Source organism: Chroicocephalus ridibundus, chromosome 7 (genome assembly GCF_963924245.1).
Source record: "Chroicocephalus ridibundus chromosome 7, bChrRid1.1, whole genome shotgun sequence".
Classification (NCBI taxonomy): domain Eukaryota; kingdom Metazoa; phylum Chordata; class Aves; order Charadriiformes; family Laridae; genus Chroicocephalus; species Chroicocephalus ridibundus.
Window position 1 is genome coordinate 29,151,588 of NC_086290.1, and position 143,770 is coordinate 29,295,357.

At 39.7% G+C, this 143,770-nt stretch overlaps 3 protein-coding genes across 7 annotated transcripts; 1 reads left to right on the plus strand and 2 right to left on the minus strand.

Annotated features, from left to right (window-relative positions):
- The first annotated feature begins 21,914 nt into the window (after positions 1-21,914).
- ITGA4 (integrin subunit alpha 4) lies at positions 21,915-60,231 on the plus strand. 3 transcript variants are annotated; one of them, XM_063340266.1, is made up of 28 exons: positions 21,915-22,483; positions 22,591-22,712; positions 29,565-29,671; positions 29,770-29,899; positions 31,415-31,482; positions 32,161-32,290; positions 35,789-35,874; positions 36,211-36,270; positions 36,362-36,499; positions 37,509-37,620; positions 40,680-40,774; positions 41,137-41,227; positions 42,589-42,634; positions 43,008-43,162; positions 45,083-45,237; positions 48,233-48,382; positions 49,639-49,715; positions 52,401-52,551; positions 53,271-53,369; positions 53,815-53,894; positions 54,242-54,328; positions 55,016-55,106; positions 55,803-55,910; positions 56,189-56,308; positions 57,716-57,835; positions 58,344-58,442; positions 58,649-58,768; positions 59,638-60,231. In XM_063340266.1, the coding sequence occupies exons 1-28, from the start codon at positions 22,299-22,301 to the stop codon at positions 59,728-59,730; spliced, it is 3,075 nt and encodes a 1,024-aa protein (XP_063196336.1). In that variant the 5' UTR covers positions 21,915-22,298; the 3' UTR covers positions 59,731-60,231. The 3 variants fall into 3 exon arrangements, 2 of the variants coding, with proteins under 2 accessions (XP_063196336.1, XP_063196337.1); XR_010071866.1 differs by lacking the exons at positions 58,649-58,768; positions 59,638-60,231 and having other exon boundaries at positions 56,189-56,313; positions 58,344-58,359; XM_063340267.1 differs by lacking the exons at positions 21,915-22,483; positions 29,565-29,671 and having other exon boundaries at positions 22,594-22,712.
- A 3,450-nt stretch (positions 60,232-63,681) lies between these two features.
- Positions 63,682-121,531, minus strand: CERKL (ceramide kinase like). 3 transcript variants are annotated; one of them, XM_063340270.1, is made up of 15 exons: positions 121,178-121,313; positions 115,380-115,589; positions 114,301-114,473; positions 95,986-96,228; positions 88,093-88,224; positions 82,123-82,186; positions 77,738-77,880; positions 71,472-71,546; positions 70,191-70,368; positions 69,846-69,914; positions 69,471-69,499; positions 69,278-69,386; positions 66,149-66,245; positions 64,750-64,925; positions 63,682-63,815 (listed from the first exon to the last, which is right to left on the minus strand). In XM_063340270.1, exons 3-15 carry the CDS (start codon positions 114,368-114,370, stop codon positions 63,734-63,736), a joined length of 1,467 nt encoding a protein of 488 aa, XP_063196340.1. In that variant the 5' UTR covers positions 114,371-114,473; positions 115,380-115,589; positions 121,178-121,313; the 3' UTR covers positions 63,682-63,733. The 3 variants fall into 3 exon arrangements, with proteins under 3 accessions (XP_063196340.1, XP_063196339.1, XP_063196338.1); XM_063340269.1 differs by lacking the exon at positions 115,380-115,589 and having other exon boundaries at positions 121,178-121,316; XM_063340268.1 differs by lacking the exons at positions 114,301-114,473; positions 115,380-115,589 and having other exon boundaries at positions 121,178-121,531.
- Positions 121,532-130,415: 8,884 nt separating this feature from the next.
- Positions 130,416-134,326, minus strand: NEUROD1 (neuronal differentiation 1). Its single transcript, XM_063342194.1, has 2 exons — positions 134,166-134,326; positions 130,416-132,962 (listed from the first exon to the last, which is right to left on the minus strand). The coding sequence occupies exon 2, from the start codon at positions 132,951-132,953 to the stop codon at positions 131,853-131,855; it is 1,101 nt and encodes a 366-aa protein (XP_063198264.1). The 5' UTR covers positions 132,954-132,962; positions 134,166-134,326; the 3' UTR covers positions 130,416-131,852.
- Between the last annotated feature and the right edge of the window lie 9,444 nt (positions 134,327-143,770).

Sequence of the window (143,770 nt, forward strand, 5' to 3'; positions counted from 1 at the left end):
AAATGGCTTGCATAGTTTTAGATTTATTCCGTATATTCAAGCAAGCTGATATCTCCATACATTTTAGGCAGCTGCTGATACTGAAGCCTTTACCTCAGCCTACTTCCACCTAGTTCCATTTCTAACTCAGGGGTACATGACGTGCCCAGACCTTTAGGTTACAAAATTGTTCCTGTTTTTTCAGACCATGTAATTTCATCCTAATTTCTGTTGATAGCAACCATAATTGTATCTAACAACAACTCTGACACAACCTCTGAACACACCAGAAAAAATATTATATACCAGAGATCCTGAACTTCTTCCTTTTTTATTGTGTCCTTCAGAAATCACCCCATTTACCACTTATGTACAATAGTCTCTTTGTTCTTCACTGACTTCATATATAATTTTCATTTATAAGCACTTTCCCTGCTCAGTACTATCTAAAGGATTTTAAGCCTTCTTTTCCCCATAGTCAGCAAGAAATAAATTTGGTACTGATTAAGAAATATTCCCAGTATTTTTATGTTCTTATCCAAGACCAGTACAGAGAGTATTGGTTACATTTTCTTTTCTTTCTCTGTGATAAGAGAATAATCCTTCAGATATGTTTGGCAAAACTTATGAAAATCTTATGTTTGCATACTGTAAAAAAGTTTTGCTAGTAAGTATGTTACACTGGAGGCATAGAAAAGAGTGTATCAAATTAACCACAAGATTTTTAAAACCACTCCAGGGATATCTCTAAAAAGCTCACAGCAGCTAAAGATGTGGTCAAAAACAAGTTAGAAAATTTCATTTTAAATATTTAATGAGAAAGTAATTGTTCTTATGAGTTGGAATACAACATAGTAGAATTCCTCCTGTCATATGACATAAAATAAATATTAGTAATAAACAATAACTGTTTTCCTGAAATGTCCTAGCCCTTTCCAAAAGCTTTCCTTTATCTGCCAAGATCCAACCATGCATGTAAATGCAGTCCCTCACAAAGCTCTTTCCCGCTTGGGCTTTGTTTACATCAAGCTTCCGATTACCAGAATCTCTGCGGCAAAGTCTTGTGCAAAGCATCGCTGTTGGGTTGTGAAAGAGAGCTCTGCAACTGTATTAAACTGATACTGAAAACAATGTAAGGGGAAATGAATAAAGAGGAAAGAAGTATACCTTGAATTTATCTACTTACATGAACTAGATTGTATAATGAAAATATTCCCATGATTTCAATAAAAGTCAACTAAAATAAGATACACAACTAGATTCTGTACATTTTGCAGCTCCTAGGCTCATTTGAGCTTATGATCCTGAGAGTATCAAATTAAAACTAAAATCTCATGAAACTATTTATTCTCTAACTAACCATCCAGATTTATTGTTGTTTCATATAACTAACATCTCTCAGTTAGATCCAGGCTCCTTCAGGAAATTTTATCCCACTCCCAAGGTGAATAGGAATGAAAATGCTAGCAATCTCAGTCCTCCAAATCCCCCAGGCCTTGTGGAAAAGTGGAATGATATCTTTTCCCTAGATTTTTTGAAGAAGTACACAGCTTCTATGTAATATAGGGCGATACAGTTTAAATTCTCTCAGAGTATAGTTTAAGGTAAGTCAGAAGAAAGTAGGAACAAAGAATTGCTAATAAGACAGGAGAAGCACTGATAAAACTAATCTGAAAAAGGACATTCCATCCCTTCTACTCCTTTCCCCTAGCAAACATCATCAAAACTGGAAACAGAATTCTATTAATTTATTTTTTTTTAAATTAAAGCTTTCTAAAGAAGATGGGCAATTATGTTGTATTGTCTGAAAACAGCAATTCCTGTTGCATAGATATTGCTATACTCAAATGGAAGTTTTAAGGTCAAGTGCTTCACCATTTGTCCTGCTTTGTACAGGCTGAACTGCTGATTTGCCTGCGCTTTCCATAGTGCCTTTTATATCATTTAGTGTCCTGTCACCTTGAAAGAAGGTGTTTACAAGGCAGGAGCCTTTGTTCTAGCACATCACTGTAAACATAAGTTGGCTACTATCTATGTTTCTTTGAGCATGAGGAGCTTGAGGAAGTCAAACCACACCTTTTGAGGAGGCCGGAAAGATCTATCCAAACAGAAATAGTTCATTTCAGCTGCTGAGAACACATTCCCTCTCATTCCCTTACGAAGTGGTTTAAGTATTGGCAAGTTCATTTTACAAAAGGTCTAGTTAGGAAGAAATTAGCTCCATATTCTAAAATCCTAACACTGAGCAAGCTTTATTTTTCCACAAGCCCCGCAGAAAAATTACTATTGCTTTAAACATTTTCAGGAAGACCAAAAGAAGCAGGAATATTTGGGCATTATATCCTCCAGATGTATGTGGTTTTGCTAAAGTTAACAAATCAAACTTAATTCAGCAAGTGCTTAGCTTTGGTTCTGTCGCTTTAAATATACTGTGCAGAATAATAGATAAAAAACATATTGTAATGCAGTGAACAGAAGATCCAAGTTCATCTTCCCTTCATCAAATTGCACAAGCAGTTTGATGGTTCAGAAGCTAAGATACTAAGCTTAGATACAGAGCCAAGATACTAAGTCCTTTTGTATTTCCTATATGCATAAATTACTTATTGTTGTAGTTGATAAAAAAATCCAAAATGACTTACCTTCCTGGTGTTGCTGTATTATGCTACATCGTATGAGCATGAGTGTAGTTACGATATACTTCAGTTAGTAGGGAAAGAGATAAATTTGCAGAGAAGTGAAAAATATGCATCACAGAATATAATAAAGAGGAAACCTGCTTTGTTTTCTATTTTACGCTGTACTTTCAGATCAAGAGCTTCCTAATCTGCATTGAAAGAAGATCACAAAACTGGGGACTGTTTTAGTAACAGATGAATGACTTGACAAAAAAACACTAATAGAAGTGGTGCCTTTTCTTTCAGCGAGATTTTCCCAAATTCATTTGACTTAAAATTTGTACCTGGGTAAAATATGCCCTAGGGTATAAAAATCCATATTCTATACCTATAACTGAGATACAACAGTGTATAGCAGCCCTTCTTCACTGGAGGACAGGTGAAATCTCATTTCTATGGGGTTGCAGTTGACAATTCTAGAGTTGAAAGCTGTGCCTACATGAAGAAAACCTGATTCTGCATGGATATCAGAGCATGTTTAACCTTGGTAGGTCATCCAGGAACAGGGGCCACAAAAGGAGCAGATAAATATCCCCACTGTCTGCTATTTCTCTAACACAAGATGATAAAAAGGATTAAGCAAAGGTTTGTCATGCAACTAACCTTCAAGTCAAGGATGGCTGAAGTAGAGCTGTATGCTATTCAAAAGATGAAAGGGTAGACTTGTGTAATATGGAAAAAAAGACAAACAACATTACTAGCTATTGGCTCAATGCTGTATTCAGGACCCATAATAATTAAACAATGTTAACAAATTATGCTACCCTACCCCTCTCAGATTCTAGGACTTTCATTTTAAATTTCTGAAATCTCGGAAAGACACTACTTAAAAGGCGGCAGATAATTTGGAGTGCTCTCCCATGTGCCTTGCTCGTGAAAACAAAAACCTTTAGGAGATGAAAACGGGAACCACGTGAAATCAACAAGAAAAGCAAACATGAAAATATTATACATCTGGCTTTTTTCGATTAATGCTGTGGTCAAAGAGTGTTTTATTGTTCACACTGCTAAAGCTGTTTGTGTTGTAAGACAGCACATTCCTGACTATGAGTTATTTGCAATACATAAATGAATTGCTGAAAATGAGAATAGAAACCTTGTCGTCTTTTCCCCAAGAAGCCTTTTAGTAGAATTGGATGAACCATTAAAAATTAACACTCTCTTTACTACATGTCGTTTTCCCTGTTAGAACTGAACCACAAACCAATAATGATCTTACAGAATTTGCTTGTTATTCTTCACTGTTCACTGACACTTGTCCAAACAAATTACTGCCTATGGATTATCTGAAATGTAAGGCTATTATTTGCACATAATTATACGTGATAGATCATTCAAGTCACATGTTATTTAGATGTTAATTAGATGATGTCTGTTTCATAAAATTAAGCATACCTGAAAATCAGTTACCTTTAGAATCTTAGATGATTAGACAGGGATCTAATTCTAGGAATATTTTTGGTTTGGGGTGAGTTTTTTTGTGTTGCAGGGGAAATCTGACTAACTAGAGACATCTTTGCTGGTGATATATGGAGACCTCAGATTTCAAAGCTTGTTCCGGGTTGAGTGAGCTGCCTAACAAAATTTTCATTTCCTTTTTCCTTGACAAACAAGTCTCAAGTAATAGGGGAGACATGTGCTTGATGCTGTTCATATACACTGTCCGCAGAGCCTCGTCTCACTTCAATTGCTTGTATGTGTATGAAGGAATACTATATCCTTCCTCAACAGCACACTATTTCACACACCTGTTTCATGCTTGGTCTGAAGCCACTGGCCTTGGTATTAACTTAAAGAGTCATACCTAATCCTGTTACCAATTTTGCTCATTTTCCATCTGACTACACATGCCCTGCATAAAAAACCTATACATAGTGGTTACTTGTAGCGGTTACTCTACTAAGTGGTTACTAGTTCCAGTGGCTGTAGCCCAGAGTCCTGCTGGAGCCCTGGGAATCACAGGCAACAGCAATCCACGCTCCTCTCTTCTTGCCAGTCAAAACTTCAGGACAGAAGAAAGGGAAAACCTAGATAAATGTGACCTTTAAGATTCTCTCTACAACAAAATAATATCCCAAAACATGGTTTTACTGATGAATGGCTGAAGACTTTTCAGCACCTATTTATTTCTTCTTTTCAGCAATCACCTTGAGGATGGGATTTAACTTTGGATCTGCTGCATGGATCTGAAAGGGTTACACATGATTTGTACTTGGAGTTCCTAAGAGTTGTGGAATATTATATTTATTTTAAAGTTACTATAAGCAGCCTGTTTCATCAGGCATTTCATCCTGATCTCTTCGACTTTCATCTATTCAGGCAAAACATTCACTTCAGTCAATGATACTTTTGTGGAAGAACTAAAAGTATGAGCCCAACATGTGGCTTGATGAAGTTAGACTTCCTTCCAGTACATTACAATGGTGTATCTATACTGCAGACGTAAAAGAAACACAGTTTTCTTTCTTTTGATATGAAGAAAACAGAAGCAACTTTGTAAGTTCCTTAACTTAAAATAACGCAGGCCAAATCCTAGTAATCATTTAAGTGAATATGTCATTTACATCTTTTATATGGAAGGTCAACTTGATATTCAAAATCTTGATTTTGATATTCAAAATCAAAATCTTTCCAACACGATTTAAGTTAAAACTATACTAACACAAAGATTTCAATGTATTTCTTTAAGTATTCTCTATCTCTAATATTTCTTCTTTGTTAAATAAAAGATTCAGTGGCTACAGCTGTGGGGTTTCCTCTGATTTTTCCGAGTAATTTCCAACGCTATGTGATTATTATATTTGTATGGGATAGTGAGTATAGCATAAGAGATTACTGAAATACAATTATTTTTAGACTTCAGGGAGTTATGCATTGTTCCTGACTGCATCTGTTAAGATCCTGTAAAAACTGAGCCAGATGCTGCGTGGTATGCAAACACTCTGAGTTGCAGAGATCATATGTGCAAAGACTACAAAAATACTCTTTAAAAAGTAACTGTGATTATGATCAACGTGACAGGCAGTTAAGATTGAATTCTGTCCATTTAAATTGCATAATCCACACAAGTTTACAGGAAAACTTCAGCTGTCACTGAAACTGGCCCTACTTGTGGCAAAATTGCTCTCAAATATTTAATGTCAGCAACCACTGCAAGTGGAGAGGAAAATATTTTGGAAAGATAAAAATATATATCTACTGCTCAAGGAGTGATTGGAAATAATTTGCCATACCAGATTCTCAGCTAGTGTACATTACTCTAACTCCACTGACCTCTCATCCCCCGCCATCCCTCAGGCATGTACTATTTAGCTTTGAGACATGGAATAAAAGTCCGCAGTCTGCCTAACAAACTAACTGTATTGCTGCATCTTAAAGTTTTTAATATACAATCTGCATGATTTACTGTGGTGCATTTCTCTACAAGTCACAGCTCATTATAAGCTCTATTGGCTGTTATAGCCTAAGATGGCAAACAGTTACTCCTACACATACATGTATTGAAGTCAGACCCTGTGCTTGACTGATTAGATCCAGAGCTGCAAGTTTGGTCCAAATACCGGAACTATGCATGACACTTCCTTTGTGCTTATGAATCTGTCCTTCAGATATCACCCCAGACTTTAACAAGCCTTTCCCCACGCAGAAGTAGCACTGTGCTTGCTGCGTTCTCTCTATTCAGTGACTACAGCTCTTGTTGAAATACAGTTTGCCATGTTGCAGATTTGAAAATATGCATAGGCACCAGTTTAAACCCTTTTAAAGGATAGTATTTTCACTTTCATGGGTGTATGTATGTGTATCTGTATCTACGTTCCACATCTATCTTCCTGTATTTAAAGGACTCATTACAGTAACAGACACCAAACAATTAATGATTGTAAGTGAAATGTTTTTGTTTCCAGACGATGTTATTTTTTTTCGCTCTGCAATTTTAATGCCAATACTTCTTTTTGCTTTATCTTTTGTACAAATTAATATGAAAATGAAGGAAAAGCAATGTCCCTTTTGAATAACTACCTATTTCTTTTACTTAACAGTTAGCAGGCATAAGCAATGACTAATAGAAAAAAAAAAGAAAAGTTCATTTCAGAAAGCAGTTTCTAGAAGAGAAAACCAATAAAACAAGCTTCAGGGAACACTAACATTTGCCCTGAGGTTTCCATCAGTCAGCTTGCACTTTTAAAAAAGGAAACATTTGAAAAGTTGTAATTCTTTTCCCTTGTGGAAAGCAGCCCTCTACTACCATTAACTTTTGGGATTGTTCTATTCTTCTCTATTCCTTTACCATAAGCCTGAAGTTCAACAGTTATTGCAGTCTCCTAATGATTTCAGAAGCAACTGATCGCCCTTTCTATAGAAAAGTCTCACAGAGATTTCTTTAAAAATATTTAGCATTTTATGGGTATATGAAACCAATTGACCATGAACACCCATGAACGCACCCAAGTATCTTTATTGGAGCAGAATTGTACTACTGGACTGACACATGCGGCTTCCTTGATTTCAAACTACCAGCCTCCCCTGGAAATACATAAAACTAGTCACAGTCTTCATAAATTCCATCTAAAGACATTTTCGAGACCTAACCATTGAAAGATGAACAAGCAGCCAACAAAATGTGAATATTCAAAAAGCTTCTGAAAAAGGAGAAGACAGAAATCTAAGTTTTGGATTTTTTATTGCAAAAAAGTAGAAATTACTTGTCTTGAAAACCGGAAGTAAATAAAAGACTGGATCTAGACAAAAAGAAAGATGGAAAAGCAATACAGACATCTCTGCACATGATTCAGTTGGGTTCAGAAGTCTATAACTGTATTCATGCAGAGATATACCCAACTCACAAGCATTCCAATATATAAAAATTTGGTGGATTGTTGGGCTTGCTTATGTAAGGCTTATTTACTGTTTCAGATAAGCTATCACTTTGAAAACGACAAAGTGGCAAAATGGTCAAAATGATCTGGAGCAGATAAAATTACCACAATAAAATTCATCCTTTAACTTATTTTTTTAAACTGATGACTGCCTTTTTAACTCTATATTTTCATACATTTCTCCCTTGCAAAGACCTTTACTCTTGCCTTTGAAAGTTTTGCTGTCAACACACGAATCACCAGGACAGTTTAGTGACTTGTTCCTCATAGTAATTACTATACATTTATAGCAGAAACAAAGTTTGTTCAGGAAGAGATGTACAATATTACACTTCAATCTACTTAACATGAAGAAAAAATGTAACTTCTTTTTATGAAACAGAAGGTTGATGATACTGATATGATACAGTAAAGACATTATAACACACTGTATCATTTCAAAATGGAAAGATCATTGAAATAGATAATTTATTTTTCATACATTGTGCCAAGTATCTATGTAATCATATTTTAAGTAAATATGTCAGAATTTTTGTGGGGGTTTTAATTAGAAGATCAATTTTCATTAGCCAGAAAACCAAAAAAAAAAAAAATCACACGGCAAAGCCCATTAATCTGATTCTATCTAATGATTATGCTTCAGTCTTCACATAGTCCCAGACAAATACACAGATGGGCAAAATTATGGCATAGTTGCAAACAACGGGAAAACTCCATTAGCTATTAAAAGAGATAGAATTTCAAAATCAGTCAAACTTTAAATAATGAATAGTATGGGCAAATCTCTGCGTTATTAAATGAAATGCCAAACAGCTTTTATGACTACTGAGGGTGAAAGAGATATGGCCCATTGCTGAAGATGTTCAGCATTTGTTAGCTCTAGATCTGAATTTGTTTTTCTGCAAAACATACAATTTTGTCTTAGCTACACAAAATACATATTCAACATCTTATTTTTACCCATCTGTGATGACACTTAGATTCTGTTTTACTTTTCTCTGAGCTGCCTTCTGTGATCTCAGTAAGCAGAAACAAAATTTTTTAGATAAGCAACACTCATTTCTCAAAACAGATACTATGTCTTATTATCCCACAGGCATGTCTATGATGCAAACTGTATGCTCATTTATGGTCAGTTTGTGTATATGAAATAATCTTGACTGGGAGAATAAAGAGAAAACTGTAGTTCAGATATGTCACAAGAAAGAAGATGGTTCAGTTATTTTTGTTCCCTTCTTATGTGGTAGGTTAATGCCCAAATAACTTTTTATATAAAATTTTAAGTGCTATCACACATAGTTTAATATGATGCTTAAATATAGGTGTGGGTTTTTTATTAGTACATCTTTTCAATTGCTCTAGAATTATGACAGAACATAAAAAGATAACTGTACTCTGCCTAAAATAAGAAAATCCTTTGTTCTTAAAATTATGATGCATTTTTATTATGTAATAAATACTATGTCGTAGATTCTTCACTTACCTTATCTAAAACTGATACAAATTCACTTATGTAGGACAAGATCCTCAGCCCTTTTTTAACTTTTCAACCCTCTGTACAGCCCAGGGAGGAGTCTCATGAGGAAGATATGGTAGGGAAGGGTTATCAGAGGCAAGATCACAAGGTATAATACTGAGCTTGTAATAGCTGTAAACCCCAGGGAGATATCTGTGTAACCAAGAGCTGGATCCTTTGCTTATAAATCACATGAGAAATTCCACATCACTTTGAAGCCTGGAAAAATCAAATGTGTGGTTTCTTTCTGCTTAGTTATGCAGAACTAGCTTGACTCTTCCGCAGGTACTAGACCTTGATTAAACCTTCTTTCGTTATGACTTTCATTGTAAGCGGAACCAAATAAATAAATAAAAAAAAGCTAAATCAAGTTTTGGGAAATAAAGAGAGTTAAATAGAGAACATCTACATGCTATATAAATCCATTCACTTACACCTTGAATATTGCCCTGAATATTGATTATACCTCAAATTTTACAGCCCTAGTCTCTTTACACTGAAAGCAGTATTGTGGAATTGGAAAAGGTCTGGAACTTTGTGGTCGGTTGACCTTGTCAGGCTGCCAGACACTCACTCCCCCTCCTCAAACAGGACAAAGGGAAAAAGTATGATGAAAAATCTTGTGGGTCAAGATAAAGGCAGGGCAATCACCTACTGTCATCAGGAAAAGAAGGATTGACTTGGGGAAAAAAAATGCCAGTTAAAATAGATTTGGAGAGTGAGACACAAAGACAAATTAAAATACCACCTTACCCACCACCACGACTTTTTTTCCCCAGATTAACTTCACTCCTTAATTCCCAGGTCCTCTACATCCCCTACCCACGCATAAGAGGTGCAAGGGTGATAGTGAATGTGTGGTCACTGTGAGTACATAACAGACCTTCTCTGCCTCTCCTTCCTTCTCACATTTTTCCCCGTCTCCAGTGTGGGTCCTCTCCATGGGTTGCAGTTCTTGTCAGGAGAACCTGCTCCAGTGTGGCTTCTCCAGAGCCACAATTCCTGTCAGTAGAACATGCTACAGCATGGGTGCAATTCCTTCAGAACCACTTGCCACAGTGTGGGTTCTCCAGGGCCACAACTCCTATCAGAGGAACCAGCTCTAGCATAAGCTGTCTAGAGCCACAGCTCCTGTCAGAAAAATCTGCTTCAGCGTAGGCTTTCAGGGCCACTGTTCCTGTGAGGAGAACCAGCTCCATCATCAACTCTCCATGGGCCACTGTTTTTGTCAGGAGAACCAGCTCCATCATCAGCTCTCCATGGGCCACTGTTTTTGTCAGGAGAACCAGCTCCATCATCAGCTCTCCACGGGCCAGTTTCTGTCTCAGCATGGGCAGTCCAGGGCCACAGTTCCTGTCAGGAGAACCAGCTCCAGCCTGAGCTCTCCGTGGGCTGTAGTTTTTGTCAGAAGAACCTGCCACAGTGTGGGCTCTCCACAGGCCAGCAGTTCCTGTCAGGAGAACCAGCTCCAGCATGGATGCAGTTCCTGTAAGGAGAACAGACTCCAGTGTGGGATCTCCATGGGCCTCACTTCCTGGCAGGAAAAATCTGCTACAGTGTGGGCTCTCCAGGGCCAGAATTCCTGTCAGGAGAACCAGCTCCAGCATGGACTGTCCAGGGTCACAGTTCCTGTCAGGAAATTATGCTACGCTATGGACTCACCATGGGCCACAGTTTCTGTCAGGAGAACCTGCTCCAGCATAGGCACTCCATGGCCACCGTTCCTGTCAGGAAATTATGCTACGCTATGGACTCACCATGGGCCGCAGTTTCTGTCAGGAGAACCTGCTCCAGCATAGGCACTCCATGGCCACCGTTCCTGTCAGGAAAATATGCTACAGTATGGGCCCTCCATGGCTGCAGTTCCTGTCAGGAAAATATGCTACAGTATGGGCTCTCCATGGCCACCATTCCTGTCAGGAAAATATGCTACAGTATGGGCTCGCCATGGGCCACAGTTCCTGTCAGAAGAACCTGCTCCAGCATGGGCTCTCCATGGCCACAGTTCCTGTCAGGAAAATATGCTACAGTATGGGCCCTCCATGGCTGCAGTTCCTGTCAGGAAAATATGCTACAGTATGGGCTCGCTATGGGCCACAGTTCCTGTCAGGAGAACCTGCTCCAGCATGGGCTCTCCATGGCCACAGTTCCTGTCAGTAAAACCTGCTCCAGCATGGGCTCTCCATGGCCACAGTTCCTGTCAGTAAAACCTGCTCCAGCATGGGCTCTCCATGGCCACAGTTCCTGTCAAGAAAATATGCTACAATATAGGCTCGCCATGGGCTGCAGTTTCTGTCAGGAGAACCAGTTCCAGCACCAGCTCTTCATGGGCCACAGTTCCTGTCAGGACAATCTGCTCCAGCAGGGGCACTCCATGGCCACAGATCCTGTCAGGAAAACATGCCCCATCGTGGGCTCTCCACAGTCTGTAGTTCCTTCAGGGCGTATCCACCAGCTCCAAGGTGGGCTCCTCCATGAGCCGCAGGCCAGGTATCTGTTATGGCATTTTCGTCTCCCTGGGCTGCAGGGGAGTCTCTGCTCTGTCACCTGGGGCGCCTCCTCCCTCTCCTCCTTTCCTACCCCAGGTGTTCACGGGGCTGTTTCTTGCTCTTTTTCCCCTCGCTCCTCACTGCCTGTGCAGCATTTTGCCCTTTGTTAGGTATTTTCAGAGAAGCCACCAGCTTCGCTGATTGTCCTGGCCTGCAGGGAGTCCACTGAGGAGCTGGCTGGGACCGGCTGGAACCGGCTGTGTCCGGCACGGGGCAGCCCCTGGCCTCCTCCCACAGAGGCCATCCCTGCAATGGACACTCAAAATGGCCTTTCAGCAAGTGCTCATTAATGGCATATCGGCTTCCATGCTGTCCTGGTTTGAGGTAAAACAGAACCAATTTTCTGTTCAGTAATTTTACTTTTTAGCTAAGCCTCTTCTAACTAACTGAACTGTCTGAAATTGAAGGCTTATTTTTAAGACACTGTCTGCTTCCAGGGTGAATAAGACCTGACGTTTGTAATTCGTACCAAGGGGTGGTGTGCAGAGAGGCTCTTGCTTATACTTCTTGCTATAACAACCAAGGCCAGATAACTTGGTTATTTCGGAAGCGGAAAAGCATAGAGGGGTCCCACCTGCGGGGAGGAGCGGACAGGACGGGTGACCCAAAACTGACCAAGAGCGTATTCCATCCCCTCTGCATCATGCTCAGTATAAAAGCTGAGGGATTAAAGGGTCAGCCTCTTTCTTCAATGGCCAGTGTCTGCTCGTCTGCCTTTGATCCCAATCCGTGTGTTGCTGAATCTAGATCTGGAATCCAGTTCCCTCTGTCGCCGAGTCCAGTCTGGGACTTTCCCAGTGCCCGCCAGTGATGTGGTCATCATCCTGGGAGCTTGACACGGTTTTGTACATATTGTATATATTTCATTAATCTCTTTTTATTATTTTATCAATATTTTCATTCAAGTGGCTTAGTTTTTTTTTGAACTCATAAGTGTCTTTCTCTTTCTTCCTCCTCTCCCTGAGAGGAGTTGGGAGAGAGGGGTCAGAGAGCATCTGTCATTCGTTTCAGTGGCCAGACCAGCCCAAACCACGACACATGCAAGGAGTTACGGATTAGGACAAGGCTCTTCAGCCTGGGGAAGAGATGGGGGAGTAGAGCATGGGGAACACACACAGGCCCTGGTTACCCCTTTGTTACCAAAGACAGGCCTCTGCTTTGTTTCTAAAATAATTGTTTCTTACTAACCTTCTTACTGTGTGAGAAAATAGCTAATTACTGACTTTCTTACTGTGTAAAAAGTTAGTCACTGAGCTGATGTTACAGATAGTGATAATGAAGAGACAACCAGAAGTAGTTAATCACTTCAAGGTTCTTCTATATGGCAAGTATGTACTGCTATACCAATTAGGATAGAGTTATGGCTACTTCAAATAACATCCTTATTATCTTCAAGAAGTTGGCAAACTTACAGCAAATTTTTACTGTCCTGAGATGACTCAATACCTTAAAAGGATAATGTGAGGAAGGGTCTTCTTACCCAAATGACCACTGAGACACTCACACTTGCACAGAAGTGTTTTGCTGGCACAGCAAAATTTGATATACGTGTGCAAAAAGACTACTCAGTCATCCTAACGAATATGTAAGCCTAGGTGGAGCTATGTATTAGGTAGGCGGACTTATGAGAATATTTTGTGTATAAATAATGGGTGAATATCCCCAGTAAGGTGTGCTAGATTTGTGGGTTTTTCCCCCTAGCACCTGACGTCGAATAAAGCAATATCTCCTCTCTAAATTACTTTTGGTTTTGAGGGCTTTTATTTCAGTTAACACCTTGAGTCTTCTAGTACAAGAGCTCAGGGAGAACAAATAAGGCTCGGGGAACTAGCTTCAAAACAAACATTAGGAGCTCACTTTTCATGCATAGTCAGCAAAACCCTAAGTGGAAAATTGTTTGGGGTACTGAGATCAGGAAAGGGTCTTGTGGGGGCGTATCATATCAGTTTTTCCTGTCTTTGCCATGATCTGCCCTGGCAGCCGCTGCAGGCAGGAGCGTTGGCTTGGGCAGGCCCTTGCTCTGAACCAGAACAACCATTCTTAATAATTAAAACAACTAGCAGATTTCACCATCTATCAAACTTAACAGTGCTCCCAGGCGTACCAAAAGCCAGTGAAGCTAGGATTCTCCCCAAATATGCACAATTCAGTTTACGTTCCAATCATTTATTAACTCAACGGATTTTCTCCATTTGATAGGAGGCAGGAAATATATAGAAATCAGTCATCTAGTTTCCACGCATGCAAAGCTGATTTAGAAGAACTAGCTAACATGTTTTATTGTGACTCTCTGGAACATAAAAATTTTTGTAGGATTTTTTAGAAATTAAAAAGGAATACATTTCTGTTCATAAATTAGGCGATATTCTCAGTATTCCTATGAAATTCTCTGAACTATACAAATACTCAGTCAATGAGCCTCTAACCGGGATATTCACATATGAGCTGAACTTTAAGTTCACTAAAATTCAGGGCTGTGTTACAGCTGAACACATGCTTGCATGGTCTTCCAGGACATGAGTGATTTTCTGAATCATTTGTGTTATTGGAGTTATTAAATAATCATTTTCACTGTTCATTCTGCTCCTATATAAACGTTTACACATTTGGCATAAAATAACTGATACATGTGTCTTTACGATTCTCTCCCATAAAGAAAATATTATTTGGAGGTAAACCACAACTATATGGGAGACAGACCCATGGCCTTTCCTTGACTTTTGGAAATACTGTCTCATTAAAAGGAAAAAACATGGTATATCTTACTCCTTCCTTAGGAAATCACTGATGTCTGAGAATTATAATATAATATAATAGTTTTTATAATAAGGGTCTTTTATCAAAGCTTTTCTTTTTTAAAGCATCGTGCTTATTGTGTTGGTGTAACACACAATTGTTTTGGGAGTGATGTACTTTAGCAACAAAGAGCTGAATATCAATATTCTTTGATAACAGGAGGAGCAATGCAGTCAGGTTATTCTCTTCTCAGTACAGGCTGTACTGTGGGGCACCTGCTCAGGTATGAGGAGCACTCTCTGAAAAAGGACAACAGCTTTTTTCAGACCTGATCTCTATGTATATAAGGTATGCAAATGTTTAGAATAAGAAAATGAAAGAGTATAGGAGTATGCTATGAATGCTCTAGGTCCATTTTGCAACAGAAGATATACCCATGGGAATATAAGATTAAAATACAAATGTACATAGCTCATCCATGTTGGGTGTTGAGTCTGTCTAGTTTGCAAGGGCACAAAAGGCTACATACATTTCATACATTTCAAATACGTCCAGCTATAATTACAACAATTCAGAAACAAATTGAGAATTAGGACATGTCAAAATCAAAGACTAAAAAAGAAAATATTAGGACTACTACATGTAGTACTCTCAAACAGAGCCGAGACGACTCAGAGAAACCTCTAAGTAGGACAGCAGCTCATTGTTTCATTTCTTTACAAGTTTTATAGCAACAGCTTGTAACATTGTTTATGGAGCCTATTATGTAGATCACTATATAGAAAAACAAACAAACTGGTAAATAGACATAGCCTACTTCAGCAACAAAAAGGAACCAGGACACCAACATGTAAGTGGATGAACTTTTAGTAGTGTATTCTCTAGATACCTTGTTTTCTGTCTAGTCTCAATACTCCTACGTTTTCCTTGAATATAAGACTGCAACTTTAAAAAAACCTCTCTTGCAGACCACGTGACAATGATACTCAGATCGGTCTTGCTCCTGCAGGCCAACAAAAATTCTTTACATGCGAGGGTCTAAACTTTTACTGGACCTGATTACTATGAAATCACAGATACACAGCTAGCAAATAACTACTTATGAAGGTCATGCCAATACCAAGGGCATTTTAGGTCAACATTTTAACAACTAGAGTCTGATAGCTTGCCAAAAAGTTTTTCCCAAATTTTTAAAGAGGTTAATAAATCCATGAAGACGTATTATGAGGAATGGATGTTTTCTGTACTCATACTAAGGGCATCCATGGAAGGACTGCTAGACATATTAACAGGTACATAAAAAGCTAGAGCAATCTTTTTTTTTAATTTTTCCTCTTCTCCTCTGAAAAGTTTCAGAAGTCTCACATTGCATTTGGCTATACAAAATCACTGAATTTTCACTGCCTTCTACCATAATTCTTTCTTAGCATGATTTTGTCCTGGATTTAGCTGTGGCTTTTTTTAGGCTTTTCTCTACAACAGTGTAGACATCTCAGGGCTCACTCCTCGTTAGAGATGCCTGCTTCCATCCTCACATAGATACAGAGTTTGTGAAGTAATCATTTTTGTGCATATCTAGGATTCCATGCTAGCATCAAAGAAGTGACCAATGGATGAGAAATATTTCTAATAGACTCTCTCAGGAAGCAGAATCAGACATAATGATTACCGTGCTTCACAAAGGTGGCCTGGAGTCCATATTCAGAGGTATGATCTCATTGTGATGTTGTCTGATGAAGCACAGTATCACATCCTGGAAAATGTAAGTTATGGTATCCTGAAGACAAGATTGAAATTGGACTGGCATTTCCTCCAGATGTTTCCTTTCAACAGTTCTCTTTCAACAGCTGGTTTGGTTTGTTTGCTTTTTTTTTTTCCAAGAAATAAGAGGGCCTTATGAATTTGTTTCCTATCTGAAACATAACCATTGTCACTGCTGAAAGAACATGCTTCGCACATAACCAAAACCTTCATAATTTGGGGGCTGTTTTCATCGTGCTCACTTTTCCTATGGAGCCAAAGGCTTTCAGCCTTAGCATCATTTGACCCACAGATTCTAAACTATTAATTCTCCAACTCTCACGAACCATTTACTATGCATATTTTTATTGCTACAAATTATAAAAAAAAAAAAAGAGAGAGAGAGACCAAAAATCACCCCCGCTCCTCTCAAAATATTCAGTCATTCAAGTACCCTTGAATGGGCACCTTTGGAAAATAACAAGTATTAACGTAACTGTGTAACATAACAGTCTTGTTGTATTGACACGTACACACACTCAAAGGCTGATACGAATTGAAACTATCGTTATGTCCAAGCGACTTTGCTCTAGTGATGATAAGTGCTGTACAAATTCATACCAGAGTATAGAACGGAGGCTTCTTGTCAGCAAAACTAATATCTACTTTGGTCTACTTTGGTTAAATAACCAAAGCTTGTGCTTTTAGCTTGTCCTCTGGTTTATCTTGCTTAGCAGAAGCAAGAGACCAATGTTTAACCTAAAGTTGCTTTGCAGCTAAGAAATAAATCTAGGCAAAGTTCTTATGGATTCTGTTCTGTTCCTATTGCACTCAATCTCTTCCGTAAAGGTGTGTAATCTATGGAAGAATAGAAATATGAAAAAAATAGAAACTCGCAACATCAAGAGATGTTCAGGAATTTTTCTGTCAAGAGACTAATATGTTGAAATGGAAATTAATTTCAGGAAAGGGTCAATTTAAAGTAATTATTAATTTTGAAAAAAAACCCCAAACTAAATAATAAACTAAATACTTTATGTTGAAATTCTCTGAACATACCTATTTGCTTTCCATCTCAAAATAACCGTATCAAACCTAAAATATTTGTTTTAAAAGGTGAAAATAATAATGTTACCACTGTACTGATCCAGACTTTTGCAATGGCAGACACAGAGAGGGCACATGAGAACACTCTTGTTTGATTTTGACAAGGGAAAGTTTCAAAAGCTCAGCAATTCCTTTGGGATGGGAAAAGAGGTTACTGCCCAGCTCCACTCAAAACTAATTATTTATGGTTGGATCTGATCTTGCAACTCAAAATTCTTAGACAAAATTCTAAGGAAGAAAAGGATATGCAATACACTTATCACACATACACATATAATGATTAATTTCCAGTCTTACCTATCTATAAATCAGAATGAAGTCATAACTGTTGTTAACTATAATGATCTATTCTTTGCTTCTCATAGTCAGGATGCCATAGTCATCATCTGTATGACACCATTATAAGCTTAAATATTGGAAAGCTCTTTTGGAAAGCCTGTCTTTACTTCACCAACACAAATGTTCAAGGGAAGAAAAACTTCTTTAAAGTATTTCCTAAAAAGACATCATGTGAACGTGAAGATATTATTTGTCCATTAAATGAAAAGCTTCTTCCTCTTTAACTGATTCTAAATGAAATTCGGATCTCTAAAGACAACATAAGTGAAATGTTAAAAATAAAGATCCTTGCTAATATTAGCTGCTTTTTGGTGCCTCAGACATCTGTGCTTAATTATACTTGTCTGTGGACGATATATCCTCTTTGTGCAAGCTCACATATATCTTACAGCAGAGGGAAGATGAAGTTTCTTGAAGAGAATCTTAGGAGTAAGTGTAACAGTATATTTGCCTTCTATAATTTCTCAGATGACAGCATATAGACTTTTTGGCCCACTGCCATTGTTGGGGGAGAACAAAAAAAAGCTTACAGAAAAACAAGACATAGTTCTGGTCTGACTAAAACCCTATATACTCCATGTTTCAGTGAATTACAGAAGTTTAGAAAATTTCAATATGAAATACCAATATTTAAGTTCTTAGACAATTTCAAAATGGAACTTTCAACTCTAATTAGGAACAGGAAGTTAGCCGCTGATCATTTTTATTTCTAATTGAGGGTAGATTTGGAAACACTCTTCCATAAGTAGTGGTAGGCTTACATGACACAAAGGAGAACAAAGATAGACACAGCTGGAAGCAGGCATATGCATGAAGATTTTTAGGAATGCATGCTTTCCCTTGTATTTGCGACACAGTGAAAGCACTCATGTGATTAGTTACCCAATGTCTGTGCATACACAGGGCTTATTTTAATACAAGTGCCTTCCAAGTTAGGGAATCAAAAAGGGAGAAGCACAAGTTACGCAGAAGAAAGCTAATGACAGACATTCAGAATCAAAATGTTTTCTTCCTACATTCATTTTCTTTCCTTTCTTCTCACCATCAGTGGGATGTATTGCAGGTGAGCAATGTTGACAGAGTGATTAAAGACCCAAACCATTGCTTTTCCCAAATGGAACAGCTACTTCCCAGCTGCTTTCTTTCATACCCCTTCCAAATGCAAAAACTAACACATGAAAAATCTCAGCAGTACTTACTACATTCTAGTTGCACTTGAAATATTAAATCTTGAAGGACCATATACGATCCTATATAGACCTGTAGGGTCACCTTCTTCGCATGATGTTGTATGTTGACATTTATGGCACCAGTTAATCAGGTTTACTCTAATATAGCTCTTTTTAAGCTGGACCCCTCAGGACATAGGCAGAGGACTATTTGGACCAAGATTCCTGAACTCCAGCAGGAGATTAATGCCAGGGAAATGGATTTCTGCTTCCATTTTAAGGTAGATATGTAGGCTTTAACTTCACAGACTCTTGACACTTCCTCTAGAAAGTTAAGGCTGTTGCCTGAGCAAGCCCCTAAAGCTGCAGCGCCAGCTTAAACCACACTGCTAACACAACCAACACGACTAGCCATCCACACAATACATGAACTGCAAATCTAATCGAGATTTGGGGGTTTTGCTGGGCTATTTTTAATCCGATCACTTCTCCAACCTAGTTCACTGCTCAGACACAGAATAGTGTCAGTGTAACAGAGGCAGCAGCATGATTCAAGAGTGAGCAGCAAGAGATGAGAACAGTCAGATGAAGTGCACGCATCTGCTATAAAAAATGCTTGCCAAACTGCAGACTAATATACTTTCTCACTTAACAAACCATCCCAATAGCTTCTCTGAAAATGCCTTAGATGGTGAACCAATGTCACGCAGAAGAGCAAGTCACTGTGGTATTTTGCTTCTAGTGGTATTAAATCACAGAGGACTGTGGGGGATGTGCTGTCTGGATTGCATGGTGGCAACATGTTTTGGGAGAATTGTTTTTTCTTATTTCAGGATAACTTTACATATATAAATATATATTTTCTTTGTAAATACGGGTACTTGGCTTCCAGTGTTGATTCCATTTCTGCTGCAAATTCTCCTAATCCTTAATAAAGCTCAAGTTCTCTCTTTATTACACTGTTTTCTCAGTTTGGCATTGATTTTGCCCTCTGTCTTGTCCTGCACCTGATCGGTACTAAAACCCTCAAATATTTCTCAAATCATGGATTTCTTACACTCCAGTGGATTTATGTTCTGCTGATTTCATTGATGTCTGGTGGCTCACGATCACATCTACTCTAACACAGTCTAGGAGATAACAGACATGTTTCCTCCTGACAGGTGAGATACAATACAGTTCTCATCCGCATCACATGAAAAGCTATTTATGTACCAACAGCCGAATCCCACAGCTTTACCATCTACTTTTTCCTGTTATCTAGGATCCCTGCCACCAGCTCAATGCCCTCTTTGGCAATACAGGGGCCACGAGACTGGAGGTTCTACGAAGTCCCTATAACTTTCAGCAGTGTCTCTCTTTCCCCAAACTCTCCCAGCAATGCTAGTCTCAAGAGACTGCAATTTGTCTCTGAGTGCCGTAAGCAGCTTGCACACATTTACCCCTCGCCTATATGACACTCATTGATAAACTACAACGCCCAGTGTGAGGAGCGAGTCATCTGATGAAGGGTTCTTGTGGTTCTCCCAAATGGTTAGAAATACCTCAGACGCAGTCACATGGCTCCTGCACAAGCTATTTGCAAAATGATAGAATTAAGATGGTTCTTGAGAGTTAGCAGAAAGAGTAGAGATGTTTAGGGCATAAGCTTGCAAGGGGAAAGGAGTCTGGGAAATTGTTCCCTTCTCCGTCACTCAAGGGATAGAGCTTTGTGTCCATTTTTGTGAATAAGAAATGAACCCAGGAATTGTAATATCTCTTGGAGAAAAGCCTGAAAACCCCCCAAAACCAGCTAAGTGCTCAGGATGGTGGTGAAACAACGTTATGGTTTCCCACCAACTAAACCACAATTTAGCATTTCAGTTTTGAATCATGCTTGTTTTGCTGCTTTCAGAATGACAGTGAAAACTTGACTGCTAGAAATGCAAATTCACAGCTGCTGTTGATTGTTGTAACTCCTTTGATGTCGGTAGTTGGAAGGGAGATGAATAGCAGCTGAGGAGCTGTTTAACTCCTTTACATGAAACAGTCCACTGCTTTGCATCAGTGCGATCCAGGGAAGCCCTCTGATGGTTCTAGAGATGTGGACTTAAAAAAAGATACACTGCTGACTGACAAACTGTCAGATATTGCAACGTGCTGATCTCATTCCAGGAGCTCCACATCTGCATGCGCTTAGGATGATGCAATGTATCACTCCTGCCTTGCCCCACTGTCCCATTCTGGTAGTTGCTCAGCATTTTGCGGAAGTGTTAAACTTTTCACATTTCCACCAACGGAGTAGAAATGAAACGGTTTTTATTCCAAGTGGCTTAAAATGCCATGTTCTGAATTTCCATTAGGGGATGGTACTCTACTATCTCACAGTTATTTCTAGTGTGTATAATATTCAATCTTTTAATTTTGAAGAAGTGCTTATGCTCTTGTTTCTGTGGTTCAAAATACCATTATACGTAGGTTATAGAATCATAGAACAGTTTGTGTTGGAAGGGACCTTTAATATAATCTAGTTCCAGCCCCCCTGACATGGGCTGGGACACCTCCCACTAGACCAGGCTGCTCAAAGCCCCATCCAGCCTGGCCTCGAACACCTCCAGGGATGGGGCATCCACAACTTCCCTGGGCAACCTGTTCCAGTGTCTCACCACCCTCATAGTAAAAATTTCTTCCTGATATCTAACCTAAATCTACACTCCTCCAGTTTGAAGCCATTACCCCTCATCCTATCACTTGTAAAAGGGAAATCCTTGTATTCAAGGGGACTCAGGACTGTCTTCTGCTGCTAATGCACTGGTTTCAGGACTCAAATACCTCCTCCCAGGAGGGGCTGGTGGGGAAGAACCTCTCAGTACAATGCTGGCACAGCAAGGCTTACAGCACAGGGGTACGGGGACTTTTTTCCAAATTTGAAGGGAAAACGCAAGCCTCGCCACGCAGTTGCCCTCCAGAAGACAGTTCCTGTGCTTGGCTGGAGCTCCCCGGCTGGTGGTCAGGGGAGCCAGGCTCAGGGGAGCAACAAACCAAACCAAATGGGCCCGGGCGCTTCAAGTGCGCCGGGGAGTCGGCGGGGAGTTTTTTTAGAAGCCTGCGGGCCTATCCCTTCACCCTCTGCCACCAAACCGCTCGCCACCCCCTTGGGGCCGCCCGCCGCGCAGGTGTAGCGGGGCGGAGGGGAAGGGAACCCAGCCGACGCCCTCGCTGCCCCACCGGGGGCGGGAGTCGGGACGGCCGCGTCCCACAGGGCCCGGGGATCCGGGGTCCCGGGGGCCGTGCCCCCTTCGGCAGCACCTCCGTGGGCGCGGACGGGGCGGGGAGAAACCCGACCCTCGCCGCCTGTGGAAGGGAGAGGGGCCGCCGCTGTGCGGGAGGAGGCGGCGCGGCCGAGCGACTCCCCCATCCGGAGGGGACACCCCCACCCCGGGCTGCGGGGAGCCCGCCCGGCCCGGCCTGGCTCGGCCCGCCGGTAGCAGAGGCGGTGCAGGCAGAGGGCTGCCGCCGTCCCGGGGCAGGGCGGGGGCGCGGCGCTGCCCTCTCGCCGAGCCGGGGGAGCGGAGCCAGGCGGGAAAGCCGGCGCTGGGCGCCCGTCTGCCTTCGGGCCGGCCGGAGCCATGCGGAGCGGCGGGAAGGCGAGGGGGGCTGCGGGCTGGGCCGCCCCGCTGCTCCTGCTGTGGCAGTGCCTGCCGACGGCGCGGCCCTACAACCTGGACACCCAGCACCCGCTGCTCTTCCGAGGGGGCAATGGGACCCTCTTCGGGTACTCGGTTCTCCTGCATGGCCACGGAGAGGAGAGATGGTGAGTCCCCGGCCGGGCCGCCCCCGCGGGGGCCCCGTTCCGCCCGTCGCTCCTTCTCCCGGCTCTGCCGGCCGCGGCGCCTCACGCTGTCGTCTCTGCCCCCGCAGGCTGGTGGTGGGCGCCCCCCGGGCCAGCTGGCCCGCCAACGTCTCGGTGGCCAACCCCGGGGCCATTTTCCGGTGCCGGATCGGGAGGAACCCCCGCGGGCGGTGCGACCAGCTCCAGCTAGGTGAGTCGGCGGCGGGGCGCGGGCGGGGGGACCCCGGCGCTGGGGTGGGCGGCAGGGCTGTCCCCGACGGCGGCGGGACGGGACGGGACGGGACGGGACGGGACGCTCCGTGCCCGCCTAGCGCCCACCGCGGCTCCGCTGCCTTCAGGGCTGCGGGCGGTTTCTCCTGGGTCCTTGCCAGATTAAACTGGCGTTTGCCTCTCGCTGAAGGGCGAGATCAACGCGATTGCCGAAGAGCGGCAATGGTGCGCCCCCCCCCCCCCCCTTTTTCGTGTAAACAGAAAGAAATGCACCAAAAGTTGATTTAGACCGTGACAGCTGCCGTTCCCACAGTTTTCGTTGGCACCTTTCAGCACCCACAGTTCAAAAGCTTTCTGAGAGTTTCGGTCTGTCTCGTACTTCTCAGCGGAAAGTTAGTTCAGCTTTCAGAGCAGGCGGCGAATGTAATGAGCTCAGAGGTGGGGGGGTGGCAGCATGTGCCTAAATCGTCTTTTCTTCTGCAAAGCCGTCCCTTCGTAGAAGCCACCCTAAAGTAACTCTGAACCACAGTCGTTTTGCAGATGGGTTTTCCCTGCTTGCAGATTTGTAGAAAAACTGAGTTTCAGGGGAACAAAGCTATTTTTGGCTGAATCAGTATTTCCAGCTTCTGTATTTGACCTAACTCCTCTCTAGCTCCCCAGTCCCCGTGTTTGGGAGGTGAAGCTGCGTACACTTATCCAACTTCCAAGTGTTTGATACTCGTTAAAAAGGAGAACACTTTGCAGTGGGTTACCGTGAACATGCATGAACTGCTTTGGGCTCTGTTCTTGTCCCCCTTGCACACAGTGCCGTTCATTCTGTCCCGAGGCTATGCATTGAAAGCTTCCTGAACTTTCTGTCCTGCTGTGACCGAGACCATCCGATCCGTTAAAATTATGAACTTGCCGCCCAGTAAGGCTAAGAAGCGCGGGAAAGGGTTTTCAAAATATTTGAAACTAATGAAAGCGATAGCGCACCATGGACTGATGGGCTTTCAGGGCAGAACACAGCATTCTGTGACAAAAATGTTAAAACAGTTGTTTCTCTACACATCTATGCATGATGCTTAGAACTGATGGGTTCTATCGATTTTTTCCCTACAGATTGAAATAAGAGTTATTTTTTGTAACTAAGCTACAAAAACCTGAGGTACTTCAGTGGTGCTTTACTTGTAGCCACATAAGGAAAAGACAGGCAGTTGCTCATAGAAAGAACTGTAGTTAAACTTATGCCAGCCCAAGTAGTTCTTTTTTTTTTCCTTTTTTTTCTTTTTTTTTTGACTAATTTCATTCCAGTATTAGATCTATTGAAAAATTATATATAACAAAGAGCTTTTTTTCTCCAACTGCACGTTTGTTAGAGGCTTGCAAAAGTCAAAGAAGCCAACTAAAGTGGTGACATAGCATATGCTAAGAGGCAATAAACCCCTGCTCCTGGACTGGAGGGAAAAATAGTCCTTCACTGTGTGGGGAAGGAAAGGAGGGGAAGGGTGGAAAGTTTCAGGTTCTTTGAAAACTACGTATATCTGCTGTACTTCTTGACTTACTCATTTAGCCAGTGGAGAAACAAAAGCTCTAACGAAGTAACTTGTTGGGCTTTTTCTCAGCAGCTTAGGGGATTAAAATGAAATGATGCAACAGGTGAATGAAAATGTTTATGTGGTTCTAAAGGCTTAATTTAACACAGCTTCTGTTCCTGGGTTTAGAGGCTACAGGTTACATAATGATGTTTACTGTCTTGTCTTGCATTTTTAAAAATAGTGATACCACAAGAGATCTCTGTAAAATGTTTATTTCCCTTAGTGCTAGTTTCCCTGGTGCTTCACATCACTAAGATACATCTACAGTTTTTCTGTAGTTTATATAGATACAGAAGTTTATATAGATACTGAAAAGAAGTGCTCTATTGTAAAACAGGTCAGTGAGGTCAATGAAGAAGCCAAAGGCGGCTGTGGTGCATGGGATGTAAATGAAGTAGGATAGTATCTGAGGTTTGTTAAGCCTCTGCCATCCTGCCGAGCGGTCACAGAAATACACAAGGGAACTCACAATTGCAAAGCTGAACTTAATTATCTCTTGTCTAACTCACTCAGGCTGTCAGCAGCTTTTGGACATAATGGTTTTATCGAAGCTGTGTCTTTCAGTCAGTGACCTCCTTGTTCTTCTGCTTGGATTCTTGCCAGCGACAAGTTTGGGTTCTGATCTCGTAGAATAGGGTAATTTCCTTTGTAAAATGTGCAGGGATATATTACATTGCTCGGACAGGCAAATTGAGAAATAGCTATTTCTGTCTTTCTCGTGAATACTTGAATTTCTTTCAGTAAAAGAATCTTTGAAGTAATAAGTCTTTACTTATGAGTCATAGAAATATAGAGGTGACAAAAGGTAATAGAACTGGGTTTCTCCAAATGTTGGGCTTCTGTAATAAGTGGATGTGAATTACTTGGAGACATAAATATGTTCAAACACTTTGTTGCTATTTTTCACTGAAGTATCCTTGAAACTGGCATAACTAATTAATGAAGGATTCATGCACAATTAGGAAGCCTCTGATCACGCAAAACTGCTGTTGTATTTTTTATGATGTCACATGTTCCTATCTGCTTTCTCAGTAGTGAAGGAGTTGCTGGGAATAGTCCTACACTGCAGTCATCCCAGCATCTGGAAATACCTGATCCAGGCATACTTTAGAGAATTTCAATGTTGTTCAAGATGTTGCAGGGGCCCGGGCTGCTTTAAGAGTAGAGAGGAGCTGTGAGATACACTGCCATGAGCAAGCAAATCTTTGTCTTCCCAGTGCCTCATGATCACTTTTAAATCTCTCTCTAATTGCTGAACAGAGGACTAATGTTTTAAGGGTTTCTTGTCTAGTTCTGCTACTTCTGTCAATGGTGTCAAGTGCTCTAGACTGCTGGTTTATTTGTATTTGGAGAGCTTTTAAATGATGACTTGTGTTAGATGCAGAGGCTTGTAATCAAGCTGTAGGCACAAATACAAAGTACAGTGCTGCAGGTTTATTATTTGGAGCACTAAGTGTCCATCTTCTACCAGTCTTCTAGTCTTCTGAATTTCAAGACCTTGCTCACATTAGTTTGGGGTTGTCATAGATTATTGCAGAGGGACTTGCACAAAGTTCTTTCAATGTTTTGATCTATTACATCTTGGACTTGCAAAACGTTACAGAAATTCTTCAACAAAATTTCTCTCAGATTTGAAACAGGGTGATACATTGGCTAAAAACACAGGGAACAATTTATAAAATTTGCCATCAGGTTAAAAAAAAATTTAACTGCAAATGTACATGGTAAATTCAGTGCATATTGTTTAACCTAAGGCCAAAAAACTTTGCCTGCAGTCTCAGCCTTCCACCCTTCTTTTAAGTCGGTGCTACAATTAACCTATGAACAAATTGCCCTCTAGCTCCCCCAGCTGAATGGTTACAATGGAAAAGTGAACAGTTAATGGTTTTCCCCAAAAGGCTGACCTGTATTTGTTCAACTTTGATTTCAGTTTGTCTTTGGTCATTTAGCGCTTTGATCTCACTTGCATTGCTCATACCCTGCCAGTGATCTCCTTTGAAATAGCCATGCTATTCCAAGGAAGACAGGACCTAGCTCTGTTACAGAAACAGCTGGCATTTAACTAAAATGTTTAGGGTAGAATTGGTTTGAGGGACATAAGAGGGATAAGACCTATCAAATCTGTGAAAAGAGAAAAGATTGCCCCGGATGAATGAAGAGTCTAACGAGGCCCTGACATCTAGGAGCAGGATATCAGAAGGCTTGTCGTCTTTGCAGTAGACTTCATAGTTTTAATCAATTAGCAATAGGGCCAGGGGAGTTCTGGGAGGATAAAAAAAGATCATGGGAGGCTGCTGGGCATGGAAAGCACTGGAGCAAGTTATATAAAACTGGTTTCTCAGATGACATGGCAAACATCTGTATTAAAGTCCTTGAGGCCAAAGCTAGAAGTGGCTTTATAAGTTGTGACCTTATTTATATGCGTTTGTGCTGTTTCTGTGGATGCGTGCAGCGGGGATTATGGCAGAAGTGTATCTTCCAGCTGTGTAATGTACACAGGCTGGGCAATTACTTATCTCTCGGTGACTTTATGACAGCGCGTGCTCCTTTTCCCTGAGGCAACCAAGCTGCCATGTCCTCTTGAGCTTATTCAGTGCTGCTCTGTTGCTTGTGCAGAATACAGCATTTTCTCTTCTCATTCTATAAAGCCTTTATAATGTCATACCCTGAGCAGGGGCTCATCACAATGTCTGGGATGTAAAGCTCGCACTTTTCTCGCTCACAAAAGCGTGTCATTTCCAAGTTGGGTGAATACTTGCCAGTCAGAGAAAGAGAGGAGATATAAGATAGCAGGTCAGCAGAGGGCCAAAGTGTACCTGAATCAAGAACGTATGCTGGAGCCAAGGAAAAGGGGAATACAATCCAACGAGCATGAAGGAATGGTGGTGCTTTTTCTTGGTATGGACCTCTGAAATAGGCTCAGGAATGAAGCACTGAGATGAGCAAAACTTCCTTTTATCTCATATCATCATTATCTGGTTTTGTTTGACTTAACTGATAAAAGTCTCAGAAAGCCTCTTGAGATACAAATTTATGACACGGGTCTTTTCCACTTCTTCCATTTCCTGCAAATCCACATACACTTTAAAGCAAATCCCAGGTAAGTCATTGTCATAAGAGGACATAAAGAATTGCTAGAAGAGAGTTACCGGACACGCCATTTCTGATTTAAAGGAGGATTAAATCTTACATGTGGGAGCGTAATGGAATTTAGTTTTCTGAGGTGATTTCAGTCAGATTAACGTGCTCTATCATTCATGCAAACCATGGAAGTGTCTCCCTGAGGAAGTGAGGAGTTCCAAAATTGAAGTCTAAAACTAAATTCCAAACTTGTTTTTGAAAATGGTATGTATGTATTACATGGATCTTCATGTCACTGACATTAGCCAGGTAGGAGAACTCGGAAGCTTATTACTTGAACCTCAGTAACTGACAACCTGCAGAAAAATCAACTACTTCTTAGTAGATTTTTAAAGTAAGGCATTTTACTTTGTGCTCGTCTTGGAGTGAGAGCCCACGTGTTGTTAATTACTGTTCCTCAGGTGACCTGCAGGAATTATTTAACTACAGTAATGTAAAATCTCTTGGCCCAAAGAGAATTGAATGTGATGTTACTGCGAGTGTTAAGGTCGATTCCTGTTTACTTGGATATTGCATACTATTTCCTTGATGTCTTAGGGAAAGGCACATGGGGGAGGAAGTGGTAAAGAAGGAGGGTCAGGTGCCTCTTGACCCTGGGAAGGATGTTGGTTTTGGAAGAAGGTAGAGTACAGCTGCGGTGCGCAGGGTGTGTCGTCCTCTCTGCAGTACAGTGAGGGGTTCCTGACTGCACTGCTCTGGTCTTTCCACAGGAGCAGGGAGAAAATGTGATGTCTGAAAAAAGTGGAGAGGTGGTACGGAAGTAGAAGAAATTAAGGCTCCAGCAGTTTCTTCAGACAAATGTCAATTGCTAGGCCTGTCACAAAACAGCAGGCAACAACCTCTGAAATAAGGATGGTTGTTGGGTTTTATTCCTACAGTGTTTCTCCTTACATTTTCTTATCGTGTGATAAAGATTTATCTTGATTTCATTAATCTGCTATTTTCACTCAAAAAGTCCATGACATCCTAGGCATAAAATCATTTAAGTCAGTGTTGGTTGTGAGAACGTATGTAGCAAAGCCCACAGTCATTCATCTTTCTCCTGGGTACTAAGTAGACAAGGTGTATCCCTTCATTCTGTTGCCATGTTTAAACAATATTGTGCAGTTGTATGTCCTGTAGAAGGAATTCAACACGTCCACTAATTAGGAGTGTATTTATTTAAACTCTCTAATGCATTGAACAGTAATATTTCATTTCTGGTGGGAGCAGAATTTTGAGGGGGTGTTGATTTATGTGTTTTCCTCTCAAACCATGTCCCCATCAGTATGGGCACTTTGTGATCTGTACTGATGCCCTCTTCTGGGTAACTAACTGCTTCAATAATTTGGTTAATGCATAGTCATACGAACGTCTTACAAATTAAAAGCTTGCTTTATGTAACTTAGAATACTTTTAAATGCATAGCTTCTTCTTACCACGGGTGCCACTGCTGCTTTCTAGAAGGAAGCAAATATTTGCTAACTTGGCAATACTGGAGCCTTTTGGGGGAGTTAAAAGAAATTTCACTATGTTCTCTAAGGTTTTAAAATTAACTCTCCTTAAGAAAAAAAACCAAAGAGCTACTGCTAAATAATTGCAACAGTGCAAGGAGTACGCAGGATATGCATACATAATGATCTGACATCCCCAGTAGAGATTGCAGTTATACACCCTTTATGTGATAGCCATTTGCAGTAGAGATAATTTTAAGGTCTGCTGCCAGTGGAGATGTAGTTTGAGAGGTCCTTGCTTTAGGCTAGAGTTTGGGTAGCACTCTCGGGTATTGCTTGTGTTTCTTATGAACTTTTAGGCTGGAGAACACTTGAACAGCCAGCCCTTCATCAGATTGAGCGTAATGTCACTTTCTATCTTAATTTCAATAATGATGGAGAAGCCAAGCCTCACTGCCAACCTATTGTATTCAGAACCAGTGCGCTCCCTTTGGCTACATGCAGCCGTACCTTTGATCAAGAAGAAAGTGAAAATTCTACGTGGCCTGCGTGAGACAGAGGCCAGGTCCACCAGACCTGAGTTGCTGCAGTCTCCCTGTAGGGTTCTTGGGTGCTCCTGTTACTCACCATGTGGCCCTTCAGCTTGTCCTCCTGTTCAGAGCATTGGTCTTTGTGTCCTAGGCAACCCCAATGGAGAGCGCTGTGGGAAGACTTGTTTGGAAGAGCGTGATAATCAGTGGCTGGGTGTCAGCTTATCGAGGCAGCCAAAAGAAAATGGATCTATCGTTGTATGTATTAATGGCTGTAGCTGCGTGTCTGTTTGTCAGACTGCCTTCATCTTTCTTATGCTTCTGTGCCAAACATCATGTTTGTTTTTTATCCATAGGCTTGTGGACATAGATGGAAAAATGTCTTTTACGCAAAAAATGAACACAAACTTCCATATGGTATTTGTTTTGCTGTCTCTTCTGATTTTCGAACTGAACTGAGCAGATCAATACGCCCATGCTATATAGGTAAGGACAATGCTTGGGCCCTTTGTAGGGAGAAATTAAGATGCTTAATTGCATGGTGCAGAGTTTGTGAAGAGCCTGTGTTGCTCTGAGCAGGCTTTCTGCAGCCAAAGGTTTGAAGATTGAGTGCAGATGATATGAGCCCAATTTATGATGTAGATTTGTTAACAGGATGCTTATCACTTCAAAGAAGAGCTGCTTTCAACAGGCAAAAAAATTCACAGAATCACACGGAATCACCGAATGGTTTGGGTTGGAAGGGACCTTACAGATCATCCAGTTCCAACCGCCCTGCCGTGGACAGGAGCACCTCCCACTGGACCAGGCTGCTCAAAGCTTCATCCAGCCTGGCCGTGATGGCCTATTTAAATTTGTTTAAATAGGACATCAGAATACTTGCTCCTTGGACTGGATCACTGAAGGATGTGTGCTTCTCAAAACCAGGCCAGTAGAGGACGTCCTTCCTTCCTTTACTCTGTTATTTGCTCCCTCTGCTCAGGAGGGTGCCCCACAGCAGCAGCAGCAGCAATACCTGCAAGAGACTGTTGCCGTTGGCTCCTTAGCCTTTGGTACAAAGCTGCTCTGGTTCCTCAACACAGTGTGTGCCCTGTACCTTACTTGCCTCCTGCCAAGGCCACTGCTGTGGTGCAAGACCTTCAGTGGTCCTTCCTCGGAGGACTGCAGGAGCAGCATAAGAGTCAAGACCTGAAGCTATCAAACAAGTCCATCCCTGCCTTCCCTTTCATACCTCCCGCCCATCCGGGAGAGTGATGTCGTGACCCTGCCCCTTGCCAACGCAAGGAAGAGCTGACAATCTGGCCTGTCCGTGCAGACCTACAGAGTAACACCATCAAACATCCCGCTGCTGGCTTCAGAGACTGTTAGGAGCATTGGTGAAATCATGCTTTTATCTCCAGTGACTTTTCAAGTGAACAAAACTATGGATGAGATGAAGGGAACCCTGATGGGAGGCAGTCAGCAAAGAAAAGCAGGAAAACAGAGCTGGGAGAACTGGATGTAGAGACAACTGCTAAGGGTGACAGATACCGATATGTCCAATACAGCTGTAACACAAGCCCTTCAGACCACTAGTGGAGCATGAGGGCAACTCCTATCAAGATTCATAAGCCTGTCAATCAGATTAGACCTGAATTATACAGAGTTGTAGAGAAGAGTTAAGCGTACGTAGCTGTGCTGCTCAAACTAGTTGTGCTGTTTCATTCATGGAGCAACTGAAAAAGAAAAGTACAGCCTTTAAAGTCACAAGATTTCAGAGGAAGCTGTGATCAAGTGATACATAGTGCTTTGAGTTTGTTACAATACTATATTGAAGCTAAAGGCTATACAGTGGAAATGGTGTTTTTAGCTTTATCACAGGACTGAAAACCAATGTTGTTTTCTTTTCTTTTTTTTTCTTTTATTTTTTTTAAACTTGTCCCAACTTCTGTTGAAGACCTGGTAACAAACTCTGAAACTACACACTTCTCATCCTTTTTAATATTTCTTGCCCATTCCTAGATCATGTGCGAAAGTTTGGAGAAAACCATGGGTCGTGCCAGGCTGGAATGTCTAGTTTTTACATTGAGGTGTGTATTAAAGATACCAAACTTCTCTCTATATATCTATATGCTTATATATACGTATACATACATAAAAGTGTGTATGTAAATGCAAACATTAACACTGTATTTTTTTTGTGGGAAGGAAAAATCAAAATTTTCCCATTTCTTTTTTATTGAATCTTGATAAGACTTGCATGATAATTCCCAACTCATACTTTTACTTTTTATTCCCCAAAACACTTCTGCACCTGACTAAACCAAAAATTACTTTTCATCTGGAAAAAGAGCATGGATATAATGGAGTATGAAGTTTCGTTATTCTCTTTAAAGTAATCTCTTTGATGTAACATTAACACTGATAACACCTTCTTGCTTTACAGAGTAATATTCTGTATTATTTAATGTCCATTTCACCCTAAGATTATGATTTCTCAAAAAACTCCTTTGACAAGAGAATATCCTGTTTGTTACTCTCTTTTAAGTTGTTCACAGCTCAAGGTTTTTAATAACCATATTTTTAGAAAGCCTGAAAAATGTTATCTGTGATCTAGTGGTAATCCCCTGGTACTGAGCCAGATGTATCTCCAGTAGCGTTTCACTGAGTTCACAGGAGATCTAAAGAAAAGCATTTGACTTGTTTTGCTTATTTTCATGAATATTTAAATATGAATAACATGGCTTTTTTTTTAATTTTTCTTTTAGGACTTAATTATAATGGGAGCCCCTGGATCATTTTATTGGACTGGTTCTGTTTTTGTGTACAATACAACTGCAAATACAATCGACGCTTATACAGATTCAAATAACCAAGTGAAATTTGGCAGTTATCTAGGTACTTAAAAATATCTAATACTTTACAAAAATATAAGTCAAAGATTTAGTTAAATAGCTGATCTTGAAGTGAGTGCACCGTGTTCATCAGTGCTTCTTTACTAATCCCAGAAGTGACGGTTCTAAATATATGTTGTGAGTTTGCTAAATATTATTTACTTATAAGGCTTCCTCTCTGTTCTTTTTACATGGAAGCATCTCAAACATGGGATTTCTGGTTTTATCATCTCTCCACGGAGTTTCTATCCCTTCTTGATTTAGAAGGTGGAGATATGCTTCTGGTTAGCAACGTTTTGCACTTCACTGTTACGTCTGAAATGCTGACAAGGACTTTCATAGCAAAAGACATAATGATTTCACATATAACAGAAATATGGAAAGTTGGTTACAGTGAAAGCTGCAAGGAAATAAGTCTTAATTGCATTGTCAGTAAGGGGAAGTATACTATGATCTTAAGAGACAGACTTGACTCCAACTGAGATTTTTTTTTTTCTTTTATTCCAACCATATCTTGGTCTGGATATATGGGAAAGCAAACCTTATCTACAAATGTCTGCAAAGAAAGCCATGAAGCTCCTACTCGTGTACTTAGGTACCTATATCCGAGTAGTTAGGTGGATTTAGTGGTAGAATTTGTAGGGTTTTATGCCAGAAACGTCATCAGCTTCAGTTTTCTCACTACACGCTAAGAAAACCTCATCTGTCCTTCCCTGAACTCCTGAGCAAGAATGTTTTTGCCTGTCACCACTGGTTTTTGCATTTTCCCATTCATAGGTCCGATTCACGGGGATAAAGACTTCCTGTTTCTGATTTCACTCTTTTGACAGTAGGAAGCAGGCATAGGTAATGAAATAACTGTTATGAAATACAAAGGCCCAACACTTCAGAACTCGGTACTGAGCCTCGCAAAGGCTGCAGTTGGGCTCTGTGGGAAAGTCAAGCAAAAGAGATGCTGGGTGGCAAAAAATGCTCAGATCCCCAGATCACTATGGTGTTTCTAACATTTCATAGGGCATGTGAAAAACTTCAGAGAATGCTTGCTCCAGCTTTCCAGTAACAATCAGCAGAAAAAAAATATTGCACTTGTCTGGGGGGAAAAAAGCTCATTCCAGATTTCTGCTCCTACAAGTATAAGAGTGAGAATTTCTGTAATGAATGAGTCAAGTCACTGATAGACAAAAGCCAGGTATAGGCAAACAGGTGAAAGCTTGACTAAGGACTGGGCTGGGGAGGGTGCAGGGAAAGCCTTCCCGCACATATAGTCTCTCTCCTAGTTCCCTTTGTCATCCAGGTCCTGAGATCAGCTGGACTTTGCTTCACAAATGCTTCTCCAGTGACCTGGCGCAAGCATGGCAGCCAGCATGCTGCCTTCGCAGAGCCGTGGGTCCTCCAAACTTGTGCTTTCTACAGGGAAGAAAGGGGCCGTTGGCTCATCTGTGTGTCTCTACAGTAGCAGCTGTGATAAACCTTAAATTTTGCATTGTTCCATGCTACTTGAACCTCCACTTTGTTCTCTCATAATAATAGATAATGTGGTTAAAAGAATGTAAAGGTACCTTCCTTCGCCTCCCTCAGCTTCTGTTCTGTCCCATCTTTAGCATTGTTTAAGGCCAAAACCTATTTAGGGTTAATTCCATTACCAAGATTTTTTATTTTTTTTTTAAGACTGAGTTTGCCTCTCCTTTAAATAATGAACTGTCGTTCCCCCCCCTCACCAAGTGGGGGAAGTATATTGTGACCAGAGGTAATTCAAGCACATGACTAGACATAATTATCTACTTACACTATACTTCTTCTGGCAGGGACTGAGAAGTTGGCCTCTTTGCTTATATTTTTCATTAAACTGTCAAAGTGTAATAATTAACAAATTAGAGTTTGCAGGAAGAGTGTGCGGAAGTATCATTGCATTTTCCAAAACTTGGAAGAAACAAAGAAGCTGTTTAAGTACCAGACAATTCAAAGAAGGAAGGAGGTTAGAAAGAGAAGCTGGTAATACATAATGTTTGGTAGTATTCCCCTGACTACTTCAGTGTATCCTGGAGATTAATAACTGACTTCTTTAAAAGGAATTAGATAAGTAAATCAGTCTTTCAAATCAGCTGGGCCTGATGTAACTGTAGGCACTTAACAAACTGCCTTAAAGAAATCACAAAGTAACAGATTGTTTCTTTTAGGAATCTGACACTGGCAAATGACACTTCAGAAAACTGAAGAGAATTCTGGGGATGGAAATAAAATTTTATTTGACTGTGCCTTTAAATGTAAAGGGTTGATTACGGGATAACCCCCCACCAAACATTTTAAGACCATAGTAAACATGAGAAAAACATCTGATTCACTGTACTTTCTTTTACTGTGTTTGGCTTTTTGGTTTCTTTGGTGGGTTTTTTAAAACAAAAAACAAGTTCGTTAGAATTATCAATGTTACACTTCAGCAAAACCAAAATAACTAGAAATTAAAGGTCAGAGGAGGCAAATTAAGGTTCATCCACTTAAGCCTAATTTTTTGTTGCATAAGTTAAAGCTAGGTGTTGACCTGTTGGCCTTTAAAGGATAAATTGCTTTGTGCACCTCTTTTAGCTTAAAATATGAAAAGAAAAAGCTGTCTCAATGAGAACTTGAATGCTGGACAGTTGTCCTCACAGATGGAAGATTTAAGGCTTATTCTCATCTGATCCAAGATGACTTTCCCATTTTCCCTGTATGCTGTGAAAATCAACAGTCATTCAGTAAATGCAGGAGTGGCACAATACGTTAACTGTCTTCCCTGTTTCAACTCCGCCATAATGTATTTTGGAAAGAGTAAGGATGACTTGTGTAGCTACAGACTAAGGTGTCAGCCTTCACTTTGCAATTCTGTGGCTGGACATCTGCACCAAAGTATGGTCTCGTTTGTTGAGAGCTGTCTCCACATACAGAAATACTTTGTTACATAGATTCATTTACAAAAGCTGATGCAATGCTTTCTTATTCCATAATCAGGCTTTTGCTCTGATTTGTTCCTGACATTTTCATACACTCTATATGTGTATGCGCACATGCATATAAGTAGCACTACGTTTCATTTTTCTGTAGTCCAGTTACAACAATAGTCAAACAACGATTGAATCAAGTGTTTCCACATTGCCCTGTATGGACATTTGATCATTTTTATTTGTATTACAATATGGACTCACTGAAAAATTGTAGAATATGCATTAGCAGAAGGTGTTTGCAATTTATTTTATTGGCTCTTAAAGTATGGCAGATAATTGAGATCCTGGGAAGAAATGAGTGTTTCTGACACTTGTTTCTGCTTGCTGGAACTTACTGTGTTTGTATTGACCTTTTGCTTATATTTCAAAAATTTTCTTTTCTGTTTTCATTGCTAGCTTGCATGAGGTCTGAATGTCAGACTCACAATAATTTGTGGTGTTGACAGCTTTTATACGTCATGCCCCCATTTTTTGTTTCTGTATATAGCATTTCCAGGATTGAATAGTGCATTTCTAATTTACAGGATACTCTGTTGGAGCTGGACATTTTCTGACATCAACCAGTATAGAAGTAGTTGGAGGGGCACCCCAGCAGGAGCAGACTGGTAAAGTAAGAGATTGTCTATACTATTGGTTTGAAGAATATACCCCCGCATACCCTCCCATGATTTTCCAATTTAGATTAACATATTAAAGACAAATATCAGATATGTATGATTACTCACGGGGAGAAAAGTCAAAGGAGGAATGAGGGAAGATAGTGTAGATAACATTGCTCTGAAATATGGTGTTAAAGAAAGGTACAGATAGGAAATAGTAAATAGCTGTACCTTGTGGTATTGTGTGTTGCTTTACTGATTCTCTAGCACATGCTGTAGAGAAAGCACAGGAAAGTATTTCAGATTACCGTTTGCTGAATTACACTTATATTTTCTTTTTGTTTTAGGCATACATTTTTAGCATTGAGAAGCAAATAAATATTCTATTTGAACTACGGGGTAAAAAGGTAAATCTTTCATACTACTTTCTGCATCTTAGAACTTCTAGCATGTCTTGATCAAAATTGGAAGATAATGTGATTTCTTGTTTGCACACAGCTTGGTTCTTACTTTGGAGCTGCAGTTTGTGCTGTGGACCTGAACTCAGATGGCCTCTCAGACTTGCTCGTTGGTGCGCCCATGCAAAGTACCATCCGAGAAGAAGGAAGAGTTTATGTCTATATCAATTCAGGTTCTGTAAGTATTTTCTCTTAAAAGCACATGGTAACGCAGTCGTTCTAGTATAACAAGCTAAGAAGAAGAGACTTCCTCTCTCTTATCATAAAGTATTTCAGGCTATAGGAAAACCATCTCTGGGACCGTGATGAGAATCCCAGCAGGACTGTGTAGCACAAGGCTAGATATACAAACTAACGCATTGCTCCTCAGGCTATTGTTGTAACTGAGGACAGACTGGTTTTGTTTTGTAGTAACTTCAGGTGGTGACAGGCTGCCACTACAGCCTCTTTGCAAGCTGTCCTCCATTACCCTGCTCACCACTCAACTGGCATGTGAAGAGCTACTTATCACTTCAGAAACGAACAAGGAATGAAAAATTTGTGTGCAGTTAGTGGCACAAGTCAGGAAAGAGACTGTCAGTCCTCAGTTTGGCAAATAAAGTAACTGGGAAGAATGCATTACAATTAGCTTCCTTTTATTCTTTTTATGGATCAGAAGTGAAAGTACAATCACTACTTTTGTGTGCTTTTGAATTTGGCTTTCTGAATTTTATCTTCGTATCTTGTTTCCTTTTCTTCCTCTCCACACTAATACATATTTATTCTCTTATGCTTGCAACTAACATTTTCTTGACATGTTTTGCTCACAGAGAACTAAGTCACCCCAGGATACCTATAACTAACTAGGGCACACACAATACCTCTGAGGCAGCTCTATTTACTACCTTTTTAGCAAATACAGTTTTCGCAGAGCAATAAGCCTCTGTATTCTGATACAAGCTTGCTGCTGTTTACAGGTGTATGCTGTGGGAACACGTTGCAGTTCTCTTTCTTAAAGAACAACTTTCTTATTCTTCATTATTCTTATACTAAATACTGTTAAATGTCTTTTATAATGCTCGCTTCTGCACCAAGGAGTTCAGTAGGATTATAACAGTGGCATCCAAGGCAATTCTAATGTTTTGAGTAATATTCCAGGTCACCTCAAGACACTCTATTAATGTGCCATTGACTCTGTTTTCCTTCAGGAGGCAAAGATGGTAGAACTGAACATAGAGCTCAGCGGGAGTGACTCATATGCAGCCAGGTTTGGAGAGTCCATAGCCAGTCTAGGAGACATTGATAATGATGGTTTTGAAGGTAAGTATCTAAAGAAAACCCATTGAGTTTAATTCTCTCTGAGCAGCGGGCTGTCATGAGAAACAGGAGGATTATGGAAATCTGGGAAGACTTTCAATTAGTGACCTGGACTTTCTCTTCTAGGCCACTGATTTGAAATATAGCTGTTTCACGGTCAGTAATGTGTAATACCAAGAGATTAGGTTCTGTCGCTTTAATAAAGAGCATGAGCATAAGCATGATGACATAGTCTGTAATTTCAGTTGCTGGACCTCAAGTGGAATCCCTAATCCTGTTTTAGACTGAGACAAGGTTTGGGGAACAATTTGCCAATTTTGTAACATCATAAATAAAAATGACACATTGAGTCAAGATCTGCTTCTGTGTCACCAATAGGAAGTACTAAACTCAGGGGGATATCAAAAACAACCTGCAACCTGGGAGGCTGTTGTGGCAGTATTTCCCACTTAAGCCCGCAGACAACTCGTGAATTGCCTGCCGTGGGCTCCCAGTGGGGCTTGGATGGGGAACACAGGGAAGGACTTTGATGGCCATGCCCCGATAAGGAATTCAAAATGTTAAAGGGGCTCTGAGGGAGCTTTTTCTTCCTGTTGTCTATACAGGAGGATCTATTTCAGGCACATAAAGTTGGATGCCTAAACAGAAACTGAGAATATCCTCCCTTCCTTCCCCACCACTCAGGCTGAAACACCCTCTCTAATTATGGTGAGATATGGGTAGAAGTTTCCATCGATGTTGTTCAGGTGGAACCTGCTCAGAGGGCAGAGAGATTCAGTCTCCAGACCTGTGTCTAACTTCTGTAATAAGCATAAAATAGACATTGAAAAGAGAAACTTTCACCATGTGAAAGTTGTTGATAAAGCATATTTTAGTTGGAGAAAACAGATGAAAGGATGCAAGATGAGTTAAAACTTCTAGAATGACTCTCATGGCCGCCTACTTCCCTTCTGCTTCCAGTCAGGCTGCCTAAAATGTATTTGCTGCAGAAATCCCCATGGTCTGCTGCTCTTGGCTTCTTTCCTCCCAAGACCATTGCCTAGCTGTTTAGGTAGCCTGCAAAACGACAGCCGACTGGAAGGCCTCCAGCTAGACTGAAGACAAGCAGAGGGGACTTGGCCTAGTGGCTTCATTCATCTTGTCATGGTTTCAAACAAATAGGAACGGCCAGTATTCCTGTCTGAAAAAATGACATGTGCTCCCCTCTGTCAGAAGGGCAGGTGCAATAGACTGTATAGGGACAGGATAAAAACACAACAGGGGTTTTCTACTGTTCACAAATTCATAAACAGTTTCAGTTTTTTCCATCATCAATACTTAGACTGTATGTAGGGAGCTATCCTTTGTGCAAAAACTGCCAGCTTTTGCTGGGCTGTATCTTTACCAGGTCCACGTCTTTCTTCACGCTTCTGAATGACCGTTTTTATTTGCAGTTAATGTCCAGGGTTCTCCTTTCACTCTTCCCTTTGTCTTGTGTTCTTGATCCTGTTCTATAACCTGCAAAGTTGGAACAGTCATTCTCTTATCTGGTCTCCTTTTCCTTAAAGTAGTCTTTTCTTTCTTTTTTTTTCCCCTCCTTTGGTACCTGTCTCACAAACTCTTGTTAAATTTAGTTCCTCCTGTTTTTCATTACCTTCACAATTTTATGCACAAGTTTCAGTTTTTGCCCCCAAACATGTTCAAACTGCAAAGGAAAACTGTATTCAAATGTAGGGCTGGGGAACAGAGAACTAAAATCAAATTAATAGCAGCATAGCAAAGTAGATGTATGACAGGGAATATAACGTAAAATGTGCATCCTAAATCTGCAGGGGGAGGTGGAGCAGACAAGTGGATTAGCTTTTGAAGGGAGCAAAATCACTGAAACAAAAAAGCGTTGGCAATATTGAGAGTGGCAGCAGGAAAAGCAATTTTGTAAGAAAAACAGCTGGAAGCAAAATATAAAGAGAAATTGGGTGTTAGAAACCATTTGTCTGTAGTAAATAATAAAAAAGCACAGCAGAGCCAACTTCTTCAATGATTGAAACCATCAGTATCAGCCCTGTGAAGATCATGGCGTGCGTGTTGGTGTAGAATCTGACCTTCTCAAGAACATATGTGTAATTTTAATTAGCACAACTTGGCTGTCCCGTTTTCCTCTCACCAGTGGAGAGACATAACATATTTTGTGTGTCTTAGTCACCAAAGTATGTATTCAATCAATATGGATTCAATCAGAGAACTGTTCAGTAAAACTGAATCGTCAAAACTTTGCTTTTCCTCTGATTTTGGTTTGGTGTAGCATACAGTGTTTATGATTTGCCGATAGTTCAGGTTTGCTTATTTGTGAATGAAAGTTCACACTTATTGATTTATGGTAGTGAATATCAAGATGATATAATTCATCTTCCCCTTCACTTTTTGGTTAACAGCCTCTGGCTATTTGAACCATGGGACTTTTTGGTAAAGGGTGGGTGGGTTGGTTTGTTTATGCATCGCCACAGCCCTCTGGGATTAAATCATGTAGGCGTAAAACACAGCCCTTTGTACAAGCCAGATATCTTCATTTCCCTGTTAAATGCGTGTTCATGCCTATTATCAGCTGTTTGAGAACATCTCATAGAAAAATAAATGGTTCATTTCAGGCAGCATAGTAAGAATACTTCTTGTGTTTCAGTGATTTAATCCATGTGGGTATAGCAGAGTGCAGAGTTCAGGAAAATCATCATAATTCCATGACTACAAAGCTTTTTTTTTTTTTTTTTTTGTCTTTCCCTTAAAGACCATGACCATTTTGGCTATTCTCCCTGATAACCTCTTGAGGGTCAAATTCAGTATTGGTAGGAGCAGACTTTGTCTTGAACAAAATGGCTGTATTTCGCCCAGAAATGTAGTACTTAAGGCAGTCAAATTACTGAGCTGGTCTCTATTGTTTCCATTTGCTTTATATCTATCTTCAGCACGTTTGAATTCAGTCAAATAAAGTTGGTCTGGCATTGCATGCATCACAATTTGGATTTCTTTAACTCTTCCTTGTTCGTGTTTCCCAGTCAACTGATTATTGTTAAATTGTTTTTCCACAGATGTAGCAATTGGGGCTCCACAAGAAGATAATCTAAAAGGGGTTATTTATATATACAATGGCAGGGAGGATGGAATAACACCATCATTTTCACAGGTACGCTTTTTCAATGAAAAATAATCAATCCAGAAAAAACTTAAGTTTAAGTTTGAGAGGGTTTTCCCTTCATTTAACACTCAGACCACCTGAGGTACTGTAAAAGACTTCAGAAATTTTTTACATAGTCTGTGATTTCCAGACACAATATAACCTATAACAGAAAAATAAATTGTTTTGGAGGACTCAGACAGGGTTTACGGGATATAACATTTGCAGTAATTGAGGAATATTACTCTCAGAGGTAAGCATCTAACTGCCTTCAGCAGCAGGATAGTTGTGCTAACAGTTTTCATTGAATATTGTAACTCAAAGATTAGCTTTCCAAGAATAATTTTCTCTTCTATTTTTTTCCTCCTCAGAGAATACAAGGACATCAAATCAGTAATTCTTTGAGTATGTTTGGACAATCCATAGCAAGCGGCATTGATGCAGATAACAATGGTTATCAAGGTGAATTAAACAATTTTGTTTATTTTTCATTTTCAAAAGAAATTCAGAGGGAATAACCCTACCATGCTACTTGTTACTTTTAACAGAAGCAAAATCTGTTATTAAGATGACATGTCACATCTTGCATTTTGTGGGAAGAAAAAAAAAAAAAGGAGGTAAAGCTGAGGCCATGCAGTCATTTTTCACGGTCATCTAACTATTATTTAAGGACTGAGAATGAAGTAACAGTAAGATCATAGAGTACAAGAAGAAGAAAAATGTAATCTTTATTTTTACAGCAGCCATCTCATCTGCTAATGTTACAATGAGCTAGTTTGGGCACTGGAAGCGTTGTTGTCAGCCTAGTGTGCTAACCTAAAAATCATACTGGTCTTCACAGAGTCTGGATTTTGGCAGGAGCCATTGAGCTCCGTGACTCTCAGTCTGTGAAAACGATACATTAACCAGAGTCAGGGCTCATGGCATTGGGTTAAAACTGTTGCGAAGTTCTTGTAGGCATGACATAGAAGCGCTAATTTGGTGTAAAACAACTTAACTGGTTCCAAGTATATACTCATTGTTTTACACATATTGTCAAAATATTTTGACGTTATGCGGATAAGCGTTGCATCAGGTCAGGTATTGCCTGTCCTGCCCCTGTGGGTGTAAAAGCCTGAGGTCATCATGAACTGCATGTTCTATACTCTGGCCGTGTCAACAGGAAGGTTACCTGGGTTAATTTGTAATGCTGGGCTAAGAGGTAGCGTAGTCGTCTGCTGTCGGGTCACCTGTTGTTTCCTGATTTGGGAGTCACATCCTCAGACCCTTCTATCATTTAGACTCATCTGAGTATTCACTTTTGCTACCTTATTTGAGAGGTATATACTGTGTACATTTCTTTCCTTATTGCATGAATAGTTTTCAGTTAATTTGGAATAAATGGAATGATTTTTTTCTATCTATGTATAATTTCATACATGTGCTATATATAGTTATATATATATATGAATTATTCACATATAAGTGTGCATGTATAGCAATATTGAATATTTGGATAAAAAAAGAAGGCAATACCTCCTATTTAGCTGAATTGTCCTTCAGTATCAGACACTGAAACGTGGAATAGAAATCAAACCATCACATTACCAATATCTGCAAATCCAGCAAATTAGCACACAGTGTTAATGAACAGTGGACAAGTATTTGAGGAATCATCTTCTAGACGGAGAAGAATACCTTTGAATATTAGTTTATGCCTTCTAATAAAGGGCAAATGGTGTTTTAATGCTGATCAAAAGGTGAATATGCTACAAAATGCTTGTAGTACCTGAGAAGTAATTCCTGTTCACAAATTATACTTATTGATCTGTTTTTTTCTACAGATGTAGCAGTTGGTGCATTTCTCTCTGATTCTGCTGTGGTGCTGAGGTGAGATTGCTACATTTCAGTGCTTTTAAAGACCATACAATTTAATTGTATTTTTTAATGCAGTTTAATAAAACTCAGTGTATTTTAACCTCGTGGTATTCTTCTTGGTGTCTTGAACTTCAGCCATTAAGCTCTAGAATGCTCTACAACTGAAACGTTTAAGTAAACACCCTGAAGAAAAAGAAAATATCATTTTGAAACTTCTTGCAGCAACAAATAATGTGCATACAACTATTTGGATTCTGAAAAATCAGATAGCTTAAAAAATTATAAAATATAAAAATAGATTCCATTAGAGACTGGTACATTCTGCAGAGCTTCTGTAAGCTATTTCTGAAGTGTTTGGCGAACATTAACTCTTTTCTGTTCTTAGAACAAAACCAGTGATAATTGTTGAAGCTTCTTTAAAACATCCTAATTCAATAAATCGAACTAATTTAAACTGCACGGAAAATGACCAGCCTGCCATCTGTATGAATTTGAAGATATGCTTTACCTATAGAGGACGAGAGGTACCTGGTTATATTGGTAAGCTACTTGGAAAAAATTCCAGTATATGTATTCATTTTAAATGCACCTATTTACAGAATAATGCTGTTGGTATTTAGTGGACCATTAATCTGAGTTCAGTATAAAATGAAAAATTAAAAACATGGATACCTTTTTTTTAGTTCATAATTACCCTGTAACACTGAGCCGTTACACTTCTATTCAGTTTAGAGTAACAGGACATCCCTATTAGGACAAGCAGAGTTACATGGCCTAGAAGAGATAGCGATGGTAAAAAGGTGAGGTGTTGTGAGGAGGAAGGTAGAACTCCCAAGTTCTCTATTGCATCAATGACGTAATCTAAAGTTTCGATGGCAACTGGTTTAGACAACCAAAGACTAGTTTTAACTAGCTAGCTGGGTTGTGGTTCTCTAGAGTTCAGCAGGGGCTGGGCACAAACATTTTGTAATATTTTCACATGGGTTTTGCAGCAGTACTAAAAGAGGTACCATCATAGATAGGCTCATCCTTGTACCTAAATTAATTTACCTAACAGTGATGTGATTAAGCTCACGCACATGCTTTTGAACTGCATTGTAATGATGCCATTTCAGATGGTCCCTTTCATAGCATCACAGTAACGAAAGCCGTCAGTTTGATAGGTGTTTGAATGAGCTAGTGTGCCGTTAGGGTTCACAAAGAAATTGAGTCTGCTTATTCTGTGAACACTTTCTTTTACATAGTTGCCTGTTTTTGCACAGGGCCCAACAGGGGTGTCTGTCAAATTTGTCTGAACTTCCCACATGCAAATGTCTGGGTTGTTGTTTTGCAATTAGGTAGGGAATTAATGGTGGGTGAATGTCTCTTCTTAATGTAGAACCGAATGGATTATTCAGCGTGATATTCAGATGTCTTCTAAAAGCAGTCTTCCACTTAGCAACAGAGAAAAGACATTCCCTCCACAAAGCAGCTCAGGCACCTGATCATACCATTACGGCACATCATGTGAAAAAGAGAGGGTCCCGTCAAAGTTACTGAAAAATGTATCTTGTATTATATTTTATATAATTCATATTTTGCTTTTGGCAAAAACTGGTATTGCTTGAAGCAGTACCTACTGGAGGGAATATTCATGGTGAACTTATCTAAAATAATTTACTGTCTAAATTCGACTGTATTACCTGGGCGCTTTTAAGCTACTTGTCATGTGCTACTTGTAAACTGCAATCAGCCCAGCAAATACGCGGTATATAAAATTAAATTGCTTAAATCTTCTATATGAGAATATACAATATCCTGTAGGAACACGGTGTAGAGAACACATCCAAAGATGAACTGTAAAGTTTTGAGCTCAGATCTTTTGAAATTCATATTTGTTGTGAAAGATGAGCAGTCAGACTGGATAACTCTTGCTGGATTTGGGTATAAAACTTTTCAACTTAAATAGAGAAGACTAGAGGAAACTCTATCCTAACTCAGCTTTTGGTAGGCGTTAAGCAGTAATAGGTTAGTAATGCTCTGAAATTTATTTGCAATCTGTTATCATAGCAGTTCATGCTGACTTAAATAGAAAAAGAACTGTGAAGTTAAACAATATTTCTCAGTGTCTGTTGACTTATCTGTTCGCTGAAATTTAATGTCAGCCCTGTAAGTAACTGAAGCAGGTTTTCTTTAAATAGATTCTGGTAGAAAACTATAAGTATAACTTGACAAAACTAGCCCTGGTGTAAAAATATGTATCAGGGATCAGTCATGATGCAGTCAGTTTTCAGAGGGCTAGAAGCTTTCGTTAGTATGGATTTATGTCAGAGAATTTTTAAGCGGAGCATTTCGAAACGGATGTTATGGAACATGTTTAAGGAAGTGATTCAGAAGATGTAATTTCTATCATAAATTCATGAAAATTATAACACTTAAAGTTTTCATAACTTTTTATTTTCCCTGGGTTTTATTGTGCAGTGCTGCTTTATAATCTGAGTGTTGATGTGAACAGAAAAGTGGATACACAAGCAAGATTTTATTTTTCCTCCAATGGAACATCTGATACAATCTCAGGAAATGTAAAGATTTACAGCAAGAATATTGCCTGCAAAAACCATCCAGCATTTATGAGGGTAATGTAATTTTCAATATATATTGCCCTGTAAATCCTTAGTTCTTCTTTGAAAAGCACACCTGCTGCAAAAGAACCTATTTTGTTTAAACTTGCATCACATAATTTTGGAAGTAAAATATTTGTGTTCATATCTTCCACAGTTAATATAGTTTAATTCTGATGCTTTCTCAGCTTTCTGTGGGGAAGTCAGTGGGTCTGCCATCTCTTTTGTTGGTCAGAATGTGCATAATAATGATAATCACAGTGGTGAAGCCAGATCATAGATTGAGGATGGCTTGAGGCAAACAAAAAGATACAATTTTACATATATTTTCCGCTCCACCTTTCTGATGGAGCTTTCCTATGTACTCCTTAATGCAAAATCTTTAAACTTGTAATGACACAGAGAAAATGTTTATTATGTTTTGTCATTTGTAACTATTTCAAAGAACGCATGTATGGTCTTGCTCCCCTTTTTCATGTGAGTAGATGAGGTAGACTCACCTCGTATGAAAAGGACCCATTCCTGATCCATAGGAAGTGAAATGAAGGTGACTGGTAGAAGAGAATCTGTCGTTCGAGGTTTATAGTGTGGTCTGTTTTGTGAGTTTGTTGCAAGGAGCCAAAGGCTGGCAGGGCGTGAAGAAGAACGCTTGCTTGGAATTGTTTGATTTTATTCCCCACAAGGGATGCAGCACTCGCCAAGGGAAGTACTCAGAGAATCAAGAGGTGGAAAAAGGGTAGGAAGAGCACTTGTGAGAGTTTCATGAATGAATCTAGAGCTGAAAAATATGAAGAATGTGTACTGTGCTGACAAAGTGATCTCTCCATTCCTCTGCTCACAAAAGTGAAGCCTGCACACATGTCTCCCTCCTGGATGTATCAATGCGAATCCTGGACCAAGATTAGTAGTGAATGTGGTTACAGTTCTCTTGTCTGTGGAGGTTGTTGTAGAAGGAATCTGCTGTAGAAGAACTTCAGAGGAGAAGCCACAGATGTGGTAGTGCTGCCAGGGCACGTGGGCGTTCAGCAGGAGGCTGTTGGAGGCCTGCAAGCTGACAGCTAGCCGAGGAGGCCTGTACCAATGCCGGTAACAGACATGGTACCAGCTACTCAGCAGGAGCAAGTTGGCTGTTGGTTCCTGCAGAAGTAGAGTTTGATCCAACAGCAACCATCCTTTGAAACTGAGGATGATACTGACTTGGAAATAAGTTAGTAAGAATCTAGTCAGTAAGATCCTGACTGCAATAGTAGTCTCAAAGTCACTGTTACCCTGGAGGAAATGAACTGTCGTACTCATGTATCCCTCTGAAGGATGAATAGGTTTTACTTTCAATGTCTTTAAAGTAAAACCAACTGCAATCAGGACAAGGGTAATAATATTTTTAAGGCCATTTGCTGGACAAGAAAGAATAAAAGTGATTCAGTCTTTCAAACATCTTAGAGGCTTGCCTATTCCAACAAAAATTTTGGAGAATAAATGGGAAGAACTCCTTCGAGTTCCTGATTCAAAGGAGTTTGCCTAGCCCTTTCTTTAAAATCCTCATGGTGGCAATTCTGTGCCCTTTTGAAACAAACATCTATTAGGATGACTGGTGCAGTTGATCCAGCACAGAGGCTGGGAAATAGATTTGATTTTCTACAGCTACAAAAAAACCTGCATGGAAAAGTCTTCCACATATTTTTCTTCTTTCTTTAACTTGTTTTTTGTTTATGACACCATTAGAAGCCAATTCTTCATGATAAAGCTTCGGGTTAGAAAGGAAAGTTTATGTTATCTACTGGAAAATTGCCCAGATGCATCTCAACTGGTAGTTGCACCTAAGCGAATGTTACTTACAGGAGCAGTGGCAAATTCCCACTTCCAAGAGTTTTGTAAGCTAAGAAAGATCTGACTGACAGCTGACCTTGTACAGATTGCTGTACCAGCAGCAGCAGGTATTTGTGTAGGAGGAAGGATATGATTTGGCTCATCACTTTGTAGAGTCTATCCTTAGTATTTTTTCCTCCGTATAATTCAATTTTCTTTTTAATTCTTAATTAATAGCGTTATAAGCATCTCCTTCCACCCACTGAGATTGCTGTACTTGTATGAAGCTCCTAAAGTTAAGTAAATGTGAATGTCTGTCAAGCACAGTCCTTGCAAGAGACGGTGTACGTTTTATGTATTTTGAGTCAAGACTAATTAATAGCTAATTAGTATAATGGAAGTAATATAAAGCAGATGCAGAGAAGACCTTGTGGAAAATTATTATGAATTAGATAATATGTGATTTGGCCAAAGCAAGCTTGCAGATAAGAATTAAAGTAGTGGCCATGTGGAGGGACAATCAGTGTCTGTCTATCTCCTACACTTAGGGAGTAATTTAATCAGGTTTGCTATTGTTAGTACTCGGTGCTTCAAGCTGTTCAGTTTTCACAAGTAGGTAGTTTGGGCTCTGATCTGCAACATTCCTACACAGTCAAAGCTTCATGTACAAAATGGTCGTTTATTGAGCAGTTTAATCCTTTTTAATACAGAATAGGAAATAAAGAGGCAGAAAAATAAAATGCAGTCATGGCCTGATTTAGTGTTACTGTGGGAGAACTCTTTTTGCTTTCATACAGAAATATCCATGGGTTTTGTCTGACATTATCCCAACCTTCTCCATTTTAGCCAACTTTTGCCTATTTTTCTATTTGAGCAGTACAGCATTTCATAGGTGCGTAAGGCAGTACTATTAAGAGAAATAGGTTCACTATTGAATAAGACTTCTTTAATAAAAGAATCTTCCATTATGAAATGCTTAATGCGGTCATTGAATGTATTCTGCTTTTCTGTGTTTCTGATTACCTCTTTCAGCGACAAAGATGTCTGGAAAAGTATATGAGCCATATGGCATATGAAATTATTTTACATGTAAAAAATAAGTGTTCCTGTTTAAGTTAGTTCTAGGGAACCTTATAATCTTTAAAACATAAGCATACATGTCTTGTTTTATATGATTAACTCATTAGGTTTCCAATTTTCATAGAAAGATGTAAGGGATATCTTGACTCCTGTACATGTTGAAGCAAGTTATCATCTGGGGCATCATATTCTACAGAAAAGAAATGCTCAAGAATTTTCACCCCTTCAACCTGTTCTTCAACGAAGGAAAGAAAAGGATGTTATAAAAAGCAAGGTTAGTGTGTGAGTTCTCTTTTTTTTTTTCAAATGCAGTAATAAATATTCACATTTTAATCTTCAGTTAAAAAAAGCTTCACATATCCATAGCGTGCGAAGGAATGCATTTCCCAGGCCAGCATGCAGTGCCTTGATCTTAATAAACCAGTGTGCTAAAAAATGACTAATTTTTTGCTAAAAAAGAAAATCTGTGCAGAACTGGTATACAATTCGTATTGTGATTTAAAAAATAAAAAAAGAGGTATGTGCAGAGAACTTATACATATATAATGTATACCTAAGAACACACAGGTATGAAATTCACTCTTTGAAATATTCATTCTTTTTCAACTACACAGGATTGTTTTTTAAAATTAATTCCGTGTTAAATACATAATACCATGTTGGTATTATTTTTGAAGCGTTTCAACAATATTGCTGAAATATTAGTTCTGTGACCGTATTGCAGCTTTTCAAACACAAAGTCTGTGGGGAAAAAAGTGTATTCTGTATCCTTAAATGAGTATGAAATTAACTTTTTCTCTCAAAAAAAACTTAAGGCTTTTATTCCAACTTAATGTCAGGATGCTGACATTGAATTTTTAACTACCAAACGGTCATAAACATATTATGACTTTTCACAAACAGTAAGCTTCGTGTAATTCGGATACAGTTGACTGTCAGAACCCTGAGATATACAAAGCTCCTTTGAAATGGCTTGCTTTTCCTTTTCATCTTCATTCAAAATTTTGTTTTAGAAACCACAGAGTTAGAGAGAAAGAAGGCGTTGTTGAATATAGTGACATAAATGTGCTCTGGAGCATACTGATAACCAACGCACGGACACAACTCGTGGTGACTGTAGTCTCATCAAACCTTACTAACAGTACAATAAGCAAAGTGTGTGTAATGAAATTCTCTCGCAAAAGTTAATGTGCTGTATCACAGGGGACACTGCAGAGACCTCAGTTCTGAACGCTCTGCCTTTTATATGTCCTACTTGTAAAAAATCAGCTGAACATACACTCATTGGCTTTCCAGAGTCGGTCTCTCACAGTTAAACCTCTCTGTTCTTACTCTGGCCATGCAGAATATGTTTGGAAAATTGCAAATCATCGCTTGATTCAATTGTTTTTAGGAGCAAGAGCTGTTAGCCAATTCCAGATACTCGGTAACAAGGTGATAGGCTTCTTTCTTTGAAAATACTTTTTGCTCACTATAATATGTGTAATTCACTAAAGTGCTTTTTTATTTTATTTTATTTGTCTTTTATAGTTTGTTTTTGCAAGATTTTGCTCACAAGAAAATTGTTCTGCTGACTTGAGAGTTTCTGGAAAAGTTGCTTTTCCAAAGTAAGTACAATGTGGCTTTCATCTTTTTGGAAGAGGTTCAATAAAAATTTTATCTAAATTATTCCTTAATCTTTTGTATGTAAAGAACATTAATTTGCAAAAGTAGACTATGGACTCCCTGAGAAAATATGAGGAGTGAAGTTGTGTTTGGTTGAAGAATATTTTTAAATTGTAAATCTTCCAGGAAATGTAACAGAAGTGTACATAACTGAAAAAATGTTCTTGCATAATTAGAAGACTTTACAGCTCATAAAATATATCTGCTTCACAAAAAGGTAAACTTGCATTCGACACTTCATATATAACTAGGCAAAGGTGCAGTACACAATGCATACTAAATATGTAGACATCGTAACTACTGTTAAATTGACGAACTATCAATTATTTCTGCTGCTCTTCCGAAGATACTGTACTTGCACTGTACAAAGAAGATACTTCAGTTTTGTACTGACATTGTTATATTTGTTATTTCAATTATGAACTAATTAAGTGGCTCTTTTTCCTCATTTACTTAAGAATATTACATCTTCAGTTTTATACTGCTGATTGAGACACCAGATGGTTGAGTATTATGCGAGGTTCAGACTTCTTTTCCCTACATGAATTAGCTTGCATTTTCCAAAATTAATTTTGTTTTGTGATTTTTCATTTACATCCCTATCTTTTTTTATACCCTTTAGTGTGTTTCAGTTTTCCCCATTCCTTCCAATTAGGTATCACGTTTAAATCCTGTTATTATGCAAGGTAATTAACGCACTTTCAAAGTATTCACATACAATTATTATCGTCTTGCAGAATCTGTATTACACCAAGCAACACTTTGTGAGATACGTTTTTATTTAGCATCATGTTTGGAAAGTTTTAAGCCACGTACTATCGTTTCCATTCAGAATGGATTTTAATGATTTGATTTTAAGTTATATTTTATCATCACAACCTTTTTCTTCAATACAAGAAATATGGGCTGTTGCTGTGCAAAAAGAGGAACTGTACCTGTTGTGAATCTCAGATAGTTGGGTATTTTGTGTGTGACCGGGGTTTTCTCATGTAATTTATCACTTTTCAAGTCGATTCTGCTTTAATCGAGATACTAGGTTGAACCAAGCTAAAACGACACCGAAAGATGATGACAGTTACATAATGCTGATTAATCACACCTGTGTGATCCTGAGCACAAGCTTCTTCATCTTCATAGGTTTCACAATAAGATTAGTCTCTCACTTTAACGCGTGGCCTGTAGCGTGAGTCTTCAGCCCTTCCATTTTCTTAGGCTTGAAGGTTATTTTATTTGAACGATCATAAACTTTCCAGGAAGAAAGATTGTGCAGCATTTCCACGTGTGACGTTAGCAATGCAGTTTTCTAAGTATTTCAAAGCTCTAAGAAAGGAAAACAGATTACAACAAACCTGCTTGGCATTAGGTACCCATAGCAGATTCGCAGTGTAAATAAATAGGCTAAATATCTTGATAAAGTGTGAAGTATCACCTTAAATTACATTGTGCCCCTAGAATCTCGATTAAAAACTAGTTAGCTGTGAAGCGTTAATTTATTTTGTCTAGACAGAATGCATTCATTATCCTCGAAAAGCAAAGCAAACACTTTTCATCTTGAAAGAATGAAATCAAATAGGGGTGTCAATGTAACGCTTTACTTACCGAGTTATGAGTCTTCATGTATACACTATCATGTTTTGTTTAAATTGCTTAGATTTTGGCCTGCTCTGTAAATTTCTAGTCCGCATCATGCATTTTTTAATGAAGAATGAAATATGATTACCAGGGAAAAGCTCTGGTTCAGCTTTGTTGCCGTCCCAGATGTGCACCTGGTGCTTTTGTGTACTTGTGTGTTAAGCTGGGAGGCATCTTTGTGACAGCATCTTGTTAATGAGCTTGGCTTTAATGCATAGAAGAGGACTGAACGGTAAGCGTATAACTAGTAAAACAACTTTAAAGTTTAACCGAAACTTAATCAAGCTACCGAAATGTTAACATTGTGTTTTTCTTTAATTCGCTTTTGTCTTGGAACCTATCTGCTTATGCAGTGCTTTTACCTTCTGTTGCTTTTCGAAGTGCCAGCTTCTTTCCCAAAGGTGTTCGGTGACTAATGCTTTGGTTTCAAGCCAGAATATCTGATAAATGTCTATTTCTAGGCAGCCTTTCTACAAGTCTTAATTAAACCTTAATGTCAAGCTGAAGTTTACTTTTAGCCCCCCATAGGGCGTCTGCACTTGTAACATGATTATAGAACATTACATAGATCATAAGGCAGGCGTGTTCACTGGCCCTCTTTGTCACCTCTTTCATATTAACTCAGTCCTTTACTTTGAGTACAAAGAGTGAATTTTGAAATAATGTCTGAAAACACTGTAGCCAGAGCACGTTGCTCTTCTCGTCTGTGAAGGACAGGAGCTATCTTGGAAAAGCCAGAAGCGCGACTGGTCTGATAACAGTTTTCTTGCTCTTGCATTAATGACCTCAGGCCTTAAAAAGTACAATCCTGGAGTTGGCCATCCTATAACCGGTGTAGTCCCTGCAGTTACAGGGCTGAGTGAAAATTCTCCTAATGATCTCCAGCTGAGCTTTGTCAGAACCAAATGAAATTAATTAAAGGAGTAGTGGCGTAAAGTTTTTGCATACAAGCTGTACGTAGGATTCCTTTTCATTTACGATAATTATTTTTATAGGCCGTATGAGAAGAAAACATATCTCGCTGTAGGAAGTATGAAGACTTTATTGTTGAACGTTTCTCTGCTTAATGTTGGAGACGATGCGTATGAAACTGTCCTCCACATTCAAATCCCTAAAGGTCTTTATTTCATCCGAGTTTTAGAATTGGTAAGAACAAAAAAAATCTGTCAAACAGTAATCCTTTGATATTTTTTCTTTTTCAGCCAAACATTTTTCAAATTATGTTAATGGATTGTTGAGTTTCTTTAGGTACTGACAACCTACACACACACACCCCAGAAAAGCTGACAAAACTCTGGTTTTTAAGTTCTCAGACTTCTACCTACCCAAACCACATGCAATTTAATCAATACAGCTGACTTAAATAATTTCAGTAACAGGATGTGATGGTAACAACTAAAATTAAAAAAAAAAATGGTTTTGAAATGTTTTTCAAGATGTTACTGCTACTTTTTGTCTGATGATCATGTTTTCAGTGATCACAGAGATCTCGTTGGACCTGCCCTTTTTCACATAGTTTTATGACGAAGTCACAAATCTAATTGTGCTCTCTTTCTGCCTTTTTAAAATAAGTGCTCTCTGCGTAGAATCCCCCTTTCACAGGTTGGCTTTGAGCGGATCTGGGTCTGATGCATACGCCTCAGCTTCACTATTAGCAAACAGAAGATGAAGTAACAGGATACAGTAATCAATCTAAGGATACATTGATGGACAATATGAGCGTTCTGTATATTTGCATCAGTGAAATAACAAACACCCTAGTTCAGGGAAATATAAGCCACCCAACTTCAGTGTGTACGTGTGATTTGAAATGTCCGAAAAAAGCAGTTTTCTTTTAATCATTAATAATTTGTCCTGTATTTTAGGAAGAAAAACAGATACATTGTGAAGTATTAGATAAAGAAATGCATGCAGTGAAACTTGAGTGCAGCGTTGGTTATTTATATGTAGATCAAAAATCAAAGGTAAGCTACATATGAAGTTACGAGCTTTAAAAACACCCTAAATATGTTATGAGGATTTTCAGGGGGGGAGAAAAACCCTTGTTTTTCAGAATCTCTCCTTCATTCCCAACTAACGCCTTTTATCATGTTGGTTTCTGAATCTTTCTGCTACTTTTAAAATTAGTTGCTTAAACGTTCTCTGGAATAATTAATTAAGGGACAACATAGTTTGTATTATGCATCAACCGATTGTGCTTGGCTTCTTAGCCAAGGTGCCTGACTAATGCTATGAACAAGTGTGTTAGGTCAATAGAAAGGGAGTAGAAGACACAAAAAGCAAGTATTTTCTTAGTTCTGAATTTTGTTAGAGCAGGAAATTCTAAAGGAGTTTAATAAAATATTTTTATTAAATATGTGTGAAGACACGCTATCATTTGCTATAAAGAAAATTTTATTTGTTCTACAGCTGGATTTTAGTTTCCTCTTGGATGCAAGCTCATTTACCAGAGCAGAAGATGACCTCAACATCATCATTAATGCTACCTGGTAATGTCTAATAAAAATTGCTCAATGAAAAATATTACTAGCTTTGGAAAACGGAATAGGGAATGCTGAAAAGACTGAGCAAAGCACAATTGCAAGAAAGCACATCGGTTGCAAATCTGTAGAGAAAAGGAAATTATAAATCCCCAGATAATAGATATTTAAATAATGAGCAGGTTTCCGCCTGTGTAAAATGTTCCTTTTTTTTTTAACTGCCAGCCATGTTGTTACCATTAAAATATTTTTGTTTTAATAAGACAAAAGATCTGTTTCATATTTGTGTATAGAAATAACGCATAGTATATGATGATGCATTCGATACTCACTTTTCTCTCATTGCATTTTTATAGTCAAAATGAAGATGGGAACATGTTGCTGGATAACATGCTAACTTTAGTTGTACCTCTAAAGTACGAGATTGAGTTAAATGCTCATGGGTAAGTCACCTATTGCTATACCTGCACATCCATAGAACTGCTTTCTTGGTACTGTTCTCAATTCCCAAAGCTTTTAAGCAGAAGTGCGATGTAGCTGAAAAATCCTGGGAATGAAATGGTGCAGCTGTCCCGGGGTGTGACCCTTCCACTTCTAAGATTTTATTTCCACCACAGTGAGATGAGACCAATGGATATCTATGGTGCTTCAAACTTCTCTCTTAACAGACTAAAATTTTTTAAGAACAGGAATATTTTTTATAGAAGGAGGTATTTAATAAGAGCACAGCAGATCCTCATGTTCCTTGCTTAACATGTATGTTAACATCTGTGGTCTACGTTAAGCATATCGTGGGAGGTGTCCCTGCCCAGGGCAGGGGGGTTGGAACTAGACAATCTTTAAGGTCCCTTCCAACCCGAACCATTCTATGATTCTATATTCTGGGTTTCCTGTGGGGCATTCATGGAACATAGTTTTGGGTGAGGATTTATGACTTTTTCTGATTCATCTGCTTTTTTAAGAGGAAAGAGTACAAAGGTAGAGGACTTCTACTCAGTGTTCCTAGATTTACTTTAACGCAAACTCAGGTGTTTTCTTAGAACCAACCTTACCGGAGATAGCATGGAGCAGAAAGTTATGTTAACAATGTATAACAATTCCATTAATTTACAACTTCTAAACCATTGTAGATTTGTATCACCAGCTTCGTTTGTTTATGGAACAAATGAGAAAGATTCACCAGCTACGTGTATGAAGGAGAGCATCAACTTCACTTTCCATGTAAGAGTTTTTCTTTGTAAACCCTATTATCCTTGTTTTGAAGGTTACCGCTTATATTTCCAGTGTGTCTAACGAGTCTGCACAGTCAATAAGAGAACTTTTTTAAGGGCGTGGTGAGCAACTATTGAGCATTAGCACTGGGAAGTGGCTGTTAATCCCTCTTTGAACACTTTTTTTGGCCTGGACAATCTTCTACTGAATGGTCACAGAAAAAATACTTGGCCCAAGTAGGATTGAAAGTGGTAGAGCATTTCTGTCTTGCCACTTCCTCCGTTAAGAAACACTTTAAAAGGAATTATCTTATGGTAAGCAAAAGGAACTAGGAGCTCCTTGTAAGAGGATCTATAGGTATCAGATTTGTCTCCAATGGATTAAAAGCAGGAGTTGGACATTAATCTCTCCTAGTTCCTTTTGCATGCTCTCCCGGAAGGCAGTGTGTATGACCTCAGGGTAGTCATCGCAGATTAGCACTGCTTACTCATTGGCTTCAGAGAACTGAAGGGTTCAGTAAGCCTACGCAATCAATTAAGAAAAATGTTACAACTCCTAGCAGCATCCACTTTCATGACAGCATAACAATGCAGGTGCTACCCCATTCTGTGAAGTTTTATGTATTTATACTTTATATATATGTTTTTGTTACTTGACTAGCGACTGTGAATTAAAGCTTTAAATGTATAACATCTTCCCCACAAGGTTATCAGTGCAGGACCAAGCATGGCTCCAGATACAAACTTAGAGATAATGATACCTAATGCTTTTCCACCCAATGACTACAAATTATTCAACGCATTGGATATCAAGGTAAGCACAAGTTACGCAATATAATTTTATTAGCTATATGAATTCTATGAAAAAGAGAAGCAGAGCATAGCAGAATTAGGTACTAAGTATGTGTTCAGTTTGTTAGCTATGGTGAAGCAGTGCGAACAAGAACAGGATGATATTTCAGCCCCATGCGTTTTAGAATTCCGAAAGTAAAAATTACATTCCTTTTGAGCTTCTTGCCTTTCAGAAATCTGTATTCTGATTATTATCTGATGTTTAAATTCTAACAGTGATGATGTTATTTTTATTTCCAGACTGCAGTTGGACAGTGCTCCTATAATAAATATCCCAGAATCTGTAATGCAACAGAAAAAAATGAAAACATATTAAAGGAGGTCATCACTTTCTTTTCAAAGCCTGCTAAGAGACAAATGGTAAGGTCTGTCTTCAGGCATCAGTGGGAAATAAATGATCACATGAATGAGCCTTAAGGCAACAGTATACCTTATAGAATGAGGTCACCAAAGCAGTCTTCCAAGGATTTGTGGTGCGACCTGTGATATGTTTGATGTAGTCATAAGTGACGTTAGCGAAAGAGCTGAGATCTGAGATGAGAAAGTTAATTAATGACACCTCACTAAAGTCAGGGTGGATGAGAGTCACCTAGAACGACCTGCTGAAGGGTGATGTAACTGAATGAGTGGGCTAACAGAATGGCAGATGAAATTCAGTTACAAATCAAAAACGATGCGTGTAGGAAAAGCAGTCTTAATTTTAATTACATGAACTATGCAGATTAAATATTCATTGCCTTTTCCACATCAAAAAAGTGCCATCAAACATAACTAATAAGAGCCAGGTTAAAAAAAAACAAAGTAGTACTCATGGTGGAAATTCTTACTGAAGGATGTTATGAATGCCAAAAATAAGTGAATTCCAAGGGATACTATACAAGTTAATGGGACTGAAAGTCATTAAGAATTACAAAGTATATGGAAATAAATTTTGGCTTGCAAAGCTCTTATTAAAAATATTTGGGAGGCTGGGAGAATATCGTACGTGCCTGGCCTGTTCAAGCTCTTCCCTCTGCACCTGCTTATGGGCCCTGCTGGAGATCAGATACTTGACTCTGTAGTCCAAACCAGAATTGCTAGTCCAGTGGTACGTTTTTGAGGGTCTGTTCTCAAAGAAATCTGTGTCCTGCAACTTGCATTTGATAAAGTACAATTTTGTTTAATGCTTTCATCTTAAAAAAGAAGCCGGACATTTTAAAATATGTTATTTTAAGTGACTTTAAGTAAGCATGTGACAAGGAACACCAACCAATGACTGCAGTAGAATATCAAATCAGAAGTTAGGCACGGCTGTCTAGAACAAAGAATATAACCATCTACAGGCTTGCTTTTTTGTCTTACGCAAAGTTGAGTGAAACGGTGCTAGCTGTCAGTGTACAAGTGTAAGAATCAATCAGTTATACTGTTTATACTGGATATCATCTAGTCGTTGTCACTTATCATTCTTGATAAAAGCTAATTTGAAATAACAGTGTAAAAAAACCCAAACCCATATAACCAAATTATGACAATTGTTATTATTCAGTATAAAAATATTTGGATTTTTAAGAAAAATGATCTGTTGCCGTCTATAACAATTAGGTTGGCCTCTTGTGCTGTTCCTTTAGCACCTATGGACTGACAGTGATGGATGGCAACCTGGAGTTACACCCTGGCTTTTCAAGAACAAACATGGATTTTCTTGTTTTACTCGGTTCTTGAGTGTCTTTAATGCTAAGATGATAAAGTTGATAAACTTCAGTTTTAATCTTTCCCTCCCTTCTGCAGTACTGCATGAAAAACGATAGCCTTTGCTTACAAATACATTGCAAACTTGGAAATATGGAAAGCGGAAAAGAAGCAACCATTCAGGTGCATCTGGAGGCTACGCCTTCGCTTTTAGAAATGGTAACACAAGAATTTTTCATGCCTTGAAATGTTCCCCTCAAGTATATTTGCAGTATTCTTTGCACATAAATTCTAGGTATTAATATATTATTGCACACTGTATGATTAAACCCAAATCTTTTAGGTGTTAACCTATTTCTTGTTTTCAAGGTGAAATATGAAAAATGAAAACCACTGAAAAATATGGATTTTAGATTATCACTTTATTTTACACTGCGTATTGCTTTGCCCATTCTGTCTGGTTTATGTAGGACTGGGATTTAATTTCAACTCATAAATTGTACTTTTCTAAGAAAAGCAGCATGGATGTGGACTTAAGTAAAATCCAACTGGGCTTTATTCCAGCTTCTGGTCCTCATTTGTTTTGTGATCAGAAAAAGGCACCATTGTGCGTTTGTGGGAGATTCTGTTTCTGCGAGCAGCTGTGTTACCATTTTTGCTGGGTAGGAATTAACGTGTTGAAGTTATTTTTTTTTAAAGGAGAGGATTTTTTTATTTTTTAAATCAGGATGATGCATCATCGTTGAAGTTTGAAGTAAGAGCAACCGCCTCACCAGAAAAAAATGCAAAAGTTATTGAGCTACACAAGGACAAGCAAGTTGCATACGTAAGATTCTTTTAATGAATTTGTGATAAACGGTTAAACTAGAAAAACCAACAACAATTAACATTGTGAAATTCTATACGTATCTATAAACATGCAATGAATACAGTGTTAATTACTTAAGAATGTAATTAATTTTCCTAGTTTGTTTTAGTACCTTATAGGAAAAAAAAAACCAGTTAGCACTAAACTTATTTTCTGCTTTCCAGGTCTATTTGGAAGGAGTGCACCACCAAAAGCCAAAATACCGTGTTACTGTGATAATTATTGGCATAGGCTTAATAGTTGGTGTTACCTTGTTTTTGCTTCTTTCATTTGTATTGTGGAAGGTAGGTTTTCAGTGTTTCTCAGTTGTTCTCAAGTCAGGAATTCGCATTGTTGGTGGATTTTTGGATCTCTTAATGCAGATTAAAAGATAAATATTATTTTATTATGATCTTTCCTTTCTAAAGAAACATAATTCTTCCTGTAACGTGGGAGGGTTTTTTTTTCAAAATACTTCTCAGTTTTCCTTCACTTTTCTTCTGCATATTCTGCATCATCTGTTATTCAACAGCACAAACCCCGAGTTTTATATGGCATCTCATGTTTGCAAATGATTTATATAATTTAATGACATCAAATGGATCATTGTTGTGGGATAGTGCTCCTTTTTTACTGTCGCTTGACACATGATGACTAATAGCCTATAGCTACAGTTTCATGCCAGAATTAAACGTTTAAGATTTTAAACTGCAACATAAATGCTAAAAAAATCCAGTGCATAAGTAGAAAAGAAAACTGAAGGATGTAGCTTCTCTGGCAAGCGATGAAGAGGTTGTTAACTTCTTTGCCTACACGCAGACTTTCTCCATCCCTCGTTTTTCCCAGGGAGGTGTATGAAACAAATTTAACAGAAAGGTTTTAATACCATTTCACATTTTAAAAAAAATACTGGATTCTGTGGAGTGTTAGAGTTCACGAGCCCACACGTCCTTACTCCTTGCAGGAGAGCACTAGCCTCCCAAAAAGTAAAAGAAAAAGAAAACCCACTTTTTTGATGGTTGAGTAACGCTTGATTCCTTGGTATGACAAAGCAACGGCAAATGCCATCATTCATAAACACCGTATATATGCATTTTATTTTAGTTTATCTTCTATGGTTTTGATCTGATAACAAAGATTTGCTGACAACAGATTCCAAAATTATGTATTTCAGATTGGCTTTTTCAAAAGGCAATACAAACCAGTCCCTCAAGACAAGGACAGAAGAGACAGCTGGAGTTTTACAACTGGGAACAAAGATGAGTAAGACGGGAAATAAACATTTGATTTTAAAATGAAGACTTTAAGATTCAGGTTAATTCACAGGAGAGACATCAGTAACAAGAAAACTGGTCTTGAACTCACTCGCTCTTACAAAATACACTTTATTTTGTTGAACTGTATGGAGGACTACACCTTAGAGTACTGTTGCTTTTCTAATATGAAAATGGTAAAACAGTTTGGTTTGAAGTCTCACAGTAACATTTGAAATGCCACATATATATATCTGGTTTCAAACAGACAGAAGAACACTAAAGATAAAGAGAAGAAGAATTACTTACCAGAAAGAAGAATTTCTAGAAAGTAACAACGTTTGGCCAATTCTGGAAAGTAAGATGTCAACCACATTAGCATGAGTTATTCTATTAATTCTCAAGTTTCAATAATCTTTTGATTAGACATTGAAGAAGAAATCCTCCCTCATCTTGCTGTGGCAGTTTTACAAGGGTAAATTAGCTTAAATTAATAGAAGGACCATAAGTAGAGTGCACGGATGTAGAAAACAGCTATCAGAAGCTCTCTTGGGCTTCTGAAGGACCTCGTAAGCTTTGGCTTCACAGGCACAGCCACAAGACTGCAGAGACTTAGACACCCAGGCAAGCCCGAACCAGCAAGGTCAAAGGTGGATTCAGAGCAGGGAGTTCTGTGGGGTAGCCTGGAGACGCAGCACAGAATCTTCTCTCAGCTGTAGGAAGAGTAATGTATTGGAAATCATTATTTGTAGCCATCTTTTACATGGTACTTGCAAGCATGACCGAATTAGTTGTTTCATCATTTCCTCAGATATTGCTGCCATGATGCTTTGGACTTCTCCAATGAAATAATTCTGGGGGGGGAGGTTTTAAGCAAGTATTTATTTTTATTTATTTGAAGATTTTTCTATAGTACTTAGCATAATAGTATTTGGTACTGGCATTCTTCCAGGACCTGAAAAAATAAAAAAGACTTCGCATGATGACAAAACAGAGAAACACATACCCAAAAGACTCCAAATGCCAACCTTACTGGGCCAAATTTTATATTTAGATGTGCCACCCTTTACCTGAAAGAAGTCCTTTGGAGAGCTAGCTTGGGTTCTTGTGAAGTTTTCCGATAAATACCATCCAAACAGGCATCCTCAGAAGCCACTCAGCAGAAAGGCAAATGCCTGAATAGAAACATGGTTCAAACCACTGCTCTGCTACTACAGGAAGTTTCTTCAGCTAGATGTAAGTTTGCACTGCCACCTAGCTTTGGGGAAATAGTACAATCCAGGGGAAAAAAAACCAACAACGCATTACTTTGCTCCCCAGTACAGCTAACTGGAGAATGTACAACTTCTTCAATAACTGAGCTTATTGCACCAGCAGTACGCAACGTGGCCTTTCTTGCCCTGCCCTTGACGTCCTTCTGAACTGCGAGGAGAAATGAATGTAGCTTGTACACACACTTTGAAGCCGCACCACCATTCGGGAGTTAGCCTGAGACTCGAAAGCAATGCAGAGTGCCTTCACCAAGCACTTCTGCTAATAGAGCGTTTGGTGCCGTAAAAGCCACATTGTCCACAGAGCCTAAAGGTATCAGGGACCATTTTGTAATTTCCTTTCTTGATGCCAAAGATGTGAATCGCTCAAAAGTAAATTTTCTCTCTCAAATCTTCTGCAGTGTAAAGACAAATGAATGTGCATATATTTTTAAAAAAAATCAAAATAAAGTATGTGAAGAATGAAATATTTTCTTGCAAGTCTATGAAAATGTACACAAAATGCTTATCTTCCAAAGGGCTTCAGTGAATTTTTGCACTTTAACCAAAATATCTTTGAAGAAGAATGAGTTTGATATTACAGCATCTTGTGAAAAATATACCTCAAATACCGGAAGGAGCATTAACATTCTTTTTAGTACAAACAATGCAAAGAAGTGAAAAACTAAAGCATTTTATTTATCTTTGAAGTAGTTTACATAAGTCAGTACATGTGATAATGTTGCCTTGGAAATTGTATAATTCCTATTCAGATTTTATTATTAACATGTAAATGTTGGCTGCCTCCTCTTAGGATAGGAAGCAAAACTCAATTAGCTTTTATAAGCCAGGTTGACAAAAAATGAATGTATACTGTCCTGATGAGGGCAAGGTTCTAAAGTATCGCTCAATTGCATTTTATTAAAAAGAACCCCAACAAGTGAAGCACATGAATGCTGTTTCTTCTGCGAGTTCAATTATTTTGTTAATTTTCAGTTATGTAATAAAAACAGTTAAATCTACGAAAAGTAGCTGGAGTCTCCTTCTTAGACAACTTTAGGAAGGTTAGTTTGAATTGTCTTAACGTTCTAGAAGTCCTTGATGTGAATAGCATCAATTATAGTAGTTTAACTGGAGACTACTCACTGTGACTCAGACCACGGCTGTGAACTGACGTGAGAGATTCCAACCGGACACGAGGAAAAATATTTTCCTCATGAGGATAGCCAGGCGGCGGCACAGGGGTGCAGAGAGGCTGTGTTGTCTCCACCCTTGGAGGTTTCAAGGCTGGTCTGGGTGAAGCCCTGAGCAACCAGATCTCATCTCGCAGCTGGACCCCCTGTCAGCGGGAGGTCGGGGCAGAGCCCTGCTGCGGCCCCCACCAGCCCAAAGGATGCCCTGACTCTGCTCCTGCTCTGCAGCTGCCAACTCCGCTGCAAAGAGCAGAACTAGCTGTAAGATGCCTATAATAATTATGAATTTGGCCTTTACTACTGGCTGGGTTTGTCCGCAGAAATTGCATGAGATTTCCAACAAGTAACAGCGTGTTCTTAGAAGACAAATAATAAATCTGCAGTGCTTTAGGTGCAGTACTACTTGGTTTTGTGTATTTATCACAGGGAAGAATTCTTCACAAATAGTAATTAAATAAAGTACAGTAGCTATAGATCCTATGTAAAGCCTTAGGCCCTTGATTTAGAAGATCTTAAAGGGCTGAATTTTACATTAAACGTGACTGCTTACTGAAGAAAGAACTTAAAGCAACTCATTCTCACCCTGAGACAATTTCATTCCATTATTTGTCAGCCGCCTTCTGAACGATTCATAGACAAGTCACCAGGAAAACGTTCATTATCCCCGTGGTCTTGCAGACGGGTGAACTTGTTGATCTGCTACTGTTCATCATCTCAGAGAAAGCCAGTTCCCAGGAAGAACAGAGTCTTAATTTGCTGCCATCTCAAATAATTGTATTAAATAAGTTACAAAAAAAACAGATATTCATAAAAATTACGTTTATGCCCTATAAGGAAGTTATAAAAATTTAGGTAAACTCTTTAAGTTATTTATCATAACTTTATTCTCAGCAATAACAAAAACTATGCTGAGTATCATTTCAGTTCTAGGATAGACAAAATATTTTAAAATATTTATTTTGTACAAAGAGTAGTCTTTAAAGTACATTTCAACGAAGAAAAGCCGTATAAGACATCAGCATATTCTATTGCTGTTTGACTAGAAATTATTTGAAAGCAAATACATTAAGGCAAAATTAAAAATGATAACTAGAAATGGAAGTACTTGATTAAAAAAATAAATAAATTCTATTTTGCCACCATTCTTCAGTATGAGGTGGTACCATACCTGCACTCACCGGCTCTATTTGAACTGAGCTACCTGACAACACGGATAGCAGCAGCAGACTTAAAAGTATCTCATACTATATTTATTGCAAAAGCTAGAATAATTTTAAAGAAAAAAAAATATTTTCTTCTATTCTGATGGACACTTGTCAAAGCCCAAATTTATAAGAAACCAATATAATCAGTTTTCATTTTTTCTTGTTAAGCCTGTTTCTTTACAATTAAATACAACCTGATAAAAATATATATAACTACTTGATAAAAATTTAAATCCAGAAATATTACGAACATCCCAGTTAAGCTTCTCCTACAAAATGAATTCAGTGAGTGAAAGCCTGGGACCTTGGAAGGCTGTGCAGAGAGGTGAGAAAAGGATTCTTTAACACTGAACTTGCAGCGTGTCCCTTCTATATGCAATTGCACGTTGCTTGGGAACTCTCCAGGTCATCAGTGTCCACTCCGTAGAGATTAATAAGTTGAGGATGGACCCTGTGAAATGAGGAAGTCAAACTTTATCTTCATTAACTCTTGCAATTGGCGCACCACCTCTGGGGGTTGGGGGGAAGAACAAATACGTACGAACTACTACATGGAATAAAACCAGGTGAATTACATTTTGACAATTCATCTAAGGTCATCATTCAAGGCCAGGTTGGATGAGGCTTTGAGCAGCCTGGTCTAGTGGGAGGTGTCCCTGCCCAGGGCGGGGGGGTGGGATTAGATGATCTCTGAGGTCTCTTCCAACCCGAACCATTCTATGATTCTATACTCTTTAGAACTATATATTATATATTCTATAATATGATCTGCCTTTTATTTTACATACCAGAGCATTACTCTGAGCTCTGTGCCTTCGGCTAATCCTGTGTGCATTGCAGCAGCACGAGCCACCGCCCATTTGATTCCACTGATCATCCTCCGGTTGCCCTGTGCCGTCCCAGTCTCTTTCTTAGCTCCCACACACGGAGACTATTCTCAAGCAGCAGTTTCCCACAATTGAACAGCTACATGTTTTTATTAACCTTACACACACTGCTTTCCAAGCAGGAATCCTTATCCCAAAAGGAGCTCCTCCCAGGAGTCACGGACCTTTATATACATCTGTTCTGCTCTAAGAAACAGGAGGGTAAAGTAACCGGCAGAAAGCAGAGAGGAAGTAGAGCTGGAGGCTGATGAAGCCCCAGAAAGGAAAGGCCACGTGGGTCCTAACGGACCTTTCCCAAGATGGGCAGAAAGCAACAGGGCAGAGGCCCAAGCAATGGCCAAAGGGCCAGACTGTGCAGTGCACAACAGAACTATTCTCATAGCACTTACAACACCCCGTTTTGGTGTCATCTCTGTTATATACAGGTGTAATACGTTTAAGACTGTGGCACTAATCTGTTACAGGTATACAGTCCATAAACACAACGCTTAGCCTTACCGAATGTGAACTTCTGATGCTTCTTTCATTAAGTCTCCATCTATATTCCAAGGGTAATTTCCTTCTGCAGAAGCAGGATTCAAATGCGTATTTTCTTTGGCATCAAGCCCATTTTTAGGCCTTGGTTGTACTTTTACTTCTTGAACCGTGTAGGTCTCAACAAAGGGAAAATTGAACTAAACCAAACACAGATATATATTAAATGAAGATGAAAGATATTGGGGGTAGCTTAGCAACAAACTGTATTACTTGAAATTAAAAAGCTTGCCTTTTATTTTTTTTTTTTACTTAAGTAAATGGGAACACTTAACCCAAGCTTTGACCACATGAGGCATTATACATTCCGTTTAGCATTTATAGATTAACATGCTATTTTTATCCTAAATAGCGCCTCAGAAAAAATGGTAGCGCTCCATTTGCATTCCCATATTGGACTTGCTGGATCTCCAGGTGGGGTGGTATATTTTGCACATGCCAAAAATGGCACACGCTTTCAGGATATGTGAAAGTCCAAGCAGATTTTTTTCCTGTGCTCTGTTCATTATTAGCAGTAATCCTGCCCTAAACAAGGCTAGTTAGAATTCTAGTAGATGGCCCCTTTACGTTTAAAGGAGGGTCCACATCTCCTTGTCTAACTACAAATGCAGAGAGAGAAGCAAAGCCTTCCTCCAAAAGCGTAACTGGAAAGCATAAACAATTTCCTAAGTGCAGCTGTTAGTGCTGTCACATGGAATCGTGGCAAAAATTGTGACCTCTCCCCCAGTCTCCCCGACCGTTGATGAATTCAAACCTAAACCTCCTTGTAAAAGTGATTTCCCATAATCCTGAAACATTTGAATGAGCAGCCGGGTGCTCAGGCTGCGCGTTGGGTATTTAGGACAGCAATAAGGGCGCTGCCTTTGGATGCTTCATTTTTCTCTTCAAAGACAGAATAATGACCACAATTTTGACGTGCTATTCTGCAAGCATTCGTAATTAGATGGAATGCACACCTGCTAAAAATCAACGGTCATAATCCACTGCTACCAGTGTAGCGTGCCACGATCTGATGAAGTTACGGACTTTACCTATTTCTGACAGAAGTGCGTGATGCCCCCTCAGCCTGCATCCTGCATCTCACTACTACACAAAATCTAAACACAGCGTGCATTTCCTTTATTGTGGTGAGAGGGCTTTACACCCATAAAACTATGGTACAACACAAATACAATTTAAACCACAACAGATGGGCTGAAATAGGCTAATCGGTATTAGTCTAGTGATTTAAAAAAAAAAAAAAAAAATCAGATAAAAAGGGGGCTAATGTATTCTGACAGGAAGCTAAGTCTCCTTATGAGGAGGCAAACGTTAACTCTTGCAGCCTATCTTTTCATAATCACCAGAAAGAAATTAACAGTACCTGATTTTTTACGCTGGCATATCTTTTCAGATGTTTTATAAACTCTGTTCGAGAAGTATTTTGTACAAGAATAAGAGCCATGCTTCCATTATTTAACCTGAAAAGCAGACCAATTTAGTTCCCAAAAGAAAATTCATTAATTTGGAAGTTTAACAGGCTATTCAATAGTCTAGGATTTTTTTAAAAAAGCTATCAAGAGTAAATTAATAGAATAGTCTCAATGGTTTTTTTACATTTTTTTGCCAACCCCCCCCATAGAGCAATATAAACTATGCAATTGAGGCTATTTAGCATCAATATAATATACACTGTAACAATAAAATCATACTCCCTTACCAATATCCTTAATTATTGAACCAATCCAAATTATTGAACGCAATACATATAATTTCTAAAATCCTGGTTTTCTATTTAAGTGATGGTTTTTAAACACTGGGCATCACCAATTTGTCTTTTTGCTTTTCTCTCCAGCAAGGTACGATTACCATAAACGCTGTGAGGCGGAGCTTTACCAAGACACCGTTGGCATGATGCAGGCGAGCACGTCCCCACCACACAGCCCAGTGCAGGTGGGTTCACTCGCCTCCTCCATTAACACTCACGCTGCCCTAACAAAGATCCCCATCTTCAACTATGCCACTATTCAAACTCTCTACGCCGCTCTCGGTACAGTTCTACTTACGCGTTTCACCACGCACATAAAAGTTAAAAGCTAAGGGAAATTTTGCACAAGATAAAATAGTCATATCCTGGAGATTAATCAAGAAGAGACCCTACAGCGCAGATACGCAATGGGTATCCAGTCGCCATTGATATTTTAGCATCAATATTTGGGTTAGACAATGAGCTAGTATCAATTCACACATTCCTTAATGCAACTGTCCCTTGTCGCAGCAGCAAACAACACAAATCTCAGCGCACTCATGCCTAAATCCTGTTTAAGCTGTAGAGACAAATCGATGTTCACCAAGAGGAGCGGATGGACACGACAATCACTGCTGAAATTGGAGTCTATATAGAGATTATGTACTTCATATCTTCTGAATATATATGCATACACATATATATATTTATTTATTCAGCATGTACCCTTAGAAAACACATTGAGAATGTTTAAAAATATATATATTTCCAGCCTACCACCACACATCTCTCCACACTCGTAGTTCTCTGGCTACTGAATGACTGCATCAGGAATGTTCTCAGACTACGACACAGCACAATCTAAGAAGGTAATTTTACGTAACCGTGCAACAAGTCACCCAGCATAGCGTTACTTTGCTGATTTAGAAAACAGCAATGGCGAAATCGAAAAAGTTGCCTCCTTGTCATATTTGCTGCAATAAAGGGGGACAGCAGGCTGCCGGGCAATGTGTTTGGCACTACGGCCTTTTATCTTCAGAGATGACTAAAGAATTCTCATTAATCCTCTTGAAAGTCCAATCTGCAGCGAAGCACAACACCATGCTCCCAGAAACAAATGTCCCGCATGGCTCACCTAGCGAGTTAAACATATCTTGGCATGTGTCTGCAGACTTAGGCTAGTATAACTAGAGTTACAGGCAGCAGCCAAAGCTTTCATTCCACTTCAAATGTCTTCACATGGCAAAAACCTCTTGAGGAAAACAGGACAGAGTAAAGAAACCTAGCTGAGTTGAGCTGAACCTTCCATGATGGGTCTCGGGTCTCTAACAATTAGTGCAACGTTTATGTTTCCCGTACTGAAAAGCCTTACAGTCAAGATGCTATTCGCTATGAGAAATGAAGCACTTGTCTAAGAGTCTGCTCTTCCTACCCTATTAGCTGACTTCACTCCTACAATTATTTTTTTAAGGGGGGCGGGGGGGGGGCACGGAAAGGATGTCCTTATATGAAAGGCTAGGGGGATCCACCGAGAAACTACACTGTGGGAGAAACAGGCTCATTCAAACCTGAAATAATTGCACGGACTTGTCATAAAATTCTCTGTCACTGAGAAACAGGTGCTAGAACAGATGGAAAGAGAAAGCAAAGCTAAAAAAGAGTGATTTCTTCAGTTCTTGTCAGAATTTTTCTACTGACTGGTATATAACACACTAAATGCTGAACAGAGTAAATTCCTAAGTGGGGATAGGATCAGGGCACTATCTTGAGGTATATGAGGCTTAGGGATACCCCTGCAGCAAAGAAAACTACTCAATTAGAGTTTCATCAAAAACATTTGTTTCTACATTGTTTCCAAGAAGTCAGATTCTACCAGATGAGACAGTATTTTTGAAGAAAAATACCTGATCAATTCTAAGGCACACCTGTTTTCACCTAATGATAATCAAATGAAACAAAACAGAGTCATTGCATAAACTTTCCTGACTGCTGGTGGTTTTTTTTTTTTTTTTTAATAGATACACACACACATACACATGTGAGTTTCTGCATTCTTTTTTGAGGGAGCGTGTCGTATTTCATGTACAACTACAAAGTTTGTACTTGCTATTCTGCTTAATCATCAATGGGGTACATCAAGTACAAATATTTATCACCTGATAACTGTTTTGCTCACCACAAAGCATGCTCTCCACAATGAGCTAAAAGCACTATGAGTCAACGTCAACAGCCAGATTACATACTCATTTGTTTCCCAAAACCATACATGTATAAACCCTGCATTTTCTAAGTTCAGGGGGGAAAAAAGAGCAGGGGGAAAAAAAGTCAGAAGACAAGTGTGAATATCAGTTCTTTACAACAGGAGAAAGAGTCGTGCTTCGTTTTTGCTGGCTGTAAAGCAAAAGATGAGGGGCACCTTTATATTTGAAAAAATAAAATAAAATCCAAGAATGAAGTTTCTGCATATAGCCGAATCCCATGACAGATGACTGCTCGATGACTACTACTTAAGTCAGACTTGCCAACTAATTTAATCACAGCAATTATCCACTCATTATTCTAGTTAGACTGCTTGACCTTATTTGCCTGATCCAAAAACTGATTACAATTCCTGGGATTATTGAGTCTGCTGCAGTCCACGCTCCCTCCCCCATTCCAGAGGGTCTAGACTACCTAAACACAGGCTCGTATTCTTGGAAAAGCCAAGGTCTTAAGGTAAGATGTCAGAATTTATAGACATGACTAATTCTCTAAACCCCTACTGACCTCGTATTAGGTGCCAAGCCTCTCGGTGCCATTGAACACAGACAAGGGATTGCCATAATGCTCACATTCAGGAAGTGACCCTGAATTTTGTGCCATTGATCCTTGCTACCTAAATATAACAGAGTAATTCTATATTACTCCAGTTCAAACAGCCACAGTTCGCTTTTAAATAACCAGAAAAGCAAAAACTCACCCTTTTTTTTAATCTTCTCTTTCTTCTTTCTAAAAGGTTGGAAACACATAGGTAAAATTATTTAGAGTCATTTTAGCACATTTAAACAACATCTACTGTAGAAAAAAAGGAAGATGTCAACGGAAGAAAGGATTAATGGAACTGAACAAACCAGTACTACTGAGTGGAAGGCTGCTCCGTAACAAATCCTCTATAGTCTACAGGCAACGTTTTAGAAAGTGTAAGAATTTGGAGTTGTCAAAACAAATCTTTTTTTTTTTAAAGATTGTTTTACCCGATGGTCAAATTTGAACAAAATTAAGAATTCGTAAAATTTTTATCTTCAGTGACACATATTTTTGTAGCTTTAGAATTGTTTGGCTCAGTTTTATTTACCTGTCATCCTCATGAGAGTCTTCCTGTGGAATCTGTAGAGGTAGAAACGATAATTCACATTCTTCTGGCCTAGAAAAGTATTGATATTTACTATCATGTAAAACAACATTATATGTGCTAGACAGATTTTATCCAAGTTAAGATTATTTTAAGGAGATGCTGACTGTACAGAATTTATCTCCTCTTTGACATGTAAGAGGGATATACACCACATCCAAGTTAAATCTGTCTGCAATTAAGAAGTCAAGATAGCTAAACTACTGTCTATATTTTTACCACATTAATTATTGTATTTTCCTCAAGAAAATGAGAAATACTAGAAAAATACAACAGCTCACGGCATACTTGAGATCGGCCAGTGTTTTGATAAAAGCAAAATCCTTCCGCTGACTGGAGGGCATCCAACGGTGTTTTTCAGCCAAAGCCAGAGTCCTTGCACCAAAACCAAACATAGCTGAGAACCCAAACCGCAAAAGCTTGCTTGGAGTACTGAAAGTACAGACGTCCACTGGTTGAATGTGTCCTAAATTTTCAAAGATAAAGATCAGAAATTACAAGTAACGTCTGTATTTCAAACGGAATACATCTTACCATTTCTTTTGCATCTAATTTAGCTGCGGGGAAAAAAACTCTAGACTCTTCTCTCTTTAGGAAGTCAAGTTTTACTAATGGAAACCAGAACCAATCTAGATATAATTAAGCCTCTATAAAACAAGTCATTTCAGAGAACAACGTTCAGATGCTTCAAAATGTTAAAAAGGCTATGGCGGAAATTCAGCTACTTCATCAAGCTGCAAAAGGTCTGACTCTTAATTCTATTCAAATTTTCAACAATTAGTATCCTAATACCATAAAGTAAAGCGTTCCTAGTATCCTAAAGAAAAATTGCTTTGAGAGGAATATTAACCTTGCTCAACTAAGTATTTGCTATTTCCTAAGACCTGAAAATAAGGTTTGCAGTAGCGACGTAGTTTCTCCTTTCAGCAAAATTACATTTTCACGTTCAAAAACCTATTTATTGTGCAAACCAAATGGCGAGTGATACAGTTTTTTCTACTAATAAAGCTTTCTTATGGAAGCTGTTAGTATTTTAAAGAAATGCACACAGAGCTAAAAAGCTGAATGATACTTTCCCAGAAATATGACAATACTTCCCTGAAAAGTCCAATCCTAACCACTTCCCGAGCTGGAAGTACTGTATATTTTCCCATTGTCTTCAGCAGGTACATTACATCAAAATAATCATGTGATTATGCAACCAATCGTTGCATAATAACACACACAAAGTAACACTATTCCCACAATCCAGTCTGGAAAAGGTTACTTGTTGCATTAAAAGAACACCAGTAATAGGGCTTGAATGCCAAAATGAGACATTATTCCATGGCAGATTTTAGTTACCAAAAGACGAGGCCCACAACCTTCGCTACTAAACTATACTCAAAGAATCACACCCTTTCCAGTACACTATAAATCAGGATAGAATCATTTGGGTTTAAAAGTCTTACAATATAGTTTGCAGTGATATAGCATAACGGTAAGCCTTTCTTAAACCACTGTTTATGGCAAAATTCTAAATGCTGCTTCATTATTTAAAATCTGATAGAGTATGTAAAAAATATTTACCCATTACAATGTGCAACGTTGCAGTCACTGCATGCTTAATACCGTAGAGAGTGTGGGCCAAAATGTTAGTAGTACCTGTAAAAGTGAACACAAACGGTTGTAGAAATGAGAGATACAGAACAGCAAGAAAAAAAAAAATACAACATTTTTGAATAAAGAAACTGAGACATTTATCACATTTTCAAAAAAAAAAATTAAAAAAAAGAAAGCCTCCCCACAAATTACTTTGTCTTGGTAACACCAGAAATGCTGAACAGTACAAATTAAAACCATTAAAACTTCCAAAGGTCTATAAAATCCTCTCCACAAATTCCTTCATAAAATGCCATAAAAAAACAACGGGGAGGGGGGTAAGCTTAACAAAAATTGCCTTTTTTTAAACCATCTCCCTAAAAATCACTTCCTCTTTACCTAGAATGCTGTAATGACAACTGTACTAGAAGGCGGATTATCTAATAAGATATATTTGGGGAATATTTTTAAGTTGGAAAAATAAAATAATACCCAGGCGGTGCAAAACTGTACGTGTCCCAGACAGAATTCTACTAGATCTAGTCCAAGATAGCTGCTGTGCCTCTTGCAGGCTACATTTTAGGTTCTTAGAAGCAATAGGGAATAAAATTAACTACTGCGCATCAGCTTTACCTATGAGAACACATTAATAACTGAAACACAGAGAGAACATAGAATTTGACACGTGTCTGACAAATTGTCGGCTTGTATTCAGCGCATGAGAACAGACCCATCTGACTTGTCTCTGTCACTGCCTGGACACTGGCAGACCAGTTGCACTACAAGGCATTGGAGAGAAGAGATTTATTTATTTCAAAACAAGGAAATGAGCAGTAAATCAGCTGGTAAATAGAATTAAAAAGTCAAGAACTAGCGGTGTGAGCATGGAGTTGGAAGAGAGAGTGAAAAACTAGCTACCAGTTTGTAAAAGAAAGCAGCATGGCTCTGGAGACCCATCTTTGGCAGTGACTGATATGTCAAGTCACTTTACCTGTGTCAGAAACATGGATATACATGTAAATTTCTCCCTTCTGCATTAATTTATAGGATATTGTGTGTCTGTGTATCAGCTGACTTCTAAACAGCAATTTATTTTAAAAATCCTGAACAAGGAATGGTTGCGTCTTTCCTAAATGGGTATAGTTTTAACAGCATTTCAAGTTGATTTTTCTCATTGGTCGCATCTCTAGCATTTCTTAGCCAAGCATCAGAGCCCCGGGATTTGTTTCCACAAAAATAAGAACCAGGGCCTCCACCAAGCAGGCAGAGTATTGAGCTGCTTCGTATCACTGATTAAGGGATGAATAATTCGATAACAGATTCATTAAAATAACAGAAGTTACAAAAGAACAATTTAGAACCTAACATTCCATAAAGGAATGAGTTCAGTTAGATTTTCAAATCATTTTCTTGTTGCTTGAATTATTTAATGTGCTACAGCAGCAACAGACAATTCCGGATGCTAAATTTACCTTCCGTTTTATGCAAGTATTTAAACTTGTCTTTCAAAAGCGAGGGAGAGAAGAGAAGAAAGGGAAAGACGTCACATTTCAAACAAGAGGCACTCAGTATTTAAATAAGCACTTTAAAAGCATCATGTGCCAGACTGAAAAATTATATTCGTCCCAAAACTCTGCAACCTTTGATGTCATCTTAGTGGTAGAAAAAAATACTAAATTTGGCAAGACTGATGTACATAGTTACAAAGCCCTAAAGGCATCTTGTCATTCTTATTCAGAAGTATATGCTTCATTTTTTTTTTCAGTAATTTCTCTGTATAAGACTTTGTAAAGTAACTGGGAATTGTATCTCAGTATCTCACAGAGCACCTGTTACCTCCTTAGAGCACCTTAGTCTCTGAAAGTAATTCGGAATACTCAGAACCTCATGGAAAGCCTTGATAACGTGGGAGAGACGAGCTCTGAGTATGGCTGTCAGGGTTCCTGCTATGTGATGGAAACAAGCGAGGTACATCTGTTAAGATAACAGATACAAAACATTCTTTGAAGTTTACATCTCCAGTGGTACATGGAAGAAATCAGGTTACGTACAGTTTTATTCTGTGAACAATTACAAGAGTAATTTCATTCAGGTATTTCTCAGAATTTTATAGGTGGCTGTACTATTAATTTCTTTCTCCTTTTCCTAAAGAAAAGTAATGTTTAAATAAACCCACCAAATTGGGATTATGAAGTACTTTGGAAGAAGAATAAACTGATAACTTCAAAGCCTAAATGCAAGTCGTCTTTTTTTTTCTCTCAAAAGAAAGACTCTGTAGATACATTAACAGGAAGTCCAATTTACTAAGAATATTACAGTTTCAATCACTTATATCCAAAAACTTACACCCAACAACTCAACTAAAAGTAATTTGAACTTGCCTTTCTGTCCAATATGCATAAAAAAGAAAAGGCAAAAACGTAGCTCCAGACACCATTTACTATGCAAAATCATAGAATGGTTTGGATTGGAAGGGACTTTAAAGGTCATTTAGTTCCAACCCCCTGCCCTGGGCAGGGACACCTCCCACTAGACCAGGCTGCTCAAAGCCCCATCCAGCCTGGCCTTGAACACCCCCAGGGATGGGGCAAAATAGTGAGTTTTTCAACTCGGTGACATAAAATACAGTTCTATAAGGAAAAGTCAGGGACAAAAAAATTAGTTTTGACCTAAAAAGCAATTCTTCACAGAATGAGTATATGCCCAACACCTTTCATGTTTGAATGACTTATGACATTTAACCTCTAGATTCAACTAATTCTGCTTAGCCAGTGAAGCTAGCTAAAGTAGCAGCTCAAAAATACTCCAGTATTTCCTTCAATCAAATTTTTCCTACTCATAAACTTTTACGGGAACCTCTCCAAAACAAAGGAAATCACGCACACACAGAGCAGATCATTACAAGTCATGCAAATCGTGTTTATTCCCTGCAAATGGTTATTCTGAAAAAATATTTTTCTTTCTCCCTGAAGATCAAGCTAATGAAAGAGCGTAAGGCAGAATATACTTCTGAAGATCAGGCTTGGTATGTCTTAAAACTGGGATTCCTCATTTAAGTAAGAGTAATTTATCAATACAGATGGCAGCAAGATAACAAACGACCACAGCAGAAGTCAATACCAATCTTCATAGTGACTTTAATGAGAATTAAATCTCATACTTACTAAACAGGATAGGCACAAGTAATTGCATCCTTCTCTTAAATCTGTGGAGCTCATTAACATTTGCAGAAGTAAACAAGGCAAAACCCCACCCTTTCATGACTCCTGGGAAAATAAAATAAATTCTGCCCGTGTTCAAAATCGTCAGTAATGTATCCACCCTCCCACAAGTTGAAGAGGTAGAACACGCACAGTTTTGCAGTGGCAAGTACCATCACCTTCTCTATAAAACTCTTAATACACGCCTAACAGTACTTGTATTCCAGTAATGACTGAATAATATGTCTCGTTACCCAGGTCCTATACAAGCAGGATGCCACACCAAAAAGAAAACAAAACCCCAGCTTATGAACAGAACCAAAATAATTAAAGTTATCATACAAAAAAAATTAGAATATAAGCTTTGCTGATTTAAGAGGTGATTCAATAATAGTGGTTTTAATGCTATTATTCATCTTCTGAAGTCATCTAAACCTTTTTCTGCCCCCTATGTAAGCTCGGAATATTATTTACCAGTAACAAGATGGTTCCCCTGAACACTGTCATATTACTTCAGAGACTAATAACCTACTTTGATGCTCGTGGACGGGCTTGCACCCCACACAGATTACTAACACATTTTTAGATCTCACTCCAACTACTCAATTTACTGTAAAAAGGTTTCATCCATACAACTCCAGCATCTCTGCCACCAACATCTTTTTTTTTTTTTTTAAACAGAAACAAAGAAGATTTTATTATTAAAAAAAAAAAGAAATCTCTTCAAAATACTAACCCATTTTCCTGACATTACAAACAACTTCCTACAACCTCCTTCCCAGGAAAAGTGCAAAAGTACCACAGTATGGACAAAGCACCTGCAGGTCATGTAAAGCATGACTGATAAAGGTACCAAACAGAAATTGTAGAGAAAAAAATTGTCCTTGGAAGTGCAAGCACTTCTGCAGTACAATTAACTTAATTAACCAGACAACATGAATATTCATAAGGCTGTTAATGTCTCCCCCATCCAAACAGATAAATGTGATGTAATGACTTCCTAGTCAAGCATAGCTAAAATTCTGATGAAAACTGCACCAACATTTTGGTCCTTTGCCTGAAATATCACGGAAATTAACAGTCCCTCAGTAATATTTTATTTTCTGAATTAATTGGAAATCATGAATTTATTTAAACGAACCATTTAGGACCAAAAGGTTCCCAGTCACCAGATATAGATTGTCTCTTGTTCCGTAACAACTGGATAGCTTTTTTAATGTCCTTCCAGTTCCCCCTCCCCTTTCTCCCATTCCCCCTCAGTACAGTTTCTTAGCAGTAGTTCCCATAGCAACAAACACTCTTGCTAATGGCCAGCAGTACAACTGCAGGCTTCCCCACATCTCATCCATTTGATTTGGACCAGAATAAGGCAGCTCAGTAGAGTATTTTAGTATAAATACACTTCCCTCCGGACCTTTCTCTTCAGGAGGTAACCTGTTTCAAGAGCAGTTCCTTCCCATCAAGTTGGCTGGAACTTCAAAAATGCTGTCTTAATTACTTATAACAAAGACTAAAAACAGATTTTAAGCCACTCAAATAACGCTATCCCATCATACAGTTTCAATTTTTATTTGGCTGGAGAATCCTAATAATTTGCTACAATGGATTTCGGGGCGGGGGGGAGCAGAATTAATGGACCATTGAGTTCCATCTTCTTCATGTACACAAGCATCATAATTATATGTTTCCTAACTGACTACTTTTTGGAATATCAATAATATGGAAATAAAATAATCTATAGATTATTTTAAAGAACCCATTAAGGAGTTTTCCACGCTATCATTCCATAAATTGTTCTCACCCTCTTTTAAGAGTCTATGGCATTCTGTGTAACACGCCATACAGCATTCTTTTGGGTTTACAAATCCTTTTTGATCATGACTTATTTGTATTAAGCTGAAGGGAGGAAGCACTAATGATGAGGCACAGTGACCTAAGCATGCCCAAGCAGCATAGAGTCAAGCGCTGGAGAAATTCCATCTCAACACCATCAAGATACTCACAGCAACTGAACTGATAAGCGATGGTCCAACTGCTGTACTAAAATTCATTAATTAAAAAATGTAAAATCTTGCATTTTTACAAGCAACTAGTCCCTGTCTTAATGCTGCTTTCAGAAGTGCAATCCTGCTCGCTCAGTTCAGAAGCAACTTGCTCCTCTTTTTGTAGAAAACGGAAAGAGATGACTTGCTGTTAACCCGGCTGCAGGAATTTTTTCCTTTCTAGTTAAAAACATCTGAGAAATTACATCAAATAGTCACATCAACATCCACACCATGCAAAAATACCTCTCCTCTTTTAAAGAGGAGTGATTCATATGAAAGTCCAGAATCAACCCTGCCTGTACTTAGTTCTAGCTAAGCCTCCCTGCCTGGCCCGAGTTATACTCTGAGAAAGGCAAATACAAAAACTGGGACAAGGGACTCCCCAACCCAAAATATGCACACCAAAAAAATCCCCACAAGATGCAAGTACAGGTTAATAAAGGAGCAAAAGGACTTTTCAAGAGAGATTCGTACATTTTCAGGTTTGTAGAAGTAAAGAAGAAAGCAAGAATAGTGTGGATAGTACTATTTTTTTTTAATATAATCCACAAAATGTATTCCTGGGACACCATTTAAAAATAGACACTAAGCATGAATCCAACTGAGAGTCCTGCCAAGAAAACTGGAGAGAGAAGCGAAACAGCATGGCTTATATTAAGGAAAATCTAGAAAACAAAGTTTTCATTTGGTTTCATTTCTGGCAGCAAATGAGGGCAAAACTTAATCTTTGCATGGATCAGCTGAAAATTATTTTAGTTTTCTTCTTCCTGAGCGTCTTCCTTTAGGCAAAGAGCTCATCTGTGCCATTACTATAAATTATCATAATGATTTAAAATCTCGTCATTCGTAATCAATCTAAATCACTAATTTAGGGCATTTATTCAATATCTCCCTTAAGTATCTGAAGCTTTATCACCAAGAACTGCCTTTAGTAGCCAAAACTGTAAAACATGCCAGAGGGAATTAAAACAGATGACTCGCAAAACGTAACGGTACCTTTTAGTCTCACCTGCTGGTATTACTCCAAGAGGAACCGGTGCTCTGACAGGCGTTGGTATATAGTCTGTGTCTTTTCCAGCATCTATCTGGGCTCTAAGGAGTAGACCGTGAGCAACTTCGCTGACAGATCCGTCTCCACCGACACAAACTACCCTATTACAAAACAAAAAATGCTAAACAGTTCAAAATAAACTCTTCCATAGCTGAGCAAACAAGTGGAAGGCAGCTGTCACACACCATATAGACAATGATATTCCAAATAGCTAAAAACCAGTCTTTCTTTAAGAACAAGCTAGGGCTTCACTGTCAGATCAGTCAAGGTTAACTAACAAGATGCAAACAACCTTATTTCTGCTTTCTTCTGAGTAGGAGTAAATACATTTAATGACTTACAAAATATTTCTTACCTTATCACGCGTTATGCACGTGAACGGATCAGATGGAAGAGTGTGTTAAGCACGTGCTCAAGTGCCCCAGTGGAAAAGTACTTTAAATCTTTCAATGCTGACCCACACAAGCATTCCAAAGCTTTGGAATTGCCCTTATAATAGCAACTCACCAAATATTACAATAAAATTAGAAATACTTGAAAACAGCTAATTCCACACACTACGCAAGCAGTTGAGGGATTTAGCAAGGTATAAAACCCTAGTGCCAGCAATCCTTTGCATGAAGGTGCTTAATCACTGCTTCTGGAGCATGTAATTAAACTCCCACCTGCTGTGGTTAGAGAGAGGAATGCATTTGTCTGTGAAAGATCTGTTACAGCAAAAGTCTTATTTTTTCCTGTTGGTGTTTTTTTTTTTAATTTTTTTTGTATTTAAGTAACTATTAAACTGATTCTCCAAATTAATAACGTTTGAAAGTCAAATGTTTTTAAGGTAAACACATTTTAATCATAAAAATAGTGATAGTGCACTGCAAGCATTTACAATATAAATGCCATATTTACTTTAGGAGGCATTTACTTAAATTATCTTTTTTTCATATATCTTTATGAATGCAGTTGTAAAACTATGTCCAATAATTCAACCAGATAAAACTGGTATGCTCTTTATAATAAAATACTCATTATGTTATTAAATGTTTAAATTATCTCAGCTCCCTTAAATTTTTCTTCAGTTCCTATTATTATTTCCTAGCTACTTCTTAGTTTCTATATTCTTAGGAATCGTAATTAGGAGTCATCTCCTGTCTTTTGTCTTACTTTTGGGTTAGATTGGTTTATTCCTAGGCTTAAAAGTTTCTGCCAGAGCAGCAAAACCAGTTCATCTTTGCAGTCTGATAAATTGTACACCTGGAAAGACTTACACGGATTGTCTTCAGGCTCTTAAAACTTTTGAACACAGATATATTTTCTTCTCATTTTGAGGGGCTGGGTTTGTTGTTATTGGAAATAGATGAAGAGTCCAAGGAATAACATAAAAATACTGCTGACTTTAATTTTTATTAATTTAGCACTAATCATCAAGAGTAGCCTTTTTGGCTGGAAATAGAGATACCATCAGGGACCGGGGATTCCAAAGCTAATCAGTGAGAACCTACTACACATAAGCAGCAGAAAGTCTTAAGTCAAATCTGTTTGCTAAGATCTTGAAGAAGGCTTCTTACAGGAAGAAACATCTGTCTAACCGTCAGTCTAATCATCAGACACAAGTTTTCTTAACTATTGACTAAAGTCCGACTAACCCGGGCTACTCTAAATAACACCCATAATACCTTAAGGCTCCTGATTAGGGAAGAAATGCATATATGTATGTTATGTATTTCTGTCACTGTGCAAACAAGAAAGTGCAGCTGAGACAGCAGCATCACAAATGCACTCTCTCTATTTGTCACCAAGGCTTGGCCCCAAGGCAGGGGAAAAAAGCACACTGCCAAGTTGGCAAAGTACCTACATTTCCAGGGTTGGTAAGAAAGCAAAAAAACAAAGGCGGGAGGGGGGGTATGGCAAAAAAGGTGGAGCGTATGAGATACACAACGTATGCCTATGAACTTGCAAAACAGAGTGGGAACTGGAGAAATCAGAGAAAAGAATTTATATGTAGAAAAAACCAGCTTTGACAAAGAATTAAGACATAGCAGTATTGCTTACAGAAAGTACTGAGATACAAACTTCCAACGTACTGCTGCAAAACGTAAGCTTCAGTTTACTCCATAGGCTGTTTAACATGTAAGGAACCATAACTCTATTAGAGAGAAATTCAAGATCAGAAATTGTATGTTGCCACACTGCTTACCTACTGTAACGAATAAAAAAAAACCTCACCTGTTGTGTCTTGCCCTTTATACATTTTTACCTGAATTAGCTTCAATCTGAAATAGGTAACACTGGAAAAGCACGAGCCGAGCGAGAGCAGCAGCCTAACGTGTGCAGGCATGGTCTTCCCTCCACGCCTCACTTGCCTCCAGCGGCTCAGGCAAGGCAGACAAGGTCTACGGGACATGAACTCTGCCGGGTACAAATAGCACTAAACCTACCTACCCTACCTCTTACCACCACATACAGTGCCTGCCACGTCCAAAAGGACAGGAAGCCAAGGCAAAACAGTAAAAAAACCCCAAAGCCTGCCAAATCACAAGCAATGCTGCTCAACAAACAGGTAAAACTCCTCAAGGCCTAACGGAAACAGTGAAAAGACATTTTCACTGAATTGCTGAATTGTTAAAAGTGTGATTTTTTCATCAGTAGGTCGGTTTCATTGTTGTGGAGTTAATTTTCAAGTCAAACCAGATCCCATACATGTCCTGGTTTAATTTTCAATAAACCAAAATTGTAATTAAAATTTTATTTGGGAAACACTGGGGTGGTTTGGGGGGCCTATAACATATTTGTATCTATGGCAAAAATTCTTAGGCTAGACAGCAATGAGGAAGTCACAAAGGACTTCACAGGAACATAATAAAAAGTACACCATAAGCCATTAAACAATTTGAAAAAGGAAATCCCAATTTCAAATATTCTCTTCCTGTTCTTAAGAACAACTCGAAAGATAACGGAGGAGAGACTAGTGATGTTCTGTAGCTCTCTTTTTCAAAGTATTAGTCCTTTAGCATATTATGAATGCTGACCTCATCCTATCAGTCTCAGATTTTACTTGAAAAGAGCAATTAGGATATCTCTAGGTACATCAGTGTAAAGAGTTACCCTTGCAACTCTTCTTCCCTATGGTCTTATATCAAAAAGCATCTCAAGTTAGCTATTTAACAGGATGTTTTTCTATTTTGTGCTTTATTGAATGAGTACATAGACGGAGGCCAGGCTATTTGAGAAGTTATAAAACTCATTCTTCAAACACTTCAGAAATTTCATTTTTGCTTATAACCTCTGATTTAAAAAAGAGGTACTTAATTTCCACATGAAAAAAAACCCCAACGCTTAAATAGCTGACTTAGAAAGGACAGGGTTCTTTTCACCTCAGAATTCCTAGCACCATACCGACTTAAGGGTTATTTTCTTTCAGTTTCTTCTGCCATATTTGCCCTTAGTTCTGGCTACTGGAGAGAAGTCTTACAAGGGAATTACTCCAGTGACTCTCCCCAATGATCAAAGATGAAGGAACTCAAATACGACTCAAGAGTGGAAGGGGTTTGCGCAAGAAGATACAACCCAGGCTTTTTCTTCTGTGTCTTCATATCTGCTTCCCAGGACAAACTGGTTCCCCAGCTAGCAGCCCAAAAGGCATGTCTTAATTGGAAAGAAATTATCCTCAGAATCTGGAATACATACATACTTTTTCAGATACACTTTCTCACCTAACTCTGTGAGTTCCTAGAACTAATAAAAATTGATTAAACTATAAAACACTATTTAAGCTTTCTTGTATGGCTCATTGCCTATTCCAGCAAGAGTTGGAAGAACGTGGTAAGACTTCCACGGTATGCAAAAATATTCTTATCTATTATTGACTCCTATTGAATAATTAAAGTAAGAATACCAAAGATTGCAGGATTAATCCACATAGCAAGGTCTTTAAAAATTATTGAACAAACATTTTCACTCTTGACTTCAAGTAAGTTTTAATTTATTTATTTATTTTTAATGGAAAAAATATTCGTTACTTTTAGACAAAATGTTCTCCTTAAGAACCATTTGAATGGATAGAGTGAAATACAAGGCACTTGTACCATTCTTGCAAATACAGAGACTGAAACTTTCATGAAGAACATTTAAGAAAGCTTTATGTTTATCATTATTTATGAATCTAAAATACATAACTATTGTCAGTAAGTAATAAAAAGCAAAGCGTCTAATGAGAACTGATTTTCTCAGGCTTAATACATATGTGAAGCAGATTAACCCATTCAATACCTACTAGCATAGTTTTGGATGGAATACAAATAAAAACAAATGCGATGATGTTTACTAACATTCGTTGTCACTAAACAACTTACCCATCAAATGCCTGGAGTTCACATTCTTTAAGTACTGCGAGAGCATGTCCTTCATATTCAGTTACTGTGGAAAATAACATTATTTAATTATCAGCAGATTAGATAATTTAAGAGGTTTTTTTTATTTTTTTGCCCTTCTAGCCTAAGGAACATTCGGCAATTCAGTTCAGATTTTTTAAACAATCATTAAATGCATTAGAAGTATGAGAAGGTATGTTTTACAGCTACACTCTAGCAAGAAGACAAGACACATGGAAACTCAGCTGCCATCAGACGCATGGCTATTTAGTGCATTTAAATTCAGAGAATTAGCGAAGATGTTTGTTGCATCAAAATGCAAGTTTTAGCATTGACACAGTTGGTAAACTTCAGGAAAATGTGAGCATATCCTCAGTTAAGACTGAATTATTTCAGTATCAATCAAATCTAATTGCCTTTGTGTTAGGATATGCAAATAGCTAAATCAAAAAATACGAGGAGTTAAAAACAGAAGTATGAAATCAAGCCAAATACCAGTGACAACAGAATATAACACACAGAGGAAGGTGGCACAAGTATACACCAGAGTTCATAGCCTCTGGAGGAAATGAATCTGTCACTCCACATTGATGTCTCTGTGTTTGCTGATACCCTACATAGTACTGTAAATGCCAGCGAAGACAGGATAAACTGGCATACTACAGATGGCACAAAGCATCATAACTACATTTAGCATTTTCTAGGCCAGCTTTGCCAGAAGAGACAGCCCAGCTGCAGCCACCCATCAAAGATTTTTGCTGACTGACATGACACTTGCAGATGGATTTTTTGTGTAAGAATGTGCATCATTATATGCAAAATTACATTAATCTTTCATGCTTGTCTGTCCCTGGTGCTAGCATAGTTCAAGGCTTTTCTCCAGTGTTTCTAAACACTGTTAAAATTATTAGTCTTGGTGTCTAAAACAATCATTCCGTATCTGTACCTGTTATAACAGTATTTCTACAGACTATTCAAGCGATGCTTACAACAGCTGAAAAGACCTCTTTCTCCCCCTATATACATACACACACACAAATGCATGTGTATATAAATTTGTTTAAAAAACAAAAAGCCAAATAAGAGCGATAAGATTTTTACACTTCACACTAAACAAATCGCATATCAGCATATAACTTCTAATGTGTCACACCCATTATTAGCAAAGGTCTAGTGCTTGGCATTTCGGAAATTCTTAATTAAAAACTACAGTTATTTTGATTACATCAAAGGCAGAGAATTATCATTTTGCTACAGAAAAACCTATCACCAGCTTTCAGGAATGACTGACAGAATTTACTTTCATGCAGAATCTCTTCTGAAAGATCAAAGCACAATATTTAAGCTATCGTACTCAGTTTTGCTTTTACTGACGGGAACTATCTTTTTATCCTTATCTGTAGATTGTGGAAAAAAGTGACCAATAAAACTGTTCATCATGCAAAAAATGCAGAAAGGTTCAAATATCTTACCATTGCTTAACTGTGAAAGAAACTCTTCCCATGAAAACATACAGTTGGTTACCAGGTTACGTGCCTTGTTAAATGAACACGATGACATTTAGAACATTATGAGTACAGTCTAATTAAAACGGTACAGTAAATACGATTTTATTTTGTAAAAGAAAACATGCTCAGTGGTTTCCTAATGTAATGTGTGTAAGTTACACTTACTATTACAAGATTAATTCACTCAAAGAATAAGGACATGAAAATAAAGGGGACTCATGTCTACAGAGAAATCAATAAAAGCAGTAAAATTGAGTAGCGTTAGCCAGATTGATGGGGACTCCATCCTCTTTGGCTTAAATTTGGAATTTACACAGAAGGACTACTGCAAGGCTTAACACTGGGGATAATTCCAATGAATTTAAAATTTGATGAGAGAATGACAGAGGTACACAGCATCTGTTTGGAAACACTGTAACAAAAAGTTAATGAAAAAAGTTCCCAGGAAAGACTTCATGGGAACATACAGAAAATCAATCAAGTAAAAAAAGATTGAAAAAATCCAACACAGACATAGAAAGACCACATCTAAAAAGTTTTCTGCAGGCTTGACAACCTCCAGAGGGACACGTACAAGTCATTCTGATAGCTGGGAAAAAAGCTAGATGTTTGAATATTTGGTTCTGTTCCAATTCAGGGGAAAAAACCCAAAACCAAACCCAAAACCAAAAAAACCCACACAATAAATTTTGGTAAGAGGACAAAAGAGCTCATCCACCATTTGAGAAGGATTCAGATTACGTATTTGGCAAAAATATCACAAAAGTATTATTTAATGCTGTTTGCAACCATTTCTAATGCATAATTAGAAAAGTGTACCTCATTTGAAGTCAAACATATCCAAAATATTGTAATACCCTGTCTCATGTAGCCAACAAGAAACTAGGCTTTCAGCCCTCGCATATAGAAAAAGCAACATATAATTAGTGGGACGCTTCCATATGACACGCACAAACACTGGCGCTCGTGTCACAGACTAATGTCAATAGGATTAAACCTGCTAATGATAACAAGAGATTAACTGGTGTTAATGGATGGAAAAAAATATTAATGTTATTTACTGTATAGCAAGTTTAAACCTATGTCGTTTGTCCAATTCTCAATCACTCTTTTTTCCTTTGTGATTCTGTCCTAAAAATTGGGGTGTGGGGAATGCTCTTGGTTTTGCCTAAACATCCAGCTTGTAATTGTGCATCAACAGAAGAGTCAAAACTAGGAAGAGAAGTGAGACAAACTAGGAGCGTGTCAGGGTTACCGTTATTTTTCTTCAGTATGTGTAAGATTTTGCAAGATACTAATATATTTCAAAAATACTAGCTCCAATTATCGCTGTGTGCCAGTACTTATTGGTATCCCAACTGCAGAGCAAGCTTTTGTTCAACCAGATTTTTAGAAGAGTCACCGTTCTTTTCCTAACTGCCATATCCCAGCTGCAGCACTCAAGATTGCCAAACTCTTAAAAGACTGTATAAAGACTAATTTTAAGTATTGCTTAGCCTTAGCTGCCATTAAAATACTGTTTCAGTTTAAATTTGATAATTCCCACTTTCTTCTGCACTAAACACTTAAGATTTGTTTATTCCATGTAACAAAAATAACCCCAAAACTCAACAAAACACAATCTGCTCCTTAAGACCTGTGGTTAATTTTACTAAAATTAATACATTTGCAGTGTGCAAAGTAACTTGGCAAAAAAACAGAAAACCCTACCAAATTTAAAGATAACTGGAGAAAGTAAACGCTATTTCAGAACTCACTTATCTACTTACATGCCATTTGACGGCTGTATATCCTTGAGTAGGTGAAAATACCTCCACTCCAAACTTCTAAATAAATTTAAAAAATTTATTCCAGCAGAAGTTACAAGAATAAGATCTGGCAAGCTTGCTCACATAGGAAAAAACAGCCAGCTACCAAAATACAAGATTGGATGTGGAGAGCTCTGCCTTTCAGCATGCCATTGTCAAAGTTTGTTGGGTTTTGGGTGGGTTTTTTTAAGTACCCTGCAAATGTTGTATTGCGTATGCACTGGAAGTCACTTCAGAGGTTCCAATTTGCTTTAAGATTTTTACGCACAATTAAACTTTAAATATGTATATGTGAAAAGACTGAAAGTAAACTATCGTCAGGGTTAAAATTGTGCAAAAGCCTTCAACTTTTACTACCTAATACACCTTTGTACACCATTGTGTACATGCTGTATATCGGCCATGTTTCAAAAAAGCAGATTCCCACTCCAACTTCACAAAATCCAACGCAATTATGGGAGGAAAAAAACCTGTTCAATTTACTTGCATTGAGGCACTTAGCTTCATTAGAAGATGGTACCAGTAGACAGTACTTGCAATCAGCACCCATCACTACCACCCCTTTTTTTTTTTTTAAGTACATAATTTATAATTATTTATTTCTCTACTAGTATTTAAAACTCTAATGTAGTTTTCTCATTTTGCCTGTAGGAGGAGTGTTAGGCAGCTAATAAGCACAATAGTATTCGGACACTGCCAAAATAATTTTATTTTAAGGATAAACATTTATCTGGCTAAAACCAGAAGTTTCTTTTCAAATTTTAAAAGAAAAATAATTTAAAAAAAAATTTATTCAATTAGGAAAAGTGTTTTTAAAACCACTAAAAATTATACTCATAGCTTATATTAAATTCTATTAATTAATCTAAAAAACTACGATACAGATTTGCTTATTAGTTCAGCTTTAGGATTCCAGGTGACATTACACAGCTAAAACCGTAACCTTACACATGTTAATAATAATGCTGCCTTTAACAGAGTCTAACAAACAAGGTTATGTTCACAGTAAAGATAAAAGAAACACTAACCAGTAGCACAGAATAAAATTTTTTAAAGGTAATTTTCTTTAAATAGTTGCTTAAAGTAAAGTAATAAGTAATTTAACAGTATGACATAGTCAGTCATCTCTAACTAAGGTTTGCATGACAAAAAAATCCTTCTTTTACAAAATTGTGACCAAACAAGGCTAAATTCAATTTCTAAGAAAACAGCATTATCATTAAGCTGTTTAAACTATCATCCATGCCTTGCAGGTGAAAAATATGTCTGTGAGAATCAAAACTTACATAAAGCTGCTGGTATTCCCTTATCAATTAAAGGAAGTTCAGAAATTATCACTGCAGAATTCTAACACAGACAAACTTTTTCACACTTATTCCTATGCATCTTTAATCTTTGACTGATTTTACTTTAAATCGTGGGCTAAATAATTTAAAAATACATAGATACAGGTAATAAAATTAGCAAGATAAACCTCATATACAAACACTTATTGCATTATTATATCCTCATGCCTAAATTAGATTTGCTCAGAATGATTTTTGGCCTACAACCTGAACTACTCATGATTGCACAAGAAGTTTAAGTGACAACTGTAGGATGAGCCCTCTGCCCGATAATTTGTTTAAGCTGGAATTGATTATTTTGCAAGACAATTACAACAGACATAGGGAAAAATACTTTTTGGTGTTAAAATACCTTGCACCAGAGTTTATACTTCCCATGGATATGAAATGCAAAATCAAGAATCAGCAGTGTATTAAAGGGAATTGTAATACTATGGATAAGAAATTATTTGGAACAGGAAATACTAATATAATTTCTCTGTAAACTTGGGTGGGTTTTAGGACCAAATTTGGTGCACGATAAGTTTTGGTATCTTCACAGAAGAGGGCAGAAGTAATGACCAGATCATTCATACGTTACTGCTTTAAGAAAATGCATTGTTTTCCTTGTTCGTTTTCCTATAAAAAGTCAAACAAATGAAACAGTCAAAGGGCAAATTCAGGACATAAAGCAGAACTCTGGTACAAACTGGGGCCTTAAATCCAAAGCGGCTATCAGGAACCCATTGCTGAGCAGAAGGCAGCATCACTACAACTTTAATAAGTTGTACCTTCGCATTCTCCAGACACCAAGTTGTGCCCCTGTGCCTCGTGAGAACTGCCCTTGTCATCACAGAACTTAATCACTTAGGCTTCCAAGTCATCTCTGAAACTGAGTCAGAATCCAGAAATAATGTGTCCTTCGGCTAAGCCCCTCTTATGATGTCAGGCCAATAGATGTGCTCAGAAACATAAGGACGTGTTTGTCAGAATGCGGGAACAACTCTTAGTAAGCATATACAGGACTCTCAGACATTAAATGCTGGTTTCTTTTTATAGAATGCTTGCTTTAAAAAATACAAAACCAATATATTACTAGTATTGATACTAGAGGGGAAAAATATTAAACGAATAACAGAATTAGTAAAACATTTTTTTTACTAAATAAAAATACATTATATTCCATTAACTATCATTCAAATGCACTACTTGCAGGGAAAGCCAATAAAGATTAGCGGTAAATTCAAGTTATCTTGCGCACTTAAGTACTTGTTTCACAAAGGATTAAACTATGCTTTTGAAGCAACTTACCTGTGACATCAGTTTTGATGTCAGCAAGCCTAAAAAGAGGTGCGACTTGTTCATAATAAACATGAGCGGCTTCTCTTTTGTGGCTGCTTGGATTAACAAACACTTTTAAGGATTTTGGTCTATTTTGAAAGCCTAAAGGAAAACACAAAACATTTAAGATTACACACAGCCCAGCTATTTGTACAGCTTAAATGAATTTTTAATATTAGAATTATTACAGTACTTTAACAGGGTAAAGGTAAGTAAACTATAGCCTAAAAAATGTCTCAATTTCTTGGATGTGCGCTATTTATCTTAAAATTATACTACTGATTACTTTTCTGTGTACAGCTAATAAACAGTAGAAATTAATCATACACTAACCAAAACATTGTAGGAACCAGAAAAAAAAAAAGTGTATGTCATAATCTAGTTAAACCCTGATACAGGAGCAGGGTGAATGTGGAGAAGTTATAAGATTGGGCAACAACAACAACAAAAAATTAAACATCAAAACATATCCTTTTTGGAACTTAATATGAAACACTGCCAGCAGGCGTATGACAATAACACCCAACAAGACTGATACTACAATCCAATACTTTTGTTTTCCGAGATTTCAAATCAAACACTGCAAAGGAAATTCCCTCATCTTGAAAGAAGTCCAAAGAAATACAAAGAAATAGAAAAACTGGTAATATCACTCAGAAATCTCAGAATTATTGTTCATTTTATTTTTTAAAAAGGTACGTTTAGGTCTTCAAAGTAACAAGTTCTGAGCAAACAACACTGAGAAATACTGCTACGCAAGCAGTATCCTGTCTTGCACATTCATCCCATGAAGTAATTTTATTATTTGGAATATGGCATTTTGTTGCATAGTAAATAATTCATACTAAAACAAATAACATCATTACTTTTCAAGTTCTCTTTTCTAGAATTCCTACAACTGCCATGATTCAGCGAGGCTGGTTTGCTACAAAAAGCAACTGGTGGTATGCGATACTGCTGTTTCTTTGGTAGTTTTTTAAGATAAATGATTTGAACAATTTTGTACTCAATTAATTTATAAATTCTAAGTTTTCTTTTAGTATCAGGTTACACTATCACTGTCTTAGCCAAGTGAAAGCTAGGATATCTGGCAAGTATACTGCTTTCAACATTCAAGAACAAAATTAGTAGTAGGCCACAACTCCAAAAGGAGCCAAGAGTGAAAGCTGCCCCATCTAGAGCGTTACTTCAATTTTTACAGCCACGTGTACCTTCAGAATGTCAGCTGGGACCTTCTGAAGCTCTTCCCACTTCACCTCAACACCTGAACAGGAGCAATTCCTCAGAGAAATTCTAGCTAAATATTATTTCAGCATCAAAGGGGAAAGCGTTCCTTAAGATCAAAAGATAACAAGTATAAAAGTCCCACCGATTATTTTTTTCACTTATTTAAACACATAAGAGAATATGGAAATGAAAACTAGCATTTTATCCAGTTTGTGTTAGTAAATCTTAGAAGACTTCTTAGATACTGAATGAAATTACGAGATCAGTTTGCTACTATAACCTGAAAGCATACATAAAAAACAAGATTTCTAATTATATTTATGGCAAAATGTTACGCACAGTGCCGTGTCATTGCATGGCAAATTAATCCCGATGAAACCTTAGCGCCTGATGAATCCCAAATGTCTTCAGTAATAAGCCTTACTACCTTTATTTGAAAGTATCTCCTATAAAAAGGAGATAAAAAGTAAATAGGGAACTTGGTGAGGACAGCCGATGTGCTGAAGGGCAGGGCTGCCATTCACAAGGACCTTGATTAGCTACAAGAAAGGTTTGACAAAAGCCTCAAGATGTTCAATAAAGACAACCATGAAGCCCAGCACCCGGCCCAGCACAACCCTCGAAGTGCAGGCTGGGGATTGACCAACTATGCAGCACCTCTTTAGAGAGATCTGAGGTTCCTGATGGACAGGAAGTTGGGACATGAGTACACTGTGCCACTGATGCCATGAAGGCCAAGCGCTTACTGGGTTGCACCAACAAGAGGGAGATCAGCAGGTCAAAGGGTATCACTATGCCCTTGTATTCAACATCTTTTGAGCTTGACTCTCAAAAACTGCGTCCACTTTTAGGCCCCCAGCATAAGACTGAGAAAGGGGAGCAAGTCCAACGGAGGACTGTGACAACAACAAGGGGCTGGAACAGGCCACATACAAGAGGCAGAGGGAGCTGCCTTTGGATAGCCTTGAGAAGAGAATCTACCAAAGTTCTGTCCTTAAGCGTCTACTGTGGGAGTAACAAAGACCACCAAGCCAGACTTCTCGCAGGTGCAAGGACAAAAAGGCAACAGACACAAGTTGCAGCAAGGGATATTCCAATCTGAAATAAAGAAAAACACTCTTCACAATGAGGGCGGTTAAGCCGTGGACCACACTGCCCAGAGATGCTGTGGAATGTCCGTCCTTAGAGATTTTCGAAACTTATCAATTTAGCAATCTGATCTCATATAGAAGCTCACCTGTTCTTAGCAGGAAGCTGGAATAGATAATTTCCAGAGGTACATTCCAACTAAATTATTCTTGATTCTCTGGAAGCAGAAGCAGTACTGTACTGTAGTGTAATTTCTAATCATAGGAATTACCACACAAATAGGGAATAAATGTTCCCGAAGTCTATTAAAACACATAAATCATCATCATAAAGACATTATAATAATTGTTATACAGAACACTTAATGGAAATCTGCTATCTGGTACTGTTGCAGTCTTTTAGATGTCATAAAAATATTAAGACCAAAAAATTAATTTCTGTGGCCTGATAATTTTGCCTAAACTGTCAATAGAAATTAAATTGAAGGCGACAAGAATACGGACTCCTGATTTAAAAGAGAAAAGATTTAGCCACATTGATAAATGTGCTGTAATGCTTCTTATCTTCTCTACGAGAGATCTACCTGTGATCAGCTGCCCCTAAATGCTCGACCTCCACCAACACCCAGAGCCACAAAACTGTAAAAAATGACTACAGAGTCTTTGATTTGTAAGTAAAACATACCTTTAAATTTATAAATGGATATATATTTATAACACATGAAGCGAAGGGAAGGAATAGGAGAATAGGAAAGTAGAAAGCTTGTAGAGAGGTGATGAAGTGTCATAAATGTGACCCAGACAGTGCGAGTTACAATAAACCACAACTGCTAAACCACCATGAGCAGAAAACTGAAGGGAAAAAAGCAAACATCAGTATCTCACTTAACTTTGAGTTTTAGGTGTAAAAATCGAAGCCCCAGCTGGCAATATAAAGCTTTACAAGAAAGCATAAGCAGGCAAAGGAATACAGACTTTTCAACTGGGGGCGGGGGGAAATCCTAGATTTTTAAGAAAACAGTTGAATTATTTTATTTAACCAAAAATTATTCTAAACCAGGAACTGTATTTATGATTACATATATTAGGTTATTGTTGAAAACTAGAACAGAGTTAATACATAAATCCTAGTGAGATTTTCAAGAATCAAATGAATTCACAGGATAGAAGTGTTAGAATATTCTCTTTATGACTGCTTGAATATCAATTTAAATTTTTAGAGAGGTAAACTATTTTATTTATAGCAATAGGTATCACAAACAAGGCATTTGAGCAGGGATATGGTACACTACTGATTTGTTCGTGCCAAATGAGTGCCAACTGACATGAAAGAATGATCACAACAAAAATTATTTGTCATTATTATCATTAGCTGGACATGTTATAACACACCAAAGAACTGAGTTTAATGAATAACAATATCCAATAACAGTCAAAAAATTAAACTTTCACACAATTATGTAGTGAAACTTCTTAAAAAGCATTTTTAAATAATAATCATCTTTGATTAATCCATATAGATGTTGTTTAAAGAAAATTAAATCTCATTTACTACAGTCTGCAACTGATTTCAGTCTGTCAGCCTTTTGGTGTTCTCCTAACTGGTATTCTGTTATTGTTTGCCGTGGCTGCTCCATTTGAAACGAACCAGCAGCCGAAAGCAGGAAGGCCAACTGTTCCTCTAGTACTAACAAATGTGCTAATATGCACTAGTTTAAACTTGATCTATCAAGTGAAGCAGTGAACCATGAAAGGTGGTGGGTCAATCAGGGTGTTCTGAAAACAAAGGCTCATAGGGCAGCAGAGACGCTACGCTCAGACGTACATCTGTGCTGCTTTCAGCTCTTAGCTTTATGAAAATGGGTTTATGTTACAAAAGTTAAGAGCCTGGAATCATGTCATTATTGCATACATTTATAAATACTTTATACAGCAGTAAGAATTTTATACATGAGGAAAACTAATAATATGAGACAGATTTGTTAATGTAACTATAGAGACACCACTGTTAATATTAACTAACCAAAGTTAATGTTTAACATTAATGGTTTAATTAAAACTTCATGCATGAAGTTTCAGACATTCATATCAAATCCCACTGTGAGAGATACTACAGAGTAGTAGATAAAAATAAAATGCACTTTATGCATTTTTTTGCTACTTTATCATTTATTCTTAACCATATTTACTGCCTTCTGATAGTTTACAAAGTTTTTAAGTAAAACTTTTTCAAATCAACTGTTACTAAAAAATAAGTCTTACCTTGCTAAAAATAATAATAATAATAATAATCAACAAATGGATAAGCATTGATAATTATGCATTTTCTTCCATTTCTGGGGCTATCAACTCTTTAAGTAACACTGAGCATTTGCATGCACAGAGGATTTTAAATTAAACAGTGAATTCCACTGACAGAGTATGTCCTCTGTACATGCCCGTGAGTCCAGCACAAAAGGATGCGAACGTAGAAATCAAAATCAGGGAGAGCTAGGTGTACAACAGGTCTGACGTGAGCTCACCAGCACACTACAGTTTGTCCAAGCTGCCATTTGGGGCTTTCCGGCAGCCAGTCCAGAACCAAGGCTCCATAGGTGCATGCCTCAAGACGGCAGTGATTATTTTACATCAGTTTAGCGAATATGCAATATATGGGAAGATCACCGTATCATTGAGCAGGCTCTTCATATCTAGCTGGCATGCACATGAGCAGCAGAAACGTTATGCAGAAAATAAGAACTTATTTAAAAGTGGGAAGCTGGTAGTACGCGTGTTTTGTTACCCTCTCTCACACACACACAAAAAGCCATTAATAGCAGCCACAGTAACTACATTCTAAATAACTACATTATATCTGTGTGCTCACTTGTATGACGACAGGCTTCATCAAAAATTATAGCCTAGCTAGTCTGAGCAGAAATTGAAAGCAACAGAGGATACTCACTATGAAGAGAGCAAGGATGAACAGGAAAAACCATGCAGGAAACATTCAAGTCAGACACAAGACGCACAGTAAAAGGGAAACCGCGTACATGGTGTTTCAGAAAAAAAGTGAAATCTTCACTAGAGCAAATCTCCAGATAAAACTCTAGCTCATGTCATCACTGATAAACTTGCTTTTGTTGTTCCTCAAATTACTACATATGCATAAAAACCTAAAAACCTGTCAGAGTAAGGTAAACAAATAGAAATGGCATTTCTTTTGAAAAGAGACACACCTTTCCATAATATTTAGCCACTCTGACAAATGAAAGTGCATGTTTACTGACAGCCATACCCAAACATATATACACTCTACTTCAGTAAATCACCAGCTTTTCATTTGCTCCAGCCTAGAAGTAATAAAAAAACTTAAAGTAAATAATGCAGCAATTAATGAAAATTTACTTTGTGATCAGATAGATCTGAAAAAGATACGTACACTTAAATTGTGATCATTTTAGAAGGATGAAATTTTAACTTTATCCTGCAGTTCATAAGGAAACCAAAAAGGAGCCAATCTGAGTTCATTAACAAAGATGTCAGAAGCAAAAATGCTGAAAATTCATTACTGAGCAGAGATATACCAATGTGCCTTTTGAGATTTCAGTTAGTGAGGAATCAACAGAACTTATCTGCATTTTATACTTTTAGCCCAGACTTGGATCCCACTGGGAACTTCCTGCCAATGTTTGGTACATTCTAAATAACACGGCTTTTGTTTCTGAATTATACCATCACTATATCATCACTGTTTAAATTACTGATAATGTGTCTCTGCCACAATAAATGCAAAAATGCAGCTGGTTTTTTTGCTGCTTTTCTGGATAGAAAGGCAGTTTGAATATCCACTGAGTCTTCAAAACGTAACAGTGTAAAAACTTCTACTGTAATTACAGAACTTAAAACAATAAACACATTAGTAAATTATATTCTGGGGCTTGTGTTTGGGGTTTTTTTCCCCCCCTTCTTAGTCCTGATTGTTCCTGAACTAAAAGGAAAGGAGAAAAATGTATGGATTAGAGATCAAGAAAAATCTGTGCAAGGTTTGAGCTTCTGGAGAAAAACTGAAGCCAAAGGAAGAACTAGAAACAGCAACAACATTGCGCAGAATGCTTTTTTCAGGTTCAGGTGGCTTCCAATTACAAAGCTATAAAACAGAGGCTGCACCTCCAAGTCAAGACAACCTGAGCAGGAGATACTGCAGCGTTTTTTCTGTGAACATATGGTGTCACTGCTCCTGATGGATGGAGGGTAATCTGGGAACAAAACAGACATTTGCTCCTTATGCAAATGTCCTTGCCTTTATGGGTAGCTGGAGATCTGCAAGAATCTTGGCACTTCTGCAGATTTGGATATTTCGTGGTAAAGCCTTTCAAAAAGGGGCAAGGGAAGGCACTTTTTAATACACTTTTATTTGTAAAATTCAAAGCATATTGTAAGCAAAAAATGTAAGAATGCACCGTTAATAACTCATATTATTTTACATTCTCTAATATCTGCTTTTGACACAGATAGTAGTCACTTTAGTAGAAGTAAACTATAAATCATTATTGAAAGTGTTATTACAAACACTACAGATGTGTAAGATTTGAATTCTGTAATCTGGCTCAGCATCAACAACTCAGCTATTACAAGATGGATTGTTTTTCTTCTGTAATAAACAAACTCGTTTACTATAGTCTGTAAGCAGAGACATATTTTGGAGCTAAATCAGAGAGTTTGGTTTGTGGGTTTTTTATTGTTTTGGGTTTTTTTTAAATCAAAAGTATGCTATATTCTGTGTCTTTCCAACATTGATAGTATTAAATTACAGTGAAAGTCTTTGGTGTTTTGAGTTTTTTCCCTAAATGGTGAATATTTTTTTCTTAAATTTAATACAGCTTCCATGAAAAAAAATGCAACTATCATGGGTTAAACAAAGCATCCTGAAACTGGCATCAGCCCAGGCAGACACAGAACAGTATTTTTAAAATTAAGAGTAGCCTCTCATCACTAGCTAGTGTCAATACATTTTGTATAAAATCATACAATAAGAGTCCTACAGAAACTTAAGAGGAGTTCCACCTGTGAATTTAAGCAGAAGAGGAAAGCCTCTCCCATAAGCCTCTTAAAGAATCTGCAGGTCTCAAGTGGGAGCTCCTAAACAGTCACTGGGAAGTCCCTGAAGTGTGCCCAGGACTGCAGTATCTGTAGTCCCATTAGATGTGCTGCAATTCCATGTGAAAACATCAACAATGTGTTTTATTTCTTTAAGAAACTGAATTCCCAAAAGACTCTTCTGTCGGAATATAGTAAGCCACTTATTTTCAGCAGCTTCCAAAACACTTCCAAAAAATAGCATCAATTTAATTTTTACAGATGCATTAGTCAATTATTGTCACTTTCCTAAATTTTACACTTCACCGTGTAAAACTTCAGTAGTAAGCATTCACCAGCAATAATATTCATATCTGTGTGTCTTAATTTCCACAGGCAAAATATTTTTCTAGGCATCACTCAACGTTATGTATTGCCAATAGAAACAAGTCTGAAATAATAATGACATCAACCCCAATTAAGTACTTACCATTCAAAATTTCCTTTAGATGTCTAAACCACGATTGACAATGATCTTCACTTAAGTTATTTAAATGGACAGCACAGTCTGTTAGTTTATTCCCTTCTTTATTCAAGCATTTAAAAATTGTGATACCCAACAAAGTACCACCATTTTTCTGCCCTGCAAAACGACGACGTTTCAGTTTTACTGAAAATACATCTTTCATTTCAATAATCTCCTCTTGAGCCTGTAAAACCGTACTGGAATCACCTGTGGGGAAAAAAAAAAAAAGAAAAAAAGAAATGAAAAAGAAGCATTATTGATATGATTAGGAGTAATATCTAAAAAAAAAAATAAAATACTGTTACCGCTTCATCTCTAGCTTCACTTGCTGCATCTGCTCATGCCTGTATTGAAACTTATTGCATATAATTTGGCTCAATCACTGGTCTTACATTTTACCAACTTTCTGTTATTTAGGTTAGGTATCCAGCTATACAAATAACATGAATTCAAAGAGGTTATTTAATCCCTTTTCTGATATTGAAAAAAATGAATAAAATTGCAGACTAAGAACAATGAACCACTTTTTATTTTTTGCATTTGCATTCAAAGAGCAAATTCTTCATTGTATTCTCCTCAATCATCGATGAGAAAGGGTGCTATGACCCAAGCTGACTATATGCTCAATTTATTTTCTCATTTGACACGAGTTCTGCCTTTTGAGTTTAGACTGGAGACATATCAGAAAACAGTTAAGCAAAAATAGAAAAATAAGCAAAAAGCGTGTCACCCATCTTAGCTTTCATTTTCGAGTTACAAATTTACTTTAGAAGACAAGTAAAAGAAAAACAGTTTCAAGAAAAACAGTTTCAAAAGTTCTTTTGACAGTTCAAGACCCTCAGCCCAGGGGAGATCTGCGCTAGGCTGGAACACTAAGTGAAGGTTTTCTTATCTCGGGGCTGTCGTGCACAGGGACACCGTGGCTGCAGACACTACCGCTTCAGTGACACTAGCTCCAGATGCCTTTTGGAGATGGACCAAGTGAACCACTGTGATACAGGCTTCCCTTCCTTCTGCTCTCTTGAGCCATAAAACACCCGATTCCTCAAAAACAAAATCAGATACACAGATTGACTGAAAAATGTCACCATTGCTGTAGGGGTCAGATACTCTGGACATGAAAAGAAAAGCTTTCCTGCTTTCTTTGTAATTACAGCCGTTCCGATATGCTAGACCTATAAAGGTCCCTCTGCAGCCCAAGGCAAGAAACACTACAAACCAGAAACCTTTTCCAAATCTCGCAACAGCTCAGTCAAGTGGTTTCTCAATAGCAAAAGCCATAACAGATTCTGTTTGATGACTATTTGCTGCATGCTGTACTGAAGTGCCTGGGAGAAGCTGAAAAAGACTCTTTTAACTGTCTTCCTGGAGAAGATGGACAGCACTGCAAGTGTGAGGCTGCAAAATCACGTGTCGCCTATTTCATTACACGACATGAAGCTGGGGGCTTCAGAGAGTCCTAACTTTCCTGAGCAGAGAAAAAGAAGCCTGCATCAATTCTTGTAACGGACGCTGGCATTTCTCAACATTATTTCTTGAACCAGACTATGCAGCAATCATCTTTCTATCCAGAAATCCTGGAAGATTGTTGCACCGCAGCAATCCTAACACAGCTAAAGCTTAAGTCAGTATTACCTCTCCTGACAATTCTCAAACAACACAATTTTTCCTATTCCATACCAAATAACCTACCGCAGATGACCTTATACTTCCTACATATTTTTCCAACTTGTTACATCTTACCATCTTGATTTCTCCATATGTCAGCTACTAAGGTGTAAAATTGGACTAAAATCATTCCATCCTTATCAGGAATACTGTGACAAGTAAATGTGTGTGTGCACTGAGATAGTACATGGGAAATTGTCTGTAGCGCAGCTTTTCAGAAGTATGCAGCAAATAAACAGGAGGAAACTCACCAAACAACGGAAAACAAAACAAAGCTTAAAGTACTGTAATCATTGCTATGAAAGTATTTTCTACAATATATATTGAAAGAAATTGGGGGACTGAGGGGAAAAAAATTTGCATGATTCCATTTGAACTATGATTTTGCATAGACTCAAAGGGAGAGTGGACATTGTACAAGTAACCTTAATACCAACATTACCAAATCAGAGATCTTGATTTTTTTTTTTTTCATACTTTGTATTGCTCTTTTTTTTGGGTAAATGATCATGTTATGCATACGCATCACAAATAAATGCCAAACATCAGCCTATTTATCCTGCACAAATCAAGTAAAATGAAGGCCTGTTAAAATACTTTTTATTCCCCCACTAGCTTTCGTAGAATGACATTTACTCATAAGCCAGGTCTTGTCTATTCTTTTCAAGCTACTATTTCAGCCAGACTCTTATTTGCTTTTACACCTTCCCCTTACTCTGTATTTGTCAAATTCTTGTGTTGCTCAGATGCACGTCAAAACTTTGGAAATTTAAAATAACATATTCTTACTAGGCGGCACTACACTTTCAAAAGTAGTACTTGACTCTCGTTGTTCTACTGGAATACATTTCCAGATACAGCTTGGAGAAACACATAAACTGTAGGAATACTGAATCGTACAAAAGCATCAGCCTAAATTGTAGAGCAAATATTAACTAGCTAGTAGGATTAGGACAGCCAATTTTTACTAAAGTTGAAAAGAAATTTGCATAAAAGTCCCTCAGCACATTCTATAATTTTCATTATCTGTTTTTACTGAAAATAAGATCATCATAAATACAGCAAAATTTTATAAAACAATTCAAATAAAGAAAATTTAATCGTGAGCTACATTTATAAAATATTTCTAGTATGTGGTAACAACCAAGTTTATTTTAAAAATAAACTATTTATTTGGTTAGACACTTTTTTAAACTTCCAAAACCCTATGATTCGTTAGTATCACATTGGTTATTGCTAGCTGTTTCAGGACATTAACTATCCTCTCACATTACTTAGAAAGATATTGGGTACCATCTGTTCTTGCAAGAGATTTAAGTATACATCTATTAGATATCATGCTATTTATTTAATTCAGTACCCGCTTCCCATTGTTGTATCTTCTGAAAAAAAAAAGTCAATTTAATTACAAGGAATAAAGATAATCTCTTCTACCAGGCTGCTCTGTCATCACAAGAGCAGAGAGGGAACCTGTATAAAGTAGGTTGCAGGCGTTCCAAAGAGTAAAACTAACAGCACTTAACATTTAACAAAGATCTAACAAAACCAGAATATATGGCACTTAAAAAAAAAATTGCTGTAAGCCAAGGGCTTGTCTAAATCAATCTCAGCACATCTGTCTGATGTAGAGCGTAAACAGGATTAGAGTTGGATTTATCTGCTTGACGCTAATTGTACTCACAGTTTCTGCACATGTCCACTTTTTTTTTTTTCCAAATACAGCTTGGAAAAAAAAAAAACAACCCTGCCTGGATATATGAATTTCTAAGAAGTTTTATGCCCCTATTTATCCTCTCACTGATTTCAAGCAATGAGGCTACCTGACATTTTTCCTATTTATGGTAGTCTAATCTCTTATTTAATAAAAAATTATGTTTAAATACACCACACTGAGCTAAATCAAAGGGTGAGGGTCTAATACGCTCAAATACAATTTAATTATAAATAGCAACCCAAATTTTAATTAGTTAAGGGTGTTAAACTAGGCTTTAAACAAATAGATTTTTACATATGTTTACAGCAAAATTGATGAAAACATACATAAAGAAGAAAGCAGTACTACTGAAAAATAGAACAGTTTGGAAAGAGAAGGGTGTTATCAAAATATAAACACCAACACTTCAAGAATAAAACACTTATTGGACTGTTTTTCTACCACAGAGGCCCAACATCTAGAAGTGGTACTTGATGACTTAATTTCCGTAACAAATATCTGGAAAACAGTAGAAAATACACATGAAATGTGACTGTGTAATTCAAGTACGAGGATTGGACAGGAAGGAAAATGTGTTATACTCCCCTGGTCATAAATTCTTCCTATGACCTTTGGCAAGACACCTAGCCCCACTTAACTACATTTAACAGATAAATCTCTTATGCATTTTAGGCTCTCTGTCCCATTACACTCTCAACGTTTACTTCATTAATAGTTGGTTGCTATAACTGAGTGCAGTGTAACATAATAGAAATACTTAGAAATAAAAATTATCAAGACTATACCAAAGAAAAGACAGTGATCAACGGTAGTTATTATAGAACTGATTACAGATCATCCTACACTGTATAAACACTATTTTCAGAATAGCCATTCAGGATATGCAATATACATCTGCATTATATATATAGCTACATAATAATATAATAAGGATATAACTGCATTAATACAAAATGGAAAAGGAAATAAATAGAATAAAAAATGAAACTAATTTCGACAATGTATCTACAAATTTAGGCTTAGGAATATTTCAAATTAATATGATAACGCCTAACACATATAAACTAGGAACTGTTAAGCCCATTTTTTTCTTCCTGTAGTCTGCAAAGCACAGTAAGTAGCACGCAACTGATTCATAAAACCTCTACAGTTTTCAGTTACAACTTTGATTAAGGACTGACAATGAGAAATATAAAGGAGTGCCTATGATCGTTGTTGCCAGAAGAGCTGAGAATCACTGTATAGCTCATCAGGCTATTTAACATTAATTTAAATACCAAACATGAGACAGAAAAGCTATTTTCAGAACATCTGAGTTTTCAAGGTTGTTTTTTTTTTTTTATTTCAAAAAGACAGGTCATGCAACACTTTGGCAAAATTTGACACTACACCTCTTACTCTCTTCCGCAAGCAGAGAAAGCAAAATTGCACTTTCTGCTTGGCAAGGGCATCAAACAGTAAGCTGAGGAGACGAAGGGACAGCAAGGGCCAGGTTGGGGAGGGGCTGTGTTTTCTTTGAAGATTACTTTATGCTACTCTAGTCCTTTCAAATGATGTTGTAAGAGAAGCATAACACAACCAAGGTCCTAATCTAAAAAAATGTTTCTCAGACTGTGTATAATGACCTCAGGAGCATCAAGGAGTTCAGAAGTACTACAAAGTACTGAAGAGATGCATCTCTGTTCCTCCAGAGCTGGAGAGTAAAAGCAGGTGTAACTACTAACTTCATCTTTTAATGGCAGCTATTCACTTGCAGCAACAGCTGTAGTCCTTCGGGGCAGAAAATTGAGCTTAAAAACATCTGTCAGGAATACAACTGATTTTCATCCTCTGTCTCTCAAGAATGTGAGGGTGAAGGGATGTATTTTGCCAAGCCAATGCAATACCTTGCCGCTAATCCCTCTTCCAACACAGGCACCTACCCTCCCTCACTGATACAACTGTATAGTCCAGCCCTTTTCCTTATGTCTGGCACTGGGCAAAACCAAGCTGAGTCAATTCAGCTCCCTAAAGTAACACAGATTGTCCACTCTATTTTTAGCTTTTGTGCTGCCATGGTCTTCTGACAAGTTGTTTAATATGATCAGTTCAACACAAGTCCTACAAAACCAGAGGTGCTTCAAAGCGACAAGAAAATACACAACAGGGCAGAAGGAAGGACTGGGACTGTCTCCTTTCACCAGCAGGAAGCCAACATGGTTGGAGCCAATCTGCTGTGCATTTTCACTTCCAATTGCTAACTCCCCAAAGATCGCACACACAGATCATAGAATCAACAAGAGTCAGCAAGAACTGGGAAAGATGCACAATGTTTTCTCTTAATTTTTTAGAGCTCCATTTACATCTTATCAACTAAAAAAATTGTAAGTCTCAGAATAAAACTCTGCTTTATAAACCTATAACGGCACATTAAGGTAGTTTTGCTGGAGAGGAAGTTACACACTATTTTAATACAGCAGGAAAAAGCATTATTCACTACTCCAGCTCAAAGAAATCATCTTATTTCAAGTAGTATCATACTATCTCTAAAAATAATATTATTATGAAGAATAATTGATATATTAAAAAAAACAAATAGTATTCTTGAATAAATATGTACTTCAGGATCCAATTTTTCAAACTCAGATCAAAAAAAACCAACCAACAAACAAAAAACCCCGGTAACTTTCCTATGCAAATCTGAGATCATGGGATAAAGGCTTTTACAAGATAACATAAATTACATTATTTTATTTCTCTGTCCAGTAATTCTTACAAATAATTAAAAAAAGACAAAATGTGATAAAGACAACAATATAAAACTGGCTTTGATGGTCTTGTGCAAGTTTCAATGCATTCTCCAGAAAGTGAAAAGTTTTTTCATTCTTTGCTCAGAGTATTTCTTGGCAATTTTACTATATTCATAGCATGAGTAAACACATCTAAACCGGCAGCCTCCTACCTTTCATCCTCCCGTCTTGCCTCTCTCCATGTTTCAACCTCTGCTTTCCCCCAAGACCCCTTGAGCAGCTGATTCCAATGTTCTCCATCACATCTTTTAAGGACTAAGCCTCATACTTCTGAACATCCTTATCAAACCTAGAGGGCTGTTGCAGATACATGCCTCTGTGCCCAGCATCGTATCATCACAGCAACTGCAGGAAGAGCAGCTTCAGGAGACATTTGGTGTAAGTCCTTGAAGTCCTGAGTTGGATCATGCTCAAGGACTTTAAATTTGGGTAAGGTTCACACCACCTTTAAAAGATGGCAATAGGCAAATTTCTGACAAAAAACTACCGCAGCTAAACTGCCCAGTTCTGGCTGAATCAAAATGAAAGATGATGCTGGCAACTGGCAGAGCAAACACGGGAACAGTTCAATGAATCCCATAGCATAAGGGCAGAGTTTAGTACAGTTCAGAGGTTATCTTTCCTGGAGCTGACTCCCCCTGGAGCAGAGACGGACCTGGGGACTTCCCCTCTGAGCGCCACCAGATCTCAAGAGTGACACCTGGACCCAGTATCCTGGGTCTCCGTGATGTCCCAGCAGGCCATGGACAGGACCACCATCTTGTAATGAGGCTCATTAGACATCTATCCATCAAGCTTTCATTAATGTCTTGATCCATCTCTGGTTTAGAGCAGTGAAGTACCTTGCTTATTAATTACAGGCTAATGGCAGAACTTTGTCCAAAAAACATACCCAACTTGGTAGTTTGAAAAGAAGCCAAATAGCTTCCTGAATAAATATCTCCATAGATAAGTGTGATTAAAGCTTAGCACAAGGCCTAATGCTGTTCCACACAAGAAGTGTCACCTTAAGGAAGCGTTTCCCCTTCCTTCCCCAACAAAGAATTTGAGGGAGGTGATGAAATGAAAAATATCCACCCTAAAAAGATCTACTGGGAATAATGCTGTGCAGAACACCACCACTAGCTGAAAGGAAGCAAGGCAGACACCGAGTGATTCTGAACCTGAAGCATTCGAGAGGATGCACGCAGCAAAGACTGTGGTTTTAAATAGTTAAATTTCCTCATTAACACCACACCAAGAAAGAGGTCACTGAAAATAAACGTATTACAGAAAGCTACATTTTATGTGAAGAATATGGCCCACACACTGCCTAATTTCATAATATGATTGGAAAAGTAGCAGCAAACCTTTTATGAAGTGCCTGAAACTTTGGGGCTTTTAATGTAATAAGTTAAAGGAGTTACGTAACAGATTTCGGAGTAACAACACGGTAACTAACTAACTAACATCAATGATTTCCATCATTGTGTAAAACCTCTGCAAGCACAAGCATCAGATTAAATGACTAGTCTCATATAGACCAACAATACGACCATAATATAATGGAATTCATTAAAAGAGAGAGATTTATGAAATAAAGCAGAAGACTGGGATCTAATAGCTTACATGATTCAGTACAATGGGGCTTGCAGAGCTGAAAGATACTAGAGAATCTCCAAAGAGGAAACATGAGCTTAATTTTACATTCATTTGAAAAAAATCTCATGCATACATGCTGTTTTGTACCTACTAACATATGTCATAATCATGGCAATTACTTCTGTCATTTCAGAAAATGAGAGGGAATCAAAATAGCCTCTTATGGCCACGTGACATCAGTGACTTCTATTAACTACAAGTTAATAATTAGTTCTACTTGGACTCCTCCCAGCACAAGATTTGCTTCAGCCTCAAATACAAATTTACAAACCACCCACAGTGCTAAACATCAGTGTTTCAGAGAACTCTACATGCCTCAAATATCTGAATTTTGGTCTTTTCTGGAAAAGATTTTCAAGCCAACATTTTCTTCCGGAAAAAAGAACAGACACATCCCATTCTAAACAAAGGACAATTTCCTTCCTGAAGCTATTGCTAATTCATGTATATTAGCAACTCGTGCTTTTAGGTATTGAAGCATAGCTATCAGCTGTTAGATAAGCTCATCCATAAATTTCTCATTGATTAACAGCTACATGTTTGGCTTCATCCTCATTGATCTTTGGTCTATTTTTTCAGGAGCTTTCTTCATACACTCAGCCCTCCTTTGTGTCAATCTGTCTGCACCGTCTACACTAGCCCAAGGGTAGAAGACAGCAACAGCACCACCAGAATCCTCTGACAAGCATAAAACCCTTCCCTCACCCCAGCACTCTTCAGCTCAGTTGCCACATAGGAAAAGGAAGAATGTAAACTACACCACTTTGCCTGCAGGGATGAATGAATCCTATTTTGTTCACGTATGCCACACTTCTAACAGACTTAAAAGAAACGCAACAAGAAACCTCACAGAATTTTGTTAGATGATCTTTGAAATATACATGGGGTTTTTCCCCCCCTTCCTCTTAACGGAGCTGTTCGTATTTCTCTAACTTTGTAAAATATTTTGGCCCATTAAAAATATACTTTATACATGATATATGTATAGTACAAAAATGGCTTAGAATACAATGCAAAATTTAAGGTATACTTACTCAATGGTGCAGTATACAAATTAGCCCTTCATATAAAGAGAAAGCTTACAAAAAGCTTCCTGGTATTACAATTATTGTTATTATATGGAATTGACTACATTTGCAGTGATGCATAATCCTGTGACTGAGGAAATTACATTCTCAGATTTTCATCAATTTTTATATTTTGTTTGTAGCTTAACACAATGACAAAGCTCTCACAGAAGATTTGATACCAATATGATGTGACACAACTGAACCCAACCTTAATTTCACTCACAGTAAGAAATCACAGGATTAAGTAACACTGTGCAGTCTTTTAGAAAAGTTTATTGCTTCCAGATGGATGCAAGTTTCCTTTCAGCACTGATTGTATCTTCTGTACACAGGGTGCCAATGTTACTATAAATATAGACAAAAGCAGTTATAAAGATAAATTATTAAAATATTGACATAAACAGGCTCATACAATACTGCCTCTCTTCACAAAGCAAGGACAGCTACATTAGGGTGATGCATGTATCAGAAACGTTCAATATCAAAACATGTACACCTTTTTAGAAATTACAGCCCGTATATGAACAAGCACAAATTTACAAGGTATCCATAAAATGACTTCTAATTCAAACTGCGTGCTCTTTGCCCCATGTTGTGTAGCGCCATGTGTTTCACTGCATGGTGCATACTACCAAGATGTCCACCTGTGCCCGTGTATCTGCGCAGCAAGCTAAGGATATGCTTACTTCATATAGCAGCAGAACTGTTGAATACACACTGCAATACACTTATGTCGAAATAAAACTAAAAATTGCAAATAACAAATGTCTTTAACCTAATTTAAATTTCGAACCACGTACCTAAGACACTGGCAAAGCGTACCAACAGCTCTACAAAATGTTTTCCAGAAAAAAAAAATAATTCTGGGGATTATCTGATTAGACTGTAAGAAAATGATATATAATGCTATTTTGGAAATCAAAATACACTCAAAAATTTTCAGGTACAGCCCGTAATTTGAGTTATTTTAATGTTTTATGTTGTTACCCAGTTCAGGAATTATAAGAATAAATGGTAATGAGTCATTTAAAATCCATTATTTGAAATTTTCATGAGATTCTCAAAAATCAAAAGATCTCCATCTTGGTTTTGATTTGTGTAATAACCAGTGCATAAAGTAGAATATATTAATGCATTTTAAAGAACGTGCAGAATCTATTAAACTCGTCGTGAATAAAATTTTAGCATCGAGTACCATGAAATTCAAAATTAACTATCAGCATAGAAATAACTTCCACTATTACATCAAACTACATTAGTATACTAAGTTACAGAAACCTACTTATTTCCTGACAGGCACATCAACTGCTTCAAAACAGAGTCCCTAGACAAAAAAACAGCAACAAAACCCACCACCTTTAAATTTTCCATGATGACTTTCATCCTTGCATGCACCAGCAGTCTCCTATCTATTTTAAGCAAATTCCTTGACATCTCCTCATCTATTCCTCTTAACTCCAGTATGATAACTGTAGCTAATTGCAGCCTATTCCTAATCCTAGTACTAAGTAGTACAAAAATCAAAGAGAAAGACTAACTGATTGACATATCAAAAAAAACAGTTTCAGATGAGTTTTCACTCTTGGAGAAACATGCGTCAGATCAGAAAGACACAACTCAAACGTCTCATAATACATATGAATTTTTACTATTCCAAACTTTTAAATGATAGCATTACACCAAATGGACACATACGTACAGGGGTTGCCACTATGAGGTTGATGTAAGATTCTTACTTGCAGATCCTAAGAATTTTACTCACAGCATAAAGATCCTGCATATGATTGCAGTATCAGAGAGCTTCATATTCCAAGCACCCATACACCAACTAACAGAGATGCATCTTCAGACTGTCTCCAGCAGGCGCTTGCAGAGTGTGCACGTTATTGTTACCGTTCTATCCAAATTTTCCTCTATCGCAATATTAAACTTACCTCACTCATTTAAAAGTAAATTTAACACATCTGAGTTTCTACACATATCCGGCCGCACATTACAAATCAGACAATAATCTTTGACAGCCTTAAAGTGAAACAGTGCAAGAAAATTATCACCACCTGTGTTCAAGAATTAATTACAATAGACAACCTTGGCACACATCTTTAAGCTGTTGACATAACAAATGGGTGTTTTACATTGAGAGTCATCTTCCACCCTCTGAATATCAGAAATCTTCCAAAAAAAATGTATGGAAATACCAGCTAAGCATATTAAAGTTGCACTTTTTCCTACCTTGAGGTTGATGAAACTAATTACTCCTCTGGAATGGTTTGTAATGGTTTCAGACTTATATCATATACAAGTTTAGCTATTGTATTTGGAATTTAACTTCCCTTCTCCACAATAAAAATAAAAAACCCCAACACTATAGTAATTATAAACATACATATAAACAATATTTTCAAGGCACTAATGATTAAGAAATGCCGGTTTCCCATACAGTCTGCTACTGTATTGTAATTCTTAAAAACATGTAATAAAATTAACCTCGATATTTTGTCAAAGAACACACATTCTTTAAACTATATCAATCCACCAACAAAAATATGTACCTTTTAAATAGAAGGTTAGGCAAACTGAAGTTCAAATTCTACCAAGAAAGCTTGCTTAGTAGTGCAAATACAGATGGAGTTACAGACTAGTGTGCATGTGTGCTTTTACGTAAAATATAATTTAAATATAATCTAACAGGTTTCTGGTACGTAAGACCAGCAATACCAGATCAGAGCAAAAGTCCATCTGTCCCAGTATCTTATGTCAAACCATAGCCATAAGCAGATGCTAAGAGAAGAGAAGGAATAAAGCAAGCATTTATTCTATTTTCCACTAATACTTTTCCCCTCCCCACCTGTTTCCATTTGGGACACCCTGAACTGACTGCAGTTTCTACACATTTAACAGCACTCAAATGAGGCCTTGCTTCTCCAGCTGAATCCACAAAATCTTTTAGCATTAACAATATCCCTTGGCAGTAAGTTCTGCAGTTCTCTTACTTGCTGTGTGATTATTCCTTTAGTTTTGAGCCTGGTTCTTGCTAGCCTTATTAGATGCGTCGTATTTCTTACGCTGGAAGATGGAAAGCCATTGCCATCTACTCTCTCCAGGCCCCATCTCAACTGCCTCCCTTTCAGACCAAAGAGTGCCAGCCTAGTCTGTCACTCTCATCCAAGTGCCATTCCCGACCGTTAATCATTGTCACCCCCTGAACCTTCTCTAGTCCCACACCATCTTTGTTGATAACACCAGAACTGCACGCACTATTCAAGATGTGGTTAAACAACCTTTGGTTTATAGAGCATACAAACATCTGGTTTAGTCTCCATTTATGTTCTAATGACCCTTAACATAATAATCCTAACAACTGTTTAAGTGACAGATGACATTTTCCACATAATAAACCTATGATCATATAGAATCATAGAACTATAGACTGGTTAGAGTTGGAAGGGACCTTAAAGATCATCTAGTTCCAACCCCCTGCCCTGGTCAGGGACACCTCCCACTAGACCAGGCTGCTCAAAGCCCCATCCAGCCTGGCCTCGAACACCTCCAGGGATGGGGCATCCACAGCTTCCCTGGGCAACCTGTTCCAGTGTCTCACCACCCTCACAGTAAAGAATTTCTTCCTAATGTCTAATCCAAATCTCCCCTCTTTCACTTTAAAACCATTACCCCTCGTCCTATCACTACACTCCCTGATAAAGAGTCCCTCCCCAGCTTTCCTGTAGGTCCCCTTTAGGTACTGGAAGGCTGCTATAAGGTCTCCTCAGAGCCTTGCCTTCTCCAGGCGGAACAGCCCCAACTCTCTCAGCCTGTCCTCATAGGAGAGGTGCTCCACCCCTCTGATCATCTTTGTGGCCCTCCTCTGGACCCACTCCAACAGGTCTGTGTCCTTGCAATGTTAGGGGCCCCAGGTTAGGAATATAGGTTAGGAATGGTCTAGCTACAGCTCCTGATCTTGATCCCAGGCTGATGGCATTCAGATAAGAGATCAATACATTATACTAAGGTTAATTATATCAACTTTTGGACTCACTGTCCAATTACCCAGTTAAATCTGCAAAATGGTCACGTCTCTGAAGCTGTGCTGTAGGACATAACTGACAGTCTCTAAATGCTTTTCCACTCCTATTTTAACATTCCCCAAACAACAAAAAAAAAATCAGCATTTCTGCTTTTTCATGTTTATCCCATGCCATTTTTTCCTCTTCCATACTCCTTCCAGACCACATTGTTAATATACCAAAGGCATTGTGAACTTTTCAGGTAGCCTTCGCTCCATGAATTAGACAAAGAAAACAAACACTGGAAACAAAACAAACAGAAACATATTTAAGAACAGCTTCCTTTTTACTGTAAGTTCATTTTATTAGTCTGCTCCTGCATATAAACTAATATTGCTAAAATGTTAAACTTGCAAATGTAAAAAGCAGTAGCCACTTTAACGAAGACAAACAAGCATATATGTACAAATTACATTGCAAGTTTAGTACTGAATTTCTGTGTGTACGTTCCACAAATGGTTTCCGTAAAACAAGTGAGACCTAGGGACGAAATTTCAAAAACACCACCTGCTTGTTTCCATCATATTTTAAATAATTAACTCCTCAACAAATGTAAGTGCAGAAAAAAGCCTTTTTATTTCATTTTTGTTTGTACTACAGTAAACAAAAAAAAAAGAACTACAGACATTTATCAGGTACTCTCTTTTCTTCTGCTAAGCACTGTTTTCTAAAGCAATCATAGTTATTATTACTCCTCTATCACAAAAGATACATGGAACAGAAAAGGATTTGGAGGATATTCTTAGTTTAATCACAGCCTTGTTTAATGACTGTGTTGTAGTCAAGTGACCAAGAAACAGTCCATTTCACACAAAATATTCAGAAGCATTCTTTTTCCTTTAATAATACCAAGTTAAAAATAGACATCTATATACAACCTTCTCCCGATCATTGTAACATATCAATACATTTAGGTTTACTATAGGATGTGCCAACTGCAGAATTTACTAAATGAAACCACAAATCTGTTCAAAGTTTTACGTCAGCATGAGTTAGCACCATCTATAGCCATCTAACTGTTATTATTCACTTATGCTATGATAATTTTATTCACTGGTGCTATGAAAATTTTGATCTCTAACTAATTACCTCGCCTCCAGTTACACTATGTAGATGTGACAGAGCAGGCCTTTGGGAAGTCCAAAACCATCCAAGTATGAAATCTTTCAGTAGCTTTCTTGACAGAGCTGTTTGACGAGTCTCCAAAAGGCCCTGCGACAAACGGCGAACCAGGGAGAGGACTTGGACAAGAGCAATCTCATTTTGAACCATCTTCAGAGCAGTCAACAGATCAGACAGGCAAAGATGTGCTGTTTTCACACAGAAAGCCAGCAATTTAGCTGGAAATTTTTCCTATTTATTTTTATCAATTTATTTACAAGAATTTTCACTTAAGTTAGAATAACTTAGGCTCTTTTTTAAAAATCCATTTTCCTATAACATTATTTTTAAGTGAGAATACTTATTCTATTTCTCCTATGCTGGACTAAAACAATACAGAAAAATATAAACACAAGGACGATATTTAAACATCTGTCAAACAGGGTGTTTTAATACAACTATTAAGTCGAGCATTTAATTACTCAAACTCAGAGCAGCATCTGCAAAACAGCATTATATTTAGTTGTAAGTATTTATTGCAGCTACCCTTAACTTGGTCATTTGTATGTCAAATTTTGTTTTTCCAAGACTGTCTGCACTGTGTAAAGAACTGTTTCCAGGATACGCATAATTGTGCAGTACATAACATCTGTTGCTTTGCATTTTCGGAGCTTTGCAAAGCATACTTTCCTATATTCACTTGAGTGTATAGACTGACAGAAGAGATTTATTGTCACAGTTCAAATAAACCCACAACTACGGCAATTACTCCATACTGAAAAGCATTTAAGTAACTCCCATCTTATATAGCCAAACAGACAAGAGCCAGGAAATCCAGAGTTCAGCACTGAATTCTGTTCATGAACAGATTTGTTTAAAATTGCAACACACAGGAAAGAAACAGCTACATGCTAGATTAGAGAACCGTGAGGTAAACCAAGTTACTAGATATTTTTTTCTCAAGAGATTAATATATTCTTACATCTACAATTAAACAAGAAACCAGGAAAGGGAGGAAGTTGCACCAGATCTTAAACATAAGAAGTAGAATTTTCTTTCATCAAATCCCTTACAGAAAGGCTACCATATTACCAAGGCTCGCATGAAAATTCAGCCTACAATTTTTATTTTTTACTTTAAAACACCTTTTTTTTTTTTTAAACAAACTTACTATCTGCATCTGTTATCACTTAAAGACCATGAGAGAAAACACCAGCTTCCATACTACTAGTAAGGAAAACTAATCATTCCTTGTAACATAAAGCCAATAGTGGGCATGGAAAATAATTTTTACCTCTTATACAAGTTATCCTAGGATCACACAAATGATTCGTGATCCACTCTGGTTTCTGAGCTCCAATTTTACAAAAATTAAGCTTTGTGGCTTACAATCATTCTGCATGCTCTGGCTTACAATCATATCACAAAACTCCAAATTAAGTGTGGCTTGAAGCATTTTCTTGGTTTTGCAGCTTAAGGGTTTACGTATTTATTGCATCAATCTCAAAGTGGCTAAGAGCTACGTTGTCATTGACAGATAATACATAAAGAGCTCCACATGAGTTCTGTGCTTTGTATTTTGTTTCTTTAATCTCTAACATTCACAAAATAACATTCAATATTTGGCATTTACAGTGGACACTATGTTAAAATGTTTCACAACATTCAGCTAGGGTGGCAAACGTAAATCACACCAAAAAAATTCTTTTAATCACATACCCAACCATCAAAGAATAAAATGAGGATTACTCTTTAATCTTAAAAAGAAACAAGCTAGGAAAATTTGGGGAAGGAATAAAATCAGAAGCACCCTCTCAATCTGTACATCAGCATTTTTAAACGCTCCCACTTACGAGCACGATAAAGATACAAATACAGCTCAAGGCTTCAGACAAAAGCAGTCATCTCCCAGCACCAAACTCATTCCCAAAAGATAAACTCAGCTAAGACTTGCCTACACCATAAACAAGCCACTCCTCATAACAGTACCTAAATAACGGGGACTGTGATGTTGTCTGAAAATCAGCTTATTGATTCTGCTCCAAGAAAGAACTGGTGATATTGGTAATTCTAGTATCACATAACTTCCAGGTTTGTGGGACATTCCTTGTTGCTCTGATGGAGCTACGTTATGAGGGGGGGGGTTTATGATTTTTATGAGTCCATGAGGAAACACAACAGGAAAAGAGTTACCTTGAGACCTTACAGGAAGCAAAATGTTCTCATTCAATAGTGCATTTTTGATCTGCGTACTTTGATAGTAACAAAATACATGTTCATCAAGAAATTTAGGTTCAACCAAGAAAGCCATAAACACATTTTAAATGAGTTAACTAATTTTTTGTTTCCTTTAGCAACACTGTCACTGGAAAGTAGAAGTCAATTACTTTTAACTTCAAAATCACCTTTGAAATTAATACAGTTTGGAGTAAAACAGGTATAACTAGATGACAATGCGTATCAATAAATGAAGCTAAAGAAGTACCAGAAACCTAATTGTTTTTCAAAATATTAAGTCTCATGCATGCTTAAATACACATTTAACTTTTAAAACCACAAACAGTATTATGTGAAAGTAACTACTATCTCTATACAAGCATACCTCATATGTTGGAAACAAAATAATTAGCCACTTTTCCGAATGACAAAAAATCAAGACGCCACTTTTTCCTGCAGAGGGCCACAGAAAAACAGTTTGACAGTAAAGTCTGAAGTCCTACAAAAAGGATTTCTATGCTCAGCCAGAGTGCAGAAATAGGAAATACCAATGTCTTCGACTCTTCATTGTAGCTACATAGCATCCATTTACCCAGATAATATCTACATGTGAAAGAGACATTATATTACAACTTGGTAATTCATCCAAGAGGAGGAGCATCCAAAATGCTAAGAACCCATTTTTGGTTGCAGTTACAGGGTTATGACTTTTCTGCCAGTTACAGTGCCGTGCGTGCAAATGAATTTCAGTTGCGCTTGCAACTTCACTTACTCAGCTACACTTGGACAGTGATGCCTGAACTGGTATCACCGTCCAAAGGATCTGCGCTTCAACTAAAGTGGGAAGGGTTCCTAAACTGCAAGAGGGGAGTTCCAAAACTTCTTCCCTAGTGAAATAGTTTGAGAAATACCATCCTTATACTTAGTCTTCAGACGCAAGTATTTTTGAGGCAACCTAAACAGTTGGAAGGAGGAAGTTCTAGTCACTAACAAGTTAGCAGATTTAATAAAAAAATAAATAAAACCATTAAATAGTATTTTAAAAGGTTAATTTATTAACTTTGCAGCTGCAATCAACTCTGTAGTATGTCAGAGAATGGTGAAACCCAATTAACTCAAACATTGACCGTTAATGTCTATGAGACAGGAATCAATTTAGAAAAGGATCTTAGTATAATGCAATCCTATAGCAGTCCCAGTAGTAGATGACAAAAAGGTCACATTTTGAAAGGAAACAGCAGATACCACCACAAAACTAGCAGATGTTCCTAAAGGATCATCTGTACAAAAACATAAGCATATGTGAGAGAAATCCAACACTATCACAAAATCAGTTGGTGTCTAACATAATAGCAGTTCCTTATGGCAATATGGTAAGATGTGTATCACATACGCAACACATTATGGTTTTTTGTCTGCACATACTGTTACAACATAAGTTATAAAAACTGGAACCACTGATTTCCTTGAAAGGAAAACATTAGTTCCATGACCCACTAATGTTAAGGTACACAAAAACTTCAGATCTATGTTCTCAGATTTTTCAGAAGAAGGATAAAAATATTTTTAGAGTACTAAGTGAACTGAAGTAAAAACTTCCTTCTAAAGGCAGCATATAATACAGTTAGATATACCTAAAAGAAACAGCAAACATAAAGGAATTCCTTCTATCCAGTACCTATTTGTTTGTTTATTTTTTGCAGAATTGCAACAGCATCTATTACCTGCTGCTTTTGTAACACATAGTTAACAAGTAAGACATCTACAATGAAAGGAAAATTGTTTATCTAAGTTTTGTTTATCTTGACTCCAATGAGAGCAGATGTCAGACTTTCCTGCTTTATTTTTATTTCTATTTTGTAACTGTAAAATAAAGACAGAAATGCGTTAATCTGAGCATGTATTTTGCCAAGATACAAAATAAGAAAATGCAAAAGAACATCATATTCTCAATTTTGAACTTGTTCATTACCATGAACAGTTACAACTATGGGAGCAAGCTTTTTTGGATTTACCATAGCAGAAGACCCCATTAGACACCATGATCCCAACAACTATCTCACGCAAGGTGCTACAGAACCACATTCTACACGCAGTCCAAGGAGAGAAACAGCCGCAGACAAAGAAAGTAGGCAGCAGTCTCAGATTTCAGGTGGCCAAGCTATTCATCAGATTTTGTATGTGTTTCCTGTAGACATTACAAAAAAAAAAAAAAAAAAAAAAAGGATTTCAGGAATCAGGAATTATGTAGCTTCTTGGACATTTACAGAGCACTGCTTCTAACTGTAAGGGATTGCCTGAAAGAAATCATGCATTATCCAATAAACTACACTCGAAAAGTCAAGGTAAGTTGGCAACATTTGATGCAACAGAAAACACATAAAGGTGCACAGTAGAGGGGTACAAATTCAGGGATGATATGGTAAAATGGCAACCAACAAAAGATTACAATAGCATCTAGAATACAAAAGAGAGGTAAAAAAAAAATAAGTAGTGTTTCTCAAAGGCTGAAGAACAGATTCAGAAATTGAGATACAAGATTTAGGTGGGATTTGCCTGCATACTGGTTTTAATGACTTAAAAAGAACATTAATTTACACTGAGGAAGGGCCTCTTAACCCTATATCACTATCACAGACATGAAAATAGCACTAGCATGGACATCACAGATTGGATAGTATATCAACTTTTTTTTAAATATACACTTCTGGATTCTTTCCATCATTGTATATAAGCAAGACCATCAATTTACTCTTGCACACCTCTGCACAGAAAGCTTAGGCAGAAGAGTTGGCAATTATTCCATGGACAGGAAAATTATGGAAGTTTGATAATTATTTTGTTTTTTAAATAAACTTGCATCCTACCTCTCTTTACCTCACCACATTATTATGTCTCCTCTGACTTTCTAGGGATTTCCCTACCCTGTATCAGACATACCTCATGCATTATAGCATCACCCTGCATGTCTTCCTATCTGCCCAGCAACAGCTTCAGTTTCCCCTCCACTCACTGATATCCCTCTCCATAGTACCCACAAATCCCTCTCACACCCATATGGCACTTCACCAAAATCCTTAATATATCAGCTCACCCCACGGCAGTATTCTTGATCGCTCCTCGATTCCTACCTATCTTTCTTCAATTGGCCTGTTCCGCAGCCAAAATATCAGCACCAGCTACGTCTGGCTCGTTGCTGGTGTGCCAACTGCCTGATGATGCAGAATCGGGCAAGCACCCAGCCACCCAGTCCCTCACTCGCCAGGCAGGCACGGGAGATGAATAAAGCAGAGCATCGCCTTATCTATAACAGTATATGGCAAGGTATAATTATTACACAGTGCAACAGGAAAAATGAAGAGGGGAAGAAAAAAAATAAACACCAACCCAACCACAAAACCAAAACCTATCACCTTTAGGCAAGTCTAAAACTTGCCATTTTATGGCCTACAAGAGCTTTAAGGTAACAAAACCCACCATATCACCAATAGAAAGTGTTTTGCATTAAAAAGAAAAGGCCTCAAAGAAGAGTTACTATGCTGTGTGAAAGCTATATAAATCTTGTTATTTCAAACTCACGTAGCTCCCTACAACTAACACACGCTCCAACTTAACATGCATGTAAGCCCAAACATACACAAATAGAATTTGCAAGACCTAGCATAGAAACTTATTCTCCGCAACAAAGATTTAAATATCTGATCTCTCTCTTTGGAGGCAGAGAATTAAACTAATGTTAATTCCTTTCAACATAAACAGAGAGGTGCATAAAGATGTGAAATACAAGAAAACCACCAGAAAGCATGAAACAACATAAATTGTTCCACAAACAAGGGGCCATGAACTGATCCGCTGATAAAGCATAAAAGACACACCGAGAATCAAAACATTATGTCTAGAAGTCACCTGAAATAAAGAACAAATTTTAAGAGACCTTTAATTAGTATACTCCATTTCCTGAAATATTTTTAATTTTTTATAAAAAGTTGTAAATTAATAAATTCTTTTGCAGTTTCATGCAGCATTTACCTAAAAGACATTAATTTTATGGACTTCCTTGAAAAAAAAATTTAAGTGTGTCTTACAAGTTCAGACGCCACGGGGTTGTTTAAAACTGCATGCTTTCTTCCTTCAATTTACTTCTTAAAGCCATATATTAATGTGATACGTGTACATCTCACCCTTAGTTACACTTCATATTATTTATCTTTATGTCTCTTCCCTAAAAACAGTTTTCCTATTTGGACAATAGATAAGCCACTTAGAGAAATTATGTTCTCTACACGTCAGAAGTAGAATCAAAAGCTTTGAATTTGACCAACGTGGAACTTCAGTAATTCGCATTTTGTAACAGCCAGTTCCCATTTCCATTATTCCTGACTGACCGATAGACTGACAGATGTCTTACTTTAGAGATCCCAAACAGACTATTGGTATCTATTTCAGCCACATCTGTTCCTAAATAGCCTTGGCAGCAGGCCACTATGCACTCGGAATTAATTTTAAGTCCTTTATTGCTAACTCTTTCACTGTTGCAATACATCAGTGCTCTTTTTTTTTTCTTATTGCTGCACTTATGTAAAATATTTATAAATCTATATTTTAGATTAACATCAACAACTATAGTATACTATATATAAGAATAGTATACTTAACACATTGATCTTTTTTACTTCATTATGAAAATATATATTCATTAATACATTAACCGCTGGATTGCTCCAGAGATCTCACTTTCTTATTCATCAATTCATTTAGAATATTATGTTCTATTACTTATATTTAAAAAGCAAGTTTTATCCAAGTTATTAGTATCCAAACACTCAGTCCAGCCTACATGCTATCAGTCTGAGAACAACTTCATATACCCTTCAGTCAAGTACACTACACACACAAGAAACTACACACATAAAAAGAAACTACGCGTATAAAAAGTTTTTCATAATGATCAAAAGCCTCCGGACTTCACATACCAGTAAAACACTGAGCCAGTCTTGTTCTGTTTCCTATTTGCCAGAAATCTGCTGAAAAACTACAGTTACTGTAAATTGTGAAATTCTGTGGCAATCTTTAAAAAGATGATGAAGGCTTTAAAAAAATATCAGGAATAAAGTTCTTATTCAAAAACAAGAAACAAGCCATATTGGACGAATGGCATAAGGACGACCGAATTGACACTATTTGTACTGAAACTGTTCTAAAATACAAATGATTCCTGCATCCACTGCTGCTGATCCCCTACATGTCATTAGCTTTTAAACTTTAGCCATACAAAAAAATTTAAAAAAAAAAATCCACTCTGAGCATTTGTTCTTAAATGTAAATGTTTATTTTTCCATCATTCAGTCATTCTTATTATCTTCTGGGAACTTCTAAAAATCACATAGAATTTTCAAATCTATACTAAAGGTAGCTTTCTCTGATATGGTTTTGAAGCAGCATCCAAAAGGAGAAGCATCAATTTGGGGATGGATTATTAATACAGAGAGAGAAGTCTTGTTTTTTCATAATTTCAGTATTTATATTTATAGCATAGGAAAATCACTCAGAAAGAAGCCAGAGGAAAAAAAACCTAACTACTGACTGTGAGCTCCACTTCTCATTGCAACGCTGGGTGCATTGTTAACAGCCAGCAACCAGCAATGGGTCAGAGGGTACCCAGCTCCAGACAGAAGAAAAGGCTGAGCCAAGCTGCACGCCCGGACCGTAACTGTGGCGTTTTGGAGGGGGCAGCTGAGCCATGCCTCGCACTGCCGGCATTCCCACAGGACACATTCATTTCCTCAGGCTCCACATCCAGTTGCCTGCCCAGGCCTTACTTCTGCCCAAAGTTTTGTCGTAATAGAGAACACGCAAAATTCATAATGGGTCACGCTTATTAGAGAGGAGGCTGCTCGGGAGCTTGCTACAAGGTCTGGAGAGTGAACAACAAAGGAGGCCATCAGAAATCCTCAGCGAACACTGGTAGTCAAAAAACTCAAGGAGACAGAAGCTGAAGAAAACAAAGGGAAGGTAAAGAAGGAAGTCTGCCTGATAATCACACTGTCAAAAACTCCACAGAAACAGTGCAGTGGGGCAGAACTACACATAAATGAGCGTGACATGATCGAGCCCAGGCATAGCAGATGTCACCTGCTTGGGAACTTTAAGCTGGAGCTTTCAGTTCTATTTAGGAGAAGCTGAAGAAGCCAAGGCTGTACAAGCTACCACATGTAAGGACATATAATAACAACCACGTAATTGCGGATGACAAATTACAACTTCAGCAAGTCAGGAATACTTTTGGGGAATTATTGGGGATGGGAGGTCAGGGAAAATGGGAGAAAGCAATTACCTGGGAGCTCTCTGACTTGACAGACTGGAGTGACTGCCATAGAAGGTCTTTTCCTAAAATAGGAACTGCAGAGGTAAAACCATCCTGACCTACTGTATCCAAGACGGAAAGAAAAACAGACAAGACTTTTGTTGAATTCATCCCTGTGAGGGCAACAAGCCCTACACAGTGAATTTTTCAGCTCTTAGTTCATCTGCAGTCACCGACAGGTACATGTAGAGCCACGCTGGCCTGAAGGAAGGGGTCACAAGTATCCTTCTGAATGCTGCTTGGGTAGACCATTGTGTTCCCACCACAAAGTGGCCAGAAGGATAGAAGGGTCTCAGAAACAAACTAATAGTCTTCCTTTTAAGATTATTTCATTCTCAAAGAGAGCCTGGAACAGCTACAGGTGACATAGTGGTGGCATCTATACCAACAGAGGAACTGAAAATCCCTTTATCTTCAATGTCAGTACTTGACATTTAAGAATTTGGAAATCCTATAGTAAAAATTCATAGCCTACCAGAGACTTCAGGAAAAACCCAGCATTTGGAAGACACCACTGTCTTTTCCACTGAAGTTAGTAAAGAAGTAGGACGTTAAGAGCGTCTCAGAAACCAAAACATTTAGCAGCTCAATGCTACATAGTACAAAACCAAATTGGAAAACACAAAGAATTATCGGCATATATTTAATACATGTGCAGGAAAAGCCCAAATCCTGATAAAATTGACACCAACTTGTCAGTGCTGCTTTCCATAAGACTCCTGAAGTCCTGCCATCTGCAACATGTGTGACTTTAAGCACTGCATACTTTATTACCTTGCAGGAGCTAAGACAGAAAAGCTCCCCATGTTTGTATGAGTAATCTAAGGATGAAAAGATCTTAACACAAAGTAGCAATTTAAGGGGGTGGACTTTTCCTAGGGAAAAAAAAAAAAAAAAAAAAAGGAACCAGAATACACTCCCATCCCTTGAAGCATGAAGCAATACATACAAAAATTCATTCTTCTTGTCTGTACCTTAAAATCCTTCACTGGTGACAATTAAAAGAAAACTGTGGACTCTAGCTCCTGATATATGACAATTCAAGCTACATTAAAGTAGCCAGAACATAAAGTGGCTATCAAATTAGAGCACTGCGCACAGAACTAAATAATTAATAAATCAGACTTCAGATCATATACACAGAGACCTGTAGTTAATCCCAAAAGGGAAGGAAGAGGCTACAGCATTGTGTAACAGCATTAAAAAGGCAGCCCAACTGGCTCCACAAGAGGAAGGACTGTACACACATCACTGCAGCTGTCATTCAAACTCAACGGTCCTGCTGAAAAGCAGGTATTTTAGTCTGAGCACAACACTGCCTTAAGACAGTTACGCCATTCGGAGGGTAAGAATCAATAGCTGTGCATGGCATCACGTTAGTTTGATTTCAGTAGCTCTGGTATCCCAACATGGGTACACGAAATGAAGCATAACGACTTCAGCTGTGAACATCTGAGTATTTCTCTGCAGCAGCAGCACTGGAATCACAGGCTTCCACACTACTCTAAAGGCTCTGCAGCATACAGACTGCCCTGAAGAGGAACAGATTACTTTAACATAGAAAAGCTGGCATGTGAAAGAAACTTTGTTTCTCTGTATGCTGAGTTTACAGCTGTTGGATCTTACCCATATGAAACTTTAATTTCTGTCCAAAATAATACTGATATTTTAGGCCTGGACAAGCTAACCGTACCATACCAGAAGGCAGGTGCGCTGCCTGGATACTCTGCATTCCTGAACACAACTTTGATTCCTCTTTCACATAAGTACTGGGAGGTCACTGCACTATACAAGCACTTTTAAGCGTGCATATTTAGTTTTGAAAGTAAATTCATATTTTCACAGTTCCTAGGATAAAAAAAAAAAAAAGACTATTTGGATAAGTTTAAAGAGCATTCGTTTTCTTCTATAACTTTTGTGTATAATGTTTCAATTGATGAAGCCCTTTATAACAGCACTTTCTCACAGCGTATTGCTTTATCGGAAAAGCACAGGGCAAGGATGACTTGCCACGGAAGCCTCATCACAAAACCCAGGCACATCTCACAAAACCATACCCACCTCTACGCACTCCAGTTTATGTACCTGTCAAAGAGGTTAAGCCAAAGAAAGCTGATGTAGCAGGAACAAAAACAAATCCTCTTACTGCCCTGCCTGGGGCTAAGAAGCCATAAAAACACCATCTCTTACATTTTGTCCTTTTTGTATCACCCGCCAAGAAGTAAAGGCTCTTGCCAGGAAGAGTCGGTCCAGATACAGGACACTTATTGCCTTATGAACAATTTTTTTTTTCCTTAATCACCAGCATAACCTTGAAGGGAAGGGACACCCCACTGACTTTAACCAGTTTGCTGCAACCCTGTTTTAACCCCCTCGCCCTGTCCGGAGAGGCCCCGGCCGCAGCCCGCCTTCCCCCCGCAGCGCCGCGGGGAAGCCGCCTCGCCCCGCCCCGCCCGGCCCCGCCGCCCGCTCCCGGGGCCTGGGCCCGGCCCCTGCGGCACCCCCCGCCCCGCCCCGCCCCGGCCCACCTGTGGGGCTCTCGGGCAGGATGGGGCTCCAACGGAGCCGCCGGGCGCTCAGCACCACGTCGCAGCTCCTCTTGCTGATCTCGAAGATGCCCCTGAGGAGCGGCTCCTCTCCCGCCTCGGCCGGCGGGGCCGCCGCCGGCAGCGGGGCCACTCGCCGCCGCCGCTCCTCGGGCGCTGCCGCTGAGAAGCGAGCGGCGCCCCCAGCCGCCGCCTGCGCCCCCCGCTCGGGCCAGGCCCGTCGCTGCGAGCGGAGGGAGGGGGCCGAGGCTCCCAGCATGGCGGCGGCACCGCCACCGCCACCCCGCCAAACCGGCCCGCTGCCGGCGTCCCGGCTGCTGCCAAGGCAGCGCCCGCCCCGCCCCGCGGGCGGGGCCGCGGCAGCCCAGGGGCCGGCGGGAGGGCGCCCGTTCCGGGCCGGGAGAGGCGGTGTCGCACGCGCGGCCGGCCGTCCCCTCACAGGCAGCGGCGGGAGAGGAGCGGGCCGGGCTGTCCGGGGCTCTTCGCGGGGGAAACCTCTCCCTCCGCCGCTGAGCGGGAGCGGAGCCCTCGCTGCTGCCGGTGGGTCAGGGAGACCGGGCCGGTGCCGCGGCCCTCCTACTACCCGCTGAGGCCTCCCCGGGACCCCAAGTTGGGTACGGTAACAGCGGGAACGGTTCACAGGCACTCGGGCTTCTTACGGTTCTGTTCCCCTGAGTTACTCCCCCGAGGAGAGCAATGAAGGAATTCCTATACTATGCCAATACTCGATGATCTTTGGGGTCCTTTCCAACCCGAACCCTTCTGTGATTCCCTAGCTACAGAAGCTTGTTTTGTCAGATTACCGCGTGTCTTCTGCTTTCCTGTTGACACGAAACGGGTGTGATTATTTAGCTTTAGAAAACTGCAACATGAAGTTGTAATAGCCCTTTCATACTAAAGAGGTCCAGTTTTTCACAGGTTGTGTCTATGGCTTAGCCTTAAGATAAATACCATGCTGACATCCCTGCTGCAAAACGGGGTATGATCGTAAACCTAGGTGGAGGTATCACAATTATACATACCCTTATAGCAATGTGGGAACACAGTGACTCAGAATCGAATAAAAACTCATACATTAGACTCTCCATCAAGCGGTAAATGCAGAAAGCGTACCCAGAATGTTGCACAGTCATCCCGCACCCTCAAAGCTTCAACGCAGAGCAGGGGAGACACGCTTCTTTGCTCCCGCTCTGTAAATGATAGATTTTACTGTCTGGAGGTGTGACAGCTTTACTCACGGGTGCTGTAAGATTGACTGATGACAATCACGTTACAGCTCTGGCATCAACTCCCATTTATAAGGTGCTCCTGAGCCCGTAAGGGCTTAACTTGAAGGAAAACAGCAAGGTGGGTTTTTTTTAGTTCTGAGTTGTATGATGTCATGTTGGCTTATTAGTGCATGAAAAGGACATTTTTAAACATGCAGTTTAGTAATTTTATCTCTAGTATTTATAAGACAAATATACATTGCCCCTCTAAAAAATAAAGTGATAAATTAAAAATATTGCCTTTGGCAGGTCAATATACATTACAGTTCAAGCCACATGTCAAAAATATCCAAGGCTCTTCCTATGATTTATGTTGCTTTAGAAGAGAAATGCTGTTCCAGGTAAGGAAATCTCATTGTCTGCAATCAAACCAGCCGAGAGTCCATGAGATGACACATGATTTCACAACTGTTAAGCTGCCTTCCTTAATAGTTCCAGAAAAACCTGTACCAAGCCGCTAATTATATAGCTAAGAAAAGTTACAAGACGCATTTTAAAAGTCGCTACAGTACAGCTCTTTGGTACATATTTCCACCTAGTACTTTGCCAAGTTTAAAGTACGCTCTGAATACTTGTTAAATATACAACCTGTAAATGCTCTTCAGTTTTCATCGAGCCATTGATACAGCTTTCACTGCAACGCAGCCCTCACCAATTTGCCTTTCTGAATCATAACACGACCGCGTAGTTTCTGCTTGCTTAAAGCTGTTAGTGTCAATAGTCTTATTCTGACTTTAATTTTGTCAATATTTTTTGTCCCTTAGATCTTCTTTGTTGGGATATAAGTATCTTGACTGCAGAGTAATTGGATAAAATAAAGTGTAAACAAATGAAATTATGTGTAAACTGTGGAAGTTTAATGCAAAATAGTATTTTTTTGCCTAAAGATAACCGAGTGACAAAGCAAGAAAAACTGCGAGCCAAACAAACAAGCTTGCTTTACCAATTTGTCATTCTGGTACAACAGTAGATGAACCAATTAAACTTGTGTCTGTTATTTGGCATCGGTGATCTTTAATGTGTTTGCGTTGATGTCATTCAAAAGGAAAGCTAAATCATTAACTAGAAGATAAAGCACAACATGAAACTGGATATAGTTGAATCAATTTTGAGGCTGTGTGCCCTTTATAATCCCCTGTAGTCATTTGTATTTTTTTCTGGGACCATTTATTAACCCATCCCATCTATGTATATAATATATTGTCGCCAGGTAATTTCTCATAAGGTACAGGAAAGGATAAGCTGATAACTGTCTTAGCACTATAAAATAATACTGTTTTCAGGACCATCAGTAGAAGACTTACAGTTCCTAAGAGACTTGTAATACCCTTTGATTAATGTCATTAAAACTTCTGCACCTTTTTATTGGCATTGCTTGAAAGGAGTATTAAATCAGTAACTTAAGATACTAAAATCATAGAATCCTTTAAGTTGGAAATAACCTTTAAGATCACCGAGTCCAGCCATAAACCTAACGCTGTCCAGTCCACCACTAAACCATGTCCCTCGGTGCCACATCCACACATCTTTTAATGTAGTAAAAACATAAAATAGTAAGAGAACTGCATACAGTAACAAAAACCGTAGGAGGAACATACAAGCCTATTCACTCTTTGTTCACAAATGCTCAGTCCCCACAATCCTTCTTAAGTCTGAGACACACACTTTTTCCTGGGTGGAAAAAATTATATTCTAAGCAAATCTACTCTTCTTTTAAATATCAAAACTTTCATATTTGTACATTGAATTTGGAAATAATACATAATAGTCCAGCAATATTGTTTTTATCTGTTTTCCAGACTATATCTGGAACTCTCACACATAGAACTTCTTGTCCTCTCTTGTAAGAAGGGTAGTGTGTATTGATGATCCCATGTAGTATCTGGTGTGATGTTCCCATATTAGAGAAAAAAAAGTGAGACACAAGACAAACAGTAAATAAGTTGCAGGAACTGTATAGTAGACAACAAAATAGCATAGAGCACTGAACTTACATGTAATGGCCTTGATTTCATCTAAATCTTTTATCATAACCAGAATTGGAAGTGGAGCATATAGGTACTTGTGATGACAGAGTGATCAAGGGACATCTAGAAATACAGTATGCTGCATGAGGAATAGAGATGATGTAGAAGGCATTGCAAATCACCCAAAGCAGCTGAGGTGTGTTTTACTTTCCTGTTCTCTCATGCGTATTTTGATTCAATGGCAACAGATACATGAACATAGAGAAGCCCTATTCACCTCTTAATAGGGAGGACATTTTTTACAAAAATACTACAAATTAAATTTTGCAGCTCTTCAGAGAGCCTCCAGAAGTATTCTTCAAATATTTATAAATATTTCATGTTTTCCATGCATAAAGCAACTCTGTCTTTGAATTTAATGTACCTCCTTTAATTTAAATATGCAGTACACAAGGACATTTAGTTCATCAGCAGTTCTCTACAAGACGTAGCTATTCTCTTTTTCTAGTGATAGGGATGGAAGGTGTGCATTCTTACAGTATACCAGGAATTTTTAAAAAAATCATAGAACTGACTCCACAAAACATTTTTGTGCTGTGTTTTATAGTCTGAATCCCAGGTTACTCTATTGCTCCATTTTACTTGCTTAGAGAGCCAGTAGAGCTGCCTTAGAAATTGTCTTAACATTTTTTGTTTTAAATAAATAGCTCAAGTAAAGTAGAAAGGGCAAAAATGGGGCAGGGGACACACCAGAAAGGGAAGAAAAGTCATTGTCAGAGCACAGCAAGGGCCAGCAAGCAAAAGGGGGGACACCCCCCCCCCCGGGCTAGCAAGGCAAGGGCCTTTTTGGCCAGGACCCACCTGATGGTATCTGAGCAAGGTCAGCTAGGGGAGGGTGCTAGGATCCCCCTAAGAATCCAAATCATCAGGCAAATTCATAATGACAAGGCAGGGCTGAGACTAGGCCATCAGTTTGCAGATTAGGATTAGCAGAGTTTGTAGCCAGATCAGGACCGTAACTGAACTGAAGACCATCATCTCCAAAGGAAGAGTTTGTAGCCCCAGGTTGAGCTTAAATAGACCTCCAGACCCTTGGGCAGGGTTGGTGGGGTGTTGCAGGTGGAGCTGGTCAGGGTTTTTAAGGCTTGGTAGGGCCTTAGTGGCTGGAAGTGCAAGAGGAATATCAAGGAGGAGTGAGGGTACCCTACCCTACCCTACCCTACCCTACCCTACCCTACCCTACCCTACCCTACCCTACCCTACCCTACCCTACCCTACCCTACCCTACCCTACCCATCCCAACCCAACCCATAAAGCTAAGGGTAGCTATAGGTCAGGTAGGGCCCCATACACTTGATCAAGGTGAGCAGAGCTATGTGTAGCCAAGTTCAGCTAAGAGTATAGATAGACTTATTGCAATGAGGTAGGTCTAACATCAAGCTGAAAAGCAGACTCAGCAGGTCAGGGTCTGGCCTGGTGATAGGAGCCAGTGTCAGTGCTAGCCTAGTGGCCCTTAGGGAAGTCTATACTGTCAAGGTGGGTCCAAGGTCAAGTGAGGATATCAAGTCTGTGGGGAGGGTCATGATATGGCCAGGTACAGGTATGGCTGCAGTATCATGAAGGCAGATACCAGGTGTGAGATCCTCTTCTTAAGCAGTTTTTGATGGAGGGGGATCCCCCTTGGCGTTTCTCAGAGCTTGTTCTCAGCAGTCTAGACCTGGAGGAGATGTTGCTCCATGCCACGGTACACATGCCTGTGCACAAGGCCACTAAACTAGGAGAGAGCAGCATCCTATGGGCTCAGACAAGAGGTAATAGGAAATAAGGACATGAGCTAACCTCCCCTTGATTAACAGTGTTTCTGGATGAAGGAAATCATCTGTTGCTGTCTAGGTGCTAGGAAGTAGTGGGAGTCTCAGAACGCTTTTCTAGAAGAACCCTGTGAAGTAATGAAAGAGAAGAGGTAGGACAACCTCTGGCAGAAGTAGCAAGTGAGGGAAATATAGCTAGTGTTTACTGAAGGACAACAAGCAGGTAAAGCAAGCTATTAGAAAACAGATCCTCTCCCCTAGAGAAAAATGGGTAGAAAAATGTAATGAGGTAAATAGGCAAGAAATGGGAAGGCCAGTTTTAGATTCATGGAAGAGATGAGGGGACGCTGTGGGGAAAATACCTTATGTCCCATCTGGAGGATTCAACTGGATGTTTCTGGTAGCTGGCTTGTTTCAGTGGCTAATAGAGATTTGCTTCTGGAAAAATTCGGATTTTGAAATTGGCAGCATACCCTTGGCTTGTAGGTTTTTCTGGCTACAGTGTCTGTTTATACAATGAAGGTTTACTGGGTAGTCACTTATACTTCAACTGTTCCTTCCCAAATATTAGCTCTCCCAAGTGTGTTCCCTTCTTCTATTGCTACTCTAGAAAAGAATCTTTTATAGTTCTCAATATTAATTCATGTCCGTTGTGTTGTTTTTCCTTGACTTCAAAGAAGAGACATCAAGCAGAACAGCAAACTTTTCACACAATAAGTGAAGTCATAAATTGTTCTGAAGAAAAATGGCACCAATAGTCTATAGAAGCAAGCATTGCTTCTGTATGTCTGAAAAGGAGAAGGAAAACGTCTGAAATAAAGAGAAAGAGCAGTTAGAAAAGAAAGTCTGAAGTTGTGGAGACAGACAAATCTGTGCAAAGAGGAGAAGAAGAATGAGTGAAATTATTGTGCAGGAATAAGAAGCAGCAAACTACTACAAGCCAGGAAACTGAAAGCCAGGGCTGATATTCTGTGTTTTACATACCCTGTAGGCAACCTAAATACTTAAGAGAATGCTTTGAGAGCATTGTCAGTTTTAATTTTGTATTGCATAGCTTCTGACAGTTTGTTAAATACATATATGAATTATTTAAAAAACGCTTATGTACCTATTTAAAGAACAGTCTATTTGTAGATTTTCAGCTCACTGTTTCAACATGCATTCATGTACTGTGTTTCTCAAGCCTTTTTGTAATATGGGATTTTCAGCTAAGGAAAAAGTGTAGACCATTTATAATTTCTGAAATAATTACTATACAACCCATCTTGGTCAATTAAATCCAATTTCTGCATATTTTCCTTGGTACGGCACCAGGCAGAACTCCAAGTTTTCATTTCTGTGAGTTCTTCCTCAATAGAAATGAGCAAGAACTTGAGTGGGGTTGGTTTGTTTTTTATCTTTAGATACCAGATACATATAAACAAGAGAAGTGGATTTTAACTCTGTAGTTTCTAAAACTATTTCACAAGATGGTTCTTTGTACAGAAGTACTGTGTTTTTTTCTTTCCTTTTTTTTAAAAAAGGAGACTCATATTTTGCATATGTCAAAAGCAATTGTCACAGAGGATCCACTTTTGATCAGTTACAATACTGAAATAATTGCAAGAATTTTTACTATTACAGATGATAGAAAAAGGTTTGTTTTACTTGCTCTCAAGACTTAGTTTAGAATTATTTCTATTAATTCCTATTACCTTTGTGATTGTATGTTGCTTTTTATATTAGTTTATTAAAATTCTAGAACTGTTATCTTCTGGAGAAAGTGATGCTCTCTTGGCTTCTGGTGGATTCTTGGTTCTCCTTGAATCTACTTCCCTGTGCCTGGGGAGTCCTCCTGAAGACATTGGGCCAAAGTCTGATGATGTTCAGGCACATTTTTCATTTGGGCTAGGTACAACCTGAGGCTTCAGATGCCTCTCAGGCATCTTGTGGATGTAACCTGGAATTCCATGATTTCAGACCCCTCTGTCGTAGCTGGGGCCTCAGCTGTATCACAGGCAACCATGAGTCTGCAATTACTGGACTACTCTTCTGTTGCTTCAGAAAACAAAGAAGGGAAAAGCTGCAAGCCATGACTGTTACTCATGCACTGTACCTGCAGAGATTTCACCAGGGTCTTCTCAAACATGCACTGGTGGCAGAACAATTTCTGTTGTCAGAAGTATGGCATAAAGAAGAAGGGAAAGGCCATTGGTCCCAACAAGCCATAAAAATTGAGTCCTAGGCCTCCACTGGATGACCCAGTATGTGTGTGGGTATGACTCAACCCCAGAGTTTCCTCTGCATGTGGAAGTTAGATAATCCCACTGTAGCCTTAGTTAATTAGCGATCTGTTCCTAGGAGAGGAACAGTGTGAGTAATTCTTTCCATTGAAAGAGACCTTGATAGACCTTCCTGTGGGAGTCATGAGCAGAGATTTCAAGATTTGGCTTGATATTAACAGTAAGAAAAACTAAATATCATGGAAGCATCAGAAACAGTAGCAAAGGGGTGTGGGGAGGGGATCATCTCCAATATTTTATAAGGGTGGGGGGGGAAAAAAGCCCTAAACTAATTGAAATAACAAAACTCACAAGTGATTTGTAAAATGGAGGCTCTAGTTACCAAAATGCCTAATTAATTTTCCTTATTAGGTTGCTCATAACATTAAAATATTATTTTCTCCAAAGTATCACAGTAGCAAACGTTCAGACAGCCTAGGTAGATCTTTAAAGTAAATTGCATTGGCTAGAGGAGTTGAATTTTGTTATTAACCGTGGAAAAAGAAAAGGTAATTGAAAAGGTTTCTTGTGGTTTGGAAATGCCTTCCAAATATTCATTAAACATTTAAGCGACTAAATTTGCAGAATATGTTCCTGACATTGGCACTGGTTCTGTGGTATTTCTCTCATCAGATGGAAGTACTGTGTGTTATGCAGAGTGCATTCATGCATAAACAATATCATTTTCATAAATTAAAACCTCCCCTGCAGAAGGAACATCTGTGCCTGCCTTTGAATAAAAGATGGTGGCATGTGAGTTGCCCCTTGACTGACTAGAAGAATCCTTATGCTTAAGAAGGCGGCACACAACCAAAAGGCGAGCAAGCCTAGGTCAGCTTTTTCAATTTTATCTGAAAAATTGTCATTCATTTCCCCACCTCGGGTTATCTAGGGTATATTTAGCTGTGTTGCCACTGACTGGGAAAGGTTAATCAGGTGCTGGAAAAGTTGCCTTTTGCTTTCTTCCTTTTCAGATGCAGCAACAGTTTTGGAGTGCAGAGCTGCGGGCTCAGGCGAAGCACAGGGAGGTGCTGCAAAAATGCATCAGCCGGCGTCGCAATTAATTTTCAGCCTGTTTTTAGCACGAAAGACTGGCCGCGAAGGTGCTGCCATACTAATACTGGTTTGCAGTGCTTACGCATCATATTTCCATAGCTATAAACGCCGTTAAAATAGAAGTCAATAGCTTGATTTCTCATGAAAAAAAAATGCCCTCATCCAGAGGAGAGCCTGTTCATTTTCGGCGGGGTTTAAGTGAAATATTTAGGAAATACCTCTGTTTTGTGACAGATAAATACCTTCGTATAAGGTATTTCGGGGAATCTCTTAAATCTGTTTCTGAGGGTCGGAGGCAAAGACCTGTTGACAATTGTTCCTGGTCATTAGGGGAATTGCTTTCCCGCAGGTTGTGTCTCCGGGTTTCTTAAACCCCGGAATAATCAGTGAAGATTAAAGAAACACATGTTTCGCGTCTGGGATTGGGGCGGGGGGGGGAGACGGCGAATCGATAGCGCTGGATCCGGGGCTGGCTTGCGGGGGGGGGGGGGGGGTGGAAGGAGCACCTGCTGCCGGCGGGGCCGAAACGGCATTTTCCCGGTGTGCCGGTGCCCGGGGCGGGGGGCGTGGGCTGAGAGGGGAGCCCGGCGGGTGGGCGGCAGCCGTGGGGCTGAGCCTCGCCGCCCGTGGGCCGCCGCAGCGGCCGGCGCAGCCCGAACCGGCAGCCGCAGCTCCGGGATGGGGCGACGGGGGGGAACGGCGTTTCTGCCCCCTTTTCCCTAATTCAACAAATCAGCATTGCAAATGGCCGGTTTCGCTGTAAACAAACGAACACAACACACACACACACACACAGCCCTTCCCTCGGAACCCCTCACGGTAAGTAAAGATTCCGTGTCCTTTTTTTAGTCCAATTTTATTCTACAAATAATAAGTGTCGCACCTTTCATGAGCTATTCGAATAAAACAATAATCCCATAGGAATTACTTACACTAAGAAAAATAATAATAATAATAATAATCATCACATTTAAGGAGAAATGCAACATTCGACCAAATGTTCAATACTATGTTGTTGCCAAAGGATGGATGTTTTTTCTAAAATCCCAGTGTGCATTACACCATAATATACAGGATTACAAACAAAATTACAGTACAGATTGATTCCAGTTGAACCAGCGTTACATTTCAAACAGCACTTATTCTGGACTGCATTGTACATGCAATAGCTATTGTTCTAATTACGGATTAAATGGTTTGAATTTGTTTCAAGCTACCGTACTAATCGACTACAATAGGTATATAGCCCGACTTTAACAACCTGATTAGTTTTAGGTTCCGATTTATAAGATGAGCATATGACAACCACGGATTGTGTGAACATGTATAAAATCATGCATTTATATCGCCTGGAAACATTAACATCTTCAAGTTCTCTTCAAATAAAACACGGAATGCCAAGGGGTTCAAAGACTAAAAAGAAACAGTGCAAATTGTATGTGATAGTCAAGCAGCTTTCGATTTAAAAAGGGTGTTGGCATTTGCTTATAATCTTTATATACAAGTTTGTGCAAGTCATGTGTTGAATTGATATGTTTTAATAGAAAATAAAAGTCTCTCGTTCTTATATCTTCTCAAGACCTAGGGGATCTGGTTCTTGTTGTAGGGGGGAAAGGAAAAATAAAAAAAAAAAAAAAAACAACAAAAAAGAAAAGACAAATAATAATAAAAAAGATACTTTAATGGGAAAGAAATTGCCCGGATTGTGCATTTTTTTTTCTTCTTCAACTATTTGAAAGGAAAGAAGTGCTAAGGCAACATAACTTCTCTAAGCACTTTTCTGCTGGTTTAAATTAGTTAAATTATTTTGTATAAATTAGATATAATTCTACCTTTCCAATATGTATAAAAATTGATGAAGCTGCATGGTTTAAAATAGGAAATTCACGTTATAAAAAGTCATTAAAAATTCTGTACAAAATCACAACAAAATAATTCAGCATGGGAAAGGTAAGAAGTAGTAAAACGTTGGTTGAAAAATATAGATTTCATATATATTTTGTAATTGGCCCATCGCTAGTTTAAAAATTGCATAGATCCTAATTATTGCTTGTGATTTTTTTTTTTTTGTCATCCCGATCAGGTAATTGTCGCGATCCCAGTGCCCCTTACCCCCGAATTTACAGCTTCGCCCCGAGGGGCAGAAGCGGGACAGAAGGTGAGCGGGGGACGCGGCGGCCCCCGAAGGCAGCGGCGGGACCCTCCGGGCTGCCCCCTGTAAACAAGGCGGTGGCCACCGGCGGGCGACGGGGCTCGCCGCAGGAAGGGGGACGGGGACGAGGGTGGGGAGAGGCTCAGTCGTGGAAGATGGCGTTGAGCTGGGCGCTGAGGACCCGCTCGTGGTGGGGGTGACCCTCGTAGGGCGCCAGGCCGTCGACGGGGATCTCGCAGCGCGAAGCGGCGGCGGCGGGCGGGAAGATGGCGGCGTGGGCGGGGGCGGCGGCCAGCGCGGCGGCGGCGGCGGGGTAGTGCATGGTGAAGGCGTAGCTCTTGTCGAAGTCGGCGGCCGGTTCGTGCTTGAAGGAGAAGTTGCCGTTGACGCTGAGGGGCGGGCTGAGGGGCCCGTCGAAGGCGGGGCTGGCGCCCTCCGCCAGGCCGCTCTCGAAGAAGGGGTCGAGCGCGGCGCCGTAGGCGTGGGGCGGCTTGAGGTGGAAGAGGTGGGAGCTGTCCATGGTGCCGTAGGGCGGGCTGGGCAGGCCCGGGGACTGGTAGGGGTAGGGGTGGGCCGGGAAAGGGCCGCCCCCCGCCGCCGCCGCCGCCGCCGCCACGTGTGGCGGCACCTCCTGGCTCTGCTCCGGCAGGAAAGTCCGCGGGTTGAGCTGCAGGCAGCCGGCCACCAGGTTGGTGGTGGGCTGGGAGAGGCCCTTGCAGAGGGTCTGCACGAAGGAGACCAGGTCCGGGCTCTTGCCCGAGCGCAGGATCTCGGAGAGCGCCCAGATGTAGTTCTTGGCCAGGCGCAGGGTCTCGATCTTGGAGAGCTTCTGCGTCTTGGAGTAGCAGGGCACCACCTTCCGCAGGTTGTCCAGGGCCGCGTTGAGGCCATGCATGCGGTTGCGCTCCCGGGCGTTGGCCTTCATGCGCCGCAGCTTGAACCGCTCCATGCGCGCCTTGGTCATCTTCTTCTTCTTGGGGCCCCGCCTCTTGGGCTTCTGGTCGTCGTCCTCCTCCTCCTCCTCTTCTTCCTCCTCTTCGTCCAAGTCGTCCTCCTCGTCCTCCTCCTCGCCGTTCCGCAGCGAGTCCTCCTCGGCCTCGGCGTGCAGACCCTCCAGGTCCTCCTCCTTCTTGTCCACCTCGTGCTCCTCGTCCTGGGAGCTGAGGCACTCGTCCGTCCAGCTCGGGGGCCCCTGGGGCTGGGGCTCGCCCATCAGCCCGCTCTCGCTGTACGACTTGGTCATGGTGAGCCTCTGCGCCGCCGAGGGGACAGAAGAGAGACGTGTCAGCACCTGCACCGGCGGCCGCGGCCCCGCGCAGCCACCCGTCCCTCCCCCGTTACCACCCTCCCGTCCCTCCCGAGGGAAGCCCCGGCTTCCCCACGGTGCCAGCTCAAACTTTTAATTGTCTCCGCGGTCCTGCCTTATAATTAAGTTGACATATGTTCAAGTGCCATTATGTAACTCGCTGATATTAGAGGGGAATATAAGCAGATTACGTGTGCGGGAGGCAGCCTGGGCGGCACGACGCAGGCAGACCAAGCGGTGGTATTTTTTTTTTTTAAAGAAAAACAAAACAAAAACAATCAGACACCAAAAAATACGTTTCCTGAGTCGGGGAGGGAGAAAGGCGTGGGGGGGCACACGCAGGACACTCACAGTGACAGACGGCCGCCTCTGATGCCTGTCCCCGTCGTTCTCCGCCGCCTTGCGCGGGGCTCCCGTGCCGCCCCGACGGGCGCCGGGCACCGACCACCTGCTCCCTTGACCGACTCAGCTCATCCTCTCCCGGCGAGCATCCCCCGGTCCCGCCTGCGTCCCCGGGACTACCGCCGGCTGCCCGCAGCGGGGTGGCGAGCAGCGGCGCTGCGCGGACCCCGCCCGCGGTAACAGGTGCGGGACCGGTCCCGGCTTTTCGTCTCCGCCATCCCCTCCGCCGCAGACAGGGCATCCTCCCCCCGCTCCCCGCAGCGGCCCCTTCGTGAGGGGTTGCGTCCGCCCTCCGATCGCACTGGGCACACCGGGGAGGAACAATGCCGCCCGCCCGCCCGCCGGGGGACCGCGGCGGCCGCCCGCCGCGCAGGAGAGGGAGCTGGAAGTTAGGATGTGTATAGGTGGAAGCAGAGAGACATATATAATATGTATGCGTGTAGATGGACGCACACATACATATTTATATGTGTATGGACGCACATACACATTTACAGACATATGTATGGAAGCAAATATATATTTACATATATATATGTATACTTATATATATATATATATATGTGCGGATGGATGGATACAGGTGTGCACGCACACAGCTGCCGGCACACACCGGCAGGAACAACCGCCGCTTCCCACGCCCGCAAGCGACACCATAACACCGAAGCCGCTCCGGCCGAGGCGGGTCCCGCCTGCCCCGACCCCGCAGCCTCCCCGGTAGGGAGGAGAACCCCGTTTTTCCGTTACCTCCGTTGCTCAGCCTCTCCGGCGCGGTGACGGTCTCATAACCCCTCCGTGCGAGGGCAGCCGCCTGTGTCGTGCGGTACGGTGCGGTGCGGTGGTTTTGTGTGTTGTGGTGTTTTGGTTTTGTTTTTTTTTTTTTTTTTTTTTTTTTTCCCCGAGGTTGCGCAGCGCCGGGCTCCCCCGTTATATAGCGGCACCGAGGATGCTCGGCGAGGGGCGGGGGGTGGGATGGGGAGGGAAAAGGAGGCCGGTCACCGGGACCTGGCTCTGCCGCCGCCGATCGCCACCGCCCCAACGCGCCTGCGCCCCGCCCCGCGCCCCGCCCCGCCCGCCGGCACGCGCCATATGGCCGCCCACGTCAGGCGCGGCGGTGGCCGTCCCCCCCCCCCGCCTCGTCCCTGTATCCCCCCCCCTTCCCCCCCCCACCTTGTGACGCCCCTTATTTGTATGCGGACGCGCGCCCGCCCGTTGAGTCGCCACGCCCTTTGTGGCCCGCCGGGCGACGCCATCTGTCACCGAACGGACATCCCCCCCACCCCCCCCGGCGGCAGCGGGGCGGGCGAGGTGCGGAGCGGAGCTACCGCTCCGCTCCGCACCTCGCCCGCCCCGCTGCCGCCGGGGGGGGGGGGTCCTTCCCCGACACGCGTATCCTCATTGTTCCCATTGTTCCGGGGTGCAGCCTCCGCGGGTCCCCACCGCCACCCACTCCCCCTCCCTCCTTATCAGCCTTTGACCCCCGGAGCCTCCCTGTCTCCGTCCTTCCCGCCGCCACAGGCACCCGTGGGTTTCTCCCGGGGGAAGGGGACACATACGGCGTCCCGGGGCTGCTGTCCCCCTCGGTGTGTCCTGCCGTCTGTTCCCGCTTTCCCCGTTTTTGGTTGGGTTTTTTGTTGTTGTTGTGGGGTTTTTTTTGTTTTTGGTTTTGGTTTTTTTTTTTTTTTTTTTGGATGGAAATGCCGCTTTGAAAGTCTTTAAACGCCGCGGCGCAGTTTGCGAACGCCGCCGAAACTCTCGAGGTGCGCTTTAACGGGGGGAGATCTCCATCCCTTGCGTGATAACGCGGGGAGCTTTGCTACCGGCATGCGTTATCCGGAGATTTAATCAATAAAAAGAAATAATTTATTTTCGCCTCATGCGGCTTTAAACGCGAAACCAATAATTCCGCCCCGCAGAGACCGATCCGAAAGATATTTTTCCAGGTCGGGTTATTTTTACAACGTTTCTCTCCTGTTCGTGACCTAGATAGCCCTGGGACTGGCGGGGCGGCAGGAGGGGACTCCGGGGGATGTTTGCCTCCTCGGTAATCAAATACGAAGGGCAACCGGCTGCGTTTTGTTAATTTCCAAGCTGGCCGGTTTCTCCGTACGAAGCGAGGGGCGGCAGCCGTGGCGTGTGCCCGCCGGGCCGGGCTGGAGCGGGGCACGCTCGGGTCACCGGCGGCTGCGGCCCTTCCCAGGGGCACGGCCGGGAGGGCAGCGCCGGTGCGAGCCCTTGTCCGTGGCGAGCCCCTGTCTGCCCTCAGAGATGCCCCCGAGGCGGGGGCCGGGAGGATGCCCGCGTTCCGGGCCGGCCGCCCCCTCGGGAGTGCGACCCCGTTAACGGGGCGCTGCTGGGGCTGCCGCGCTGCTGAAGGGGAGGGGGGTTGGAAGCGGGCGAGGTTTGAGGAGGTTTTGAGGGCGCGGGAGAGGGATGGGGCTGGACCAGCCCTGACTCGGCTGCTGGAAAATGTCACCCACGTTTGGATGGGACGGACTGGGAATACACCCGGCGTGCGGGGCGCTGGGGAAACACCGGGCAAAAGCACCGGGAGGAGGGCACTGGCAGCAAGCTGAATCCCGGGGGGCGGCGGGAGCTGTGGGATGCTGTTCGTGTGCCTCTGAGCGTGTTCAGTACAGTCCGCTTCCCCGAGAACAAAATAGTCAACAAATTGCCGATGGACAGTTAAGTAGACAGACACATAAAGTGGCAGGCAGTCGGGCAGCGGGGCTTAAAGCCCGCCGAGCCCGGGCGGCACTGGGCGAGGAGACACGCGTGGCCGTGGAGGAGCCGGGCCGGCAGGTACGAGGCGCTCCTGGGTGCCTCCCGTCGGGGCGAAGGACGGGCGCTGCGCTCCGGGGGCGGCGGGGCTCTGCCGCGCCGGCTTCATCCTCCCCGCTCCGCTCGCTGCTCCGGCACCGCTTCTTCTCCCGCATCTCCCCGGCAGCCGGCTCTGCCTTCCCCTCTCGGGCCGTCCCCTGGTTCCGCGGCTCCAGTTTCCCACCTTCCCTGCCTCTCCTCTTCCCCCAGCCCCTTGATTTCATCGCTCCAAGCGTCTCTTTTTTTCCTCCTGACCTACAGACTCCTCCTTCTCCATCTGGCTTCTAATTCGGCTGTTGCTTATTTTTCCTCCCGAATCCTTTCTTTTTTCTTTTCCTTTTTTCTTTTCCTTTTTTCTTTTCCTTTTTTCTTTTCCTTTTTTCTTTTCCTTTTTTCTTTTCCTTTTTTCTTTTTCCTTTTCTTTTTCCTTTTTCTTTTTTTCTTCTCCTCTCCCTTCCTGTCCCCCTCCCTTCTCCCTCTCTCCCTCTCCCTCTCCTCCCCCCGCGGCACGGCACGGCACGCGAACCGCACGCGTCCCAACAAAGCTCCGGCCCGTCCCGGCCGCCCCCGGCCCCGCCGGCTCCTGCCTCGTCTGCGGGAAGCCCCGGGGCCGCCTGGGGCCCGGTGCGGCGGGCGGTGGCGGGGAGCGCAGCCCCTCCGCGGGGCGCCGCCCGGGCTGAGCCCTCCTGGCACGGCCGGACGGGAGGTGGCGGGGGGGGGGGTGTTGGTGGGGGGTGGGAAGCAGCGCTGTGGAAACGCCTTACAGTTGTCCGGAGCGCGAAATCTGCTCCCGAGGAAATCTCTTGGGTTTGCGGCATTATCTTAATTAAGATAATTGATTCATATTGCACCTGCGAGAGTGCGGGAAAAGGATGACTCCCCAAATAGCTTAAAGCTGTTGGAGGGAGGAAGCCGCGCTTGCAATTTAGCGAGTGATTTACTGCCTGGGCAGCCCGGGCTGCTGGGGCTCTCTTTCTTTGCCGTCCCGTTCCCCGTTCTCCGGCGGGGCACTCACACAAAGCTCGAGGGTTATCCTAAATATATTAAAAAAAAAGAGGAGGGAAAGTGTCCCTACCTGCTCCCCCTGTCCCCCCGGCCCCGCTCGGCACGTCCCCTTCATCCCATCCCATCCCGTCCCGTCCCACCGCACCGCGAGGTCGCCGGAGCGGGGAGCCGGGCTCGGTCAGTCCCAGCTGGGGTTTGCCTGCCCGGGCCCCTCGCCCGGCTCCCCAGCTCGTCCGGGGACGGAAGGCGAGGGCAGCCGCGCCGCACGCTGCCCGCAACGCTCCGAGCGACCGCCGGCGAGCTCCAGCTGCCGGGCTCCGAAATCACCGGGGGACAAAAACGTTTTAAAATACCGCCCGGGTACCGGTCTGGGGCTGGGGTGCGCCTGTGTCGCACAGGCTACTCTCTAGGATACATGTACAGCTGGGCTCGGAATTGGTACGAATGATTAAGGTGCCTTTTCTGCTCTTTTTTTTTTTTTCCCTTCAGACTCAGTGTATTAATTTTATTGAGCCTTTCCCCGTTAGGTAAATGCTGTTGTTGTTTTAATTCTATAAATGTAAACTTCTATTTAGTTAATGGAAAATACATCACCACCAAGGTTTAATTATCAGCTTTTTAAACGATTCTTTTAGGCAAGGGCACACAATTATGAAATCACAATAGATTTAAAATATAATTCAAATTGATTAAAAAAAAAAAAAACAAATCAGAGAAGTACGTACCATTAAAGCAAACGTCTAAATTGTATTGGTAGGCCAGCTACTGCCTGAGCTAGAGTTTAAATAACAACAGCAGTCCCTGCTATCAGTGTCAAAACACCTCTGTTATTAGGAAAAAGGATTCTTATCAGACGGGATTTAGATGCTGTTATAACTGCAAAATCTAATTATTTTTGATCCAGGCATTTACCCCTAGAGTCCCACCTTGTTTAAATAAAGTGTTTTCTTTCCTCTTGAACAAATGCATTTCCATTTGAATTAAATATTGATAATTTGACCTTTTAGTTCCTTTAACTAATCAAAAGGAAAAAAAAAATCCAAATGTAGATCCTAGTGCCTGGCCCTAGTGGGTCTTTCCGCTTGAATAGACACTGAGATTAAATGAGTCAAACTTCCTCTTTCATTGCACTCTCTTTGCACTAATTGCTTATGCAAAAATGCAGATTTGTATTAATTAGTAACTCCACTGATTAGTTCGGTGGTATTTTCACGTAATAAATCATGCTGCAGACACAATTTTTGGCACGTCCCCAGTAGTGGCTCAGGATGCAATAAGTTTTCCATATTAAATAAAATCTTAGCCTAAATCTACCTTTTCGTTGCAGGTACACTGCGTACCACCTGCTGTACGCACCTGCTACGGGAAATTACCTTCTGTCCCTGGCAAGCCTCTTTCCTTTCCTTGATAATGCACTGCTCTTCGCAGGGTGTAGACTTTAAAATGGGAAGCATGAATCACAGAATCCAAGGAGGAGAGAAATCTGATGTTATTTTTAACGCTTCCAAATGAATAATGCTCATTTTTAAGGGGATGAAACCTATGTAAAATACATCAGATGGAGACTTTTTTTCTTTTCTTTCCTATGCCCAGCCATGCAATCTCCTTTTACAGCACCATGCACTGCATGCCCAAATTAACATACACAAAACCTTTTTTTTCTTTTACATTTCTTTCTCTTCCCTTGAGCTGCAGAGACTGAACTCTTACAAACGTTGACAGTTGTTAACTGGAGTTCATATCATAGTGAGGTACAGAGTTCTCAGCAGCCACAAGACTCAATAGTATCTGTAATGGTGTCTACATAGTACCAAAAAATATCCCCGCTTGCTCGTATCGCGAAACCCCTGTATAAACCTCTCCAGAGCACACACAGACTGATATGTGTAGTAGCTTAGATCTACATCTGAAAAACCTTTCCCAATTCGTTCAAAAATCATCTGATATAATACCTTTCTACCTTTTTCCCTCGGACAGAGTTGCCTGCGCTTCACACCTTTTCCTCAAGCAAGTCAGCGTAATTTATTGGTGGGACATGTACCACAACAGATAATGTCGACTAGTACTTGGTGAAAAGAGTAAGAGGCTCCAAAGGAATATAAAAGAAGATGACGTTGGTGTCATTTCCTCATAGGTGACACTTTTGGGGGGGCAGATCCCAAAACACCTTTGCCTTTCTCCCGCCAAGACTCTTGCTCCCGTCAGCAGGACAACTGCCACAAACTGACTTGCAGGATGCGGCCTTTGGCCCTCGGTCTAGGCAGTGCAATGGGGTGGAAGAGCAGCAAACACAGGTGCCAGCAGATTATCCAAAGCTTTGCTGAGATTAAAATCTTGTCTCAATATGAGTTATTGCATATTCTCTAAATAGAAATCTCCTTAGTGGTGGCTTTAAGAGGTCTGCGTTTGTTTTCCTCTGAGAGAAAATAATGGTTGAACCCCAGGCAATGCACATAGTAGCTTATGCGTTTGTTCCCTATGGCCACACAATCTGAACATTTTGCAAAGATTTTGCAGTTCCTAGCAAAGGTTTTGCTTCTGTTAGTGTTCCTTTATTGAAGATAGAAAGCAGAAATCAAAACGCTCTTACAGGGTTATGCAAAAAATGATCCTGATTAATTTCAGAACATGATTACTTGTTTTAGCAATATTCCGAGAACAAACCAAGGAAGGTTAAATCAATGATCCACAGGGATGGAAAAAGAGATTCAAATAATCATTAAATCTTATTACATAATGCGGCTTTGTTTTTACCTCTCAGAGTGAGTTCACACCTGGGCCTGTGCTGTAAGTGCTCCACAGTGAGCCGGGCATGATGGAGAATCATTTTTCTGTCACAGTGCAGTGTAACCTCTGCAGCTATAGAACAAAAGTAGTCAACTGGAACTTTTGCTAGGCATTTTAAGTGTATATGGGGATATTCTTCATTATATACAGCAGCGCATTTTGTGTGCTTGCCTTCCTCTGCCATTCCTGCCATCACTCCCAGTTTACCCCCATGATTGCCACTGGTGTTTCACAATAGTGTAAGAAATGCCCAAGAGCCTGTGTCGTAACATGTGACTGCTTTTCAGAGCTTCTCCTGGGATGTTAACCACCCCAGCTCTGAGTGTGCTTTCCCCAACACTCCACTGACACATGCTGAGCTCTTTCTCCGTGTCTCAAGGTGGTATCTCAACCTCTTATCTACAAAGGACAGGATGAGCATCAGATAACACACTTTGCCTTCTTTTACTCCAGAGATGCACTGAAGAGATGACATCTTGTCATCCAAAAAAAGCATCTTTGTTCTCTCAGTTCCTGCAGAGACTGTGGTTCAATTGCCCTCCATTGGCTGGCGGCAATTTTAACATTCACCTGAATGAGTTGTGGACAGATTCAGGCCCTAGAACTGAGACCAAGCACAACATAGACATAAATAGCCTGCAATCACATTCCGAGGACTCTCAAAGGCAAATATTCTTTAGGATCAAAAATACGTCTGAAATACAAAATATTCTATTGTAAGTTCTTGTGCAAAATTAACTTTCTGTGATCTTTCAGTAGGGAAGACGCAAGGGTCCAAGCACTTGCGGCTTACAAGCCTTGTTCAGGTGTTCAGTGTAGGAGAACTGATGGCCATGGACACAAAGTAATTGTGGGAGAAGGGTGGACAAGCTGGAAAAAAACAATAGATGAGGAATGATGTACACACTGTAGCCTGCCAGGTGCCCTTTGGAGGAAGGCTGGTCTTAGTGGAGTTACAGCATCTGAAGTCATTGAAGCAATAGCTAAGGATGTTCTTCTCCCTGCTGCAGTCATCATTCAGGGAGAAGTCCTCAACGCAGAGCTTTAGCCCAAGGCTCTAGAAGAGAAGATTTCTGAGGTGCTGAGGCTGAAGCTGTGTGCCGTGATGCACATAAACTTTTCTCATGTGCTCAGGTAGACCTTTTGTATTCATCTGTGGTGACTCTTGCCCAGGAAACAGTGGCTCTTTGCTAGTCATCTTCCAAGCCCAGAGAAAAGTACATACTGAAAACCTGTAGCTCTCTCATCTGGCTTAGTCCTCCTGTCAGAATTTTTTCTTACTGCTGAACCTTCGCTTGGTTTATGCGGATTCCCAAGAGGAGGAACATGCTGCTAAATCACTGTTTCCTCCACAACTGAGCTCTAGTTATGTGCCACTATGATAATATAAATATTTACTCGTTTTGTCCCTCTTCACCCTTGTAAGAGGATAAGAGCATCTGGCCCTTTGTTAGTAGTCTATTGTCAATTTGCTAGAGCATCCACATATTTATGTTCACTTGTACAAGAACACATAAATAACCCTCCTCTCCGCTGTTTTGCAGAGCATGGTCACTGTTGAAAGGAGGTGTTAAACCTACCCTCCTGACGGGAGTAGAGAATTCTCACCTGATTGCTCTTCAGGTGACTTGCAGAGCTGTGTTTGGCAATATGAAATATAAAGCGGTGGAGAGCAAATCTATGATTTTTGAATTTCTGTATGTTTATCCTGGCACTTCTTGCTGTGGCATTTGGCACAATGTTTTTGGCTGCACGGAAAACCTCAAAACCAACAGCAAGGCAAAGGAGAATGAGATGTAGCATCTTCTAAAATTGACTGGAAGTGATGGTGGAGGCAGAAATAAGGACTATGCCATTAAGATATATTTTTAAAGATCTATTTCAAACTATCATCTGTAGTTCTTCTCTATCTGTGTCATTTCTAGGTAGACTGGTGCTCTGCAAAATAGGACTACATATTCCTCCCAAAAAGATTTAAGTTGTTCATGTTGATCTTCATTTAGAGGGAGAAACTCATTTAAAAAAAAAAAATTCCTTCCAGAAGTCAAAAGCAACTGTCAGCTGTTTTTTTGTTGGATTTTTTTTGTTTGTTTGTTTGTATTTAACTACAGTTTCAAGGTTCACAATAGCAAGAATCTTTATCTCTGAGAAATTTGTATTTCTATAATAAATTATTCTTGAAAAGGATAAAATATAGATATAATTATAGACTCAGTTGGTGCTAGGCATATAATCAAGTTTGAAGCTAATTTATAGTCTATTTCTTCTACTATGTATACACAAGTAGTTGTAAGTTTCTTGGATCATCTTGATTTCAAATTACCTGTTGAAATTTTGGGGCAGCTCATTCAATAGCTGAAGTGAACAAATGCATGTAAGAGCTGTGAACGGCAAGCAGCAGCGCTGCGGAGCCGGTCTGGACGGCTGTCGGAAGCACTCTTCTGTTCCCACCCTTTGATTAAGGACTTCATTCTGAGAAAATGAGCCCGAATGTGACAGTGTAGGTGCACATTTAATGTCAAGCGCGTGAGGGATCTCAGTGAAACTGGCGTGGTTATTCACTTATCTTCAAGCTCACAAGTCTATAGAAGAAGGGCATTATCTCACCAAGTTTTTGAAATAGATAAACACTTCAGTTTTGCTGCCTTTTCATGTGCAGCCAGATAAACGTAACAGCTTGCTGCTGCTCAAGGCAGGAGGGCTCATTCCCTCTGCCTCCTTTTCTATTTCTCTCTTCCCTTTGCTCTTGACAGTGTAACCTGCTCCATCTCCTGAACCAGATCTGGTGCCTGTGGGACTCAGTTTAGAAAACTCCTCCTCACTGAACAGGTTACATTGGCTCATGGAAGACCTGACAAAGACCTTCACAGGTGCAGGGTAAGGGGCAGGAATGCGCAGCCAGGAGCAGAATAAAGAGAGAGGGAGAGGGGAAAAGGGAGTGGGAGAAGACCCTCATTTTTTCTGCTGCAATGAGGTATTGCATTGAGCCGTTGTGTCTGGTGGAATCACACCATTTTCTCCTCCTTGCTAAACCATCTGGGATGGACCTGCTGAAAACATGATTAGCAGGCTAGATGAACCTTTGATCTGGTCCAGCATGGGAACACTGTGTTATTGTGTTTACGTTGTTCTGTCCTTCTTGTTTTTAGCTTTGTAGGAATCAGCCAGTGGCAGCAGAGAATTCCTGCCTATCCTAGTTTGGATCCCTGAACGGCTGATCCCTGAGATGTCTTCAGTGAGGCTGAAGTCTCCCTGGATGGCTTAAGCCCTTGTCACCCTACCCACTGCACTGTCCATCTGCAATGTGTTTCCTTTTCACTCCAAGCTCACCCTCATGTGTCACCTGAGCTAGTTCACTCTGAAGAACAGATGCACAAGGCTGCTTAGGTCTACATTTTCAGTTTGAAGAGACGGTAGCTTTCATTCATCTGGGTGACAGCATTGTCTCAGTCAGAAACCATACTAGCAAGTTCCGTGGGGAAGAAAATATCCAGCGAGGTACTGGTGGTCTTTCACACCAGTTTGGAGGGGGCTCTGTAAAAGGATTCACTAAGCGGTATTCGGGAAGAAACATGCAAGAGTCAATATCAGACTCAGAGAAGGTGGCATTCAGGATCCATCACCAGTGACACAGGACTTCTTGCATCTCTGCAGCTAACTCCTCCTTCCAAGGTGCAGCCAACATGACCAATATGCAATCACTTTCAACCATCAGAGGCTTGTTTCTAATAACCTTAATG

What these genes read in the sequence shown, in the direction of transcription:
- ITGA4 (XM_063340266.1), top strand. Translation starts at nt 22,299, where the DNA reads ATGCGGAGCGGCGGGAAGGCGAGGGGGGCTGCGGGCTGGGCCGCCCCG. An exon ending in TCATCCGAGTTTTAGAATTG is followed by an intron (nt 52,552 to 53,270) that starts GTAAGAACAAAA and finishes CCTGTATTTTAG; the next exon opens with GAAGAAAAACAGATACATTG. An exon ending in ATTGAGTTAAATGCTCATGG is followed by an intron (nt 54,329 to 55,015) that starts GTAAGTCACCTA and finishes AAACCATTGTAG; the next exon opens with ATTTGTATCACCAGCTTCGT.
- CERKL (XM_063340268.1), bottom strand. Translation starts at nt 121,454, where the DNA reads ATGCTGGGAGCCTCGGCCCCCTCCCTCCGCTCGCAGCGACGGGCCTGG. An exon ending in CCTGCCCGAGAGCCCCACAG is followed by an intron (nt 96,229 to 121,177) that starts GTGGGCCGGGGC and finishes TTTTCCCCACAG; the next exon opens with GTGATTCCAGTACGGTTTTA. An exon ending in ATGCCAGCGTAAAAAATCAG is followed by an intron (nt 64,926 to 66,148) that starts GTACTGTTAATT and finishes TGTTTGGTTTAG; the next exon opens with TTCAATTTTCCCTTTGTTGA.
- NEUROD1 (XM_063342194.1), bottom strand. Translation starts at nt 132,953, where the DNA reads ATGACCAAGTCGTACAGCGAGAGCGGGCTGATGGGCGAGCCCCAGCCC.